General features: G+C 37.1%; 1 long non-coding RNA gene across 1 annotated transcript; it reads right to left on the reverse strand.

Annotated features, from left to right (window-relative positions):
• Positions 1-8,922: 8,922 nt before the first annotated feature.
• LOC140505427 (uncharacterized) lies at positions 8,923-98,444 on the reverse strand. The gene is made up of 3 exons (XR_011967493.1): positions 98,112-98,444; positions 15,114-15,305; positions 8,923-9,272 (listed from the first exon to the last, which is right to left on the reverse strand). It is a non-coding gene; the product is annotated as an uncharacterized lncRNA (long non-coding RNA).
• Between the last annotated feature and the right edge of the window lie 33,933 nt (positions 98,445-132,377).

The raw sequence follows: 132,377 nt of genomic DNA on the forward strand, positions 1-132,377 counted from the left end.
CGCAGGGAACCTGTGCACATATTATAGTTTAACAGACACACACATAAGCTAGACAAAGACAGATGAGAAAGGAGAAATATAAAAAGATATCATGATTCTATAAGAATAGTGTCAGATTTCTTAAATTTCAGAATTACTGGAGTGCATACCTAAATGAAAAAGACAGCAAAAATATGTTACAGTTTAGCTGAGAACAACTGTAAGAAAGAAGAGATAAAGCACCTATTTGACATAAGTGGGACAATGAAAAGAAAATAGGAAGAAACCAGGGCTACTTGACTCTCATTTTGCCTGTTTTCCCTGCCAGGAAAAATAGTACTTGGACTGAAAAGATTTGATCAAAAATGATCAACAAGGATGAGAAATAATCAGTGAAGAGATTCTAAGAGTGTATCTAGGTACCCTTAATGAGGTCAAGGGATGGAGATGATAACAGGAACAATGGTTTTAGAACTGTGACTAATCCAATGCCTTATTTATCCATGTGTGCATGGTCAAATCAATCCTTGTTTCTAAGCCTCAGTGAATTCATTTGTAAAATGTAAATAACAACTCCTGAAGTGCTAACCTCACGTACTTGTGAGGTTTAAATGAGAAGTCTGTAAAGGAACTTGAAAACTTTAAAAACACTTCCTAACCATCCATTGTTACAACTATATTTGTTTTTACTTGTAACCAATTAAATTACTGAATGTAAAATCATTAGTGGTTCAATGACAGCCTTGGCTTTGGGTCTCTAGTGAAATACACCAGGGATCTGTCTTTGATCCTGTTCCAGTCAAGCTTTTACCAACTCAATAAAGACATAGTTGGCATTCACAGATTTGCATGTGGTAAATTCGGAAAAGTAAACAAGATACTTGATAACAAATTAGGGATCTTTATGGGCTAGGATATTGGAACAAATCAAATAAGATGAAGTTTAATAGGGAAAAGGTTTTAGACAGTTTCAAAAATAAATTTAATAAGTACAGATAGGTAGAGGCATAGTTAAAAAACCATTCCTCTTTAAGAGATGTAGTCCAAAGCTGAAACTAGTCAACATCTCATCCAAGACCCCAAACAGTTCTTTTTCAGACTTCAAATAAGAGAGAAAATGAGTCCAGAACACAGGACATAATGAGATGGCTACATACCATTCTCTGATCTGAAACATGTGAAACATTCAGTTCTGGATCACACATTTTAAGAACATTCATCAGTTGGAGTATGTGTCCGCGGGATGGCAATGAAAAAGTTATTGGCGACTATCTCTTGTGAAAACAGCTTGAAGAAGATTGCTATAATTTAATCTGGAGAAGAAAGACTTAGGAGGGGCACTCTAGCTGTCTTCAAGTATGTGAAGAGTAGGGGTGGGTTGAGAAGTCAATTGTTAAATTTTTAGTGTGAGCATTTGTACCTCAGAAATTGACACATGCTACATATCTAGGCTTAATTTATTATTTTGTTGATTATCTAGACTGGAGAAAGTGATGAAGAAAATGTTAATAATGCAGATTAAAATTCAAAGTGTTATGCATTTTGGAGAGGTGATTGTTAAACATTTACCAGCAAACTCCTGGTATTGAGAGATCATCTTGTGGAGAAGGGATTAGCTTTATCATTCTTGGCCCCAAGGGCCAAACTAGGAGCTTTAGGTGAATGTTTTAGAAGGGCAGATTTTGGTTTAATGTCAGGAAGAACTTCTTAATGATAATATTTGTCCAAAACAGGAATGACCTACCTCTAGACTCAGTGGCTTCCTCCTCAGCGGAAGTCTTCAACCTTTTTGTGTTTGTCTTTTGTTTTGGAAGAGGACCATGACATCAGAGAAATGATGACATGACTTGCAGTTGACTTTGATTTGAGTGAGGGAGGGCTGTGCAAGGTCACCAGCCTTACTTTCTCCTTCACAGCCATCTGGATCCAGTGGTCAGACATTCATCAGGGCAACTGGAGATGGTCCAGGATGTAATGAGAGATCTTGGTCCTTTTAGGCTAAGTAAGGCCTTATCAGATACTCACTTAGAGTGAGGTAATGTCCATTCACTGAAACAGGACACTTCATAAAGGAGTCAAGAGATGGTCCCTTTAATTAAAAAAAAAAAAATCAAACTGAGAAGGGAATACTTTTAAGATTGCTGGTCAAAAGATAAAGAGTTACTATGGACACAGGCAACCACTGAAGGGACCAGGCCATGACTGACACTCCTGCCACCCCATGGAAGGGGGTCTGCACTATGGTGACTACAGCAGGTGCTGTTGCAGACCAGACCACAGCCCACAGAGGAGGGCACAGAGTCCCCAAGAGTGGGTGAGAGCAACACTGAAAGAATGATGAGGAAGAAAAAGGCAAGCACCAGAACAGAGATGAGGCAACACCCGGATTGTTCCCTGTCTCTTTTTCACCGTTGAAGTCTTCAACAAAAGGCTAAATAAGTAATCACTTATTGGCAATGTTTTAAAGAAAATTCCTTTTTGGAAAGTAAGTTGCTCTTCTGAGGATCCTACCAGTTCTGAAGTTCTATAATTCTGTAAAATTTGTGAAAAATGGCTGCTGATTGTGTCCTTGGAGCAAATAAAATCACCCTTTTTGGAATCCAAGGAGGTAGATGCAAAGGCAGCAGCATGCAGCTGGGAGAAAGCTGGGCTAAAAGCTGGGCTTCACTTCAGGCACTTCTGTTGATGAGCTCATGACTTGAAGAGTGATTGATTGTGCTAACTGCAGCCAGAAAGATGATGAAATAGGGCAGTAGTTAGATAGCTGGGTACCCCCAAAATGTCAGAGGTCTCAAAAATTGGCTCTCCTTCCCATCCAAAGCTTCATCACCCTAAACACCTGACCCTAATTGAAATCCTGAGTACAGGCACAAACTGAGGATTAGAAGAGAGCCAACTCAGATCTCTGTATGCCTTTAAGGTTGTCAGTAACACTTAACCAGGATAAAAATCCAACTCACTACTTAAAGGAAGGCAAATGGGAGAGCCTCTAGACATCTGTAGGTAGTTGCAGGTGCTCTGAGAATCCTGTCCATCTGTGTTGCCCAGATAACTTATAGGAATTCAGTTTAACAATAATATATACTACCTTTGCATAAATATGGAGGATAATGATCTGAACAACAAAGGAACTGAATGGAAAACTTAAGAGAGATAATGCTCTCTACTGCTTCTCCTTTTCAGAATTTTCCCATTCCTCACTATTCCAACACATTTAGACTTCCTAAACTCAATTTAGGTAAAGATGTTAGGATCAGTGGGAGAGGAAACAGGAGGTGGGAAAATCCAGGATGCAAAAATCTGGGTGCAAAACACTGGGTTCCTAGTTTGAGTCATCAGAAGAACTTTCAGATTAAAGTCTAAGAATAAGAAAATGGAAAGAATAGCATCAATGATGCCAAAAAGAAATGAAGCTGAATCCTGTGTGTTTGGGACCAAATTAACTTCATTCTGGAGGAGTAGAGAAAATGTGCCACCTCTTTCCTTTCTTTGCAAAGGTTGGGGACTATAGGTATGGAATAGTATGTACACTGGCTAACATAATTGATATGGTGTTCATTTTTGCTGAATTCCTTTTTTTTTCATTCTTTGTCACTGGCTTGACTCCAGGGATAAGGAAAAAGAAGGATTATAATAAGAAATGTATATGTATATTATACATACATACATATTTATACATATATGTATGTATACATTTGTGTATATAGGTATAAGTATGTAGCATGTATGTGTGTGTGTATATATATATATATATATATATATATATATATACAAACTGGTAATTTCACTTTCCTTTTTCCAGTAAAGCTCTGGGGAAGATAAAATACAGATTTAGAAAATTATGAATGAACACTTCAACAAAAACACAATTGCACATCTCTATAGTACTTGAAGTTTTGCAAATATAGTACCAAACGTGTTTATTGCCAAACTTGTGTAAAACTCTGGGCTAAAGGATGAAGATGCAACGTATTCCCTACTCTTAATGAGCTTGCCCTCTGTGTTGGAGATAGAGCATATACACAAATAAGAAAATATAAGGTATATACAAATTAATGCAAAATGAATTCAAGAGGGAGAGTTTGATAAAAGCAGAGAAGATCAAAAACAGACCATGTGTACTAAGTGGTATTTGAGTTGTTTTCAAAGCAATTACATTATCTACAAGATAAAAATGAGGAGAGAAAACACCTTAGGCATATGGGACCACCTGGAAAAGGAACAAAGGTGAAAGATGGTATCCCTGATCCAGGGAACAACTTATCCTGAGGTGCCTAAATCAGAGGTTATCTCATTGTGATCTTTTATTTTTTCCCTTTCAAAAATCATTTGGACACAATAACTCACATTTTTATTATACTTAAATGTTTACAAGGGCAGCGAGGTGGCACAGTGGATAGAGTACTGGGCTTGGAATGAGGAAAACTCACTATCCTGAGTTCAAGTTGAGCTTCAGACATTTATTAGCCATGTGACCCTGGGAAAGTTGTTTAAAACTGTTTGCCTCAGTTCTTCATCCACAAAATGATCTGGAGAAGATTTCTTTCTGGAGTGGCAAACCACTCCAGTATCTTTGCCAAGAAAATCCCAAAATAGGGTCACAGAGAGTCAAACACACTGAATGAGGGAAACAACATGAATGTTTGCCAACCAGCTTTCTTTCTTCAGGTTGATGATGGGTAAGAAGCATTTATTAAGTGCACTGTGCAGAATGCTGGGCATATAATCAAGACAACCCAGCCCTCAAGGAGCTTATTTCTTAATGGGAAAAGACAATACATAAAAAGGAGCTGAAAAGGTGGGGGAGAGCAGAGGGAAGGGAACCACTTAGGGAGTTCTGTATGTCAGAAACACAGCAGGGAGGGAATGAAGGTTGACTGGCCTGGGCAAGTTCCTAATCCACAGACATCCTCAGGAAGAGCTCACCAATGGGGATGATAGAAGTCAGAAGACAGGAGGAATGCTACAGGGTGAGAAGGCAGCTGAGCCATCATGAAGGAAGTTCTTGCAACAACCTTGTAAGTCAGAGACAGCAAATATAATATTTGGGGGGGGGGGCAACTTATAGCTTCTTTGGTGTAACTTTTTCTACCAAAGCAAAGTCACAAGTTCTTTGTAATCTGTGGTCTTAGAGAATTAATTGCTTTGGGCACTGATAAATCAAGTGACTCACCTAAGATCTCATGCACTGATAAGTGACTTGCCAAGGGTCTCATCCCCAGTGTCAAAGGCAGGACAAGAACCCAAGTCCTCCTATCTCCAAGGCTATAGTTCTAATGAGGATTCTAAGCTACTTCTTACTGTAAGTATTATTGTTCCAATGTTACAGAAGAGAAAACTCAAACTCTGAGGCTAATTGACTTGCCCATGATTGTACATAAGTATGTGTGAGAGTATGCTGAGGACTCCTGACTTCAAGTCCACCCTGCCCTCTATCTACTATTCTATATTACCTCTTTTCCATCAGCCAGCCCCCTTTTTATCCAACCATGCTATGAATAAACATTTACTAAATGCCTATTATGTGCCAAACATCCCATTTCCTCACTATTCTCTGAGACCAAATCTCCATCCAATAAAGACAGTTTCCTTACTCTTTCCTTTTTATGTAACTCTAATTTCTACTTCCTTGCTTTTGACTTAGGCCTTTATACCCTCATGTGAAAAGTGCTCCCCTTTCTTCTCTGCCGATTCACATTCTGCATTTCTCCATTACCTATTTCAATCCTTTACATCTTCCATTATGCCTCCTTTAGTTATCATAGTCCACAATGGTCTTTCCCTTTTCTGAACTCCTATTGCACTTAATGGTCAATACCATGAAATCTAGCATTTGTTGATGTATTATTCTGTCCTCTTGGTTCTTCATTTACTTCCATCTTGACACATCTCAGGGCACAAGAGGTGATTAGCTACCCTAGGATAAAGACGATTCTTTGATTTTCTTTCCACTTTCCTCCTGTTTGGCCCATGTGAACACACAGTGCCCTGTCACAGAAGATTAGTCTGTTATCTTTATTAGAAAAGAGCAGAGATCTTCCTTTCTGCAAAGTGAGCATAAAAATATGCTCTCTTAGCCAAAGCAAGGTAAGTCTTACCTGTGATAACCATGACAGGCACGTACCCAAACAAACTAGACGTAAGACATAGGAATCCAGAGGAATCTGAAGTCATTGCCAATGCCCTTCATCAATGCAACATTAACAGAAACAGCAAAGACTTCTCACAAGTAATCATTCAGGATGTTAGTCTGTTTATGGCAAAATTGTTTGCTTTCATCATAGCACTGGCCATTGCTTTGATAAAGTTCTCATTGCAAACTTTAGAGACTTTTACATTAAAAGTAAGATGAATTATCAATGCACAAAATCCAAGTCTTAAAATACAACCAGGTGGAGTGTTAGGGGGAAACAGCACTAAACTAAGCCAAGAAACATTACCCAGCTGTGTTTTAGAATTACAAGTGATCTCAAGACATAGATATGTACTGGGGGGCTCATTAATGCACAAATTATGTTTTTCTAGATCTTTGCTCCTTAACTGTTAAACATTTACTAAAAATTGAATATATATATAATTGTAATTATGTGTAATTACATGTATTTCATTCATAGAATGTTGCTTTGCAAGACTTTTGATGCTGATGAATTCTTTTGATATATCCATAGAATTTTCTTCAAAAATAAAATCCTTAGCTTAGCCCATAAAAGCTGAATGTCAAAGGTCAAAATTGTATTCTAAATGTTATGTCCAGGCGTAACACCGATAAAACTTTGCATTTACAGCGCCCTTTTACTTCTTATAAAGTGAAGTGCTTAATTTACTAGTCTTTTTAGCTTGTGTTCTCCACAACCTTCGGCTCCAGGAATCCCAGGTGGTCTGGAAGCATTTAGTAGAGAGAACTCTCTTAGACTTCTTGAACTTTAAGATTAGAAGGAACCTAAAAGATCATGAAATTCAGGGCCTACAAAAATTAATAAATCTTAGTTATAATATCTCTGACAGGGGGATCCTCTAGTCTAGCTAGTGGTACCAAATTCAAATACAAATAAATGAATCTCTATAATCCAATATTAGCTTAGAAAACCGCAAATTGATATTATCTATGTTATACTGTATTTTTATTTATTTTGTTACACATTTATCAATTTCTGTCCCAGGGCCTAAAGTTTGAAGCCTCTGATTATTTTTTTTTTTTTTTTTAGTATCTCTAGACTGTTGCCTCCAAACTTGGATACCTCTCTATTTTGTTAATTAATCAGGTGGTCAAGAAAGATTCAGTGATTTGTCCAAGATCATACAGATCATAACTGAGGCAAATGATCTCTAATGTCACTTTCAGCTCTAATATTTTATGACAATGAGTTAATTGGCATAGAGTTAATAATTCATTTACTCCTCTCATATAGCACATTTGCATTTAACAAATATTCTCAAAGCATTTTTGGGGGAGGGTGTATGCACATATATACATATACATATAGATGTGTGTATATGTACGTGAATGTATATAGATATGTGTGTAAATATATATCTGTGTATGTATGTATATACACACATATGTGTGTTCGTCCCTTGTTGCCGAAGACGACCATGCCATCAGAGAAATGGTGACATGAGTTGCACTTGACTTTGTTTTGTGTAAGGGAGGGTTGTACACGTTACCAGTCTCACTTCTCCTCCAGAGTCATCTGAATCCAGTTTCCAGATATTCGTCAGGATGACTGGAGATGACCCAGGAAGAGGCAATTGGGGCTGTGACTTGCCCAAGGTCACACAGTTAGTGAGTGTCAAGTGTCTGAGGTAAGATTTGAACTCAGGTCCTACTGACTCCTGCACTGGTGCTCTATCCACTGCACCACCTAGCTTCCCCTACACACATATGTATGAATATTATGTAAGTACATACACACACATATATCTTGTTTGTCCATAGTTGTTTCCTTATTGTTGTCTTTCCTATTAATTTGAACTCCTTAAGGGTGAGGACTGTCATTTACCTTTCTTTGTAACTTCATCAATCAGTTGATGAGACCTAGTAGACACATAAGGAATACTTAACTGCCTCACTGATTGACTTGGAGAGGGAGTTTCCTTACCTGTGATAGGGAAATCATGGGTCATTCCCTATCTCTTCAAAGCTTTAACTCAGATGAATGACTTCTATAGAAATTTAAAGATAAGAGATCAGCTAGTGAATGGGGTTTGGAGTTAGGTGTGGGAAACTTTAGTATCTTTTCCAGATAGGGAACTGCTTTACCATCTTTCTCACTGTCTATTTTCTGATTAATTACCTATACAAGCATTACCAAACCCAAGTGATGACACCAAAGGCTAAAGAAGTTGCTGATTTCTGTCAGATTTAAATGCCTTGCAAGAGTCTGGACAATCTCTACAGATAATTCATCTTTTTTTTAGTCTAAGATTCTAGCATATAAAATATCTTTGAGAAGGCTCAGTCAGTCCCTCTTCCCACCACAAATTAATTGCCATTTGAATATTTATAGAATTCACTTGTAAATCCATGAAGCTTATTCAGAGGTTATTCTTTTTTTTTCTAAGAAAGAGTTAAGTATTCTATTTCCTCTTCTGTTAATTTGGGCAATTAATATTTTCATACTGTATCATATTTTTGCAAATATTCTTCCATTTATCTGTTACTAGCATATAATTGGCCAAAATAGCTTCTAATTATTGCTTCAATTTCATCTTCATTGGCTGTGCATTCACACTAAATGACCTCATGTGATTTGGCTTCCAAGTGATTTAAGCAGGTCACATGGGCCTATTAATGAATGGGAAAGATCTTCCCATTTAAATTACCATTATATCCAGTTTCAAGATCTTTCATATTCATTACATAGGTTGGTGGGGCAACTGGTATCAACAGAATTGTAGCAGGGATAACAGAAAATAAGCAAATAAAACAATATCTTAGGCAACTGATGTCAACAGAAATTTACAACAATATAACAGGGATCACATAAACTGAGCACACAAAACAATATCTTAGGATGGGACTTGAGCACAAGCACACCATCATCCCCTCCTCAGATAAATGGGATCCAAAATGTTGGGGTAAGGGGTGAAGGTCTCTTCTTCCATAGCTACTTCCTGCTGAGATTGAACATAGAGCTGTCCCTGCCCCAAGGGGTCCCATTTGAGAGGTCACTTCTTTAGCTGGTATCCAGAACTTGGTCAATGCCACAACCAGGAGTGGCCCATCACAGTCACGGACAAGGAGTGACATCCAACTTAAGTAACCAGGCATCTGCAGGTGGAGGGTAATAAGCCTGCAGAAAACAAATCCAGTAAACAAGTTTAACAGACAAAAAGCCAAAAAACCAAGGAGACAACAACTAGAAGCAGGGTAGATATGGGGTCAACCACACTTCTGGAGTCCATGAAGCCACCATCATAGCTTCATTCACAGTAGAATGTATGAGTTAAGGGTACAATCTGGTAATCATTTTCTCCTGAGTAAACAACAATTAAGTATTATCCTTCCCGTATTCTGTAATTTCTTCAGCCTTTGGAACATCATCTGGCTCCCATTTTACCCATATTTTAGCTCCCAATTTTATTCTATCAGTAGAACCCAATCCTTCAGTTCCTCTGCTAGTTATTTTGGAAGGAATGTCAGTTTGCACAAGGGGTATTGTTTCACAAGGAATAATAAGCACTTGAACTATTCTATCATTTTTACAAAACTGTAGGGTTCTTCACCTAAATTTTGGAATGTCACAATAATTTTTCCTTGATAACTAGAATCTATCACTCCAATCAATACATATGTTCCTGGAGCTATTAATCCACATTTAGGTAATATCAATCCAAAATGATTTTTGGGAATTCTCATACCTATTCCAGTAGATATTTTTCTTATTTCTTACCTATCCAACCTAAAGTCCTCTAAACAAAGTAAATCATATCCTGCCAACTAGGCCAAAAGTAAAATTAATGAGAGTTAAAGATCTTTTCCACCCATTAATTGACCTGCCCATTAAAGGAAGCTTAATTCGGGGAGATTTATTTTGTAGTAAGGACCACATCTTTTGTTAATTTCTAATGAGGCACTGGTTCTCAAGGGTTGTGATGCCCTCTGGCTCTGAAAAGTGTATAGATACTCTGAGGTGAAGTTTTGTTTTGGGGCTTACTTTTCAGAAGTATTTGTTTGGCCAGATGAGATTCTGGATAGCTGCTAAGTAGCCCCCTGGCTTAGAAAACCCAGATTTTGGTACTTCTCTCTCTAGTAACCACGAATTGCTTATGGTCAGACAGTTAGAAGCCCTGTCTGTTGGTCTTTATTTCTCTGTTTGGATTTTCTCTGAAGTTCAGGGTGCTGATTTCTTCCCTAAGTGAATAATATAGAAGTAGATTATTAATGATTAAAGTAGATTATTGCTCCCTCAAAAGTTGCTTTCCTTTTAGAAAAGCAGATCTAAGAACCTACACAGCAGGTCCTCCTGTGTATGTTGGGGTCCTTGCTGATATAACAATTTACCTGATGAAGCTGGATATCTGAAGCAAGCAACTTACTTGTTAGGGGAGATCTATCTGCTAGTCTTGGCAATCTTCTCCTTTCTGTGAGGCATCAGTGGAAACTATATTGCTATGTGGATTTTTGATATTAGCAAAATCAGAAGGACAATCAAAGGTTGAGTTACAGAGGTAGTTATTTTGGAAGGAGGGTGAGTTTTCACAAGGGGTATTGTTTCACAAGAATAATGAACATGAATTATTTTATCATTTTTACAAAACTGTATGAGTTCTTCACCTAAATTTTGGAACCTCACAATAATTTCCTCTTGATAATTAGAATCCATCAATCCAGACAATGCATATATTCTTTGAACTGCTAAGCCTTGTTTAGGTAATATCCATCTAAAATTATTTTTAGAAATTCTCATACATATTCTAGTAGAGATTTTTTTCTTAGTATTTTTCTATCCAACCTAAAGTCATCTAAACATTGTTAATCATATCCTGCCAATTTTCATCATTAGTTTGATTTTTTTGGTTGATATTTCAGCCCCTCTCAGTCCTGTGATGGGGTTTCCATATGTAAGGGAGGCCTCTGGCCCAGTATCTACTTATGCCCTAGTTACAATATTTGATCCATTTCTCCAACATATGGTCAAATTGATATGAGGTCTGTAATCCCATTTTTGTGTTTCTTTAATCCAAGCTGAGTCTCAGCCAATTTTCTACTCTAGCTGAAGGTGTAACAAACTTGGATATAAGTGTTCAGGAGGATCTGTAGGGACAGTGCTTACTTCTATATTCTGTCTAATATCAAGCCCTTTTTCTCAGTACATGCTCTATAGTTCATTAGTTGAAATAGCATCTATGCATCCAAAATCTATCCCTGCTCTCAAGCAGTTTTGCCTTGTCAATCTATTCTGACTTTGAATCTACTGGCTATTTATTCTTCACTCTTGAGGAAATTTATCTTTTCCCCAATCCCCTAAGTTACTTAACTGTGAAATCTTGTCCAACACCCCTGAAAGAGGGTTCCCTATTTCCCCAATTATTAGAGTCAAAACTAGGTGTTTATAAGCAGGAAGAGACATCTTCACAATTATATTCCTAAGGGAAACTGCTAAGGGGGTATGATAGTATGCATCTGCAATTCTGATTTTTATGGCAGTCTTTATTACCTCCTCCTTTTACTTTCTTATACAGTCTCTAAGTGAATACCAGGGTCTATCTCCACTGGGTCACATAGAGTCAGTAGGATATTGCTTACTACATCCTTTTGCAGTCAAAGCTAACATATTAGTCATAATCTTACCTCCTTGCATATTGTAATCTCTAAAGGCTTGCTGTACAAAAGGATTCTGACTGATATCTATAAATTTCAAACAATCTACACCATGTATAGATACCCCTCCAGCCCCTTCATCACTGATCCTCACCATCTAAGATATTAACAATTTATTTTCCCATCCTTTGGGTGAACTGACTCAAAATATCTGTGACCTCCTGCTGAGTAAATTCCTCAACTATCTCCCTAAACCCTATGTTCCCTGCTTGGTTCTTCTGTTTTTGCCTTAGTATGGGGTAAACTTTCACTGTGGAAGTGTCCCCCTGTAACTGTTTCATTTCCGAGTTCTGACTCTGTTATGTTTTCCACCCATACACAGTTGTGTGTGGCAGTTATCATGGCAACTAGGGTGGATCTGTACAAAGGTTGTATGCACATTTCTTTTGCCAGCCTTCCACTTCTTCTTAGCTAAATGAATACCTTTTTCTTCCACCTGAGACCTGTCAGCTTGCTCTTTTAAAGGAAAGCCTGAATGCTAAGAATTTCCATGCACACTAGCTAACTCTTTTTCCATCTGAAATTTTTCCTTCAGTAGCTCATCACTACTTTTACACATAATACAGTAACCTGCTAATAAACTCCATCCTTTCCTACACATTCCTGCCAGTTCTTTCCCTGGTCTTATTGGTATTCCTTGCAAACACCTTTCCAAGTCTCTAAGTTCCCCCTCCTGTAACCTGTAAGTTTAGTTCCTAGTTCTCACAGGATCCAGTGCTTTTAGCCCATTCCTTTGCCAGGGAGGAATATGGTAAATCCTCCCCTCATGGGATAGTCATGCCTTCCTCTAAATCCTTTCTGCCTCCAAATAGTGATTTCATACCCTGAAATCCTGTTTTTTGATGCCAAATGTATCATCCAGGCAATATTCACAGCACTGAGGGCAACTATGAATATATCAACATAGTTCTGAATTGCAAAGTATAACAGACTCTCCATATAGAAGACAAAAGAAAACATTTATTCAGACACCAGAAAGCCAAATAAGTCATAGTTAACAAGAAGTCAATTAGTACTGCAAGGGACAAAGGCATTTCCAAGCCTTTCTCCTCTTCCCCCTCTCCTGCTAGAGTCTTCTCACAAACAAATACTTACAAGCCTAACTGTGCCTGCTTGTCTGCATCCTTCCCAGCTATGACTAGCCTGACCAGCTTCCTCTCACCTCTGCTCTACCATTTCTGTTCCACCTATTCAGCAAGATCCTCACACCACATGTGACTTAGGCTTCCATGTTGTTTAAGCAGGTCACATGGGCCTATTAATGAATGAGAATGATATTCCCATTTAAATTACCATTATACTCCCTCATTCTTTGAGATTAGATCTTTTGTTTTCCAATTAATTTTTAGTCTATACCTCCAAGGCCTTTTATTGAATGTAATTTTATTGCATTGTGATCTAAAAGCGGGGTATTTAATGTTTCTGCATTTGTTTGTGAGGTTTTATGCCCTAATTCATGGTCAATTTTTTAAAATGCTACGTACATTAAAAAATGCTAGGTACATTTCTTTCTATCTGCATTCAATTTTCCAAACAGGGTCTATTATATCTAACTTTTCTAAATTCTATTCATCTTAACTTCTTTCTTATTTTATGATTAGATTTATCTTGTTCTCAAAGGGGTAAATTTACATTCCCTACTAGCATAGTTTTACTATTTCCTCCTACAACTCATTTAACTTTTCCTTTAAGAATTTGGATGCATATTGATATTATTTCATTGCCTATGGTGCCTTCTAACAAATACAGTTTTACTCTATTTATAGTTTATCTTTGTTAATTAGGTCTATTTTTGCTTTTGCTTTGTGTGAGACCATGATTGCTATATCTACCTTTTTTTAAAATTCAGTGAAGCATAATAGATTCTGTTCCAATCTCTTATTTTAACCCTTATTTAACCCTGTGCCTTTCTGTTTCAAGTGTGTTTCCTATAAACAACATATTGTTGGATTTGGGGATTCTAATCCATTTTCCTATCCATCTCTATTTTATGGTTCAATTCATTCCATTTTTTTTTTTTTTATTTCTTGGAGGTGAGGAAGAAATTGGGGTTAAGTCACTTGCCCAGGGTAACAAAGCTAGTAAGTATCAAGTGTCTGAGGTCAGATTTGAACTCAGTTCCTACTGACTACTCTGTCTACTGTGCTACCTAGCTGTCCCCATCCCATTGACTTTCACAGTTATGATTACTGTGTATTTATTTCCCTTCATCCTATTGTCTTCTGTTTATCCATTTTTTTATCCTGTCCCTCCTTAAAAGTCTTTTTTACTTCTGACTACTGTATCCCTTAATCTTCCCCCCTTTTAATCACCCCTTCCTTTCTCTTACCCCATTCCCCTCCTACTTCCCTGTTGGGTAAGATGGATTTCCATACCCAACTAAAGTGTGTGTAAATATTCTTCCCCCTTTGAACCTTCTCTTTGAGAATCAGATACAATTGTTGCCTGTTCCATTTTCCCCTACCTTCACCCTATTGTCCTCTCCACGGTAAAATTTTTTTTCCTTGTGTGCCTCTTTTATGGGAGATAATTTTCCCCCATTCTTTACCTTCCACCTTTTCCTAGCACTTTAACCTTTCATTTATTTTTTGAAATAATTCCAACACAATAGAATCATATCCATGCCCTTTGTCTAAAGAGACTTCTTCTAATTAGCTTAAATGATGATGGAGTTCATGTAGGTTATATGTATCATTTTCCCAGTTGGGAATGTAAACATTTTAACCTTATTAAGTTTTCCATGATTTCTCATTCATATTTACATTTTTATGCCTCTCTCATTTCTTCTGTTTAAATGTCAAATTTTGTATTTGGCTCTGATCTTTTCATCAGTAATCCCTGGAAGTCCTCTATTTCAATAAATGTGCTTTTTTCCCCTATTGGATTATATTTATTTCTTCTTGGTAGGTTTTTCTTTTTTTGTAATCTGAGCTCCTTAGTCTTTTAGAATATTACATTACAAGCCTTCCTCTTTTTTAGGGTGGTAGCTGCTAAATCTTGTTTGAACCTGATTGCAGCTCCATTATATTTGAATGGTTGTTTTCTGGCTTATTTTAGCGCTTTCTTCTTGGCCTGGGAGCTCTAAAATTTGACTATAATATTCCTGATAGTTTTCCTTTTTGCAATTTATTTCAGAATATGATCAGTGGATTCTTTCAATTTCCATTTTTACAGTTTTCCTATATGATTTCTTGACATATGATATCTAGGCTATTTTTTTAAATCATGGCTTTCAGATATCTCAATAATTCTTAAATTATCTCTCTTTGATCTATTTTCTATTTCTATGTTAATGTTGTACCCTGCTTACCTCTAAGGAGGGGAGGTTGTCACTGTTCTGAGCTTCAGACTTTCTTCTCCTACTATTTTCAGTTAGTTCTTGAGTCCTGTAAGTTTTCAGTTCTTCCAAAATGATATGATCTAGAGCAATATGTGGTCACAAGCCTCTTGGTCTACACTCCAGGTCCTTGCTCTTTTGTAATCACAAGCACTCCTCTTCACCCTAAAAGTATGAACCAGAACTCAGGCCCCTGTTCTCTTGAAATTTCTCTACCCTAGAGTTTTGATTTGGAACTGGGTTGGTGCCTGATCCTGTGCCCAGTTCTAGTACATGGGTCTTCTAGAATCCCTTTCTGCCTGGGTGTTCAATCCCCTTACTGTCTCTGGTCAGTGAAAGTTTCTGGTATTGCTGCTGCTGCCACAGCAGCTCACCAAGCTCCCAGCCAGGAGCTCCCGTACAATCCTCTATTCCAGTGCACAAACCTCTCTTTCTCTCTTCCAAAGTTGTCCAAAGCTAGAAAAAATATCTCACCCTAATCTTTTTGTTGGTTATGCTGCTTTGTAATTCAATTTGATATGTTGTTTTAAAGTTATGTAGAGGGGCATGTTGGAAGAGTTCAGCTAGAGTACCCTTACTCTACCAACTTGGCTCTGCCCCCAGGTGAAGAGTCATTACAAATTTAGCAAGGGTAGTCCTTGGATGACAAACACATATAGTTCATTTCTAGCTTTTCCAGGATTCAACAGCTTTCTGACTTTTCATACAAGCTACAAGAGCTTGCATTCCTCTCACATAGCTTTTGAGAAGGTAGGGTCACTTCAGTGCCTCTAACAAAGCATCATAGGTGACCTGTATCAATTCTATAAAATTAAACAGCTGTAGAATAAAGAAATACCTTCTGTAAGGGAGGAAGTTGGACTAGATCAAGACTTCTTAGCCATTTTGGTGTTATGGACTCCTTAACCTATGAAACTCTTCCAGAATATTTTTTAAAGCAGAAAATGAAGTAAATAGAACTGAAAAGAAAACCAAATATATTGAGATACCATTATCAATTTTTTTTAATTTTCTGGATCCCAGGCTGTGAACCCTTAGACTCAAAAAAGGCTGAGGTCTCTCTGGGCTCTAACATTGTTTCTGTAGAATTCCTTCCCACATGTAGCCAGTATTACACATGTATTACTTTCCAAAGGCATAGTCATGTAACAGAACCAGAGGCACCATAATAACTTGCAATGCAGATAAATGTAGATCACAAACAAAAATATGTTTTTATTCTTTCAGTGAACATACTATTTTCAAGATCTTTGCTTATGCAACCATAAATGTCAGTTCTCATTTTGAAATATCCCATTTCCTTTGGAAATTTAGCTAGAATATCTGACCCTCCAAGGCATTATAGTGAGGTGTGTATATCAATCATTGACTTTCTGTGAAAGTATTTCCTTTCTCCTTCTTAAAATTTATTTGACATTAATGCTTATACCCAGTGAGTCCTTGATCAGGCATTATGGCATAGCATAAAATGGAAAGACTTCTCAGTTTTTATTATGCCCTTCACAATCCTAAAACCTCAATTAAGTCCTTCTCTCACTTTTCTCTTTGTCAGGTCACATATCCCTCTATTCTGTAATTTTTCATTTTATGTATGAGTCTTGTCATTGCCCTCTCTTGAATGCTTCTGTTCTTGTCAGGAAATTTCAGCTTCTAATGCTTGAGTGGCAACGTTTTTCAAAAAGTTTCCATATAGCTTTAAAAGTGTTATAAGACATTATATCTTGCTTATATCATTTGTTCATTCAATGGATATTTGTGGCACCTGCTCCTTCCTTTGACATGCATAGAACCTCTAGGTAGGCTGCCCCATGTTTGCTGCATTCAGTGGATTTTCCAGAAATAACAGGGCTGATCCATTCCTACGTTACATTTTATTACTGGTACAGTTACAGTGTTGCATTAGCTATGAGTCATGGAACACAACAGAGTCTGGAGAACTGAAGTAGAGTACAAGTTTTCTTAAAATGTGTGCCCATTAGATAGATAGAGAGAGAGAGAGAGAGATAGAGAGAGAGAGAGATGTATGTATAGGTATATATATGTATGTGTATATGTATATGTATATATGCATGTATGTATATGTATATGTATATATACATACATATGGCTCTATTTTAATATAATTGGTTTCCTATGTAATATTACATATTTTATTTTATTTTATTTTATACATTTAAAAAATTGTTCTCTGAAGGAAGGGGTCCATAGGTTTTTACCAGAAGCCAAAAAGGTCCATGATGCAAAACAATGAATAACCCTTAAAGAAGATCACCCAAAAGGCAATGGCAAGACATGGAAGATTTAAACAAACCAAAACACATTCTGAATAAGGAATTATGAAGGAAAATCAGGCAGCATAAAGTAATGGACAGAGCACTTGACTTTGAGTCAGGAAGACCTAATTATACCTCACACACTTATTAGCCCTATGACCTTGGGCAAGCCAATTACCTTCTTTGGGTCACAATTTCTTGATTTTTATACTGACGGGGTTTAATGAACTCAGTGGCCTCTGAGATCCCTTCTAGCTCTAAATCTATGATCCTCTCATTCTGTGATTCTAAGAGCAAAGAAGATGGATTGATCACACATGAGAGCAAGGAATAATTAATCGATAGCCTATGTGGCCCTGTAGTATTCTTGCAAATATTAAGAGGACTCAAAGGAGCCCCTTTTCCCTAAAATATAGTTAGTGGGATCTTCTGTGGTAATTAATTCAAGGACAGAAACAAAAGCTAGAAAAGATAGGCAGGTACTGATAGATTCTGATCTGTATCATGGGAGAGAGAAAATGCATTAATGAGATGATCAGTCCATTGGAGCAGATAAGTATTTGAGTATTACAATGAGCAAGACTCTTGTTGATATTTTTCAACATATTTTGAACATATACAGTGATCATCCTGCCTCACAGATATCATGTGTGGCAATGATCCAAAGTGAGAACTGTGTTGTATTAAACCTCCAGAGGAAAAAGTCTTGGGAAAGGGGAACTTGGATTTATATATAGTCGAATTGTACATACAGCTTTATGTTTTGGTTTTTTTTTATAAAAGGGAGGAGGAAGAGAAGGAGAAGGAAGAGGAGAAGGTGAAGGAATAGAAAGAGAAGGAACAGAAGTAGGAGAGGGAGAAGGAGGAGAAAGAAAAGGAAAAGGAGTAGAAAAAGAAAAAGCCTTCTTCCCTACCATTTGCGCTTTTCCTTGAGGAGAACAGGTCAATGCACTAAAAAAGAAAAAAAATTATCTGAAATTAAAAAGTTCAATCCCATTGCCTGTCTCAAGGAGAAATTTGTAGATATGAAAAAATAACAAAGTGCTTGAATTAGAAGTTCTCAGCTAGAAGTTAGTCTGGGGAACATGGCCTATGGCATTCAGCATCACCTGTCAAATCAGGTACATGCATAAGTGGTGTCAAACTCAAATAGAAATGGGTAATACTTAGCTATACATAAGGATCCCTGCTGGCTGAATACTGCCTTAGAAAAATTACATATAAACATTATTTATATTCTATTGCATTTCTTTTGTTAAATATTTCCCAATTACATTTTAATATTATTTAGCAGGATTCTGGGCAGCAAGCTACTCATGGGCAACGTGTTTGACACCTGTGATTTGCCTCCTCACTCACAGAATCTTAGTTTTCGTGTTGGAAGATATTCTAGACATCATCTAGTCCAACACTTTCATTTTAAAGGTGGAGCAAAATGATGTCCGGAGAGGTTGACTTCCTCATCATCACCCGAGTAGTCACTGGCAGAGCCTGGATCTGAAACTTTATCCCCTGATCTCAAATCCAGAAGTTTTTTCCACTGCACCTTATTCTCTTATCCACACTAAGTGTATAATACATGGGATACATTCTCCATTTTTGGACTCAGTAATTTCATGGTTAGCTAGTGAGGATAGTTATTCTCTGGTGAAGTGCTCTCCTAACAACCCTGTGCCTACCAGAGGCTTGTGCCTGCACTAGGAATTTAAATTGTTCATTGGGACAGAGAATAAAAGATATCATCAGAAATGTGCTGGAACTAGCTCAAACCAGCTCTCAGAGATAATTGCTAAATTTTCAGAGTGAACATTTGCACCTCAGAAATTGGCACATGCTGCAAATCAAGGCATAATTTATTGCTTTGATGATTGTCTAGACTCAGGAAATGTTAAAATGCAGAATCAATTTTAAAGTATGTCAGACATACTTTTTCTCTGATAAACATTTACCAGCACACTCCTGGATGCATTTCCATTTGTCCTTATATACACATTTGTGCAAACAGATTTTACAATTTCATATTAGACTCAAATGCCCATGTAGAAAGTTTTCTTAGTAGATTGTCATATTTTTTTAGCTAAGTTTTTCCCAAAACAGTCAATGTATATTTTATTTAGTGTGTTTGATAAACATAACTTTTATCAGCAAGGAAAAAATCTCTGTGTATATGATTAATCAGTACTGTGATTTACCAAAATGTCATTTTGCCAGTGTCCTAAGATCCCAGGGTTTAGAAGCAGGGAGTGTTTAGTATACAGTCTCCTTGACACTTTTAGTCCAACATCCTAGCAAGATGAAAACAATCTGTACAGATTTACAGAACCATTTTATGTGAAATGTTAGTCTAAATACATGAGGTACAAAGCTCTACCAGACACTATTAGTCAAGGACATGACATGTACAGAAACCATCAATCAATATGTATTTGTTAAGTACCAACTATGTGTTAGGAACAATGCTAAGATCCAGGGATACAAATACAAGGATTTAAATCATAGATTCCCAAAATAGGTGATACCATCCAATGGGGTACGGCACACTGGAACAATCTAGCGGTGGCAGTCATACCTTTGGGTGCAATTGGGGGTACTGAATGAAAATAAGGGGGCTGTGGAAGCATAAGGAAAGAAAAGAAGAACATTTAGGAAACCATTCGTACATGTTGTATAACAGAGTTAAAATCACAATGATTACATTATTTTCCAAATAAACCCCCCAAATGCAAGTTATAACTTATCATTAGGCAAGTCCACCAACAGGTCTTAACAAGCAAGTGTTGGCAGGTAAGCATGTCTTACATTATCAGAAAGTCCAGCATGCATCAACAGGAATGTGTGCCTGTAATGACTTATTTACAATACAATACTATGTGGTTACATGATACAGTTTTGTGTCATCAAAATTTCAATGCAGGGAAAAACACAAATTTACAATAAATTATTAAATTTCAGATATGATTTTTTAAAACATATTTTATATCTTTTGAAATGACATAGATTTCAAAGAAAAAACAACTAAAGGGCTAAAGAAACTCTTGGGAGACACTGGGTAAGTTTTTTAAAGGGGGGCAGTAGGCCAAATAACTTTGGGAACCTCTGATTTAAATAATTCCTAATCATAATGAGCTCGTTTCAATTGGAAAGATAACAAGTACATCACCAAACATAACATAAAGTACATAAACGTAAACATAAATATATTTACATATAATATATGTATACATATATTCATATAAAGTAGTTAAATACAAGGTGTAATGGGACAGGGGGGAGAGAATTTAGAAAGACTTCATGTAGAAAATAGTGTCTGAATTGCACCTTAAGGAAAGAGAGGGATTCTATGAGGCAGGGCTAAAGAGAAAGGGCATCCCAGGCATGAGGGAATGTTAGGGTTAAACCTCAGAGATAGAAGATGGAGTGACATGAATAAGGAACAGAGTCCAGTTGGCTGGATTCCAGTGTGGGGAGGGGAAGTAATATCAATTCAAGCTAGAAAGGCAGATTGAGGCCAGGCTGTGTAGGGCTTTAAAAACTAAACAGAGGAGTTGGTCCTATGGAGAGTAGAAAGCCACTTGAGTTGATTGGGTAGTAGAGTTAATGGTTAGATCTGCATTTAAGGTAAATCATTTTGTCAGCAATGTGAAGGATGACTTGAAGTGACAAGAGACTTGAGGCAAGGACAGAAATTAGGAGATTACTGAAAAAATCTGGGAGAAGCATGATGAGGGTTTGAAATGAGTTCTTATCTGTATGAGTGGAGAGGAAGGGGTCATACAATGTTGTGAAGATAGAAAGAGTAAAAGAGGGCAATTAAAGGGATGTATGGGGTGATGGAGAATGAGGGGTCAAAAGTAGTGCTGATTATTACCCTGAGACAATGGAAAAATAGACAGAAACAGAGAAATCTGGAAGTAGGGAGGGTTGAAGGGAAAGAGAATGAATTTAGTTTCAAATATCTTTTTATTTTAAAATATCTTTGGAACATCCAACTTGAAATTTCCAGCTGGCAATTAATGATCCAGGACTGAAGTTTAGGTAAGAGACTGGGACTGAATATTTAGATCTAAGAGTTATCTGCCTACAGATAATAGTTGAACCTATTGAAGCTGATGAGGTGACAGAAAGGTTATAGAAGAGGCCTACAGAAAAAAAATTTGAGGAACACCCACACTAAAAGGTGTGTAGTGTGGTGTGGATGATGAGACTAAGAGGAGTTATCAGACTAGGAGATAGTAGTGTAACAAAAATACAAAGAGGAGAAAATATCCAGGTGGTCAACAGTAACAAATGCAGCAGATGGGTCAAAAAAAATTTGGTCTGAGAAAAACCATCAGGTTAGGCATAGTGGCTCGTACCTGAAGGTGTGCTGTTCTAAGTTACAGGAGGGATAAAGTTGTCTACACTAACTATGGCACCAGGAACAGAGGGACTCATGCCTGCCTAAAATAACTGGAAAAGTAAAGCAGATTAAAGCTTCCATGCCAATCAGTATTGGGATTAGACCTAAGTGACCACTCACCACTACACTTTCTGCCTAGGCAAGGTAGAGAAACCTAGTCTTAAAAAAAAAAAAAAAACAGGTTGGAAAATTAAGAGATCTTTGGTAACTTTAAACGGAATAGTTTTAGTTTAGCAATGAAAGCAAAGGACAAATTGATAAAGGTTGAGGTAGACTAGTGAAAGCTTCTGTTTTTTTAAGGACTAGGGAGACTTGGGCATATTTGGAGGCAGTAGGGAAGGAATCAGTTGACAAGGTAAGGTTGAAGAGAGGGAGACAGAGAAAGACAAAGAAAGGAGGCAACTTGCTGGAGAAAATGAGAGAAAAAGGAAATTCATGCTTTGTTTTGTTTTGTTTTGTTCTTAAGAGAGATAATAACAAAATGTTAACAGTTGTTCAGAGAAGGCAAAAGATGATTTCTGGTAGTGACAAGCACGGAAAAGATAATCAAAGTGCCTACAATTCTGAACCTTAGGCTCAACCCTCTAAGTTGCAATTATAATGTAGTCCTAGTAAAACACAATACCCAATTCACATAATAGAAACTTATATTAGTTCTAGAGGGAATCTTAGAGATCATTTAGAAAGTCTGAGGTAAGAGTTGTAGGTTTAGAGTCAGTAGGATTTGAGTTCAAGTCCCACCGTAGACACTTGTTAGCTATGTGATCACAGGCAAGTAGTTTAAGCTTAGTGTCTTGGTTTCCTTATCTGTCAGAGATAACAATACTTGCACTCCCCATTTCACAGGTGTTGTGAAGAAAAAATTGGCCAACTATAATGTTCTGTATTTATGAGTAGTTATTATAGTTATTGAACTAAAATTAGGAGATTTGATGAAGGGAGGGGTATTCACCATATTTAGTTATTCGAAGGCCTATCACAGGGAAGGGAATAGATTTGTCCTTCACAACCTCAGAAGGAAAAACAAACAGACAAACTAGAAATAAAAAAGTAAATTTAAAAAATAAGGAAAACTTCTTAATATTTAGAGCTCTTCAAAATTGGAATGGGTTATCTCAGGAGGCAGTGGGTTTCACCTAACTTGTAACAGAAGTGATTCTTGTTCAGTAAGGTTTGGGCTACATAACCTTTGGGTTTCCTTCATACTCAATCTCTGTGGTTACTAGTTTTTGTCATTACAGATGAAGACATTGAAAATCGAAGTGAAATGATGTAAACAAGGTCTGATTGTAGTTAACAGCATAGCCACAACTAGAACAAAGATCTTCTGACTTCTAGTCAACTGCACCAGTTTGTTGTTTTGTTTTTATATTGTTTGTTTTTAATTCATGAATTGAAGAGACAAGAATTACAGTAAAAGCTCATCTGTCTGGAAAGAGCCAGATAGTAAAAAGTGTCAGGACAGAAACAGGCATTTCTCCTAGCACCAGTGAGAATGGTAATACCCCTAAAATAATATAGACAATATATTAAAATTATTTTAAATAGAATGCCTGTAAAATCCCCCATGAAAAATGAAATATTTTTTGAATCTATTTGTGTATGAAGGTGATAAATCAAAATTAACTAGCACTTTGTATTCAACCAAAACCAGAGGGAGCCTGAAAGCTATAATCTTTATAATAAGTAATAGCAAACAATCTGGAACTCTATAAAAGAAGTTACAATAGAAACAATAATTCAAACCCAGAAAAATCATCAGTTCCTTGGAATATTATGTTAAGGTCACAATGATTTCTATGGCCTTTGCTTACATGCATAAATCCCCACTTCTTTGATATTAGTAATAAAAACATGTACCAAAGTCTTATTCTTTTTACTTAAAAAAATAAACCAATTAGGATCATAGATTTAAAACTGGAAAGAACCTTCAAGGGCAATAAGCACAATATTCTCATTTTACACATTAGGACACCCACACCCAGAGATAAATGACTTGCCAAAAGTCACAAAGGTCCAAATGAAGTCTTCTGTACAGTATATCACATAGCCCAAATATTTAATTTTGTGATATTAATCCAAGATAAATATTCTACTTTGTACTAGAGCTAAGAAAAATGTTCATAAGGACAGATCTACCTGAGACAGGTATTTCTAATTATGTATTTCTTAAAAAATCTAGATAATTTGTAGGGCAAATGGATTATAACTAGATAAACAGGAAATGAGATAGCAGTGATTGAACTATGGATGCTAGGGGATTCTGTGGTGCACGGTTAGAGTCCATTCACTTTCTGTATTTCCATATTTTGTATGCACAGAGTTATTTATATGTTGTCTCTACCATTGGGAAGCTAGGTTGTACAGTGGATAGAGTGCTTGACCCATAGTCAAGAAGACTCATCTGCCTGAGTTCAAATCTTGCCTAGCTCTATGATCCTAAGTAAGTCACTGAACCCTGTTTGCCTCAGTTCCTCATCTGTAAAATGAGCTGGAGAATACAATAGCAAAGCACTTCATGAGCTTAAATGGGATCATGAAGAATTGGATATGACTGACATGAATGAACAACAACTCTACCATTAGAATGAACACTCTTTGAAAGCAAAAACTCTGTGTGTGTGTGTGTGTGTGTGTGTTTTCCCTTTCTTTGCAGCCCTGCTGCTTAACACAGTGTCAAGTATTTTGTAAGAATTTAATAAATCCTTGTTGACTGAAGTTCAGAAGGGACACAAATAAGCAGGGCAGGGTTAGTACTGTCATGTTAACTATGATAAATGTTTGTTGACTGACAGACTTACTTCAGTTTCTGCATCACCGTGATTTAGGGTGTGTTCGTTCACAATAGTTAACTCTCTAGGAAAACAGAAACAGAGAGACACAAATAGTATTTATTAAGCACTTACTATTAGTTAAATGCTGGAGATTCAAGTACAAGCAAGAAAGAAAGTCTCCTATTCTCAAGGAGCTTACATTCTTTTGAGAGAAGGCAGCACAGAATGGAGAGAAAGAATTGTGGAGATGACCAGGAATGGCATGAAGGTCTTGTTTGAAGCAAATTAAGGAAAAGCTTACCTAGGAAACTCAGGGATGGAATCCAACTTTGAGATGAGAAGAAAAGAATAATTGCAAGAATATAGGCAACACAGTGAAGACATGACCAGGAAGGGGTGTGGAGGCCTAGTTCCTGACAGGAAAAGGTGAAAGCTCACCTATTAGACCTGGAAGAACCAAGGACATATGCTAGCATTTTGATGTCCTGCAGAAGGTCAATTTATTGTCCTTCTTTATTGTTCCTTGACAGAAACAAGCCATAACAATCCATAACCATTTGTTGAGTACCTACTATGTTCAGAGCATTGTGTTATGCAACAGAATACCAAATGCAATATAATAAACGTAATAACAGTAATAGCCAATAATGATATCTAGCATTTATATAGTGCATTAAGATTTGAAAAATACCTTATATAGATTAACTCATTTGATTGTTACAACCACCCTGGGAGGTAGGGGGTAATATACCACTTTACAGATAAGGAAACACAGAGACATTAAGTGATTTGCCTAGTGCCACACAGCTAGCAAGTGTCTGAGGCAGGTTTCAAACTCAAGTCTTCCTAAATCCAAGTCCAGCACTCTACGGCACCTACCTGCCTAGTCAATAGACCCCACTCACAAATGCTTTATCATCAAGCTGTTGAGGTGGGCAATAGATATAGATATAGATATATCTATGTGTATGTGTATATGTATGTGTATATATAAAGGTTTTTTAAAAATATAAGATCAGCTGTGTGGCATGCCTGTATACACCGCTGTGATCTGTGAAGGCTGGGTTAGGAATGTCCTAATGAGAACAGGAGTGCTCCAGTTCTCATTAAAATATGGAATCATAAAAGAATCCAAGAGTTAGAAGGGATCTGAGAATTCACCTTGTCTTTACATTTAGAACCTTTGATTAGAAGCAAAAATGAATTCTGTCATTGATCATAACGTCTTTGAGTTAAAATGACTAAAGTTAGAAATGACTTTAGAAGTCACTGAGTCCAACATCCCTCAGTTTATAGATGAAAAAAGTAATGTCCAGAATAACTAAGGGAGTTGGCAAGGTCACAAAGGACATACAAGTAAACAATATAATGTATTAGAAAGAGAATGTTTGGAACTCGATGACCTGGGTTTGAATCCTGGCTCTACATCATCACCATCATCATGAAAGTTAGCTTTGATATAGTACTTTAAGTTCTGCAAAGCATTTTATATGTGTTATCGGTTTTGATCCTCACAACAACCCTGTCTGGTAGGGGCTATTATTATCCCCATTTTACCAAGGAGGAAACTAAAGCTGAGGGATGTTGTAACATACCAAGGGTTACACAGCCAATGAGTCTAAGATTTAGACTTAAAACTTCCTGACTCCAAGTCCACCGCACTATCCACATTGCCATCTAGCTACCATATGACTACGGACAAGTCGCTTAACCAATCTGAGGCATACTTTCCTCATCTGCACAGTGAAAGGGTTCTACTAGGTGAACTCATGAGTCCTTCTCAACACTCTATCTATGATACTATAATCCTAGGAAGGACAGAGTTAGGATTCTAACCAAAGCCATCTGAGTCTAAATCCAAGTTTCTCTCTATTGCAGCAGGATAACTCCCTAACAACTATAGGCATCTACTTAGATAACGCCAGTGATGGATCTCACTGCATTGCTTTCAAAATGTTATATTTTGTTTTACTAATAGGAAGTTTCTGGTCAGTTATACCATCCAATAGACTGAGCTCATTAAGATAACTGAGTATAGTAAACTCCCACAACAAGATTTAATGTCTCTAATGAGTTTCTGTTTTTAAACATAATCTTGGAGTTCAGGGCTAAGTGGATCTCTACCTGGCCCTATACTGTACAAAACTTTTATCACTAACTCAAACTTTATCAAGACACAGACAGCATCAAATATGCAGGTGATACAAAACTGAAAGAGAGTTGACTTAGTGGATGACTATACAGGTGCAAAAAGATTTTGACCCACTAAAGCAGTAGCATCAAACTCAGAAATGAGGGCCATTGGACCACACATAAGGATCCCCGAAGGCCACATTTGACTTAGAAAACCACATATCAGCATTATGTATGTTCTATTGTATTTCTATTTATTTTGTTAAATATTTCCCAGTTGCATTTTAATCTGGTTCAGACTGCATTCAGGAATGTTGTGGGATGAATTTTTAACACCTCTGAGTGAGAGCATGGGGCTGAATCTAATAAAATCAACCTCAATAGGGATAAATGCAAAGTCTTCCATTGAGATCCAAAGAATCATAATTATAGGATAGGAGGAACATGATTAGATGGCAGTTTGAAAAAAAAAAACCTCTGGAGGTTTTGGTGGATTGAAATTTTATTATGATTTAGCAATGCGAAATTGCAACTGAAAAAGCTATTATAAACTTGGCTGCAGTGAGAGGCATAATTTCCAGGACCAGAGAAATGATAATATATCTGTACTCTGCCCTGGTCAGGCTATATCTGGAGTAACATATTCAGTTCTGGAACTTTAAAAGGACATTGTATAAGATCCAAGGGAGGCCACAAGGATGGTGAAGGGCCTGGAGTCCATGTCATATGAAGGATTTTGGAAGGAGCTTAGCATATTTAACCTGGAGAAGAGAAGAACCAGGGAAGACAGAATAGCTGGTTTGAGGTATTTCAAAGGATATTATTTGGAGGATGGTTTGTCCCTACAATGGAGAGCCAGGGGCAATCAATAGAAGGTACAAGGAGGCAAATTTGGGCTTGCTTTCAAGAAAAAGCTAATAACTTGATCTACCCAAAAGGCAATGGGCTCCCTCAGCTTATGGTGGGTCCCCCATCCCACCTTCATTGTAGATTTAAAACAGTAGCTGTCTTATCCCTTGCTAAGTACACCATGGGTTCAATCACAGAGCAACTGAAGTCCCTTCCAACTCAGAAATTCTGTGATCCTGGGACCCCACTTTTGTAGATGTGCATCTTTCTGTGAAAACTGAATTTTCTAATGACTAATCATAGCATTTAGATGGTGCTTTAAGGTTTGCAAATCACTTTTCATATGTTATTTCAGTTTTACAGAAAGGATGAACCTGAGAAAGAATAAAGGTCACAACCAGGGCCACAGAGTTAGTAAATGTCCATCCCACCCCTCCGGCAGAAGTTGAATGCTTTAACAATTAACTACTAATTAATTAACTTTAACAATTTCTTCCTATTGGAAATGTTTTCACTGTACTTCATAAGATATCTTAATGATTATTCAGTCCAATCCACTCATTTAAGCCACGCAAATGGCCTAAGATCTCACATCATTTGAGCTGCCAGGCCAGGACTAGAACACAGGTTTCTTAAAATGAATGTTGTGTTCATTCCACTATGACACGCTGACTGTTTGACCTCAGTGACTCCTTTACAAAATAAGGAGACTATGAGACACATTTTCATATCATTCCTTTCTTCCTAGGACTCCATAGAACACTTTCTACTTTTCCTTTGGGGCACTCTGTGGTTTATTTCCATATATATACATATATACACACATTTATTTATTTATATGTGTGTGTGTGTATATATGTATATATACATATATATACACACATATACATAAATGTACACATATATACATACATATATACATATGTGCACATACATATACATATATATGTATATGCATATATGTGTATATGTATATATTCTATAATGTACTTATTTCTATATTCCCTACTAGCTTGTAAGCTCCACAAAGGCAAAGGATCATATTTTATTCATCTTTTTATCTCCTCCACCACCACCTAGAAGAGGGCCCTGCCCATAAGAGGGACTTAATAAACGGGTGTTGAATGGAATTATGGAACTGAATCAAATTTGGTCATGATCATTCTCCATACAAGGTCATCTTTTAACTAAATAATTAATAGGAAAACTTCCCCTGTAATAAAGAGTGATCTTTCTCTCTTAAGAAAGAAAAGAAAGTGAATCATGATTATGAATGGTCATGATTATGAACATCTTTTATTTCTTGGCAAAGAAGATTTTACTTAATAGAACTATGTACTCGATGTGCATTTAAGAATGAGTAGACAATAATTAAAGATGGAGGTCAGTAAAATTTAAATGAAATTGCATTTTATGTATTCATATCAGTGTCCCCAAATAGATGACAAAGAATAATGTTATTACACTAACAGAGAAAGACATTAATAATCACTTGTGTCTTATATTGTAGAAAATGTTTTTTTGAAGTCTGGACCTTTTATTGAACTTCCACAATATATTACAACATTCAAAAACCACTTCACAGTCAATATAAAAACATCTATTATTTCTCTAATCTTGTCTTCTTCACATTAGCAACCTTACCTCATTTGTAATACTTCTGATTATTGAAAACAAAAATAAACACAGCAATAATTCAATACAACAAAATAAATATAGTTTAAACAATATTCAAAGATCTTTTTGTCTGATTCCCAAGATTTTGTAGGAATCCTCCCTAATATCAAGAGTTTTAAATTTGTATTAAAAAAATGTACTCTTCATGGAATCAAATTCTATTTGTTACCAGCACTGGAGAGCTCAATCTGGTTTAAAGGATAATAGAATTGTTCTGATAGCTCCCCAAAACATTCCCACATATACACCTCTTGATAAAGAAATAGAATTTGTTATGGTATTGACCTGTCTGGAACCATAAAGTGTTATCAAAACTTCTCAAAGGCCATTGGTATTATTTCTAAAATCTTTAATCTCACTCAAGTCCTGGTTCTGCTCTTGACTTTTGAACTCCAAAGCCATGCCCCCATAGTTATCTTACCCTGGAGTTTGCCTCAGTTTGTGGAGTCTCCTTGCTCAGATACATCCAACTGTCTCCTCAGACTTTTCACCCGACAATATCTGTCTACCAGTCCAACCCCTTTGTCACATTGGTGAGTTCCTTCTGGGGCCAGCTTCCATTACTTCTTGATGTTGCTTTTAACTGAAAAACTTCAAAATAATGGCCCCTTGCTACCACCCAAGAGATACCCTCTACCACCTTCATCCTCCCTGTACTCCATCCATTTTTAGCTCCCTTTTGTGAGTTGCCTTCCTCCATTAGAATGTAAGCTCTTTTTTGGTCTTTTTTTACCCCTGATAATTAGCACTATGCCAAGCACATAATAAGCACTTAATAAAATCTCCCCCTTTCCATTCCTGAAAATCTCCTTTACTTGGTCATTATATATATTTTGGTTTATGCATTTTCACTTGTTAAACACATCTACTTTAAATTTAATTTCATAAATTTCAGTGAGTTTTTTTTTCATTGCCCTTGTGCAGAGAACTATATTAGGTGATAGTTAAGATGTAAAGTTTATATGAATCATGGTTTCTACTCTCATCAAGCTTCCAGCAAGTGGATAAAATTAGAATAAAATGATTGGTGAGTAGCAGAAAATATCAACAGGCACATAGGCAGTGAAGTGGATAGAGCATCAGGCCTGGAGTCAGGAAGACCTGAATTCAAATTCGGCCTCAGATGCTTACTAGCTGGGCAAGTCACTTAATCTTACTTACTTCAGTTTCTTCATCTGTAAACTCTGAGACTGATAAAACGGTGAATGTTTGTCAAATAATGGCACTTTAGATAAAAATATAGAAAGATATAGAAAACCATTCCAGTATCTTTGCCAAGAAAACCTCAAATGGGGTCACAAAGAGTCTGAAACAACTGAACAACAGCACAAGCAGCTGGGTAGAGCCCCAGAAACTCCTAGTATATAAATCATCTCCATTTCGTGACTTTCTCCAGTAGTGGTCTTCATCCTAAAATGGAGATTGTGGACGATACAGATTCCATAAAGATGAGAATTAATAGGTGGAAATCAGCAGTGTAGGAGCAAGGAAGTGATTCTAAAGAAATGACTAGTGAAACACTAAAGTGCTAGGTCATAGGCAACAAGTGGGTATGAAGACAAGTGAAGCCAAAGTGAAGGAAGCAGCCTAAATAAGTGAGTTTATGATGAAGTGAAAGATTAGGTTGGTGTAAATGAAAAAGTAGACAAGGTAAAGTACATCATGTCTGCTGGCTTCGCTGGAACACAAATCGTGAGAAGAGTCATGGGCAGCAAACCTAGAAAGGTGGATTCCAGCTAGATCATGAAGAACGTTGAGAGACAGATAATAGAAACTAGCTACTGAGCAAATGTTACTTGCCAATAACAAGTGGTCCAGATCATTGAAGCAAATATTTGTCTCCTAAATGAGAAGCAAATATTTGTCTCCTAAATGAGAATGCTATGCTCATGATTATCTGCCTCCAGAAGGCAACATAGAGCTATGATAGAACCCAGTAAAACACTACTGTAATATGAGTACACTGGAGAAGTTCTCTAGTCAAAGTGAACTCCTCTTACTTTCTAGATCATAACTGGTTCTTTATGTACCTGCATACCCAGAAAGATCAAGCCGAACTGGCTTTTATGGCTCCCCAATTGACTACAAGTATCACTTACTGGGCAACTCCATATTTCATCAAGAACATTCCTTTCTTGCATTTTGAGGAAAGCTCTGCAATTGCTCTAGGAGGTTCTCAATTGAAAGTAGAATCAGATCCATATAAGCAAATATGTCAGTTAGTACCTTGAGACTCCTGGCTCAGACTCTCCCTCATGTAATAAGGACATGGAATTTTTGCCATGATAGCAGGATGGCCAGCAGTAGTTAAATTTTGTTCTTTCCTCTCCAGTGTTCCTGGCACTTTTTCAAGGCTCTCTGATTCTCAAAAAATGTTTCACCACCTTCACCATGGGTACATAAATTCACAAGAGATGGAATCTTCATTCTCCTCCAACAAGCATTCATGCTTTTGACAAAATATCTTGGGAAGTGCAAACTTTTCCCAAATCAGACATCTCACTAGGGAAAAATATATTTATTGTAATTCTTAAAATTTATGCCAGGAACTAAAATATAAATTGTGACTTAGAACTATAGATCACACAGGTTATCCTTGGAGGCTTATCAATATTTAAGTCTCCAGATGACTTCCACCCTGACCCAGATAAATCTAGGAATATCTGAATTTAGCTCATTTCTAGCTTTCTGCTAGCTATCTTCAGTTCCCTTGCAAATATCACTTCAACAAGGCATGGAACATAAAATAGTTTTTGTATACAACAAAAAATCCAGAAAGGATTCCTATCTGACCCATAGATAGGCAAGAATACTTTTCATTCTGGTGAGCCCCATTTGCTTCAAGTTCTGGTCTGGTCTCACCACTCTAGAGTTAAGGGCCACCCTACGGTTAGACCCATTCCCAGAGGAGAAAGAACTCAGATTGGCTAGGGAATTAAGCAACCCATACACCTTAGGAGTTCTACCTTTTCCTAGGACCTACTTATACAGCTATTTCATGCCTATAAGGATCTATACCTTAGAAATGGCTGCCTACCCAATAGGAAAAGGATTTGGGGGTCTTTACCAAATGCCCCTTCCCCCAGACTTGTACAGTTGAACAATTCACTGTCCTGGTGAAGAGCATGGCCTTGATTTGCTCCTTTAAACCAGGGCTCTTCTCTTCAATTTGGTCCAGAAAGAGAAATGACAACAACTAATATTTGTATAGTGCCTTATTCTTCTGTTTCCCCAAGACTCTCTCTTTTTCTTTCTTTTACACACACACAGAAAGAAAGAGAGAGAGAGAGAGAGAGAGAGAGAGAGAGAGAGAGAGAGAGAGAGAGACAGAGAGAGAGAGAGAGACAGAGAGAGAGAGACAGAGAGAGACAGAGAGAGACAGAGAGAGAGAGAGAGAGAGAGAGAGAGAGAGAGAGAAAGATTGGTCCAAGAACTCCTCTAATTAGTTGAGATCCTACATAAGTGTTTAAGTCTTAGTGTTACAGCCATCATCGCTACCTTCAGAGCAGTGTTAAAATTATTTTAAAATGAGATTACCTGGGCCAACATGCCTCAAGGCAAGTCAACAGTTTCCAATTCTTTTGTTAGTATAGCCTCATCCAGCTGACTTACAAAATGATCCACTGAACCGTTGGCTGGTTGTTGTCCTAAGTTCCTAAAGAGGACCCAAATGATATCACTGTGCTACAGTCAAGTTACAGTATGTGTCCAGCTGTGGCTGATCAGACTGATATTAGTTCAGAATGCTCTACCACAGGTCGGGCACAAATAGTCCACGTGAACCTTTGGGATGGATTCCCTAAATTTGTGTGTCCTGCATTTCCTTTGAGCTGTTTCAATTCTGCTTTATTCATAGAGCACAGCACCTTCTCTGATGGGGGCACCCCATGCTGAGTGACCCTGTGTCAGTGTTTCTCATGTCATACAATCAATCCCAAAGTTCTTAAGAGACACCTTAAGAGTGTCCTTGTATCACTTCTTCTGACCACCATGTGATCACTTGCCCTGTATGAGTTCTCCATAAAATAGTCTTTTTGGCAAGCATACATTTTATATTCAAACAAAGTGACCAGCCTGCCTAGGCTGTGCTCTCAGAAGTAGTGTTTGAATACTCGAGAGCAGCAAGCCTTCTTGAATAGCCCTTTTCAACCAGAGGTCACTTTAGCCTTCACTCTCACCTAAATTACAGTTACTGAATTCCATTTACCTCTACTCCATTTTGAGGTCTCCACATCCTCAGTACCTCCTGATGAATGTTTTGAGGCTAGGAAAAACATTCATACCTTTTCATTTGACTTCTCAAAGTCCAAATTTCCCACTCCCATTGACTAGGGAGGAAAGAGAATAAACATTTAAATAGTATTTACTATGTACCAGGCACCTTTTACAAATATAATCTGATGTGATCATCACAACGACCCTGCAAAGGCAATGTTATTATCTCCACTTTACAGCTGAGACAACTGAGGCAAACAGTGACATGCCCAGGTTCACACATCTACTAAGTAGTGTCTGAAGACAGATTTGAACTCAGGTCTCCCTGCTCTAGGCCCACTGCTCTCTGTTCACTTTGCCACCAGCTGCCTCTGACTAGGGACAGATAAAGCAAATTACCTTGAGCTTGAAAACCTAAAGAAATCCCCAAAATGCTAGAGGAAGTAGGGCAAAATTGCCACGATTGTCAGCAAAGTTAACAGAAAAGGATTATGTTTCCATTACAGTTTTTTCTTAGTTTCAAAAAAAAAAAGAAGTCATCCACACAAATTATATTCAGCACAAATGTACAAGCTGTTTTCTTCTCCCCCTCCCATTAAAATTTTCAGTTCTTCCCTGCAAATTATACTGGGTATATTTATAGAGTTTGCAGTTCTAGGCTACACATTATACAATGTGTAGCCTTAGCTTGCCCATAGAGTTATAGCACATTACTCCAAATATTACAAAATTTAAGAGACCTCTGGGTTACAATGGATCTCACCTTACTTACTTATGATGTGTATATACATATATATATATATATATATATATATATATATATATATATATATATATACAAAATGTTCTAGCTAGACATAAGTCCTACTCTCTATGTAAGCAGGTATACTCCCCTGATGAAAACAATAAGAGCAACTGTGGCCCCTTCTGGGTATATCAATTACTTAGCATCCTACCCCCACAGTTCTAGCCAATGTTTCTGATGATAATGGATGTATGGCCAAAGAGAAGACTTCCTCTTTCTCTTTCTCTTTGTTTTACAGAGAGAGGGATGGGAAAACTGGTGGTGCAGTGAATAAAGCACCAATGCAGGAGTCAGGAGAACCTGAGTTCAAATCTCACCTCAGACACTTGACACTCACTAGATGTGTGACCTTGGGCAAGTCACTTAGTGCCCCACTTGCTTCATCCTGGGTCATCTCCAGTCATCCTGATGAATATCTGGTCACTGGATTCAGATGGCTCTGGAGGAGAAGTGAGGCTGGTGACCTGCACAGCCCTCCCTCACTCAAAACAAAGTCAAGTGCAAGTCATGTCATTATTTCTCTGATGGTATGATCTTTGGCAAGGAAGGATGAACACACAGAGAGAGAAAAAAGGAAGGGAGACAGAGAGAAATCCCTTTACCTTTTCAGAAGAAACTAGATGTTTTCTTTTTCCACAGTGGGTTACAATGTATTTAACAAGTCCTAGCTAATTTTTTAATGAATTTCCAAGTATTCTCTTTTCTAGGGATCCCACTGGGGACATCAGAACACTCTTAGGTTTCAGGAAGTTTACAATGGACGTAAAATCTTCATTCCTTGCCTCCTATGCATGTTTAGTGCATAGTCTGATGAGCCAAATGAAAATACTGTACAAACATTAGAAGAGTACATGGTAGGCCATTGTCAATTGTCTTGACTCTTGTCACTGGACTCCTACGACTCTGGAGCAGGGAGTGAGGCTGATGTCTTTGCATAGCCCTACCTCACTTAAATGCAATTCATGCACAAGTTAAGGCATCACCCTTGAAGGGTGAACAACAAGCTTAGGATGTGACATCACCTACTATGAAGACACCTGGCTGAATTACTTAACTTCTGCTGAACGTTAAAAACAAATTACTTTACTCCTCTACAGACAGTATGCCATTTCAGACTAACTATGGATCTCACCTCTTATACTTATACATTGATATGACATTCCCAGCTGTGGATGCCTGTCTAGGAAGCTTGAATGCTTCCAAGCATATGTGTGGGCCATCTTCTGGGTCACCAAGATGACATTACAAGCAAGAACCTGATGGGCATCTATGAGACTGGCGATGAGGAAGGTTCTAATTATTACCTAAAGATTCTGCATGAATGACCCCTAAGTAAGATGTTCAATCAAGAAATACTCCTATTCCCAGGGAAGAAGGTAATAAGCTTTGTGACCTATTAGTTGGAATTACCAGCCTCCCTAAAGTTTCATTCCATCCCCCTCTTTGGTCCTTCCTCTGGCAAGTATACAATCTCCACACCTGTACCTTACTCCAGTGATGATCATGGGGAAAGAGGAATTCACCAGTAAGACAATTCTTAAATCTTCGGAGTACTGAAGTTTACTGTAGTCCATCATCAAATGGGAAGTATATGGGTTTGGGAGGGAAGGTCAGGGAGGAAGACAGCTAGGTTGTGTAGTGGATAGAGTACTGGATCTGGAGTCAGGAAGATTCACCTTCCTTTGTTCAAATCTGGCCTCAGGGACTCACTAATCCTGTTTGCCTCAGTTTCTTCATCTATAAAATGAGCTGGAGAAGGAAATGGCAAACCATTCCAGTATCTTTGCCAAGAAAACCCCAAATGGGGTTCACAGAGAGTGGAGCAACTCAGCAACAAAATAAGTTTCAGAAAAGTACTAAGAGTCTCATCCCAACCTATTTCCTCTGAGGTTAAAAGAAAGAATATGTGAAGGCTCCTAGACCACTAAAATTCTGGAACTTAAGAGAGATGCCCTAGAATAAAGGAAGTTGCCAGATATGTATCAAGACAATTTTGTAGAACATGAAGCAGACAAGGAAAAGAGGAGGGTGGGGCCAAACCCTGGGGCACAAATAATACCTAAGTATGATGTTACACTTTAAGGTTTGCAAAGTACTTTTTATTTGTTATCTCATTTTATCATGACAATAACCCTTATGAGGTTGATATTATTGTCATCCCCATTTTACAGGCAAGCAAACTGAAGCTGAATAAGATTAAGTGATCTGCTCAGGCTCACATTCCTAGTAATTATGTGAAGGGATTAATACTGAGGTCTTCCAGACTTCAAGACCAGCGTTCTCTCCACCATGCCTTTTAACTACCTTTACATACAGATCATATAGCTGAGCAGACCCTGAATCTATCATACAGTCACATTGACATCTCTGATTCCATGAACCTCAACCTGGCCTCCTAAGTGTAGACAACATTCTTGGAATAAAACTTCTGACTTAAAATTCCATCTTTACTCCTAGGTTTTCTCTTATTGTCCCCAACTTCATGCATAGCTAAAGCACTAAGTACCTGTTCATCTCCAAAGCCTTAAGCAATTTGTCATTAAGAACCTGATCTGCAACAGGATGCACTCCCCTCCCCCAATACCAAACAAGACAAAAGCATACAGTGGAAGTGATCCACAGCTGAAGTTGCAAAATAGCTAGGTGATTCAGTAGATAGAGCTCTGGCACTGAAATCAGGAGAACCTGAGTTCAAATTTGACCTCAGATGTTAACTGTGTGACCCTGAGCAAGTCACTTAACCCCTATTGCCTCCAAAGAAATAATAATGATTAGCTTAGTGCAGCTAACTGTCTAAAGGAATGGGCCAACATTAGACCAGCAATATGCCCTAAGAAAGAAAAATTGACAAGCTCAAAGGATTCCAATCTCTAAAGGACCTTGGAAATCATCTAGTGCCATCCCATCATTTTACAGAAAAGGAAATTAAGGTCTAGAAAGGAGAAATTACTTGCCCAAGATTATATAAATAGCAAAAATGCACTCCAGCCCAGGTGAGCCCTTTGTCACTTACTACCTATGTGAATGAAGTACTCTGGCAAATGAATCTCTGTGAATATCTAATTCTAGACCCAAGATCCAATGGCACAAATACTGATATGTGTGATAGGAGTTGGAATTTAGGCCATTTCAGTCAAATCAGACAGGGAGTCATTCATCTTGAATCATGAAGGAAAGATGGGAAGCCTGATTGTCACATAGTGTTTTATCAACCCATCAAACCTGAGAGACTCAAGACAATCTATTTCTTACTGTGCATAAAAAACATGACATGTAACTGACTTTATTTCAATATGTATCTAATTCAAAAAGAAAGAAATCAGAATATTATATTCCTTTTCTGTATGTCTTGCAGCACACAAATCTCAATTGCAGGATGTGCTGCTCATCATATGAATGGGTAATACATTACACATGTTTATATGGAAGGAGAATTCCACTGCAGAATGTAGCCATAAAACAAGTCACTCGACAAAATAGTAAACGTACCTCCGAGCCAATGTTCCACCTAATTGAAGCATCCATTCAAGTTTCACCCTGCACAAATGCACTCCCACCTGGGACCCTGACAAAAATTTAGCATAGCATCAGCTAGAGTGAAGTGAGGCTACTCCCATTAATGTGAATGACTCCTGCACCTGGTTTTCAGTCTTCCACTCTCTACCTCAAATCCTGACTTCAATTCAGTTCAAAAAGCATATAAGTTCCTACCAGGTGATAAGCACTGTGCTAGACAAAGGTGAAACAAATACAAAAAATTGACAGTCTCTGCTTCTCTAGAAACTAACAACCTCCTTTTCTTGATGTAACAGAATTAGAGGACCCCTGTTTTTGCCGTTTGCCATCCATGTAGTTTTGAGCAAATAATTTAATCTCTTTGGGCTTCAGTTTCCTCATCTGCAATTTGAGGAATTGGACATGACCTCTCTAAGGTCTCTAACTCTCTGAATCCATGATCCCATAATTCTATGCATACAAATATACATATATATGCATATATATATACATATATATAATACAAGGAAAATTGAGAAAAGAGATCACTAACAATTAGAATGGGGGGAGGGGGCAAAGGAAGCTGGAGCAGGCGAAGCTTCTGGGAGGAGCTAACATCTGATTTGGTCCTTGAAGGAAGACAAAGATTATTTTTTATTCCTTCTTTTTATCTTTTTGTTTATTTCTCTTCATCTACTAATTTTTTTTCTGCTGCTTATAAACAACTCTAGTCCTGACATCCCCTCAAACCATCTTCCTTTATCTCTGCCCTTTCACAATACCTTCTCCCCCCCCCAAAAAATAAAGGAGCCATATACACTTTCTTTCTTCTTCACATTCCACTTACTTCTCAATCCTTTGCATTCTGGCTTTCACTTCAACATCTAAGCTGAAACTTTCTGTTAGGAACACTACTATCCTTGCATTCAACCAAGTTAACAGACTGAGTCATCTTCCATCCTTCAATATTTCTTAACCCCCATATCCATTTGCCAGGTCTTAAAAATTCCAACTGAACTCTCCCATCTGTATCCTCCTCTCCCTTCATATGGTCACCACCCTAATTCAGTCCCTCATCATCTCTCCCCTGAACTATTCCAAAAGTTCCTATATTGAGATCCATGCTTCTGGCCTCTCCTAATTTTCTATTACATCCCAAGAACAACTGCTAAACTGATATTTTAAAGTTCAGGTCTGGCCAAGTCATTTCCCCACTTAATGAACTGGAAAAAGTTCATTACTTCCTCTGGGACAAAATGCAAATTATTTCTTTTACTATTTAAAATCCTCCATATTCTGTCTCCCAGCTATCTTTCCATACTGAAGGAAGATACAAGAGAGTGTGAGGAAGTCAAAGGAAGTCAAATCACCATTGCTTTGACTGCCAACTACCCTCAGACACTAAAGACAGTCCAGGATCCTGAATCCAAGAGTCTTGGGAGTATCATCTCTCTTCAGACCACTGAGCCTGTGCAGTTATCATTGAGAAGATAAATCATTGCAAATGAGGAGCCCACTTTCCTCATCAACACACTGTCACCAAAAGGCAAATGGACACAAGTGCCTTGGTATGTGCCTCTACAACTACCTTGACCACCATCTGTCCTCTAACCCCAATGGAGATATCCCAGAACACTAAACCCAAAAGCTTTGGGAAAAGCAAAGCTTCCACCCTAGTGTCTGAAATTATTTGTTCCTGCAAGTGCTATAGCTATAGCTATTGAAGATGTACAAAAGTAAGTTCTTGTCAGCAAAGTCCTGGGCACAGTCAGATGGTTCAACATCATAAACTGATATGATTTTATCAGTGGAAATGGTATTAAAGAAGAGACATTACCATCTGTTTTTCACTTTGCACTCATGACCTTGAGATATTTCCACCTGATGTGTAGCTGCAACCTCCCATAATTATTGCCTTTCCTATTAGAATGTGAGCTTCTTAAGAGTACAGGGACTGACTGTCCTCTTTTTCTATTTGTAGCTCCAGTGCTTTACACAGTGGTTTGCACATAGAAAGCACATAACAAATGCTTTTTTCATTCATTTCCACAACACTAATTTTCACCAAACTGGCTTACTTTGTTTCTGTTACATATCATGTCATCTCCATATCCATGCCTTTGGAAAGGTCATTGCCCATACCTGGATTGCCTTCCTTTCTTGTTTCTGCCTCTTAGAATGCCTAAATCCCTTCAAAGCTCAGCTAGTGTCAAATTCTACATGATACCTTTTCTGATCAATCATTAATCAAAAAATATTCAGTGAACACTATATCTAAGGTACTATACTAGGTACTGAGAATATGAAAATAGAATTAATGAGAGTTTCCATTTGCAAGGAACTTACATTTTGGTTGTTAGGGCTCATTCCCATAGCTGAACTGAAATTTGTTTTTAGCTCCTGCAATTATATCAAGAGTTGGAGGAGATCTCATGAGCCATAAAGAGTAACTCTCTCACTTTCTAAATGAGGAAACCAAGGCTTCGAGTTTAAACAATTTGTCCAGGTTACACAGGTAGCTATTGTCATCAATAGAATTTGAACCTAAATCTTCTAATTCCAGAATCAGTGTTTCTTCCACTCTATCAGGCTCTGCCTCTCCATTTGATATAATTCACTACTTCACCACTGCCACTCCCTTTCATCTCCAACCTGAAAACCAGATCTCAGAAGGCAGATGGAGGAGAGGGATGCAATGAGTATTAGGAGTGGGTGCAATATTTGTTGTAAATGTGTTTGCTCCATTTTTTCCTCTTAATTTAGAATTGATGCATCCCTTATGAAGGAAAAGCAGCTCTGAATGGTTGACCTCGGTTGTGATAAAGAACTTGAAATACAAACATTAAGGAGTGATGATGAAAAGGCTATATAGCCTATAGCAAAAAAAGAAGTAAATTTATATAGCCTAATTACACCAGAAGTGTGACTATCATAACGATAGCTCCCACTCTGGGCTAGTAGATTAAGTTTCCTGGGGATAGCTACCCCAGATTCAATTACTCCATAGTTCTGAACATCTAAAACTATTCCTTACAAACCTTCCATCAATGTGTTTACCATTCATTGTAAACCACTTAACAAATGATATCTTAATGTGCAATCCTTGTCCAATGACTGACAAGGTTATAAGCTGCTGGACTCTTGTTACTTCACAGAACAAATCCCCTTAATAAAAGGATTTGTTCTGCAAAACTTGGACTCAGTCAAAAGGCTGCCCCCAAGCACCTAAAGGGCCACATGTGATGTCGAAACTGCAGGTTCCCCACTCCTATACTAGAGAAACTAAGCCACATACAGAGTAATAATCTTGAAAGTAGAAGATATGAAGTACAGCTAAATTAAAAGATGGCATACATTGCTAGAGAAGTAAAATAAAATAAAGAAAGAATTGAAAGAGTTGGTATTACAACATTTCTGGAGGTAGCAAGGTATATCATTTGATGAGATAATAACCCATCTCACCATTTTACCTTAAACTATTGATAATGAAAGCAAGCAAACTGACCACCATGAACATAAACCGCTCACATGCCCACATCTATGAGGATAAAGTTTGTGGACAAACTCCATAGAAAACAACTAACTCCTGCAAAATAAATTAACATGTATGTTCATGAATACTTGGTAAAGTCAGTGTGAAGGTGGGCACAGAGAAGGACAGCAAAAACCATGCTGAAAAATGTGGTTCAATCAAGAAATTAAGGAAATTTTTATTGTTCTTGTTGTTCAGTCATGTTCAGTCATGTTGTTCAGTCTTCATGACCCCATTTGGGGTTTTCTTGGCAAAGATATTAAAGTGATTTGCCATTTTTTCTCCAGCTCATTTTACAAATGAGAAACTGAAGCAAACATAGTTGAGGGATTCACCCAAGGTCACAAAGTGAATAAGTGTCCGAGGCCAGATTTGAACTCAGGAAGAAGGATTTTAAGGCACAGCACTCTAACCACTGCTCCAGATTCTTGTAAACAACTCAAAAACCACAAGCCTTAGACCATTAATATTTTATTTAGAAAGGAGTCAGAAGATAAAGGATATAGAGAGCTCAAAAAGGGAATCACAAAAATTGAAATTGTCTCCATCCTGAGAGAAAGAAAATGATTGGTAACTGTAATTTCAGAAGCAACTATTCCTTGAGGGTCATATCATCAACAGATTAAAGGACAGAGTCATTATCATATCAAGTGCAAAATCTAAGCCATATATAGCACATGTCCTTCCAGAAGCTCTGACCTGAACTCTTTAAACAAACTATCAAGCTCAAGAAAAATAGGATATACACACATAAAATGGCATGGCATCCATCTCCCTTTCTTGGGAAATTTCAACTGACTCAAAGGTATACCCACAACAAGAAGACCAGTAAAGACCAGAAACTGGTACAGGTGGCAAACATTTGATCATCTCATCAAGCAAGATGATATGGCATCCAAGAACAACATAGATTTAGAGTGTGGACTCATTAGCAAAACAATTTGAGGGATAATATAATTTTAACAACAATATACCACCCACATAAAAGAGCAAAAAGCAAATGAGAGAAAAAATAAGTTTCAACCTCTCAAAACTATTTTTAAGACCATGGGACTCTTCTATTTCCAGTCTTTTTTGGTTCCATCCTTTGTGCTGTCTTTTTGCATTTATTCATTGATTTCATAGATATTCACTTTTTTCCACCATTGTAGGTTAGGCTACTTTTATGGATAATCACCATTACTTCCTAATAGTATTCAGTTCACCTTCAGGAAGATCTGACCAGCTGGGACAGAATAAGTAGCAGGTTTTCTTTGTGGTACTGTTAGAGATTGATCACCTTAGAGCCCTCTGTGACTATGTCTCTTGCAAGAGACATGGCAATATATAGAGGTGGTGTTCTGGATTTTATAAAAGATAATTAAAACTGGCATTTCCTTCCCCCCTCTTTGTTTCAGTTGTAAAACCCAACAGCCCATATCCCTTTGAATGATTACCATAATAAAAAGCCCACAAAATGCTTTTCCTATTAAATGTTAGGCAATGTTTCCTCTGTAACATAATTTCTAATACTCATATTTGTCACTTCCCTAAGTAGAGGATGGAATAAGCTATATTTAGTCAGATAAAGTAACTTGGGAAAGAGCAACATTGAATTGTTTCTGCTTTTTCAACCAAATCCCTTTGGTGACTGTTGCCTTTTCTTAGGGCTCTTTATACTCTTACTTTACTAAGTGTAATTCCAGACTGGAATTACTTTGACTCAAAGAATAGACACTATAATGCTTGTGCATTGCCAGTGCTTTCAATTGGTGATAATTCAGGCAGGCTGTGGATTTACAGCAGTTTAGAATAGCTTATTTTCATTTCACAAACATCATATTTAGTGCTGGAAATTGCCTGTTTCTACACAGTGAAATATTACATTTTGGTAACATATCTTGGTTCCTGTGAGTTTATATATAGAGCAGTGTAAATCTACCAGGCAGCATGATTTTATTAGAAAACAAAGCCAGATCTAATGCATCTTGATAATATATCCTACTAGGGTCAGTGATGGACTCTGGTTAAATGATAAGGCTACTGTTTCTATCAAGGTTCTGAAATACAAATAAATGGCAATTTTCCCACTCTACCCAGGAAAATAGTGCTGGTGTATGTGTGAGGAGGCTTCATTATTATCAGCCTGATACAGGAGCTACATTTTATAAATTCCAATAATAGTGCCTTACTACAAAAGGGCATAGTAGAGAGAACACTAACAAATCAAACAAACTAATATTAGTTAAGTATCTACTCTGGGTTTCAAAGACCAATAGTCCCTGACCTCAAGGAGTTTATATTCTATTAGATAGGCAATGTGTACATATACAAGCATATAAGGAATAAATACAAGGTAGTTTGGGGAAAGAGGTCATTAGCATCTGTGAGAAAAGACTGTCCATAGTAAGTGGTTCTTGAGTTACATATTGAAGGAAATGAGGGATTCCATGAGATAGAGGAAGGAGGAAATGCATTCCAGGCATTGGGACAGCCAATGGAACAGAGATAGAAGATAGAGTATAAGAGACAACAAGGTCAATTGAGCTAGACTATAAGGGGAGTGATTAGAAATAATGTATAAGGCTAAAAAGCTTGATTAGTGTCATATTGTGAAAGGTTAGAGTTGGAGCTCCTAGTGATATAAGTTCAAATCCTGGTACTGACATTTAATCAGTGTCAGAACACAGCATCATTTGTAGCATATAGACAAGTTAATTAACCCTCTTTGAGCTTTTTTTTCCTTATCTCTAAAATTATCTCAAAGGTACCTTATAGTTCTAAATCAATTCATCAGCATTTTATTAAGTATCTACTAAGTACATCATTGTCCTAGGCAGTGAAAATAAAAAAAACATAAATGAAATAGTTCCTGTCCTCATAGAATTTATATTCTACTGGATTATGTTATTTTTGTGCAGGGGCATGTTCAGCAAGCAGCAATGTTACAGTCAGTGATGATGGAAAAAATGAGACTGGTATCTGTTATCCTGCATCAATCCAGAAAAGGTAACTAGGGCAGTTGTGTGTATTATGCACTTCCCTTTTCTCTTGCTGTTTCATGTGTTGTTGTGGTTACACTTGATACCTCCCAAATGACCAGGAGTTAGTCTCTTGATATTAGGTAATAAGGATTCTCTGCAAGATCATTTTCCTCTCAACTACTTTTCACTCTTTAGGGAACCAAGCCTGCTCATCCTCTTTTGTCACATTGCAATGTTTTATACATGAGTTTTTGTCTAAACTAGTGTTTCCACAACTGTTATATCTCTTCAGTTGACAAGGCCATCAGTAGTTGGAAGGCTGAAGCAGTTAATAGACTCTGTCAGCCTCCTCATTATGGTAACCATTTTGCATCTGTTATACTTCTCTTTTAAAACGTTGATAGTCTCAATTTCTACTTTTTTCCATGTACCATTTTTCAGAGTTGACAGCACGTTTAATCAAGTTTGAGCTGGTGCTATGTCAATATAATGTTGTATCACCTCCTCATCCTTTTTCTTTGATTATAATTTATCAGTCTTGACTTTTGATCTAATTGATGACTATCTAGTTGATGACCTGGCTAAACACAGACGGCTCATATTGAATTAACTGTTAAATTGGTAAAGACTTTTTATCTATTCAAAAACAGTTCATTTCTTTTGGGGTGATATTGTTTGTTACTACTTACATCCAGCACTTCTTAACTCTCTTCTTAAAGAAAACCTTCAAATTGTACAGCTGTAAAGTGTCTAAGCAGTCTCCCTTCATTTCTTTTTACAATATTTTCTACCATAATTTTTCCTTGATCCTTTCAATGTGAAACAAAACAAAAAGGAATTATGAAATGACCTAGTTATTGCTTTATGGACTCAAAAAAGAAACTTCATCTTTGAGAATCACTCCCATTTACCAAATTAAAGTGTGACTCATCAAGAATTACAGAATGTCAATGTTAATTATAGTCTTCTTCTTCAAAACTTTATTCTTTCCTTCTTTGAGCAGTTCTCTGATACTCAGAATGAAAGATTTTAAGATACCGTGAGTGTTTTGCAGGGAGGTGGTATGCCAGGCCTAGAGGCCTGAGGGCTACCCGAGTCTTACCTTACCTGTCCCAGGTCTTCGGTTGGCCAAACTGGATAAACGTATGAGAGAAGAGACTTTCTGGAGTCGAACAAGGATTAGGCTTTATTCAGGGTCCTGGTTACATGTGCAGGGGGAGCTCTTCCTTAGGAGGGAGAGAGAAATCTCCCAAGGAAGCAAAGATCTTACATTAAGAGATTGGAAGCAGAAGTGGAAGTGGGGAGAGAGGGGGAGGGGAGAGCGAAGAGAGGAAAGAGGGAAGAGGGGCCTTCTGTCCTGTAAGGGCCCCTCCCGCGCTAAGAGCGCCTTCAGGCTTTCCTGACCCTAATTAAGCTCTCTGGCCACGTAGTTTGCACCTGAATACCGTGCCTGTTAGATAACAATAAGTGTGCCCAGATCCGGGTCAGTCTTGAGGGCGGGGATGCTCCTCCCATCACGTTTCTCACGGGAAGAGGCGGAAATACACGAGATTGCTCGGTCTCACTCCTCGATTCCCTGCTGTTTTCGGGGGGGCCTCATGAGAACTCTAAGATTTAGAAGTTCCCACCTTTACCCGCCCAAGACTGTCCACATGGAATTGAGCTTCCACCCCCAACAGTGGTAGAAAGGAAGAAATGGAGAGAAAGGAAAAAAGGAAGGAAAGGAAGGAAAAGAAAAGGAAGGAGGGGGCTTCCACTCACCTTCTATCATGGCCTAGGGACAATTGTAGCAGCACTGGAGGAGACCACTCCAAGGCCCAAGAAAATGTCTGATATAATGGATTGTCTTCAGAATTCCAGGGTTTCTAGCTTTACTCAGATGCTGAAAAAGAACCTGCCAGTTCAGCCTTCTTCAGCCACAGTGAATCCTCCTCTAGAATACTTCTCATTGTTAGATTACACTGTGTCAAGGAGTTCAGCTTCTAAGATTACACAAAGCACGGAAGCACTGCTTTCCAAAATAGGCTTGCCTAATCCAAATACTGTCCTTCATTCAAAAAAGATTCCCAAGAAATTAATCATGAAGTACAAGTAGAGAGATCAGTCCATTGTCAGCCCTCTATCAATTAACACAAATGCAGCTTGCACAACTTGACTTTAAGGAAACTGTAACAACAGGTAATGTTATGGGTCCTTATTTTGCCTTTTGTGCTGTGGTGAAGAGTATTCAATATAAAACTGAACTGGGACAACATAAAAAATGAGTCTTGAGCCAATGCAGCCAAGCTTACCCTGGATGAGCGTTTGTGGTTGGATGATCCTGGACAAGGAATATAGAAAGCTCAGCTCTCTAGGCTTGACCATTTTTGGCCTCAAGTCCCTAATGAAACCTCCTAGACAGACCTCCCAAAATGACTTTATTTTCTCTTTCCTGAATGATTCCATATGGTGGCCTATATTGACCTGATTTTCCAAAACGGCGACATTATGAGCTATGAGGAAAAACAATGAAGAGAGAGAAATTATAGAGAAGCAACCAGAAAGCTTTGGCTGTAAGATGCATGAAAAACTGTGAAAAAAGTTTTAATTAGCTGCAAGGTAGGCCCAGTGTGTGTCTCACCAAAGACTTGTAATAAATGAACATACACTTTTATTACTATTTTTCCATGTTTATGTAGATGTTTTTATGGTTAATAAATTGCAAATTATAAAAAAAGAAAAGGAAAGGGCAATAGAAATAGAGAGGGGATCATGAACTCATGTTTGTCTAATAGGGATGGATTATTGTCGCATTTTGTTGCTCTCTATCTCTCTCCCTCTCTCTCTCCTTGTGTGTGTTCACTCAGTCTAACAGAATAGCATGGATATTTCTATCTGTGTATACACACACACACACACACACACACACACACACACACACATATGTACATCTTCCTAGATCTGATAGATTTAGCAGGTAAAAAAAAAAATAGCTCAACAATTCACCAGGGCATGAACAAGGACTGACTCCCTCCCTGGGTACAATAAAAACCTGTTCAGATTGGTTGGGAGAGTAGGCCATGTCTTCTGGGGCCTCTATAAAAACTGGTTATTTTATAAAAGCTGCTTAGAATCAGTGATTTAGAAAGACTGGTGTGCCAGATAAAAGCAGTTTTCACAAAGTCCCCAAAACAGTCACTTTGGTAGGAAAAGAGCACCTTGACCTAATTCTCAGTCTTCTTCTCACCGTTTCTGATTGAAGTACATCATGAATTTCAGAGGAACTACAGATTTGGATTTTCCAGTAGCATCCTAGTGCTAGCATCATCCTGAAACAGTTATATCTACCTTGAAAGCAAAGGATAAACTAGTCACACTAAGAAGAGGCAATTTAGGAGTCTACAAATATCCAGGCAGAGTCAAGACAGTAGAATGCAGTGAGCTCTGCACTCCCAATCCCCCTATCCTCTTCAGCTCCCGCCTGCCCCCAAAAAAACAACCCTCCTCCAAATAGATCTAAAAAATGGATTAGATTCAATCTGAATCTTGATTGGGAAATCCCCCCAAAAAATCTCAGTGAGTTATTTTTTTCAACTTGAGTAAATGTAGGGAGACAGGTAGAGAGGTTTACAATCACTGATGATAAGGTCTGGCCAGGAGCAAAATTGTCAGAGCATTCAAGATCAGGGAGAAGCTGTTCACCGGGCAAGAGAAGGACTAAGATTCAACACAAACAGGGCTTAAATTTGTACATGGTGCAGAAATAGATGCCCATTGGTACTTCTGTCGCTAATACTTAGTTCTGAGTCATAGGGGCTGAACTGAGGAGGAAACTGTACCTAGGTAGTGTTCCAGGCCCAGGAGTAGTTACAGTTCCTGGTCTGGATACCAAGAAAGGAACAAGTTCAGAAACAAGCAGGGGCTGTGTGGCTCTAATCCCACTTCCAGCCCCAAGCCTCATCTGAAGCCTTCAGCAGAATAACCAGGGAAGGAATCTCAGACCAAAAACAGAGCCTGCAGTTCCAAAAGACCTTAGAATTCATCTAGCACAACCCCTTCATTTTACAGATGAATAAACTGAGGCTGAGAGAACTTATGCATCTTATTCAAGGATCATAAACAACAGAGCCATCGCTCCTTAACACTACATTGAAAAATAGCGATGGAGAGCTAGATGAATGATATTAACTCTAAAAACAATAGAAATTTAAAAAAAAAGAAATAAAGAAAGATCACCATAGCTGAAGAAGTCAGTAATCCTGATGGAACAATCAGAGCTTCAAATAGGTCCTAAAAATCTCATAGTGTTCTCAGGAAGGCCTTCCTCTGAAGTAAGGAAAGTTTAATGAAAAATCAAAAATGTATTTTGGAGTCAATAATTAACAAAAAAAAGAAAATGAAAAAGGAAGATTTCGAACGCAAAAAAAAAAAAAAGGATGAGAGTAGGACCATCTTTTTTTCCTAAAGAATTTATAAAATTTCACCCTTATAATAAAAAATTTCCTGAGGCTGTCATTGAAGATGCCATCAAATGATGTCAAATAGCTTTGTGATCTCATAAATATGCATATCCCCTCCAGGAGTGGACATTGCAATCCACCTCTTCTTGTCCATCCTATATAATTCATCTTCTTTCTTCCATAATCAAACAACCAACAAGTATTTATTAAAAACAAACTATATTGCTAGCTGCTGGACTGCATGACAGGAGATAGCAGAGCACATAATTAAACGTGGCTCTTGCAAAGTTCAACAAATAAAACATTAAAATACCTGAGTTAAACAGAGCAGTAACAGTGTCCAGACTATACTGTCTACACAAAATTCTCTCAGATAATTGGAGAGGGAGGAAAGCCACTGGAACAGATTGTATAAGATAGGGGAGATACATGAATTTGAGTTAATGTATAGGATTAAAATGTTTATTTTAATATTAAAATGTTAACATGCAAAGAACCGTTGAATCTTGCACAAAATATGAAGAACTCATCAATCCACAAAGATGCTGAGTTTCAGAATTCTATAGGTAAAAAGAAGGAGAAAAAGGATAATATGGTAAATAAATCCAGATTAGCCATTATGCTTCTAGAAAACATTACTCTTGCATGGAGTGACAGATATTAGAGTACCTTATGATAAATATGGCTCAAGTGACCCCCAGAGAGTCATTATAAATGGTTCTACTGCAACCCTTGCTTCTCAAACCTTAGAGAGCATCTGACAGTATAATAACTTTTTTAACTTTATAAAGAAATGGAATTCAGACAATAACTCAATAGACATGTAAGTGTTCATGACAAAAAACACCATGATGAAATAAGGTAAGATGTACTTAATATTCTAGAGATCACTTAAAATTCATGTCTCTGTGACAGTTCAGGTATTGGTACCTCATGGTTGCTGCATCTCATGAATGCTGATTCTCAGAACCGAAGTGGATACTCACCACTCAGCAAAGACTTTTGCTCTGCAGAAAGGCATGCATCTTCCCCTGACATTGAAAAGCAACATAGGATGGAGGAAAATGAACTAGAACAGAAAGCCCAAGAATTCTTACTGCAACCACAGTTTTCTTTTCTATTCTGGACATGATTACTTGACTTGGTCCTTTTTTCTTCTATAAAACAATGCTAGGTTTTTAATCCTGCTATACTAGAGCAGTTTGTCATTGCCTTCTCCAGTTCACTTTACAGATAAGGAAACTAAGGTAAACAGGGCTAAGGGGCTTACCCAAGGTCACACTACTAGTAAGTGTCTGATGTCAAATTTGAATTCATGAAGATGAGTCTTCCTGCCTCTAGGCTCAGCGCTTTATATTCTGCACCATCTAATTTCCCTAACTGGATGTAGAAGAAATCTCTTAACAATTACGTATGTCCAGAAATGAAATGAACTTCAGTTATATGGGGCAGGCATTGGAGTGTATATCTGAGTTGCAATAATACATGGAATTACAAATCCAGATTAATAGAGGCAATTGTTCCACTGTACTCTGTACTGATCAAACTAAAATTTGGAGTACTCTGTTCAATCTTGAGCATGTTTTAGAAAGGATATTGACACACTAGAGTGCAGCCAGATGAGATCAATAAGGTTAGAGAGAGAATCCAAAGTTGTGATTAAAAAATTTTTTAATAAAATGTGGTTAGCCTGGACCAAAAAAAAAAGGATATTATAAAGTCACAGAATCATCAGAATCATGGGATGTGATCATCAAATATTTAAGAGAGGGTAGAACAAAAGCAACAGCAGAAAGTTTCAAGGTGACAGATTTAAACTCAATATGAAATAAAACTTTCTAATAATTAGGGCTTTCCACCATGACCTGCCTCATGAGGCAGGGAGTTCACCATCATTGGCAGTATCCAAGCACAGCCTGGATGACCAATTGTCAGAAATGTTGAAAGGCAAATGAATCCTCAGATTAGGGGTTCAGTTACATGATTTCTTACTTTCTTTCAGCTCTAAAACTCTGTTATGCTTGGGATTATTTTTGCATGAGTACTGTGCTTTTAGCCATCACTGTAATTAGAACAACATGGAATAATACTAACATAAGCATCCGAAATATAAATGTTCTTTCTCCAAATAAATATTAGAAAAATAAGAATTAGGGGTGCCATTACTGGGCTCCAGTGATTTTTGATTTTGCATGAAGTGACAGATATTGCAGTCCCTTATAATAAATATGGCTCGTGACCCCCAGAGAGTATCAACATAAATGAGTTTTTGTAATTAAGATATTCTCTCTTTAATTTGCCCAAGCTTTCTACAAACATATTTAGTATGACTTAGAAATTATTTATAATTTATTCTATTCAATTTAAGAGACAAATGTTTTTTAATTCAGTCAAATATTCACATGAGTCCATGATCTCACCAATGTGGAATTTCCCTTCCTCACTCAAATCAAAGTCAACTGCCAATCATGCAAATTACCAAACATCCCTATCTGCCTATCCCATCCATATTCTCCCATAAGTTTGCCTTAATGGAATCTACCCAATGCACCAGAGGCCTCCCTCACTTTCTCTTAATGTAATGAGAAGAACAGTGAAATACTTGGTCATTCGTGAGTTCTCCATCCTTCTTGCTATATGATCAATCCATCTTTTTAAACAAATTTTTTCCAAGGTGATATCCATTACTCCAGTTCTTTTTGTGACATTCCTTACTTATGTACCTCAGTTTACTCTTACCTGCTACAGATCTCTATACTGCTCTCTGAGCAATACAGATCTCTAATTCTTTAGAGAATGCTGTGTTCTATGACTTGCAGCCATGTGACAATGGTAGAATATTGATGCTGGTGTTAAAAATATGGACTTTTGTTTCTGAAAGAAGTGTAGGATCATTAAATGACCTTTTCAAGGAAATTCAGTTCACTCTTCTCCTGTCAGATTTGTGTTACAACTCATGCATTTGTACTGCCTTAAATATCCATATTGATGATTGAGCACTATAAAAATGCATGTGGGTTAATATATCATAATTTTAATAATTTGCAGTAGGAATATGTCTTTCATTTTCTCTTTTTTAATTAATTTATTTGTTTTCAGTTTTCTACAATCATTTCTATAGATCTTAGATTTTCTCTCCCTCCCTCCCCCACTATTTCCCCTTCTTCCCCTTTCCCTCCCCGAGACAGTCTGCAATCTTATATAGGTTCTACACATACATTTTTATTAAATACATTTTCACCTTGGTCATGTTGCCTAGAAGAATTAAAATGAATGGGAGAAACCATGAAAACAAAACAAAATATAACACGAGAAAATAATCTGCTTCATTCTGCAATTCAGTTCCATGGTTCTTTCCATGGATGTGAAAGGCATTTTGGTCAAGACTCTATTGGGAATATTTTAGGTCCTTGAATTGCTGTGAAGGGTTAAGTGAAAAATTCCTTGCACACTGTGGCTGTTGCTGTGTACAAAGTTATCCTGATTGTGCTCCTTTCACTCAGCATCAGTTAATGCAGGTCCTTCCATGGCTCTCTGAAGTCTTCTTGTTCATCATTTCTCATAGCACAACAGTATTGTATTACATTCTTATACCACAACTTGTTCAGCCATTCTCCAATTGATGGGCATTCCCTTGATTTCCAGTTCTTGGCTACCACAAAGAGAGATGCTATAAATATTTTTGTACATGTGGGACCCTTTTACATTTTTATGATCTCTTTGGGATACAGTCCTAGAAGAGATATTGCTAGGTCAAAGGGTATGTACATTTTTGTAGCCCTTCAGGCATTATTTCAAATTGCTCTATGGAATGCCTGGATCAGCTCACAGCTTGACCAACAATGAATCAATGTTCCAATTCTCCCACATCTTTCCTAACATTTATTATCTTCCTGTTTTGTCATGTTAGCCAATCTGATAGGGGTGATGTAGTCCCTCAGAGTTATTTTGATTTGCATCTCTCTAATCAGTAATGATTTAGAGCATTTTAGTCATATGACAGTAGAAAGCTTTAATTTCTTCCTCTGAAAACTGCCTGTTTGTATCCTTTGACCATTTATCAGTTGTGGAATGACTTGTATTCTTCTACATTGGACTCAGTTTTCTATATATTTTAGAAATGAAGACTTTATCCCAGACGCTAGTTGCAAAAATACTTTCTCAGTTTTCTGCTTCCCTCCTAATCTTGGTTACATTGGGTTTGTTTGTACCAAAGGTTTTCAATTTAATGTAAATAAAATTATCCATTTTTGCACTTCATAATGTTCTCTATTTCTTGTTTAGTCAAAAATTTCTCCATTCTCCATAAATCTGACAAATACACTATTCCTCACTCCCCTAATTTGTTTATAAACTAGGTAGTGTAGTGGATAGAGCACCAATGCAGGAGTCAGGAGGACCTGAGTTCAAACCTCACCTCATACACTTCACACTCACTAGGTGTGACATGGGGCAAGTCACTTAACCCTAATTGCCTCATCCTGGGTCATCTCCAGTCATCCTGATGAATATCTGGTCACTGAATTCAGATGGTTCTGGAGGAGAAGTGAGGTTGGTGACCTGCACAGCCCTCCTTCACTCATTACAAAGTCAAGTGTAAGTCATGTCATTATTTCTCTGATGGCATGGTCTTCTTCAACAGCGAAGGACAAACACACACATACACACACACAATTTGCTTATAGTATCAGTCTTTATACCTAGATCATGTATCCATTTGGAATTTATTCTTGTGTATGGTGTCAGACATTGATCCATGCCCAGTTTCCATCACACTGTTATCCAGTTTTCCCAGCAATTTTTGTCAAACAGTGAGTTCATATCCCAGAAGCTGAGGTCCTTGGATTAATCAAACAGTAGATTGCTATATTCATTGACTACTGTGTCTTGAGTACCTAACATATTCCACTGCTCTACCCCTCTATTTCTTATCCAGTACCAAGTTATTTTGATGATTACTGCTTTACAATACAATTTGACATCTGGTAGGGGCAAGCTACTTTCCCTACCATTTTTTTTTTATTATTTCTCTTGATATTCTGGACCTTTGGTTCTTTTAGAGGAAGTTTGATATTATTTTTTCTAGCTCAAGAAAATAATTATCTGGTAGTTTGATTAGTATGGCACTGAATAGGTAAATTAATTTAGGTAGAATTGTTACTTTTATTATATTAGTTCAGCCTACCCATGAGCAACTGATGTTTTTCTATGTGTGTAGATCTGACGTTATTTGTGTAAAAAATGTTTTGCAATTTTGTTCGTATACTTCCTGGGTTTTTTTTGTCAAGTAGACTCCCAGATATTTTATAGTGTTTACCATAGCTATAAATGGCATTTCTCTTTTTACCTCTTGCTGTTGATAGTTTGTTCGTGATATATAGAAATGCAGACCATTTATGTGGGCTTATTTTGTAATGTGCAACTTTGCAAAAGTGGTTTATTATTTCTAGTACTTTTTTACTTCATTCTCTGGGATTCTCTAAGTATATTATCATATCATCTGCAAAGAGTGACAACTTAGTTTTTTCTTTGCCTAATCTAGTTCCTTCAATTTCTTTTTCTTCTCTTATTGCTAAAGCTAACATTTCTAGTGCCATATTGAATAACAGTGCTGATAATGGACATCCTTGTTTTACCCCTGATCTTACTGGAAATGCATCCAGTTTAGCCCCATTGCATATAATGCTTGCTGATGGTTTTAGGTAGATACTGCTTATTATTTTATGGAAGGCTCCATTTATTCCTCTGCTCTTCAGTGTTTTCAATAGGAATGGGTGTTGTATTTTGTCAAAGGTATTTTCTCCATCTACTGAGATAATCATATGCTTTCTGTTAGTTTTGTTATGGATATGATCAATAATGTTAATAGTTTTCCTAATACTGAACCAGCCCTGCATTTCTGGTATAAATTCTACCTGATCATAATGTATTACTCTTGTGATAAGTTGTATTTTTTATTTTTGCTAATATCTTATTTAAAATTTTTGCATCTATATTCATTAGAGAAATTGGTCTATAATTTTCTTTCTCTGTTTTGGCTCTTCCTGGTTTAGATATCAAAACCATATTTGTATCATAAAAAGATTTTGGTAGTACTCCTTCTTCACCAATTTTTCCCAAATAGTCTATATAGTATTGGAATTAACTGTTCTTTAAATATTTGATAGAATTCATTTGTAAATCCCTCTGGCCCAGGAGATTTTTTTCCTATGGAGTTCATTGATGGTGTGTTCCATTTCTTTTTCTGAGATGGGGTTATTTAAGTGTTGAATTTCTTTTTCTGTTAATCTGGGCAATTTAAAATATTCATCCATCTCATTTAGATGGTTAAATTTATGGACATACAGTTGGAGAAATAATTTCTAATTATTGTTTTAATTTCCTCCTCATTGGAGGTGAGTTCACCCATTTCATTTTTGATACTGGTAATTTGGTTTTCCTCTTTTTTTTTTTCAATTAAATTGACTGACCAAAAGTTTATCAGTTTTACTGGATTTTTTCAAAAAACCACCTCAGTTTTATTTTTTAGTTCAATAGTTTTCTTAATTTCAATTTTATTGATCTCTCCTTTGGTTTTCAGTATTTCTAATTTGGTATTTATTTGGGGATTTTCAATTTGTTTTTTTTCTACCTTTTTCAGCTGCATGCCCACTTCATTGATCTTCTCTTTCTCTATTTTATTCATGTAGGCCTTCAATGATATAAAACTTCCCCTAAGAACTGCTTTTGCAGTACACCATAAATTTTGGTAGGTTGTCTCATTATTGTCATTCTCTTGAATGAAGTTGTTGATCGTTTCTGTAATTTGTTGTTTAACCCACTCATTCTGTAGGGTTAGGTTATTTAATTTCCAATTAATTTTTGGTTTATCTTTCCATTGCTTTTTATTACATTATATATATATATATGTATATATATACATATATATATATGTATATATATACATATATATATATATGTATATATATACATATATATATATTGCATTATGGTCTGAGAAGGATGCATTGACTATCTCTCTCTTATGCACTGAAATGTGAGATTTTTATGCCCTAGTACATGGTCAGTTTCTGCATACATGCCATGTACTGCTGAGAAAAAGGTATATTCCTTTCTATTCCCATTCAGTTTTCTCTGGAAATCTATCACATCTACCTTATCCAGAGTTGTAGTCACCTTCCTAACTTCTTTCTTGTTTATTTTGAGGTTAGATTTATCAAGTTCAGAGAGGGGGAGGTTTAGGTCGCCCACTAGTATAGTTTTGTGTCTATTTCTTCCTTCAACTCCCCCAACCTCTCCTCTAAGAATTTGGATACTATACCACTTGGAACATACATGTTTAGTAATGATATTGCTTCATTATCTGCTGGGGATGGAAGCTCAATTCCATGTGGACAGTCTCGGGTGGGTAAAGGTGGGAACTTCTAAATCTTAGAGTTCTCATGAGGCCCCCCCATAATACACCAGGGAATCAAGGAGTGAGACCGAGCAATCTCGTGTATTTCCGCCTCTTCCCGTGAGAAACGTGATGGGAGGAGCATCCCCGCCCTCAAGACTGACCCGGATCTGGGCACACCTATTGTTATCTAACAGGCACGGTATTCAGGTGCAAACTACGTGGCCAGAGAGCTTAATTAGGATCAGGAAAGCCTGAAGGCGCTCTTAGCGTGGGAGGGGCACGGACAGGACAGAAGGCTCCGTTTTTCCTCTCTTCGCTCTCCCCTCCCCCTCTCTCCCCACTTACACTTCTACTTCCAATCTCTTATTGTAAGATCTTTGCCTCCTTGGGAGATTCCTCACTCCCTCCTAAGGAAGAATTCCCCCTGCACTTGTAACCAGGACCCTGAATAAAGCTTAACCCTTGTTCAACTCTGGGAGGTCTCTTCTCTCATATGATTATCCGGTTTGGCCAGCCAAAGACCTGCGAGAGGTAAGGTAAGAAGACTCGGGTAGCCCTCAGGCCTCTAGGCTTGGCAATTATCTATGGTGCCTTTTAGCAGAATATAGTTTCCTTTCTTATCTCTTTTGATTAGATCTACTTCTGCTTTTGCTTTGTCTGAAATCAGGATCACTATCCCTGCTTTTTTTACATCAGCTCAATATATTCTGCTCCAACCTTTTACCTTTACCCTATGTGTATCTCCCCATTTCAAATATGTTTCTTCCAATGAGATAGTTCACATTATCTTCCATTTTTTCATTCTTCTCTCTTTGTTCTGTGATTTCTTGGTTTCTCATAAAGTCATTAGCCTCTATCTGTTCCATTCTAATTTTGAAAGAACTATTTTCTTCAGTGAGCTTTTGAACCTCCTTTTCCATTTGGCTAATTCTGCTTTTGAAAGCATTCTTCTCCTCATTGGCTTCTTGAACCTCTTTTGCCAATTGAGTTAGCCTAGTTTTCAAGGTGTTATTTTCTTCAGCATTTTTTTGGGTCTCCTTTAGCAGGGTGTTTAATTGTTTTTCATGCTTTGCTTGCATGTTTCTCATTTCTCTTCCCAGTTTTTCCTCCACCTCTCTAACTTGATTTTCAAAATCCTTTTTGAGCTCTTCCATGACCTGAGCCCATTGGGTAGGCTGGGATACAGAAGCCTTGACTTCTGTGTCTTTCCCTGATGGTAAGCATTGTTCTTCCTCATCAGAAAGGAAGGGAGGAAATACCTGTTCACCAAGAAAGTAACCTTCTATAGTCTTATTTCTTTTCCCTTTTCTGGGCATTTTCCCAGCCAGTGACTTGCCTTCCGAATATTCTCTTCACACCCACTTCTCCTCCAGTTCCTCCCAGCCAGTGCTTGGGGTCTGAGATTCAAATGCTGCTTCCCAGCCTCAGGGCTTTTGGTGGGGCGGGCTGCTATTCAGTGTGAGATTAAGTTCAGGTGCTCAGGTGGGGGCAGGGCCACCTCATGGGCTCAGTTCCCTCAGGGGGTTTATGCAGAGACCTTCAACAATGGATCTGGGCTCCTGCCTGCTTGAGGAGTCCCGGTCTGCTCCTGCCTCAGCTGCTGCTTCCTGAGGGGGCCTGAGTTATGGGGGCACCCCACTCCCCTCTCGACCCACCAAAGAGACTCTCTCACCAACCCTTGTCACCTGTGGGTGGAGGGACCCGCGCGGCTGCTGGAGATTCTGTCCCTGAAGCCTGCTGGCATCTGCTCCCTGCTTGGATCCACTCCTCTTGGTGCCATGCAGCCAAGGCAGGGCTGGGCTCCAGGTCCCCAGCACGAGGACCTTTTGCGAGAGGTTTTCAGGCTCTCTGGAACAGAAATCTCGTCCACTCCATTGTTCTGTGGCTTCTGCTGCTCCAGAATTTGTTGGAAGTTCTTTTTTACAGATATTTTATGGGTGGTGGGTTCGGAGTTAGCGTATGTGTGTTTATCTACTCCACCATCTTGGCTTCACCCCCCTCAAATATGTTTCTTGTAAACAACATTTTGTTGGATTATAGTTTTCAATTCATTCTGTTATCTGCCTCCATTTTATGGGAGAGTTCATCCCATTGACATTCACAGTTATGATTACTATCTGTGACTTTCCCTCCATCCTCTTTCCCCCCATTTATGCTATTAGTTCTCCCTTCTCCCTTCCCCTACATAATAGGGCTTTAATTTTTGACCACCACCTCCCTCAGTTTTACCTCCCTTCTTTGAGCCCTCCTCCCTTTTACTCCCCTTTTCCCTTATTACTTCTTCCCTTCCTTTTAGCCGCTCCTCCCCTTTCTTCTCCCTTTCCCCCTCCTACTGCCTATAGAAGCAGTTAGATTTCTATACTTAACTGAGTTTGTTGTTCCTTCCTTGAACCAAATCAAATGAGAGTAAATCTCAAACAATGCTCCTCTCCCTCCCCTCTTTCCCTCTACTATAATACGTTTTTGTGCTTCTTCCTGTGATGTAATTTACCTTTTTCTGCTTCCTCCTTTTCAAATCTCCTGTTACAATCCCTTCCCACCCTTAAATAACATTTTATCATTACATCATTTAATTCATACCTGCTCCCTCTATCTATGTATATCCCTTTTATATATTATAATAAATATACACTTTGCAAGATTAATAAGTACTATCTTCTCTTATAGGGATGTAAATAGTTTGCCCATATTCAATAACAAGTTTTTTTTTTCCCTTGTTTTCGTTTTTATGCTTCTCTTGAGACCTGTGTTTGAAGATCAGATTTTCTATTGAGCTCTGGCATTTTCATCAGGAAGGTCTGGAAATCCTTTATTTCATTGAATGTCCATCTCCTTGTCTGAAATATTATGCTCAGTTGTGCTGGGTTTTAGTTCCAGCTCCTTTGCTTTATGGAATATCATATTTTAATCCTTCTGATCTTTTAATGTAGAAGTTGCAAGGTTCAGTGTGATCCTGGATGTAGCTCCTCAATATTTGAATTGTTTCTAGCTGCATGCACTATTTTTCCTTCACTTGATAATTCTGAAATTTGGCAATGATATTCCTTGGTGTTTTCAGTTTGGTATTCCTTTCAGGAGGTGAACAGTGAATTCTTTCACTGACTATTTTGCCCTCTGGATCTAGACATCTGGGCAGTTTTCCTTGATGATTTCTTGGAAGATATTGTCCATGTTCTTTTTTTTCATCTTGGCTTTCTGATAGACCAATAATTATTAGATTTTCTCTCCTGGATCTATTTTCCAGGTCAGTTGTTTTTCCAATGAGATATTTTACATTTTTTTCTATCTTTTCATTCTTTAGATTCTGTTTGACTGATTCTTGATGTCTCTTGGCCTCTGGTTCTTTCAGCTAGAAGCCAGAATACTGTAGTTTACCTGGTGCTGAGCTGACTGGTGTGCAAAAGGAGAGACCAGGTAAGGCCTTTCTGAGTTTCCCCAGTTACCCTGGAGCTACTTGCGTTAAGTGTGCATGAGGGGTGGTTTCCGCCACAGGAGGTCTCCTCTCCTGAGTACAGGCAGGTTCAATGGTTGGTGAACCCCATTTGTACTAGTGTTTTCCCAATTCCCCTGACTTTCCTGAGGCAGGCCTGGGATTCTGGTATTGGCAATTACAGGTTCCACCCCTCTGGGGCTGAGGATCTCCTCCAGGTTTGCTGAGATAGGACTGTCTGGGACAGCTCTGGTCATGCACTGGTCCCCTTCAGCCATAGCAAGAGGGACCCCCTCTTTGCAATTTTCCTGGCCTCAATGGCTAAGAGACTATTTAGCCCTTTGGCTGATCACACTGTTCCAGGATTTTTTCTGAGGAAATATTCTATGGGTTTTTCAAGGTCAACAAGGGGAACAGGAGAGCATTTACTAATCACTCCACCATCTTGGCTCCTGGAAGTTCAGAAATATGTCTTTTCAAGAGACCCCTGTAGTAGCATCTCTCTAGGCCTTTGAGAAACTAGCTAAACAATCACCTTTTCAGAGGTTAGTCAGTCAATAAACATTAATTAAAGCACCTACTATGTGCTAGGTATGATGCTAAGCCCTGGGCATACAAAAATAGGTAAAAAAAAAAAAATTATCTCTGCACTCAAGGAGATCACAGTCTAATGAAGGAGACAGCATGCAACCAACTGTGTACAAACAAACTATACCAGGATAAATAAAAAATGATCAACAGTGAAAAGGATTTGAATCATTATACCACAAAAAAGAAACATCATAGCATTGCTTACTTTAGCATTGCTTTACTTTTGTTTTTGTCTTAATGACCAATTACTGCCACTGTTGTTTGAGATCTAGTGCAATGACTGAACATCAATGATTAGGAACTATTAATTTCTCTTTTTCCTGCTGTGGCTTTCAGACAGAACCCAAGAGATGAAATAACACTTAAAAAATAGTAGCAATGAAATTGGAACTCACCATAAGTCCACTTTTCCTTCTACATTTCTACCTTTGTGTTTATCTTCCTTTTTTCAGTGACCCAAAGTATCATAAGTACAAGATGGTAGAGGCATGGCTAGATACCTGTCTGCATTCTTGTTATCATTATTATTATTATTATCTTCTAGTGTGAATGAGCAGCAGCTCCTTTCCTCTCCTCTCCTCTGCCTTTCCTCTTCCTCTCCTCTCCTCTCCTCTGGTATAATACCCGGGGAAAGGTATACTCCATGGTCAAAAGCTGCCTTTTTTTTCTCTGGGTTTACTGCCTACATTTCTGACTCAAAGATCAAGCCTTAAACCTGATTCACTCTGGAGCTCATAGACTGGACAACAAGTCCCCACCCACCTAGCACAAAGTGAATGTAATAACTAAATAGTAATTTTTTCTCTTATCCAGGAACCATGAGGGTATTCCCCTCCCAGTTTGACTATTTTTTTTTTTGATCAAGGGCCATCCCTTGAGTAACTTAAAGAAGCCTATTCATTGAATGGGTATATTTCACTCAAAGTGAAAATGTGATAAGACCTTAGCCTGAAAGGGCCAGGGTCTCACACTGTTTCCTGGGTCATCTCCAGTAGTCTTGATGAATATCAGGCCACTGTATCCAGATGGCTCAGGAGAAGAAAGTGCGGTTGGTGACCTTGCACAGCCCTCCCTCACTCAGATCAATGTCACCTGCAAGTCATGTCATCATCTTGATGTCATGGTCCTCTCCAAGAACAAAGGACAAACACAACAACAACAATAGCACTTTAACGCACATGCACACACACATAGAGACAGAGTGCACAGAGTGAATTGAAGAGGATGGGATCATATCTTAAAAAAATGAAATCAAGCTGTGAGAGAGAAATATATTGGGAGGAGAAAGGGAGAAATGGAATGGGGCAAATTATCTCTCATAAAAGAGGCAAGCAAAGAGGGGAGGGGAGAGAAAAACATGAAGTTTACTCTCATCACATTCCACTAAAGGAAGGAATAAAATGCACACTCATTTTGGTATGTAAACCTATCTTACAATACAGGAAAGTGGGGGATAAGGGGACAAGCAGGGTGGGGGGGGATGATGGAAGGGAGGGCATGGGGTGGAGGGAGCAATTTGAGGTCATGGGGAGAGACAGGATCAAAAGAGAGAACAGAAGTAATGGGGGACAGGATAGGATGGAGGGAAATATAATTAGTTCTTACACAACACTACTATTATGGAAGTCATTTGCAAAACTATACAGATTTGGCCTATATTGAATTGTTTGCCTTCCAAAGGGAAGGGGTGGGGAGGGAGGGAGGAAGAGAAGTTGGAACTCAAAGTTTTAGGAACAACTGTCAAGTACTGTTCTTGCCACTAGGAAATAAGAAATACAGGTAAAGGGGTATAGGATGGAGACAAAGGCAGAGAGGGATGATAGAAGAGAGGACAGATTGGCAGACAGGGGCAATCAGAACGCTCGGTGTTTGGGGGTGGGAGGAGGGGACAAAAGGGGAGAAAATTTGGAACCCAAAATTTTGTGAAAATGAATGTTAAAAGTTAAAAAAAAATAGCACTTAAGCTTTTCAAAGAACTTTGTATTTGTTAAGTTTGATTCTTACAACAACCCTGTAATGTAGAAGTTATTATTATCTCCATTTACAGATGAGAAAAATGAAACATAGAGAGGTTAAGTGACTTGCTCAGGGTTACACAGAAATTGAATTCAGGTTACACACTATCCAATGCACCACATAGCCAGGGAGTAAGAGTTCTAGTAGTCTATAAGTTCAGGATGAATCAATAGTGTGACCTAAGACTGTATTAAGCAAGACATATCACCCCAGAGCAAAATAATAATACCTGACTGAATCACATCAAGACTATCATCTTCTGTTTAGGGTACTGCATTTTAAGAAGGTCCTACTATGTAGCATCTAGAGAGGGCTGGCCAGGATAGCAAAGGTCCTCAAGTTGATTTCAAATAAGAATTCATTGAAAGAACTGGGGATAGTTAGTTTGTAGCAAAGAAGACTCAAACGACACACAAAAACTGTCTTCAACTATTTGAAGAACTGTCATCTCTCAAAGGCTGAAATATTAGATTTATTCTACTTTGCCCCTCAAAAAAATGAATCAGTTACAAGTTGACAAGTAGTAAATTTAGGCTGGGTATGAGGAAAGGCCTCCTATAATGAGAGCTACCCAAAAGTAAATGGGCTACCTCAGATGGGGTAGGCTTTGCCTCACTATAGGTCAAACAAATACCCACTTGCTGGATATGTGGTAGAGGGAATTTTCATTCATGTATTGTATTGGTTACACTATGTGGTCACTGAGGTCCCTTCCAACTCAAAGATTCTGTGAATAATTATCCGCTTGCTAAGTGTAATAATATTTGGATCTGAAAATTATTATCAAAATAGTAGAGGATGGTTAAAGGCTCAATAAAACCTCCCATTTGTATTTTAGTGTATGTGATCATATTGTTCATCTTCATTAGTTATTCTGAGCTTCAGCTGCCTCATCAGCATCAAATCAGGAAGGTGGATTTTCTGCAGTGAAAATAACCATTAGTTGCTTCAATGAACTATTGCTATTCAACCATGATGGAGTACATTACAGGTCAATAGTATATCATCTCAGGCACCAGCTGATTGCATGCTGGCAACCTTGATATAGTAAAACAAGAAAAAAATTATTGAAATACAGAAAACTCTGAAAAAATCCTGTGATTAACTATATGCAAATTTCACAGTCTCTTCAGGGAAAACCTCTCCATTTTTTTAAAAGCACTAATGCTATAGGCAATTCTCACTCATCTCTCCAGATAAAATAACACCACTGGGAAAGGGATCACCTTTTTCTAAAGGGGCATTTGAAAATGAGAACACAAAAAGACCAACTCATTAGGATTCAAGACAACTTCGCATCCTGTTCTCATCATTTTGGTCCTCAGATTCTCTCTGATAATTTAATAAGATCAGTGGTGCTAATAGTCATTTCAGCTCAGCCAAGAAACATTTTCAAAAGATAACTACATTGTTATTTGCCATATCAAGGAATTTTACATTTGAATGAAGCTAAACCTAGAATAAAATACTAGCCTTGGGAATAATCAGAACTTGGTGTTTCATTTTCTGTCAAAGAATTTTCAACAAACTCATTTTCATCAACTTTAATAATTCTTTCTTCTTAAAACTGTTACTAAGGCAAATATTCTTCTCCTGAAATCATTGTACCTTCAAGGTCCTCAGATTGGCTGGAATCAGAGGAATTGAATTATGAATGAGTTGTAGCTGTGTAATTTTTCTGTATTAATATTATGAAAGGAGATACAATGACCCATTGAAGACAGTACAAAAATATGACTACCTAGATCTTGGACAAAATGGTGTCACAGAGAAAACTGAAAACTCTAGGGGATAACACAAGGGAAAAAAGGACATGAAAATGCAAGGGAAAGGGCCAAAAAATCACAGGATCTCAGCACTGAAAGAGAACTCAGATGTCATTTTATCCAATTTGTACCCAGATGGCAATGTATTCTACAACAACTATCTCCCCTCCATTCCCTTAATTCTATTCCCTGGAGGTAAGCAGAACAAATTTAAATCCATGTTTGACAGGACAGCCATCATGCCTCCCCTAAATCTTCTTTTCTAATCCCAAGATTCTTCAAGTGATCCTCCTATGACATGGTTCCCCATTCCTTCTCTATTATCCTTCTCTAGAAGTACTTATTGCCTTCAATAAAAGGCAGTTTCCAACTGAAACAAGATATTCCAAATGTGGTATGATCAGGGAAGAATTTAATAGGACTATGATCTTTATTATTCTAGGTGCTACAAGTCTATTAATATACTATGCTCTTTCCTTACCATGTCATACTCTTGACTCATATTGATCTTATAATCAAGTCACAAACCATTTTCTAGCCAAAATTCCCCCATTCCACATTTTTATCTGAAAATTTAGTAATCATATTTTCTGGGTCTTCATCCAAGTTACTGATAAAAAATATTGAATATGTAAAGGTCAAATCAATTAACAAATTCCTACTGTATTCCAGTTATTGTGTTAGACACTAAAATACAAATGCATAGAAATAAAAAGTCCCTTACTAGTAATGGGCCTATATACCAAAAGGAAAGGACAACAAGGATAGAGATAGATAGGCAGATAGATAGACAGGTAGACATATATGAATTTTTATAAAAGATAATAAATGCAAATATAGACAAAATGGTTAAAGACAAGGTAATTTAAAGGGAGGGCATTAACAGTTAGTTGAATCAGGAAAGTCTTCATGCAGAAGAAGATACCTGAGCTGCATCTGTGTGAATCAGAAGAGCTCTATGCAGTACCAGTTAAAACATAGAGTGCATTCCAGATATGGAGAATAACCAGTACAGAGGCAGAGACAGGGTATGGAGTACTGTAAATGATGAGTATAGAGTAACCAATTTGGGCTGGACTTCAGAATAAGGGAGTCAGAGTCAGGGAAGACATGTGATGTCCAATAAAACTGGAAAGATAGATTTTGACAAAGTACATATCCCTGGGGTATTCCATTACAGATCTCTCTCCATTCCAACATATATCCAATATTGAGCACATTCATTGAACCAATAACAAATCCTTCTTATTATCTATTTTCTAGCTGACATCTCTCCATCTGTCTTCATGGATATCAAGAACTCTGAATAATACCTGAACCTGAAGGCCATGACAAAAAAAGAGCCTAGATATCACACTGCAAAATATCTTAAAAGAAAATTGCCCAGAGCTTTTAGATACAGAGAGCAAAGCGAAAATAGAAAGAATCCATCAATCACTTCCTGAAAGAAACTCCAAATGAAAACTGCCAGTAATATTATATCCAAAACCTGGAGCTTCTAGGTCAAAGGAAAAAATACAGCAAGCAACCAGAAAGAAACAATTACATTATAGCCAAATATTATAGCCAAAACCTGGAGCCACTAGGTCAAAGAAAAAAATACAGCATGCAACCAGAAAAAAGAATTCAAGAACTGAGGTGCCATTGTAAGTATCATACAGGATTTAGTAGCCACCACTTTTAAGGAATGGACAGCTTGAGATATGATATTCCAGAAGGCAAAGGTTATAGTATTACAGCCAAGAATAATTTACCTTGTAAAACTAAATATAGTCCTCAAGGGGCAGGGGAGGAGAGGGTAGAATGGACTTTTTAATAAAAGAGGATTTCTAAGCATTTATGATGAAAAGATGAGAGATGTGTAGAAATATTAAAGTTCAAAGACGGAAATATAAAAAGGTAAACAAAGATATCAGTGATAAAGGACTGAGGGAAAGGGAAGAAAGGAGGAGAGTATAAATTAAAGGAGGGATTAGTCCTAAGCAAAACAAATTCTAATTGAGGATACACAAAAATATGTATGTCATTTTTTTGAAGAGGCAAAGAATTTGAGGAAATGCCCATAAACTGGGGAATGGATGAATAATTGATAGTATATAAATGCAGTGGAATACTACTACTAACTAGTTGGCTAAATGGCTAGCAAGCATTTGTATAGGACCTAGTATGTGCCAAGTACCTTACAAACATTTTCTTATTTGATCTTCATAACAATCCTGGGGGAAGTGCTATTATTAACCCTATTTTACACTTGAGGAGATTGAGGCAGACAGAGGTTAAGTGATTTGCCCAGGGTCATATAACTAATGAGTATCTGAGGTAGGATTTGAACATAAGTCTTCTTAACTCCAGACTTAGTGTTTCCTATCAATCAATCAATCAATCTTTCTTAAGTACCTACTATATGTCAGGAGCCATGCTAAGTTCTGGGGATACAAAAAGAGGTAAAAGAGAATTTCTACTTTCAAGGAGCTTACAATCAAATGGGAAGACATGTAAACAAATATATACAAAGAAAACTATATACAAGATAATAGGAAATAATCATGTTTTCTGTGGAAGGTGAAATTTTAGTTGGAATTCAGAAGACAGAAAGATCGGTACTCAGAGTTGAGGAGGCAGAGTATTTCAGGCAAGGGGGACAGACAAAGACAATTTTCAGAACTGAGAGATGGGGGGTCTTGTTCTTTAAACAGCCAAGAGACCAATGTCACTGGATCACAGAGTATGTGTTAAGGAGTAAAGTGTAATAAAGTTAAAAAGGTAGGAGGGAACTAGGTTATGAAAGCTGTTGAATGCTAAACAGAGTACTCTTTTTTTTTTTTTAATTCTATCATAGGGGCAAAGGAGCCAATATCATCTACTGAAAAAGAAGGTAACATGGTCAGACATGTGTTTAGAAAAATCACTCTAATGGCTGAATGGAGGATCAGTTGGGGTGGGGAGAAATTGGAGGCAACCAGATCCACCAGCAGGCTATTAAAATAATCAAGATGAGAGTTGATGAGTGCCTACAATAGACTGGTGGCAGGATCAAAGGAGAGAAGGTGACACATATGGAAGATAATGCAAAGATATTGAACTCAATAGGTCTTGCAACAGATTACATATAAGGGGTGAGAGATAGTGAGGAGTCCAGGATGACTCCAAGGTTGCAGACCTCTGGGACTGAGAAGATGATGTTGCTTTCTATAATAATAAAGAAAGTAGGAGGTAGGAAGGATTTAAGAGGAAAATTAATAAGCTCTATTTTGAACATATTCTGTTTAAGATGTTCACTGGACATCCAATTTGAGTGTCTGAAAGGCAATTGTAGATGCAAGGCTTGAGATCAACAGTTTAGGGCAGGATAGGAAGACATGGGAATCATTAGCATAGAGATGGAAATTAAATCCGAAAGAACTAATGAAATCATCAAGTGAAATAGTAGCGATAGAAAAGAGAAGAGGGTCCAGGAGAGAACCTGAGGGACACCCATGATTAAAGGATGTGATCAGAAAAGGGTTCAACAAAACAAACAGTCAGGTAGGAGAAACAGATATGAATGGTGTGCCAATAGCCTAAAGAGAAGGGAGTATCAAGGAGGAGAGAATTATCAACAGCACCAAAGTCTACAGAGAGATCAAGGAGAATGAGGATAGAGAAAAGGCCAACGGATTTGCAACTAAGAAATCATTAATAACTTTAGATAGAGCAGTTTTGACAAAATTATAAGATCAGAAGTCCAATTGTAGGGGGGGGGAGCCAAGATGGCCGAGTAGAAAGACGCACATACACATAGCTCTGAACCCACAACCCACAGAAGGGCTGCAGGGAAGTAACTCACTGTGAATTCTGCACCCAGAGGCCACGGAATATTGGAGCGAGGGAGATTTCTGTTCCGGAGAGACCTGCAAACCTCACGCGGGGGGTCCTTCGCGCTGCAGACTGGGTGCCGGGACTGGGAGCTGAGTGCAGCCCTGCCGCAGCAGCAGCACCTAGACGAAAAGATCCGAGCGGGCTTCAGGGACGGGATCTCCAGCAGCCACGTGGGTCCCTCCACCCACAGAGGGACCTGCAAACCTCCCGCAAAAGGTCCTTCGCGCTGCAGAGGCGGAGTCCAGCCCAGACCTGCCGCGACCGCGGCACCGAGAGATACAGATCCGAGCAGGCTTCAGGGACGGGATCTCCAGCAGCCACACAAGTCCCTCCACCCACAGGTGACGGGGTCGGTGAGAGAGTCTCTTTGGCGGGTTGAGAGGGGAGTGGGGTGCCCCCATAACTCAGGCCCCCCCCCCCCCCGGGAGGTAGAAGCTGAGAGGCGGCTGCAGACTGGGGCTCCCCAAGGGGGCAGGAGCCTGGATCCATTGTGGAAGGTCTGTGCATAAACCCCCTGAGGGAACTGAGCCTGAGAGGCAGCCCTGCCCTGACCTGAGCACCTGAACTTAATCTCACACTGAATAGCAGCCCTGCCCCCACCAAAAGCCCTAAGGCTGGAAGCCGCATTTGAATCTCAGACCCCAAATGCTGGCTGGAAGGATCAGGAGGTGAGATGGGTGTGAGGAGAATATTCAGAGGTCAAGTCACTGGCTGGGAAAATGCCCAGAAAAGGGAAAAGAAATAAGACTATAGAAGGCTACTTTCTTGGTGAACAGGCATTTCCTCCCTTCCTTTCTGATGAGGAAGAACAATGCTTACCATCAGGCAAAGACACAGAAATCAAGGCTTCTGTGTCCCAGCCCACCCAATGGGCTCAGGCCATGGAAGAGCTCAAAAAGAATTTTGAAAATCAAGTTAGAGAGGTAGAGGAAAAGCTGGGAAGAGAAATGAGAGACATGAAGTCAAAGCATGAACAGCAGATCAGCTCCCTGCTAAAGGAGACCCAAAAAAATGTTGAAGAAATTAACACCTTGAAAACTAGCCTAACTCAATTGGCAAAAGAGGTTCAAAAAGCCAATGAGGAGAAGAATGCTTTCAAAAGCAGAATTAGCCAAATGGAAAAGGAGATTCAAAAGCTCACTGAAGAAAATAGTTCTTTCAAAATTAGAATGGCACAGATGGAGGCTAATGACTTTATGCAAAACCAAGAAATCACAGAACAAAGAGAGAAGAATGGAAAAATGGAAGATAATGTGAAATATCTCATTGGAAAAACAACAGACCTGGAAAATAGATCCAGGAGAGACAATTTAAAAATTATGGGACTACCTGAAAGCCATGATCAAAAGAAGAGCCTAGACATCATCTTTCATGAAATTATCAAGGAAAACTGCCCTGAGATTCTAGAACCAGAGGGCAAAATAAATATTCAAGGAATCCACAGAACACCGCCTGAAAGAGATCCAAAAAGAGAAACTCCTAGGAACATTGTGGCCAAATTCCAGAGTTCCCAGGTCAAGGAGAAAATATTGCAAGCAGCTAGAAAGAAACAATTCAAGTACTGTGGAAATACAATCAGGATAACACAAGATCTAGCAGCCTCTACATTAAGGGATCGAAGGGCATGGAATAGGATATTCCAGAAGTCAAAGGAACTAGGACTAAAACCAAGAATCACCTACCCAGCAAAACTGAGTATAATACTTCAGGGGAAAAATTGGTCTTTCAATGAAATAGAGGATTTTCAAGTATTCTTGATGAAAAGACCAGAGCTGAAAAGAAAATTTGACTTTCAAACACAAGAATGAAGAGAACCATAAAAAAGTGAACAGCAAAGAGAAGTCATAAGGGACTTACTAAAGCTGAACTGTTTACATTCCTACATGGAAAGACAATATTTGTAACTCTTGAAACATTTCAGTATCTGGGTACTGGGTGGGATTATACACACACACATGCACACACGCACACATACATAGAGACAGAGTGCACAGAGTGAATTGAAGAGGATGGGATCATATCTTAAAAAAATGAAATCAAGCAGTGAGAGAGAAATATATTGGGAGGAGAAAGGGAGAAATGGAATGGGGCAAAATATCTCTCATAAAAGAGGCAAGCAAAAGACTTATTAGTGGAGGGATAAAGAGAGGAGGTGAGAGAAAAACATGAAGTCTACTCTCATCACATTCCACTAAAGGAAAGAATAAAATGCACACTCATTTTGGTATGAAAACCTATCTCACAATACAGGAAAGTGGGGGATAAGGGGACAAGCAAGGTGGGGGGGATGATAGAAGGGAGGGCATGGGGAGGAGAGTGCAATTCGAGGTCGACACTCATGGGGAGGGATAGGATCAAAAGAGAATAGAAGTAATGGGGGACAGGATAGGATGGAGGGAAATATAGTTAGTCCTATACAACACAACTATTATGGAAGTCATTTGCAAAACTACACAGATTTGGCCTATATTGAATTGCTTGCCTTCCAAAGGGAAGGGGTGGAGAGGGAGGGAGGTAAAGAAGTTGGAACTCAAAGTGTTAGGATCAACTGTCGAGTAATGTTCTTGCCACTAGGAAATAAGAAATACAGGTAAAGGGGTATAGAAAGCTATCTGGCCCTACAGGACAAAAGAGAAGACGGAGACAAGGGCAGAGAGGGATGATAGAAGAGAGAGCAGATTGGTCATAGGGGCAATTAGAATGCTTGGTGTTTGGGAGGGGGAGGGGATAAAAGGTGGGAAAATTTGTAACCCAAAATTTTGTGAAAATGAATGTTAAAAGTTAAATAAATAAATTTAATTAAAAAAAAAGAAAAGAAGTCCAATTGTAAGGGCTTGAGAAGAGAGTGAGAAAAGAGAATATGGAAGTTTCTATTGCAAATGCCTTTTCTAGGAGTTTAGCTAAAAAGGACAAAAGAGATATAGGAAGATAGTTAACATGGATGGGAGGATCAAATGAATTGCTTGAACCAAGTTGTGGTATATGAATGTAATAAAATACTATTATGCTATAAGATAAATGAAGGGGATAGTTTCAGAGAAACCTAGAAAGAGTGATATGAACTGATACAAAGGGAAGTGAAAAGAACCAGGAGAACAATTGATACAAAGACATCAATACAGTAAGAGTGAACCAACTTTGCAAGAATTAAGAACTTTGATCAATATAACAACCAGTTACTATTGCAAAGGACTAATAATGAACTACTCACCTCCTGATAGAGAGACGAAGGACTTATACTATAGAATAATACATGTGTTTTTGGACATGGCCAATGTGGAAATTCCGTTTGATATTATATGTTGGTAGCAGGGATTTTGATTTTTCTTTTGGCTATATCTCAACTAGGAGGGAACTGGTAGAGTGGTAGATAAGGCAGAATTTTTCTGACCAAAAAAAATGTAATTTAAATTAAAAGGGGAAAAACAGCAACAAAAAGAAAACAAACCTTAAAAATTAGGTTTACTACTGATGTATCTATCTGATGTGTTGCTGACTCTTATTTTTCTTACATCTATATTTAACATCCTGTACTCATATGACCTTGTTGAATTCCCTTGGGACAGAAATGTATTGGGGATTGAGACAAGAACCACGTCAGAATCACATCATCTGAATAATTCAAAATGGTTTAAGATGGCAGATTCCAAGTCCCTTGCTTCTCCACATTATGAGACTTTAGTCCATTACTACTTGCTGCTCTTCTAGCTTCAGAAATATGAGCCTCTCTTCCCCAAATGTTTGGTAAAGCAACATCTTTTAGGAGTTCCCTCTTTACTGGTAAAAGGTTGAATTCTGGAAGTCTCAAAATCTGGTTTGGTTAGGAAACTCCTAAGGCTCATAAGTGCCTGAAAATTGCCTTTCTATGGCTAGATTCTGGGATCATGTTGCCCTTCTAGTAGAATGGGATTTAAAAAATTATTACACTGACTCTCCAAGATTGTATCCAGGAATTCTGATCTTGGGCCCTGTGAAAGACAAAGCATTGCCCATATGACTTCGGCTAAGGAGAGATGTTAATGGCTCTATGTGGGCAAGAGAGAGAACCCAAGATTCAGGGTTTCTTTCTCCTAGATATACTGTGCCCTTTTGATCTCACAGACAAAGTCAGATGAGAGAAAAGAGAATGAGTCTTTTATATGACAGGACAAAAGTTTACTCCTTCTACAACAGTCAGTCTTGCTTCAGTGAAACAATCAGTCTGTACCTGAAGAGGAGGGAAGGAGGAGGCAAATGGACATATCTACATCTCCTGTAAGGAAATATATAGAAAAGTGTCAAACAAAGAATCTCCTCCCCATAAGCTTATCAAGTTGATTAGGAAGGTCTTACTTTATCTCCTATATGTAAATACAAGTCCATCTTGGACAACTAGGTAATTTTTTTCCCATTTCTTCATTTACTGTAGCTAAATATTATACTCATCAAATAAAGATCTTGAGGTTGGTCTGATTAAACTTTCAGGGGCCTCCTGCAAAAGATAATGATTCCACCTCCCTCCTGAGTGTGACTTCTTTTTCTTTCCAAGGGTTTTTCTTTTAGTCCCACCCTATTCCCAAACCATACAATATTTCCTTGCCTCTAGAGATGAGAAAAAAACTGAAATCCCAGTCCATGGCCAGTCCACTGGTCAGTCCATTCTACCACTCCTAAAGGGAGCACTACACATCTGTAAAGTGACTAAAACATACAAACTAACTCTATTTTAATTCAACTAAGAAACTTCAAAGACCAAACTGTCTCTCTCTTAATTCTGGTGAATTTCACTCAGTAAATGAGACCTCATAATATCTATATTTTTTTTAATTTAACTCCATTAACCTCCCTCTATGATTGTCATGATTGTCAGAAAGAAACATCAAATTAAGTAGGAAATGCTTTGAAATTACAATTCTTTTGTGCATGATTTTTTTTTTTTTAACCAATGCTACTCAACGCTTAAGGAAGGCTAACGTTATATACCAACAGATTTGGAACAACAGAAAACTAGAGTGGTTCGTATTTTAGAAATGGCCAATAAAATCCTTTACCTTAAAGTCATTATTTAAAAGTCAGGTGAGGGTGGTTGTGATCAAGATCTGGCACTAACTGATAATTATAAATTTATGAAATCTGTTGATTGTCTCACTCAGCTAATGATATTATTATTATCTATGTATTCAATAAGAAATATTTATTTATTGCCTAGTTTGTCATGTACTGAGTCATGTACTGGGGCTAAATAGTTAAAATGAAGCAATGCCTGTCCTCAAGAAGCTTTTATTTTATAGGTCTAGATCCCATTTTTGTGCTTTTTTGATTCTTTTGATTCAGTATAATAAGCATGCATTAACTGAATGCTTACATTTTATTTAAGTTCAGAAGGTGTTTTACAATATGTGCAAAAATACTTAAGACAAAGAAAAACTAACTTTAATTAGTTAAAAACTAACTAGCTAAATTTTAAAAAAAACTAAAATTAAACAAAAAAACTAAAACTAATTAAACTAATTAGCTAAAAACTAACTGCAGCCTCTCTATTCCTCTGAGTTACATATGCTTTCTTTATATGTATGGTCTCTTCAAAACTACAGAGGTAATCAAGTAAACAAACTACTAGGGGAATAACTGCCTATTCTAAAAGAACTGCTAGGAAAAAAAATAGAAAGGAGTTTGTGAGAAAAATGGGTTTAGATAAGCAACGTACATCATATGGCACAATTAAATTCAAAATGGAAAGTTGATTTTGTCATGAAAAGTCACATCATGAAAAAAAGTAGAGGAAAATGTCATCTACATACACATAAGAGGGAAATTTATATCCAAAGGACAGGTAGAAATTACTAAAGTCAAAACAGACAACTTTTGTTATATAAAATGACAGGGTTTGTGTCAATAAAATCAGTACAACCAGAATTAGAAATACAAACAAGGGATAAGAAAATTTGTATTATGTATGTCTGATAAAAATATAATTTTCAAGAATCATGGGGAGCTGACACACATGTAATGAGATAAAGAGCCATTCCCCAGTAGATAAGTGGTCAAAGGATACAAACAGTTTTCAGACATAGAAAGAGATTCAATAGTAGTCTCTCAAAAAAGTTACAAATTATTTTGGAAATCCTCCAAAATAAATAAATAAAAATAAACCATAAAATATATAAGGTATAATAGAAAGAGCATAAGATTTAGAAATAGAAGAGCTAGGTTTAAATGCTAACTCCACTATCTGTAATTTTGTGACTATGGACAAATCATTTAATCTCTCAGGATCACTTTTTCCTCATCTCTACAATCTAGAGTTTAAATAAGCTCTGAGGTCTCTTCTAACTCTGCCATGATCCTATGTGCTGACCTTATTCAGAATCTGTTATACTAAGGTCCATTGTTTTCTTTAGGTTTCTAGAGTTTGAGGACCAGAGTTCCCATACATATTTCTTTTTATAAGAAGAGCTATTGATATTGAAATAGAAACAAAAATATAAGAATTTTCTAGATATAAATTTTAAAATTGGCAAGTATGTATATGTGTGTATATACTTGTGTGTGAATTGTGTATAATAAATACATGTATACATATATGTATATATTTAAAGAACAATACGAAGAAAAAGGATAACTAACAAGTTTAGGCAGCTAATTCATGAGCTTTGCATGGCAAATCACAGAACTCAGCAGTTTATTTAGTTTGAGAGATATATGATAGAAAATCATAGATATTTTCTATTTAAAGTCACTGCTTCTAATACAACTTGCATTCATGGAAAAAGTTAATCTTGGTTACATGCTTATTTTTTTAAGTCTGATGTGAGTTTATGATTTCGGTACTATTCCTAGAAGGGCAGGGAGAGGGTCAGAAATTGATCAAAGATGACAATAACTGAAGGGCTTATTGGAAATCACATCTCAGGATCCAAAAATGGAATAAGCAAAGGCATTGTAAGACCTTCTGTGGATCCTCTGTTTAAAAGGGCTAATATTGTGGTTGGTTATTAATCAATGTTCTTTTATTGTCTAAGGTAATCCTTGAAAGTAATCTTTGAAAATAATATTGAAAATTCTTTTTCAAATATCAGACATGTTTAGAAACTCATTGCTTCATTGTATGGAGGATATGTTATATGATGATGTAAGATTTTTAGAACATTTAATGCATATCATCTCATTTGATCATAACAATAACACTATGTAGTAGGTACCACTATCCCCATTTTACAGATGAGGAAATTGAAATTCAGAATGGTTAAGTCACTTGCCCAGGTTTACACAGAAAATATTAAAAGGTGGAATTCAATCCTAGATCTTTCTTCAGTCCAAGTCTAATGTTCTTTTTTCTGCCCTATGCTGCCTTTCTGCTTAGTGAGTGACACTGTGACCTAAAAGAATAAATGCCATATGCAAGAAGACAATTTACAATCAAATTAAGAGACTGGGAGAGCCTGTTGCTCAATCTTACATTTCCAACTCTGTTGAATAACTCCACCTGCATATTCTGCAAGCGCCTCAAACTCAACATGTCCAAAACCAAGTTCATTATCTTCCACCCTAAACATCCCTTGCTCCCAACTCCTCTCTTTCTGTTTCTCGTACAACCATCTTTCTAATCATGCAATCTTGAAAGCTTGAAGGACTCCTTGACTCCTTTCTTGTCTTCACCCCTTCCCCACATCCAGTCTGTTGAACAGTCCCTCTACAATGTCTCTTGCATCAGTTTACTTCTCTACATTCACACAGTCACACACACGCATGCATGCACACACACACACACACACACACACACACACACACACACAATAAAGGTATTCATCATCTTTTCCCTGAAATATAATAGTAACCTCATAATAGTTGTCACTTTCCCTAGTCTCTTCCCTCTGCAATATATCCTTCTAAATCATTATAGAAGTAATATTTCTATAAGCAGATGTAATCATATCACTCCTCCAATCAAAGAGCTCCAGTAGCTTGCTAATGAATACTCAATAAAATAAAATCTCATCCTGGCATTCAAGGCCTCCTCCATCTAGTACCAAACCACAATGTCCAGTCCCTAACACAATGTTTTGACAATATGAAGTACTGTTATATGGTAGTTGCTTAGCAAATACTCATTCAATTGAAGTGACTTTAAATGAATCAAGTTGAATTTTCCAACCTTGTTTTATACTATTACACTTTGTACAAGCTACATTCTAATTAAAATGATTTACTCATCATTTCCTGATTATATCTGCCCCTAATGGATCAAGCACTAAACCTGGAGTCAGGAAGACCTGAGTCAAAATTCAGACTCACATACTTACCAGCTTTGTGATCCTGAGGAAGTCACTTAATTTAGTCTGCCTCAGTTTCTTCATCTGTAAAATGGAGATAATAGAACCTATCTTCTAGGATTATTGTGAGAATCAAATGAGATTAATATTTGTAAAGTGCTTTGCAAACCTTAAAGCATGATAAAAATGCTAGCTTGTTATCCCATATTTTTATATTTTCAGAGGTCATCCTCAATGTTTAAGTGGAACTCACTCTATGTCTCTACCTACTGAAATCATTACATTCTTTCAAGGTCCAAGTTATCTTTGCACATGAAGGCCTCACTAGTCACTACAATGAAAAGTAAATAGAGAATCAGAGAATCTCTCCCCTCATTCTGTCTGTTAACTTGTTTGTTAGTTCTATATACATATAACATATGCATATGTATATAACATAACATACACATAACATGTTGTCCCTCTACTAAATTGTAAGTTCCTTGGAGGTAAGACTATTTCATTTTATTAAAAATCTCTGTATTCCTAGCAACTAGAAAAGCACACTGCACATTAAGTAGGTACTTAAGTACAAGTACCATTGAACAAAAGTTACTAAAATCAGCTGGGCCACCTTTCTTCATGCTTAACTCATAGTAATTATCCCCAATAGCATATGAGATGAGTTCATTCATAGAGAAAGATGTAGATATTAATCATCCACTCCATGTAAGGAATCGTAATAGATGGTAAGGACACAAGGAGCCTATAACTTAATCTAATCACATACATTATCTCATTTCATTTAATGAATATTTATTAAAATCATTGTATGTAATACTTTGAACTAGGGTGTGACAATACAAAGACAAAAATGAGATAGACTCTATTATGAAGGAGTTTTCATAGCAATGGAATGAAATAGGAAGGTTAAATATTATTGTCTCCATTTTAGAAGTAAAGCAAACAAACCAAAAGACCTGAGCCTCAGAAAAGACTTGCCAGAGATCACGGGGGCTAACAAGTGGTAGAAATAGAATTATAATCCAAGCTTTCTGATTTCAGAGACCAGAAGTCTTTTTTACTATACCACCCTATTTCTCAACTGCTCTGTATGATATAGAAATCAAAAGAAAGAAACTGCAAATAGTGATGAGAGACTGCCTTTCTTGTTTTGTTTTGTATTTTGAAGGACTAGGGAAAGAGCTGTCAATCTAGTTGCCTAAAGAATCATACTAATGAAGCTATAAGGTTTCCAATCCCATGTGAGCTATTTAACTTTAAGTAGAGAAAAATTCTGTTCAGTAGCCAGAGCATACCTATATTCTTAATTCCAGCCAGCCATGTCTCAGAAATATACCCTTGATGTAGTTAATATAATGTCTTTTCCTCTTGGGCACTATACTGTATTTTGTTGTGCACTTCTCAAATGTACTTGTCATGAAACATTATATATTATATAGTTTTGGGGGAAACACTGTAGCCCAGATGAGTGACTGTTAAGTCAGATGTGAGGTCTTATCCATATGTGTGTATGCACAATATTTTTACATCAAATATATACATACATATATGTGTGTGTATATATATATATATGCATACATATATATAATGATATATACATATAGAAAAAAACAGAAGAAGGTGGAGGACAAGGAGGAGGAAGAGGAGGGGTCAGGGGAGAAAGAGGAAGGGGCGAGGGAGAGAAAGAGAGAGAGAGAGAACAAGAAGTATATATTTGGAAAAGAGTTTTCAAGTAAAGAGATGTTTGACTAGATAACTTATAAACGCTCATATATAGATTTGCATGGTAACTCAAATGTTTCAAAGATTGTTAGCTGTTTTTGTTTTTATTTGCTGTCCAGAATGCCTAAGCTTTATTAAAGTCACAATTTCCAGGCATCCTAGTCCAAGAAAATATCCATCTACAAAACTGTGCCTGAGGTTATTGTATGCATCATAGTCTGAACAGTCCAGAGAGTAATCATGAGCTCAGTCACTTACTTCCTGGCCAGTTATGTCGTAGATTGTGAGGCAAGGGATACTGACTATACATCAAAACCAAGGATTTTTCTGAAAAAATGTAGAGGATCCAGGCCCCAAACACCTGCTGTTGTGCCTTCCAAGCCTCATACAGTCTTTAGGATTTGTCTCAGAGCATTGACTGTAGGCATGGGACCAGAGACATGGTAGAATTTACTTCCCCCTTAGAAGACCCTTTGAGAGCTTTTCAGCAAGAGCTTTTTTTGCACTCACTGCTTGTCTGAGATCTAATTGACTTACTAATTTTCTTGAATAAAATTTCTTTAAAAGAGAGTGAATTGTGTCTAATGTCATTCTTTTACTCCAGGAGTTGCTATAGTTTATCACATAAAACAAATAATGGAGAATAAGTGTGGGAAATTCATCAGTTCTCTAACCCCAGGTTACTACCCCCTAATCTGTTAGTTACTTATATTTTATCTCTGAACTTTAGCTTCAGAAGTTTAAAGGAAAGATTTTTAGAAAAATTGTCCTGCTCAATTAACACCTGTGGTTTGGTGCCTAAGCTTGCCTTATATTGAACACTGTTTCTAATTTCCATTGAATAAGGTAGAGACAAGAATGGAAAGCCACCAAGAAGTGTGGTGGACTAAACAAGGAAATATAGTTTTAAAAGTCAGTGATTATCCTTGGTTTTGAGACTCAAATTCCTTCAACTATGCTAAATATTTTCTAGAGCACTTCATATTCACTACTCCTTTGCCTCAAACACATCCTACCTTGTATCTTGAGAGACTTTGTGCATATCTTATCCTCCCGATTATAATCTCTTTGAGGGCAGGAAGTCCATCATTTTTCATTTCTGTGTACTAACACCTAGCATAACACCTTTAATATAATAAGTGCTAAATAAATGTTTGTTGATTTGTTGAATTGAATCAAGAATTAAACGAAAATTCTGAATATAAAATAAAGTTTGATTCACCTTAATTTAAAAACAAGTGTATGGCATATGGCACCTTTGGCAGTAATCCCAGAATCAAATAAATAAAGGAATGTAGCAATTTCAAAAAGGTTGTGAATCAATCTCTCTGGTAAACATCTGTAGTCATAATAATAGTTCACTTTTCCTAGCACTCTTCCCAGAACTTTGTAAGGAAGGCAGTGCAAGTATCATTAGTCTCATTTTATAGATAATAATATTTCTCATTTATATTGTTTTGTATCACATGCATATTTATGAAGCTTTTTAAGTTTACAAATTTTTTTTCTTCATAAAATCCCTTTCTGATAAATAGAGCAAGCATTCTCTCCTCTCCTCACCTCTCCCTTTTACAAAAGAGCATACTGAGACTCAGAAAGGTTAGGTGGCTTTATTGTTCCCATTTTAAAATTGAGGAATCTGAAGCAAACAGAGGTTAAGTGATGTGCCAAGGTCGCATGGCTGGTACGTGTCCGAGGACAGATTTGAACTCTAAAATAAAACAAGGGCAGCTAGGTGGTGCAGTGGATAAAATTAGGGGCTAGAGTTAGTAAGACTCATTTTCCTGAGCTCAAATGTGGCCTCAGATACTTACTTAGCTGTATGACCCTGGGCAAGTCATTCAACCCTGTTTACCTTGGTTTTCTCATCTGTAAAATGAGGCAGACAAGGAAATGGTGAACCAGTCCAGTATCTGTGCCAAGAAAACCTCCAAATGGGGTCACAGAGAGTCCAACATGACTGAAAATGACTGAATGACAACAACAAAATAAAACAGGCAGCTAGTGGCAGAGCTTAGACTTGAAGCTGGGTCTTATAATGCCAAACCCAGCAGAATTCTATTATAGTACCCTATATTTCAAGCTGCAGCAGCAAGTTGATATGTATTAATGAGAGAGAGGAAGAAGAAGGGGAAGGGGAAGGGGAAGGGGAAGGGGAAGGGGAAGGGGAAGGGGAAGGGGAAGGGGAAGGGGAAGGGGAAGGGGAAGGGGAAGGGGAAGGGGAAGGGGAAGGGGAAGGGGAAGGAGGAGGAGGAGGAGGAGGAGGAGGAGGAGGAGGAGGAGGAGGAGGAGGAGGAGGAGGAGGAGGAGGAGGAGGAGGAGGAGGAGGAGGAGAATCATGTATAGAACATTTTAAAAAACCTCCTTCCAACGAAAGTAGTTGGGATTATTATTTGATGAGAGATGACAGAGCCAAGTTAGATGGAAAGTTCGTGTACGTTATTGGTCACCACTTCCTTGTTTCTTATCTTTAATCTGGCTTGTGAATACACAACTTAACTGAAATTATTCTCTCTCCAAGTTTACCAACAATTCTTAATTCTCAAAACTCTTCATCTTTTCTCACTTTCCTTATTGATATCTCTACAGGATTTAGAACTGACTACTCCATCCTCTTCAATAGTCACACTTTCCTGGGTTTTCATTACCCTGGTTCCTCTGGTCTTCCTTCTTCCCATGTAATCTCCCCATGACCTTATCAAATACTATGAGTTCATTGAAGTGGCCTCCAAATCTACATTTCTGGCATTCCTTTTTCTCCTGATCTCTAGTCCCGCATAGCCAACTTCTTAGTGAACAGTTTCTCCTGAGTATCTCATAAATATCTTAGACTCAACATAACCAAAAGAGTTATAATCTTTTCCCCAAAACCCATCCCTCTTGTTAATTTTCTCATTTTCATACAGTGCAGTGCCATTCTTGCAGTCATCCAGACTCCTAATCTCAAACATTGACTTGTCATTCTCCCTCAACCTCTCATATCTAAATAGTTACATAAATAAATTCTATATCTGCAATTCTTTCTTTTCATTCACATAGTCCCTACCTTGATTCAAACTCTCATCCACTCTTGCCTATACTTACTGCAATAATACTCTTTTAATTGATCTTTCTACCTTCAACTCTCTCTTTTCCTTCCAATCTTCCACATAATTGGCAAAATGAATATCCCTACAGAACAAGTCTTCTCATGTCATACTACTGTTCAAGAAGTTATATGCACAGGCAGCCATCTAGATGGTGTAGCACACAAAGCATTTGGACTGGAGTTAGGAAGAACCGAGTTCAAGTCTGTCCTCAGACATGTGCCAGTCATGTGACATTGGCATATCACTTAACCTCTGTTTGCTTCAGTTTCCTCAATTATAACATGGGGACAATAATAGCACCTTCCTCCCAGTGTGGTTATGAAGATCAAATGAGATAATATCTATAAAGGGTTTAGCATAGTGCTTGGAGCACAGTAAGTGCCTAATAGATGTTTTTTTTTTTCCTTCCTTCAGACTATCCTGAAAGAAGCTACAGCAGTTCTCTATCACTCCCAGGATAAAACACAAAATATCTTTGATTTGGCATTTAAAGTCCTTCCTAATCTGATTCCAGTCCATCTTGCCAAACTAATTTCACATCACTTTCCTTTGCATACTACATGCTGAAGGCAAACAAGCCAACTCACTATTTCCCCTACATGATATCCATCTTCTGCCTCACTGACTGGAATGGTTTTTGCTTTCACCTCTTGAATCTTAGATCCTTTTGAGACTCAGATCAAGTACCACACTCTTCAAGAAGCCTTTCCTAATTCCCCTAGTTGTTAGAGCTGCAGTCTCCAATTATTCTATATTTACTCTATGTAAACATATATGTATGCATAACATATCATTTACTATATGTATTTGGATTGTTGATTACTCATTTCAGACATGTCCGACTCTTTGGAGTTTTCTTGGCAAAGATACTGGAGTGGTTTTCCATTTTCTTCTCCAGCTCATTTTAGAGCTGAAGAATCTGAGACAAAGAGAGTTAAGTGACTTATAAGTGTAAGACATTTGTAAAACGCCAGTAAGTGTCTGAAGCCAGATTTGAACTCACAAAGATGAATCTTCCTGACTCCAGACCTGGCATTCTATTCACTGAACCATGCAGGCGCCCCCATAATACAGATGTATGTATGCATAATGTATCACTTACTATATGTGTGTATTTATTTATTTATGTTTATAGCATTATATATATGTATGCATATGGAGATATATATATATATATATATGTGTGTGTGTGTGTGTGTGTGTGTGAAAAGCATAGCAGTGCTTCATAAATGCTTATTCAGGTGAATTGAATTGGGTAGAGATAGAAACCCAAGAGGAAAAAAACTTCTCATTGGAGAACTTTTCTTGTTTAAAAAAAAAAAAAATGAGGTGGGAAAAAAGAAAGAAAACCTTTTTCTTTTGCCAGATTTTTTTTTTTTACTTTCTTCCTCAGGCCTCCACATCTCTAAATATATAGAACATGACAATATTATGAGAAAATCAAATTATACATAATACATCATTTTAAATATGGACTTGGGTCTGTAATGAGTACTTAAAATAAATGTTAGGACATATTTCTTTTTTTTTTCTCAAAATTTCCATTTTTTTCCAAAACCAAAACAGATTTTTTTAGACTCTGATTCATGCTCCACCTTACTTCACAGATTCTAAATATTTGGAAACTTTGTGTCTCTAGCTAAAAGTTTTGAGTGTAGGTCACTATTAGTTTAACTTCTTATCTATTTTGTGCACTTCCTTGGTAGTACTGGGTAGCACAAGAAATACTTTAAAAATTAACAGTTAACTCTGTCATCCTCAGTTCAGATTTCCAACTACTCATACTCTTGATATTGGTTGGTTGTCTGTTTATACCTTTTTCCATGGCATATACAGAAATTTTACATGGAAACTCAAGGTGTGTCTGTTTAAAAGTGTTTGGGGATGGCCACATGAATGTGTTATCATTATACAAGTACTAGTAAGCAGCTGATGTTAAATTACTTAAGCTGATTGATATAAGTAAGGAGATGAGGGGAAAGCATCAAACTAATCTTTGGGTTCAAATACTCAGGGACTTTCCTCATTTTTTTCTATATGTTTTGTATTTAATTAATCTGTTCCACTGATTGACATCTCTATTTCTCAACAAGTAGCTAGTCATTTGATGATTACTACCTTGTAGTATAGTCTGAGATCTGATGTTGCTAGGTGCTCTTCCTTTCCATTTTTTTTTTATTTTTTGCCTTGAGATTCATTACTGTTTGTTCCTCCAGATTAATTTTCTTAATATTGTCTACTTCTATAAAGCAATCCTTTAGTAGTTTAATTCGTTTAGCACTAAATATATGAATTAACTTAGTTAGCATTATAATTTTTATTACATTGGTTTGGCATATCATAAGCAATTAGTATTTCTCTAATTATGTAAGTCAGTCTTTATGTTAAAAATATTTTGTAGTTGCATTCATCAAATGTCTTGGGTAGTGCACTGGATAGAGCACTGAGCCTGGCGTCAAGAAGACCTGAGTTCAAATCCAGCCTCAGACACTTATTAGCTGTGTGATCCTACTATGCAAGTGGCTTAAACCTGTTTGTGTCAGTTTCCTCATCTGTAAAATGTGCTGGAGAAGGAAATGTCAAACTGTTAAAATATCTTTGCCAAAAAAAAACTTAAATAGGGTCACAAAGAGTCAGATACAACTAAATGACTGAGCAATAACAACAAAATATCTTACTAGGCAGATTCCCAAGTATTTTATAAATTCTGTAGTTATTCTAAATTAAATTTCTTATTCTGTCTCTTCCTGCTGCATTTGTTTTGTATAGAGATAAATGCTAATCATTTATGTGTACATATTTTTCATCCTGAAACTTTGCAGCCTATTAATTGTTTTAATATTTAGTTTATTTTCTAGTTAGATTAGGAAAACATCATAAAATCTGCAAAAAGCAATCATGTTTTCCCTTTGTCTATTCTTATTCCATAAGCTATTTTTTCCATATTTTGTTTTTATAGCAAACATTTTTAGAACTATATTAAATATCCAAGACAATTCTAAAAGACTCATGATGAAAAGTTCTATGCATATCCAGAGAAAGAACTGATGGAGTCTGAATACAGATCAAAGCATACTATTTTCACTTTATTTTTTCATGGTTTTTTCCTTTTTGGTTTATTTCTTCTTTCTCAATATGATTAGTATGGAAAAATGTTTTACATGATTGTACATATATAACCTATATTAAATTTCTTACCATCCAGAGAGGGGGAGAAGATGGAGGGAGGGAGAAAATTTGGAACTCAAAAGTTAATTTAAAATGTACGTAAGAAATATATCAAATAGTAGTGCTGAAAATTGTATCCCTTTTTTTTTTTTACCCGTAATCTTACTGGGAAAATCTTTAATTCATCCTCATTACATATAATTCTGGCTCTTGGTTTTAGACAGAATAGATGTATAATGTTAAGGAAAGATCCATTTTTATGGATCTTTATGGATCTTTTTTTTGTGTGTCTTTTAAAAAAACAGTAATGAGTGATGCATCTTGTCAAGTTTTTTTCCTTTTGATTCAGCTTTTACAGAACTTCATAACTTAACTCTAACCTACATTTTTAATCTTATTACATCACTACCTTTCCCTTACTATATGGTCCAAATAAACTGGTCTTTTTATCATTCCTCACATCATTCCTCACATCTATCATCTCCATGACTTTGAATTGATTATTTCCTATGACTGAATCAACTCACTTTTTAACTCCTCTTTTAGAATCTATTTCCTTTAAAATACTACTCAAGTGCCACCTCTTCTCATCTTCTCTTGCCTTCTTTCCTCTACTTTCCTTTTCTTTCTTTTCTGTTACATTTCCTCCTAGATGCTAGTGCCCTTTCCCTAAAAATTTACATTATATTTATTGTTTAAATTCTTATTTTTGCATATATTTTACACCCTGATAGAATATAAACTCTTTGAGCAAAGAAATGATTTTATCTTTGTTTTTGTATCTTAAATGCCTATCACAGATTGGTAAATATTTGGTGGTTAATAAATGCTGATTAATTGATTGATCAATGTGACCTCTGAGCTACTGTCTAGTCTTTGAACATTTAGGAAAAATGGGAAAGATACAGAAAGACTAGAGAAAGAAAAATGTTTTACTGATTTTCATAAAAGAGGAGAGTATATAATGTGCAAATTGCCAATCAATCAACAAGCATTTATTAAGGACCTGTGTGCCAGGTACTCTGCTACAAGCCAATAATTTTGACATCAATTCTTTACAATATTCTTGAACATAGCATAGTGATGGTTAGTGAACATTTGGAAAATTATGCAGTATACACTAGAAGAGATCATGACTTCATCAAAAATAGGTCTTGTTAGACTAACTTCATCTTCTTTTTTAGGAACAATATTTAAGAAAATGATGCAGATATAGTCTACCTAAATTAAAAAAAAAAACATTTCATACTTTCTGGTTCTTTTGTGGAAAAGAGAGGGGGAGGCTAGATGATAGCAGATGAGTTTGGAACTGGTTCACTAGCCAGACCCATATAGTAATTAATGGTTTGACATCAGAGATGGGAGATCTCCATTGGAGTATCTCAGGGATTTGTATCTGATGCTATTATTTAACAGTTTTATCAATAACTTAGATAAACACATATATAGTATTCTCATCAAATCTGTGAATCATACAAAGTTAAGGCAGATAGTGAATATATTGGAGAACAAAATCAGAATCCAAAAAGGTCTTGATAGACTAGAAGAGTAGAGCCAAACTCAAATAGAAACCACTTCCTGTGGGCCTATATTGAATTAGAAAACCACAGATTAACATTATTTATTTCATTAAATGTTTCCCATTTATTCTCATATATTTTAATCTGGTTCCTGCCCATGCTAAGGAGTTTTGCAGGCCAGTGAAGAATATTTGACACCTCTAGACCAGAGCATTAGGAAACTATTAATAATAATAATAAGCCAAAGTTTGATAATACTTTAAGATATGCAGAGGGTAGCTAAGTGGTACCATGGATAGAGTACCAGACCTGAAGTCAGGAAGACTCATCTTCCTGAATTCAGACCTGGCATTGGACACTTACTAGTTGTGTGACCCTGGGCAAGTCACTTAACCCTGTTTGCCTAAATTTCTTAATCTGCAAAATGAGCTAAAGAAGGACATGGCAAACCACTCCAGTATCTCTGCCAAGAAAACCCCAAGTAGGGGCACAAAGAGTAGGATATAACTGAAATGAATGAACAACAAAGATTTGCAAGGCATTTTACATATATTCTCTCCTTTAAGCCTCAAAATAACTCTGTGAGGTAGATGCTATTATTAATCTCCACTTCATAGGTCAGGAAACTGAAGTTAAGAAAGATTAAGTGACTTGTCTTGAGTCAAACAGCTAGTAAATGTCTGAGGAAAGGTTCAAACTCAAGTTTTCCTAAACCATAGATTAACACTTCATCCATTTACACTTAAGTACCTTAATAAAGATAGCATTTAATAGAAGTAAATATAAAGTCTTTTAATTGATTTTTTTAAGTCAACTTCATCAGTACAAAGTAAGACAAGATTAAACATCAGTTTGCCTGAAAAAGATCAAAGAATATTAATGAACCAAATGCTCAAAATGACTCAACAACTTCTTTACTAAGAGGAGGGAAATATTAACATCTGACACATAGAATCAGGATTGGTCATTTCATGAATCTGAATTTCTAGGTATTTAAGTGTTTTTTTCTTTACATTATTGTGGTCACTTTATATACAACTCTTACTTCTATATTTCTTCATTCTGCATTCTGCTACCTCATTTACATCTCCTAACATAAAGTTGCCTTTTTGTTTGGTATCTTTTTATAGTACCTAGTTCAGTATTTTTTTCTAAAGGATCTACCCAACAATGCTATATTTTACCTAATTAGTCATTCCAATTCATTTAACTTTTTTCATATAGATTACTTTACCCCAAAGGACTCTTTATTCAACAGGAAAAAACTCAAACTTCTGAATCTTTCCCACATTCTCTGCATCTATTTTGTGCCATGGCACCCAGAGGTTATCACATATGGGCCATCACTCAGCACTTACTTGGTCTATTTATGCAATGTTTAAAAATAAGACTAACATTGAAAACTCTGCTCAAGAGTCTCTGCCACCAGTTACTTTTTGCAAATGACATTATTCACACAAAAGCACACATGCCACAAAGCTGACCAGAGGAATTCCAAAAACATCTAATCACTTCCTGTATATCACCTTTATAAACCCTGACAACTTAAACTATGGAGCCATAAAAGAGAATTCTCCATTAGTCCTACTATATCTTCATCTTTTAGATAAGTTTACATCCAGTTACCTTGGTTACTACCAGAAATTGCTGCCCTGGACATAAAGGATCAACAATCTCTTCTCAAACTTTTTGTGGTTTTTAAAATGTTATCCAATAAAAACATGCAATGAATATTGAAAAATAAAATTTTGGGTTTTATTAAACAAAAATTTAAAACACTTAAAATTTAAAAATTTAAATTGATAATCATTTGGAGTCAACAATTCTCTTTCAGAGGAAAGATAGTATAATAATGAAAAAGAAAAAGGAGAGATGGAGGTGGAAGGAAAAGTAGCCTTATGATAATAAAGTTGGAGGTAGAGATTATGGAGATTACCATCAAATATCTCTGTTATAATCAAATATCTGAATTCAAATGTATCTCTGCTGTGTACCAACTACATGACCATGAGGAAATAATTCAAACTCCCTGAGGTTCAGTTTCCTCTTCTGAAATACCTACATTCAGGGATGTGCTGCTAAGTGTTTAACAACCAGGTCAACGAATACCCACACACTCACATACATACACACACACACACACGTATGCATAATATCCTTTTTAGAAGTTTAATCTGCATTAATAACATTTTCTCCACCACTTTCTTAAATTTAAATAATTAACCAAATAATAGGGCCATGATTTAGCATTTACTGATCCAAGGTGTAAATGCTCACTCTGAAAATTTGATAATAGTCTCTCAGTGATAATAGTCCAAGTGCCCCCTTATCTACATCTTATTGTACTAAATTACTGTGAAGAACATGCTTTGTAAATCATAAAGCATTATGTAAATAAGAACCTTTGTTATTATTTTGTTCCTTATTCAATCACAGTAAGATATATCAAGTGTTTTCTGCCTAGATGTGACAGCCTTTAGGATCATAGGATTTAAAGTTGGATGGGACTGTAGAGATTGTTTATTAACTGAAGTCTAGGGATTTCATGGGACTTGTCAAAACAAGGGTTCTGGAGGGGGAAATAAGGTAAATTTGGACAATAAAGAAGAAAAAGAAACTTCTTTTAGAAGTATTATCCCCACATGAACTTAAAATATGAAAAACTAACACCAAGCTCTGCTAGAGCAAGAATTCAAAGCCACAATTTAGGATAACTGATTAAGAGTTAATTGGGACTTCTGGGGCCATGTAGGCCAAACTTCTTATTTTATAGATGAGGAAATTGAGACTAAGGAGGGTAAAGTTACTTACCCAATGTTATACAAGCAATAATTATCAGAAGGGGAACTTGAACCCAGAGCCTCTCTTGCTAAAAACCAGTATTATGTCCTCTCTACAACTGCCTATTAGCTTTCTATTATAGCACAAGGCTTCCCACTTAGGAAGTTAACGTCCAGCAATCCTAGAATTTCAGAACTTTTTTCTTTCTGATACTTCTCAATACATATTCAAATGAATTTCAACACACTTTGGTTAGCACCTCCTTTTTGTAGATCGCTAAGCTGAGTTTTGAAGGTGTTTTATGGTTGTGATAGAATACTACTGGGCTGTAAGGAATGATAAGCAAAATGATCTTAGAAAAACATGGAAATTCTTACATGAAATAATGAAGAGCAAAATGAATAGAATGAAGAGAACACTGTATATAGTAACAGCAATATTGATTTAAGAATGACCCTGAGCAAATAATTCATTTTGATTATTATAAGTACCCAAATTAATTATAAAGAACAAATCAAGAAAGATGCTATCTGTAGCCAGAGAAAGAACTGATAAATAGAAGTATGAAAAGAATAATTTTACTGTACATATGGATGTCTAATGGTAGCCATCTCTGGGGGTGGGGGAAGAAAAAGAAGAAATTTATATGATAACTTTATTATATATTTAAAAGGAATAACAAACTGTACATAATAGAGTTGCAGTTTCGTGTGCAATCATCTTCTTTATTATACTATGTTATGGAAATACTTGTTTTATTACATAAATTTAAAAAAAATAAATTATTTTTAATCTAAAAAAAGTAAATATACCTCTAGAGAGATTGTGTAAGGGTTAGGGGAGGGTTAATTTGGACATTAGAGAATGAAACTTCTTTTAGAAGTATTAGCCCTGCACAAACTTAAAATAGTAAAAAAAAAAAAATCAGAAAATCCTCAATACTCCTAAAATCAAAGCCCATTTTCAAAAGTTTGTCCTACACGTACCCCTATTCCTATCCCTAATTTCATATAGAACATAATTTGAAATTACCTGGGCTTGCAAAACAGGCTCTACTACTTACAATTTAAGTGATTTTAGGAAAAGCTCTACTTCTCTGGGGCTAAATTTAATCATTTTTTGAAAGGAATTGACCTACATCAAGGGTTCTTATCTCAGGGATCTGTGGATCAATTTCATGGGGTCCATGAAGTTCAATGTGGGAAAATAATCAAATTTATTTCCACTAACCTCTATCTGAAACTTAACATTTTCTTCATTTTTTAAAGAACATTATTCTTAGAAAATGTCTACAGATTTCACCAGAGTGATATAGTAATCCGTGATACATAAAAAAGGTCAAAAAACCTTTGGTCTGGATGCCTCTGAAAGCCCATCCAGCTCTAAATCTGACAATCCTCAGGCTGAATGGAATTGGGAAATTTATAGGACTAAATTATATATCTGAATTATGTTCTCATCGTGTGATTTACTCTGAATGGCTGCATGTTTCAATAATTTAGAAGTGAAGAAGTGTTTAATCTGTTTCCACAAACTCTTGTCAAAAGGACTTGTCATTTTCAATTGACTGCAAGGATATTTACAGTTTATGAGCATGAAATGACACAGAGTTAGGTGATGTTGGGTATCATGAGACAGGATTAGATTGCTCTTCACCTTGAATATGGAAACTATAGCTTGGATGTCATCAATCATTATTCCAAGAGTTATTTAATTCTATGATCTCCCTGAGGCTCTGGTTGAAGTCTTAAGTAGACAACAGGTACATGCTCAGATCAATTTGATTAGAAGAGCTTTAGTTTGGAACCTTTTACTTTCAATACCTTTCCCCAGGGAAGGTGTCATTGGTACCTTGATTAAAGGACAAACACAATCCCTGATTAAGTCTCAGTGACTAGAGAGGTACCAAGAACAATTGGTTGATATGAAGCCTTCCTAGGTAACACCTAAAAGAATGGGTTTCACTGGCCAGGTTTGTGTCCAAGAAAAATGAGTTGGCTCAGACTCCTGGGATCCATAGAGTACTTAATTGATACTTCTTTCCTAGAGTTATATAGTATTGATTTGGTTATAATTCTCAAAACAAGAGTTAGAAAATTAACAGGGTTGCATAGAAGATTGAGAGAGGTAAGGTAAAAGGTAGGTTCAGAATGACAGAAAAGGAAAGATAACAATATTGCCTGCATAGAAAGTTAACGGGTTGCGAAGCATCATCTGGTCTGGGGACAGTTAAATAAAGAGGGCTAGGTAAATTAGCATTTACCTATTCACCAATCAAGACAGTTTAGCTGCAGAATATGGGTTTTAAACTTTTTATGGAAGCATAAGGTCCTGTAGCGGACATTCATGTAAACCTAGGCACAAACCAGAGTTGACATTTTCTCAGAGTAAACTCCAAGTGAGGATATAATAAATCAAAAAGGAATTAGTCATTTAGGGCCACCTGCAGGTTTAGATCTGTTCTATGTGAACCCAGAGGTTAGAGGGTTCTGGATCATGAGTTATATATAAACTTAGGGTCTCAAAATAAAAATTTTAAAAAGGATCCCTTTGCTAACTTCCAAATAATGAGGTTTCCAGTAAATAATTCCCTTTCCTCCTATGCACATCTTATAGGATTCCTTCAATTCAAGGGCTATTCAGGTGGCATTTAAGTTCATGGTGAGAAATAAGTTAAATTACTTATCTAAAAAGTGTTTCATTGCAAAAATTCCTATTGTCTTTTAATGTCACATAACATGGTTTGAAATATTAAAGAGATGAATATGTGGTGATATTTAAAAGAAGAAGAAATTCCCAGATTGAGATTAACTAAAGTACACAGGAATAACCATTACATTGAACCACTTTATTTATTCACAGTGTTTCTGTGTTAATAGCTTTCAAACTCAGTTCGGTTCAAAGAACATTTATAAAGAACTACTATGTGCATGGCACCATGCTAGGTGCTGGGGATAACAAAAAAGAAATTTTTTTAAAAAGCCTATCTCCAACAGCTCATGTTCTAATGGAGAATATAGAATATAAATAGATAAATAAATGATAGTTTGAAAAAGGAGAGAGGACTTGGAATTGGGGGCAGGAGGGTGGGTAATTAGGGAAGAATTCCTGTGGGACATGGCAACTAAACTGAAGCTTGTAGGTTTATAAGTAGAAGTGAGGAGGGAGTACATGGGACACAGTCTATGTAAAGACACAGAATAGGGGATAGAATGCCAAGTTCTGGGAACAGGAAGTAGGCCAGTTTGGCTGAAATGTAAAAATGTGTGAAGGGAAGCAATATGAAATTAATCTGGAAAGGTAAACTAGAAATTTATTGTGCAGAATTTTCAATGCCAAGTAGAGACGTTTGTATTTTATCCTAAAAGAGCAGAGACATACTGAAGATTTTTGAGTAGGGGGATAATGTTTTGACAGGTGGGAAACAAATGGTTTAAAGAGGAGAAACTGAAAGGAGGACTAATTAGAAGGTTAGTACAGTAGTCCAGTTAACAGATGACATAGGCCTGAACTTGGGTGATGATAATGTGAATAGAGAAGGGAACCATCGCTGTATCTTATCACCCAACCTACATAATCCTAAATCTGGTTATCCACAGTATATCCACAATACCATTTTCTCACATTGAACTATATTACAACCAAAACCAAATTCCTAGGAATAAAATAAAATAACATATAATCAATAATCCTCATCATGACCTTGCTCTGCTGTCCCCTGGAGATTAGACTGTCTCTTTTAAGCAAGTTTATACCAAAATTGTTATTTGTCCTTTCTTCTTGAAGAGAACCAAAGACATCATGAGGGTGATGGCTTGCCTTGGACATGAATTGGATTCAAGTGAGGCAGAGCTGTACAAAGTTGTCAGACTCACTCTCTCTTCCAGGGTCATCGAAGTTCAATGACAATACAAAAATCAAGATATTTACTGATGGCCCAGGATGCCTTATGCTAAAATGATTAATATTATAAGAATTAAATTCAATATTACCCTAACAAGATCTCTCACATCACTGCACTATTAAATGTAATGTTCCATATATGTATTATTTGCTCATCCTCATTAACAACAAAATTTGTAAAGACTCATTTCAAAGAGTCAGTACTCTTTGAACTGGAGCACAGTATTCCTAATATTGCATTTGGTTGAGGGAAATTTCTCAAGAACTTAAAAGCATGCTATATTTAGAGAAACATTCTTGAGTTTTCATTTAATGTTTCTTTTCAAAGAAAATATAATGCTAAAAATGTAACTAAAATTTTTGTTTTTGTTTTAGCCTCAATTTTCCCACCATTGTATGGACTTGTGTAACTTGAGACTGCGGTGTAATGCACCAGTTATTTCATTCTCTCCTCACCAGACCATCATGACCTCTGACAACATAGGAAGCCCATGAGGTCAAATCAGAAAGAGAGAGAACTAGCAAATGGGTCTCGAAAATTTTCTGAGATATAATTGCTCCAGAGCAATTTCTTCACTAAATGCCCAGAAGAACCTCTTGCTACTCCTATCTTACATATCAAAAGGAAAGTTAGGATGAATTAATGCTAGTGATAATCCCACCAACCTCACAGTTCTATTTGGAGGGAAGAGTTTTGTAAACTTTAAAATCTAAATAAGTGTTAACTTATTACTATTATTATTGTCATTATTATTTCAACACCTTCTCTGCCTCCCTCACAGAATATTAGTGAGGATCAAATGAAAGAACTAGTAGGAAAATTCTTTGTAAACTCAGAGTATGAGAAAAAATTAGCACATGTATATCATGCTTTAAGGTTTTCAAAAGGAGAAATAGTAGCTTTGGGATTAATTATTACTATCCCCATTTTATAGATGAGAAAACTGAAGCAGACAGACTGTGATTTGTCCAGGTCGTACTACTAACTTAAGTGTCTAAGGTTAAATTTGAACCCAAGTCTTTCTAACTGCAGAGCCAGAACTCTGTCCATGGTACACCTAGCTGCCTAGGTAATTGTTACTTTCAAGATTCAATATTCCAAGTAATTCAACAGTATTGTTTTTAATATTTCTAAGAGAGAATGTGAAAAAGATCTCATTAAAATGCCTGAGAAGAAAAAATAGAATTTTTTTTGGTTAAAATCCTCTTCTATTTTTTCTTTCTGTACCATAAGGCTGGATAAAGCAAGGCAAAAAGAAGTCAAATGATCAAAAAATAAAAATGCAAATGCAATATTAGCTCCAGTTTCCACTGAAGATCTGGCAGCTGGTGTGGCTTTTTGGAAGTCACTTTACCTCTTTTATTATTTCTGTTTCCTCACTGAAAAAGTAGAGATAACCTAACAGACCTAACTCATGGAGCATTAGGGGAAAATAACTGTCAGAAAGAAAGAGTATTGCTATACATTTCAAAGATGTTGACATGCAATGTCAGTCCATTTTTATTAATAGTAATTCATCTAAAGTCCCACAATGAATCCAGAATAAAGATGGAACCACAGTCAAATGGCAATGATTTGTGTATTCCTGATTTATATATAATTCATGCTAAAACCCTTTCCACCTCCAAAACTCTATGGTTCTCTGATAATTCCAAGAAAAGGGAGGATCCCAAATTTGTCATTGTGCCAAATATGAAGGGAATTTTGCTATGTAAATTAAAAAGTGTTAATGGGGAGGAGGGGAAGAGGGGGTTAAGAGCCAAGATGGTAGAGTAATAGCAAGGAATTTCTAGTGCTCTCCCCACAAATACCAAACACCTGTAAAAAATGACTCTAAACAAATTCTGGAGCTGCAGAGCCCAGAGAATGATGGAGTGAGGCAAATCTCCAGCCCAAGACAGCCTGGAAGGTCATTGGGCAGTGTCTATTGTGCCATACTGGGAGTAGAGTACAGTGCAGCATGGGCCATACCAGCACAGACTGGATCTGATCAGGCCCTGGAGGACTGAATCTTGGGCACTTGTGGTGGTTTCCAGACTTAACAACCCCAAAACACTGAGGGTAAATTGTAAGGTCAGTGGAAAAAATATATAGGACCTGTATGAGACAGTAGAGTGGTCAGGCCCCAGCTCCAGGATGGTGGAGGGGGTAGAGGAGCCCACAGAACAGGAGCCCGTAGCAGCAGCAGGGGCAGGAGCAGCAGCAGGGGCAACAACTGCTTCTGGAGCTCTGGGCCCATAGATTGTAGGGGAATCAAGTGACTGACAGTACCCCCACCCCCAACCCCACTGAAAGTGGAGAACTCAAAAGTCAAGTAAATGGCAGAGGAAATAAGGAAAAACTGGAAAAAAAATCAGATTATAGAATCTTACTTTTGTGACAAGGAAGACTGAAGTATACAAACAGAAGACAAACAAAGTCAAACTGCTACATTCAAAGCCTCCGAGAAAAATATTAATTGGTCTCAGGTCATGGAAGAGCTCAAAAAGGATTTTGAAAATCAAATAAGAGAAGTAGAGCAAAAGTTGGGAAGAGAAATGAGAGTGATGCAAGATACATGTATATGAAAAAACAAGTCGATTGCTTGCTAAAGGAGACCCCAAAAAAATGCTGAACAAAATAACACTTTAAAAATAGGTTAGCCCAAATGGCAAAAGAGATCAAAAAAGCCAATGAGGAGAAGAATGTCCTTAAAAGTAGAATTGGCTAGATGGAAAAGGAGGACCAAAAGCTCTGAAGAAAATAATTCCTTAAAGATAAGAATGGGGCAGATGGAAGCTAATGACTTTATGAAAAATCAAGAAATTATAAAATAAAACCAAAGGAATAAAAAATAGCAGATGATGTGAAATATCTCATTGGAAAAGCAATTGGCCAGGAAAATGGATCCAGGAGGGACAATTTAAAATTATGGGACTACTTGAAAGTCATGATCAAGAAAAGAGCCTATACATCATCTTTCAAGAAATTATTAAGAAAAACTGCCCTGATATTCTAGACTCAGAAAGTAAAATAAATATTGAAAGAATCCATCAATCACCTCCTGCAAGAGATCTCAAAAGGAAAACTCCTGGGAATGTTGTAGCCAAATTCCAGAGTTCCCACGTCAAGGACAAAATATTACAAACAACTAGAAAGAAATAATTTAAGTATTGGGGAAATACAATCAAGATAACACAGGATTTGGCAGCTTCTACACTAAGGGATCAGAGGGCTTGGAATATGATATTTCAGAGGTCAAAGGAGATAGGATTAAAACCAAGAATCACCTACCTAGCAAAACTGAGTATAATACTTCAGGGGAAAAAATGGAATTTCAATGAAATAGAGGACTTCCAAGCATTCTTGTTGAAAAGATCAGAGCTGAATAGAAAATTTGACTTTCAAATACAAGAATCAAGAGAAACATGAAAAGGTAAACAGGAAAGAAAAGCCTTGAGGAACTTATAAAAGTTGAACTGTTTACATTCCTACATGGAAAGCTGTTATTTGAAACTCGAGCCTTTTTTTAGTATTACGGTAGTTAGAGGAAATATATATATGTAGGTATGTATGGGTAGGTATGCATGTGTATATTATGCATAGGTATATATATGTACATGGGTATATGTGTATGTATATATGTATATATGTGTGTATGTGTATTTGTATATTTACACATATACACATGGAGAGAACAGGGTGAGGTGAAGGGAGAAAATTAAAAAAAATAAAATTCACTATTGAAGGGATTTACTAGGAGTAAGAGAAAGGGAAAGGTAGAATGTAGCAAATTATCTCACATAAAAGATGGAAGAAAGACCTTTAACAATGGAGGGGAAGAGGGGGCAGATGAAAAGAAAAATGAGAGCCTTACTCTCATGGGATCTGGCTTAAGGAGGGAATAACACACACTCATTTGGATATGGAAATCTATTTTACCCTGCAGAAAGGCAAGGGGGAAGGGGATAATCAGGAAGCGAGAGGAAAGATAATAATAGAAGGGACAGCAAATTGAGGAAAGGGATAATCAGAAGCAAACACTATTGTGGGAGGACAGGTCAAGGGAGAGAATGGAATAAATGAAGGGTAGGACAGGACAGAGGGAAATATAGTTAGTCTTTTACAACATAATGATTATGGAAGTGCTTTGCATTGTTATACATGTGTGACCTATGTTGAATTTCTTGTTTTCTCAATGAGGGCAGGTGGGAAGGAAGGGAGAGGATATAGAACTCAAAGCTTCAAGAATGAATGGTAAAAGTTGTTTTAGCATGCAACTGGAAATTAAGCTATACCGGTACTAGAGTATAGATATCTATTTTGCCCTGCGGGAAAATACAGAGGAAGGGGGATAGAAGAAGGGTGGGTAATAGAAGGGAGAATAGATTGGAGGCAGTGGTGGATAGAGTGCATGCTGTCCTGGGTTGAGGATGGTGAGAGATGGGGAGAAAATTTTGAATTCAAATTCTTGTGGAAGTGAATGTTAAGAACTGAAAAATAAATAAATTATACATTTAAAAATTCCAATTATTTAAGCAAGTTTCCTACTGAGATGTTTAGGATACTATGTTTTATTAACTTATTTTGAGTTAACACATATCCTAGAAAGCAGTGTAGCATCTTTCTTTTGAATCAGGTTCATTATTCAGTAATTGACTTTGATTTGAATGAGGGAGGGCTGTGCAAAGGTCACCAGCCTCGTTTTTTTTCTCCAGAGCCATCTGGGTCCAGAGACCAGATATTCATCAGGATGACTGGATATGACTCAAGATCCTTTACAGGAGACCCTGTAAAGAGGCTTATTCTCTAAATGGGCATTATCTCACTCAAAATGAGAACCTGAAAAGGCCTTAGCCTAAAAGGGCCAGGGATTCCCATGGCATCCTGATCCATTCCAGTCCCCCTAATGAATATTTGACCACTGAACCCAGCTGACTCTGGAGGAGGAAGTGAGGCTGGTGACCTTGCAGAGCCTTCCCTCACTCAAATAAAAGTCAATTGCAAGTCTTGTCACTATTTCCCTGATGTCATGCTCCCCTTTGGAAATGAAGGACAAACAGCACAATTATTCAATAGCCTGCCCTGATATTCTACAACAAACTAGAGAGGTTTTACTCTGTAATTACATTGACCTACTCTTACCGCATAACTGAAAGAACTCCAAAGGTAATTTTGAGTCAAAAAAAAAAAAACCAGGTTCAAATACTAATACTGTCACTTACTATTTTGGGAAGGTTTGGGTAAAGGTTTAAGTAAAACCTTTAACCTTGCTTGATTTCCTTAACCTTTCAATATCATTGGGTCCTAAATTTTTCAAGCTAGAAGGGGACTTAGAAATAATTTACTCTGAATTTCTCATGTTGTAATTAGGGAAACCAAGAATGAGAGATAACAAGTGGCCTGCTCAAGGCGAAAGGGTAAGTTTCTGGCAGATTTGAGATTTGATCCCTAATCTTTTAACTCAGTAGCTATGTTATCAATGGTTTTTCCACTACACTAAATTGCCCCAGGCAAATATTAAAAACCTGGATGAAAGGATGACAGGTAAACTCATATGGTACATGCACTCAGCATTCACTCAGACAACTAATTGCACATTATCACTTCTCATTCTAAGGTAATCAGAAGTCAATTCATTTTCAGGAAAGGAGGGAAGGAAGTAAGGAAAGAAGTAAGGAAGAAAGGAAGGAAGGGAGGGAGGGAGGAAGGAAGGAAGGGAGGAAGGAAGGGAGGAAGGAAGGGAGGAAGGAAGGGAGGAAGGAAGGGAGGAAGGAAGGGAGGAAGGAAGGAAGGAAGGAAGGGAGGGATGGAGGGACGGAAGGACAGAGGGAGAGAAAGAAATATTAACCTGAAAGTTTGGTTAAAGATGGCAAACAGGCTAAGTGATATGGAAATTTGTTCGACCTAGAGGCCGAGGGCCACCCAAGTCTTCTTACCTTTCATCCAGGTTTTCGGTGATCAGTTGGATAAACGTATTAAGAGAAGAGACTTTCCAGAGTCAAACAAGGGTTAGTCTTTATTCAGGGTCTTAGTTACGTATCCATATGCAGGGCAAGTTCTTCCCCAGGAGAAAGGAACCCTCCTCCTCCCAAGGGGCATACAGCAAGAGGATGGGAGCAGAAGAGGGGAGGGACCCCCAGAGGGGACCCCGCAGAAAGAAGACAGCCTTCAGGCTTTCCTGTCCCTACTTAAGCTCTCCTAGCCGCATAGTTTGCACGTGAATACCCTGCGTGCTCTCAGCCCCTAGCTAATTAACAACAGGTGTGCTCAGATCACAGACAATCTCAAGGGTGGGATGCTTTCCCCAGCAAGTTTCCCACTGAGAAGAGGTGGAAAGACACAAGAGAGCTCGTGTTTCAAGCCTCAATCCCCAGCTGTTCCCTGGGGGTCCTCGTGAGAACTCTGAGGTTTAGAAGTCCTCACTTTTACCTGCCTGAGACTGTTCATGTGAAAACTGAGCTTACACCCCCAATGGAAATTCATATTGTTTATTCCCTTAAAGTTAGCTGAAGCTAATGAATTTGTATGGACAAGGAGCGAAAATGTAAATTCTGACTGTCTAACAAAAGAATGACCAGTTTTAAATGTGCCTTAAAACGATCCCAACTCAGGGTCTCTATGTCACTCAAATTTATAATCTTCATGTATGTTTAACCATATTATGAAAAAGGAATTTTCTTAATTGAACAGGTGGTAAATACACTAAGATAGGAGAGTTAACAAAATGTCCATTGAGATTACAACCCAGGATATCTGTTTCCTTTACCATTAACATGCCATAATATAGTATAGGTCCATAAAAAATATTAAGATAAGCAATGTTCCTTTATTCAAGGTAGCATCTGCTTAAGGGTCTCATCATTAATGGCCATAAACAAGAAAAAAATGTTTTTAAGTCAGCCCCATCTAGCCTTACTGACATAGGAAAAGGTATTCTCTGAGTTTACTTAGAGAACAAAGAAGCTGTTAAGTCCAGATTCTTCTTCTGGTTGATTAATTCAGGCTCTGGTCCTTATTAAGGTCCAAAATGATATTAAATGATTATCAGAGAGAAGAAAGAAGGAAACAAAGAAAGCTTAATTATTTTGTTTTGTTTGTTTATAAGAAAAATAGGTTAAATTAAGAAGGAGTTGGGGGAATTTTTTAAAACCACACACACGAACACAAAAATCTAAGCTATACAAAATTAATTGTGAAGTCATTAGGCAGCTTTTAAGGAGACCATTTTAGTGACTTTGTGACAGTAAATGTTTGATGAATGAATAACTAAATGAATGGCCCTGGATGGGTCTCCGAAGCAATGTTAATTGGGTCAGTCCTAGGCTACTACAAACCCACTTGTTTCAGTAGAACCATAAAATGGAAGAATCTAGGCAACTAACAAATTCACTGCTTACACCTGTAGCAGAGGAATGTCAGCAACAGTTATGGAGCATGAAGTGTTAGAAGATGCTTTATAAGAACCTTAGAAATCATTGGATCATCAGGTGTTTGAGAGTATAACTGGGATCTAAGATGTGAGTCAAGAAATAGGGTAGATGAGTATAGCAACAAGACAGTTCATGGATTTTTAACTGTACCTCCACCAAAAAAAATCTTCAGTCAGTATGTTATGGTCCTATTTTTATCAGTGCATCAGATGGGCAGTGATTCATCTGCTAAATAAAATAAAGAACCTATATTCCATGAAGAAAGCAAGAAATGTTTAGCATAATTGACTGCTGAGTCATCAGCCAGAGTACTGGTATTCCTGGATAGTATGCTTAATGTCTATTGTTGGAAAACTTGGAGCAGGGGACTGTTTTGAGAGGGGGACAAGAAAATGAAATGAAGTAGAAGTGCAGAGAGGAAGAGGTATGGAGGGAGAAAGGGAACAGAATGGAAAGGCTAGTTGACAAAGATTGGCTAAAATGGTAAAAGCAATTTCTAGTTTGACATCTACATTCCACATTTTATATTTCCTGACTTAAGAGATATGTTTTGAGAAGCTGCATGCTTTATTTCCATGTATATTGAGCTCACAATTTAGGGTAATGAGCAGACCAATTACAGGAGGACACCTGGTGTAGACATAATGAAAAATTCACATGGAGAAGATCTACATTCCAGGACAAATATATTTGATAAATATATTTGATTCACCTTTAATTACAGAGTTTCTGCTTTTCAGCTGATGTAAGATAAATATATTTGATTCACCTTTAATTACAGAGTTTCTGCTTTTCAGCTGATGACTTCCCATCAGTAATAATACAACCAGAACAAGAAATTATGATAACTTTGCCAAATATATTAATTTGAAAAAGAAAACTAAGATTTAAATATCACTTTCCTCATGCTATGTCTTTCAGGTAACTAATTGTTTTAAGATAATTTAAGGTAATTAGTTAATTTTGCAATAATTTTTGCAATAATCACAGAACTAATTATGGCTTACAAAGTGATTTACATGGGTCATCTCATTTGATCTTCACAGCATCTCTGGGAAATAATAGATATAGAGCTGAAAGAGATTTTAGAGCTCATCTAGTCCAATTCATTCATTTTACAGGTATAGAAGCTGAGGCCCAGAGAGGTTAAGTTACACAGATAGTAAGTCAGGATTTAAAATCAGTTCCTATGGCTCCAAGTTCATATTTTTTTCCAAACTACCACACTATCTCCAATTTTAAAGGATAGTAAAGAGATAGAAAGATCCTACAAATATTATTTCCCTCACTTTATTAAGCTAGTTAGCATCAGAGGTGAGATTCAAATTTAAGTTTTTATTCATCTTGCAATCTAGGCTTCATTCTACTATACCACATTGTCTCCTCAAGAGTCTATCTAGTTAGTACAACTTGTATTCAAACAGGATCCCCTTCGAAAACTTTGCCAACAGATAATCATCTAGGTTTCATATGAAGACCTCTAGTTGCTAAGAACCTACTATCTTCCCAGGGAGTCTACTATATTTTGGAGGACCCTTGTAACTCTAAGTCAGTAATCCAACAGCCCTTTGATCCTATGACCAAGAGTTCTGGCCCTTTGGAACAAACATAACAAGCCAAATTCCTCTTCTACATGATGGTTTTTCAAACACTTAATGACAGCTGTCATTCCCCACCAAGTCTTCCCTTCTCCAGGCTAAGCTTTCCTCGCGTCTTCAATTTATTCTTCTGTGCCATTCTCTACTGGTTCTTCCTATTTCTTGTCACCCTTCAGTTCACCAATATTCTGCTTAAAAATGAGGCCTCTGGCCTGGAAGGACTTATATGACCTGATGCTGAGTGAAAGGAGCAGAACCAGGAGAACTTTATGCACAGCAATGACCACAGTGTGCGAGAGTTTTTTCTGGTAGACTTGGAATTTTGTAATAACGCAAAAACTTCTTATAAAAAAAAAAAATCCCAAAGGTGGTTCTCAAGGCAAAATGCCTTCCACACTCAGAGAAAGAAATATGGAAGTCATTCACAAAATGTAGCAAATCATGTTTGTGTATGAGTATGTGTTTGTGAATCATGTTTTGATTTGTTATATGATTTCTTTCATTTATTTTAGTCTGACTACATAGCATGACTATAGTGAAAATATACTCAATAGGAAAGTACATGTAGAACCTATACAGAATTGTATGCAGTCGTGGGGAGGGAGGGGGGTAGTGGGGGATAGGTGTGGGGGGGATAAAATCTCAATTGTATGGCAGTGATTGTTAAACATTAAAAAATAATAATAATTAAAAAAAATGAGGCCTCTGGAAGTCAATAAGTCAGCAACAAACATTCCTTAAGCTATGTGTCAGTAACTATGCAGTAGTTCATATGTGATCTTACCAGGGCTGACTACAGTAAACCCATTTTCATATACTGGATGCTGAGTCTTTCTTAAGACTGGTGGATTGTCAGATTCTTGTAAATAGGGATTGTTTCATTTTTCATATTTGTATAATCAATGCATAGAACTGTGCTCTTCCCAGAGTAGATGCTAAATAAACTCTTGAAAAATTGTATTCAAGTCAAAATTGACTATGCAAAATAAAGAAACAATTCAAATCAGTGGTTTCAAATTCCAATCAAAATAACTTCAATTTTGACCCTAGGGCTTGTAAAGATCTAAAGTAATTAAGATTTTAAGACATTGCTATATGACACTGGACATTCAGGAAAAAAGAGGAAAGAATTCACCCTCTAGATATTTGACATAATGTAGATACAACATCCAGATAATTGACTTAGAATAATTTATTTAATACGGACCAGTTCTCTTGAACTCTGCCGTGATCATCACATATCTGGTGTACTATAATTTTACTTGGGCACCATGTGGGATGATCATGAAGGACTAGCATCTCTGGTATAAGGGCTTGTTGAGCCCTTTTCAGGGATGCTCATCCACTTTTGGTGCCCACCTGACAATAAACTCTCATCTGTGATTTTAAACATGCACAGAAGTCACACCCTAATAAACCTCGGTAGATGAGCTAAACCAGATTGAGGGTAACCAATGGGCCTCAAACCCTTGGTGAGTTAAGGGGTATATTAAATGAAGACTTCCCTTAGCAGAATAAGTGGATAAGAACAATTTGTTCCAATGGCCATCAAGACAACTGAAGCAGTGGAGTGTTTAGAGTTTGGTCAGACATAGAAGATGCCAAGGTCCTCCACTGCATCCTGAACCATCGTCAGTCCTCCTGACTTTGGTCTCGCCATTGGTCTTTCATGACTCAAAGAGAAAATAAGACTGATGACTTTGTCAACTCTGCTTCACTTGAATCCAATTCACACTTGAGTCAAAGATAGTAACCCATTTATCCTCTTTGAAAATGGACAAAAAATAACATTTTAGGAAGAACATTGATAAATTAAAAAGTATAAGGACTTCACTTTGTGTGTCTAGAATCTACCATGTCACCTAGTAGATAGAAGGCATTTAATATGTTTTGACTGAATTAGGGGTGGATGAGCCTACAAGAGAGGCTTTTAGGATGGCAAGAAGACTGTTGGTCACACCATACATGGACTAAATTCAAGGAAATGGAATACTTGAATACTTGAAGAGTGAATATTATGATTGTTGTTATGGTTCAGTCATTTCAGTCATGTCTGACTCTGTTATCCCATTAGAGTTTTCCTGGCAAAGATAATGGAGTGGTTTACTATTTCCTTCTCCAGATTATTTTACAAATGAGGAAAATGAGGCAAATATAGTTAAGTGACTTGCCCAGGGTTACCTAGCTAATAAGTGCCAGGCCTAGAGGCCTGTGGGCTACCCGAGTCTTCCCTCACCTCTATCGGAGGTCTTCGGCTGGCCAAACCGGATGCTCGTATGAGAGAAAGGACGTGCCAGAGTCAAACAAGGGTTGAGCTTTATTTCAGGGTCTAGTTACAAGTGCAGGGGAATTCTTCCTTAGGAGGGAGAGAGAAAGATCTCCCAAGGAGGCAAAGATCTTACAATAAGAGATTGGAAGTAGAAGTATAAGTGGGGAGAGAGGGGGAGGGGAGAGCGGAGAGAGGAAAAGTGGAGCCTTGTGTCCTCACGCGTGGCCCCTCCGCCCAAGAGAACTTTCAGGCTTTCCTGATCCTACTTAAGTTCTCCAGCCATATAGTTTGCATCTGAATACCGTGCTGTTAGATAACAATAGTGTGCCCAGATCTGGGACAATCTCGAGGGCGGGGAGAGCTCTCTCCCATCATGTTTCTCACGGGAAGAGGCGGAAATACACGAGATAGCTCGGTTCACCTCGATTCCCAGTCGTTTTCCTGGGGGGCCTCATGAGAACTCTAAGATTTAGAAGTTCCTACCTTTACCCGCCCAAGACTGTCCACATGGAATTGAGCTTCCATCCCCAGCAAATAAGTATCTGAAACAAGATTTGAATCAGGAAAATGAATCTTCCTGACTCTAGAACCAGAACTCTTTTCACTGTGCCATCTAGTAATCCCTATTATGGTAATTGTGTTCAAAGATTTAAAGAATTGTCATGAGGAAGAGAAACTGGGTTTATTGTGCTTAGTCCCAAAGGGCAGAGATGGGAAAACATGAGTAAAGATTAAAGATTACAAAAAGGTAGATTCAGACTCAATGTGAGGGGAAAACTTCCAAGCACTGGAGCTACTCAAAAGTAGAGTGTTGCCTTTGCCAGAAATCTTCAGAGAAAAGACCAGATGACTACATGTTTGGGGTATTATAGAGAGGACTTCCATATACAGACATTGGTTGGATGAGGTGGTTCTGAAGTCCTCTTTAACACTGAGATTGTGGAATTCTATGATATCCTTTCCAGTCTTTATCTAGATGTGCTGAGATTTGATAGATGGATAAAATTTGGTGTCTAGTAGATATGTGGATGAGAATTTAAGTTGGATAGCCAAGTAGTTTGCCTTTCATCAGGAACTGAAGAAACACATTAGCATATCTTTGCGCATTGCTTTCTCCCAAAATACATTCAGACTTTAAATTGTTAGACTATTTGTCATATCTAGGGACAGGTCAATACATTTTATTGATACATAACTGCATGTGGTGCCTTTTGGTTCCTTGGATAATGAAACCAAAGCTGTTAGGTCTTGTATTAAATGTAGAGATTCAGTGTACATTTTGGGTTACTACAAGGACAGAATTATATCTGTCATAAAATTCATCTTAACTTCCCAGCTTTTCAACATTGAGGTTAACATTATTTCTAAAGTTGATAATTTTCCAACATAGTAAATACTGTGTCATTCAGAACAGTCTACAGATAGGGTTTTATAATCAATCAAATATTCTCTTCAACAGTGTGTTTCTCTTTCTTTGATGATTCAGAAGATACTCTAGGGTCTTGTAGTGCCCCTGGGTCAACATTGTGGACATCAGTTGATGAAGCATAGAAGTGTCACTTAATACGGAATTCTTGATAAGATACTGTAAAAAGCTGGACATTTTTTTCCTAATTTTCCCCAAATAGAATGTTCTCTATATACAGACAGTTCATGCTTGATATAAGTGGACTATTCTGCTAGTCTATGTAAAGTGATTAATGAAAATTAGCCTGAATTTAAGGGAAAATGGGAAGGAGGAAAGGAGGCAGGACTGAAGACAGATATACAGACAGGACACACAGGTGGGTGAGCAGAATGGGGCAAAGGTCTATTCTGTAGGTCTCAAGTCAAAACACCAATCTGTCTACATGGTCTCTCCATAGTATGTTCTCCTTTCATTTGGAGGAGATTGGTGGGCAGGAGGGGTGGGGTATGTGTGGAGAATTGGGAGGAGGGAGAAGAGGTCTATGAGCACTGAGTGAAGACAGAGAACATAGCACTGAACAGTAAAATTAACATAGGTATTTTGGGGAAATATAGATTTCTTTCAGAATTCTTTTCACAAAATTGAATTCACATAAACTGAATTTACATAAAGTAAGAACTGTCTATATTCTAGCTTGTTTATGTCATTCTTAAATTGTTGCGTCCAGAATGAACACCATACTCTAGACTTAGTCTGACCAGGGAAAGGTACAGTGAGACTATCCTTTATAAAATTATGCATACTATATTTCTCTTAAGGTAGTCAAAGTTTGCTTTGAATAGCTTTGTCTGTTTCAGAAATCAGAGAACTGATTTTATTGTCCCATCCACTATAAGAAATGGTCCTTTCCTCTCTCTAACCTTTCTCTTGCCTCTAAAACAGCTCCAAAATGTTGTGGTGAATCTGAGGAACATTTTAAACAGGACATTGACAAGCTAGACTTCATTCATAGTTGATGAGGGCTCCAGAAGCTGCACCAGATGTAAGACTAGAATGGTGAAAGAGTTAGAGACTACAACAAAGGAGAATATGTTGAAAGGACTGGGGATATTTACTCTAGAGAAGACAGGACTTGGGGGAGGGGGAGATGAAAGTAGCTACCTTCCAGAATTTAAAGGTCTGTGACATGGAAAAATTAGACACTCTTACTTGGATCAGGAGTCCAGAGCTAAGAGCAATGGTTAAAGATTCATGAAGGAAAATTTCATCTCCATTTAAGGATAAAATTTCTTATAATCAAAACTGTACAAAAGTGAAATGGGTTGCCTTAGGTTGTGAAATCCATTTTACAGGGATTTTACAGGGATCAGAGGGGGGATAGTCTTTAAATGGAGGTTAAATTAGTACTTGCTATTTATTTGTACAAGGGATTCCTACTCAGTTATGGGTAGTACTACATAGTTTCTGAGGTCCATTCCAACATTATGATTATGATTCTGTGAAAGACCCATTTGTTTCAACCTAAGCAAAAAAAAAAAAAATGCCTCCTACATCCCTGGAAAGTTTCTTCTCAAAGATCCTAAAATCATAGAAGTGTCTACCAACTGAAACAATCCAATTTATTTTCATACAGGCCTAATAGTTTCTAGGATCATCCTTATCTGCCAAATTCTAAGTCCCTGTATTTATACACATTTATCCTAGTCTTGCCCAGTGGAATTACACAGAATAAATATAATTTCTCTTCTGCATAATAGCCATTCAGATATTTGAAGAAAGTTATCACATTCCCCCTTGGTCTTTTCTTCTCCAGGTTAAATACCTGCAGGTCTTTCAGCCAAATTACACATGTGAAAATTTTATAAGGGAAAAAAAAATAAATTACCTTTGCAACTTGAGGAGAACCCAGATTCTACAAATGACTTGAGATACATATACTACTGCACTGTAGTAATTGAAGTTGCTTTCTGTTCTTCCCGAGCCAATCCTTTTGTTCTTGAAAGCTTTTCCAAATGCAGAAAAATCTTCACCTGCCCATGTTTTTCTCATTATTTCCAAATGAAATCCACTTAGGGCTGCTGATTTATTTTTGTTGCAATTTCCACTGGCTCTTGCTGACTTCATGAATGAAGTAAAATGTGGCTGTGTAGTTCATGAAAAAAACTCCACAGCTTACCAATATTGGGGTTGGAGTTGGGGAAGATTTGATAGTCATTTTCTGGTTTAGGATTTTTTTTAATGTAGTGACTAACAAAGGCAATCATGACTTGGGTCAATCTTTCTTTTCCCTATGACTTAGTGTTCAGCATTATAAAGGGAAAGGACTATGCTAGAGCCCCACTATCGCAATACACTAGCAAGGGAGAGTTATAAGTATTTCAAGTGTTCTGGTACTTTCATGAGGCATTTCCTAATTCCATCTCCTCTTTTTAGGGCTCTCACCCTGAACTTACTTTGTATTTACCTTTATATATACATATATACATATATATATATACGTATATATATATATATATATATATATACGTATATATATATATATATGGTTTATCCTTCTAGTAGAATATAAGTTCCTTGAGGACAGGGATCAATTTTGTTTTCCTAGTTCCTAACCCAGAATAGTCACTTAATGGATAGATGTTTATTGAATGGAAGTGAATTGTACTTATTTTGTCCAGAATCCAAAGAATGTAATAACTTAAAAAAATGATTCTATGATTGTATTGGCACAGGGTTTCCTATAAAGGAAACCATCCCTATCAATACAGATCAGCAACTGTTCTGAAATTTAGTCTTAGATTCACTGAGAATCACTACCTCATTCACTAAGAATGTTGTTTATTTTAAGTAACCTGCCTAAGATCAGAGGGTCTATATGTACGAGAGGCAGGAATCAAACTCAGATCTTTCTAAGCCTGAGATCATCTCTCTATCCTCTACACCTCACTGCCTATATATTTATGTATTCATTGTACACTAGAAACATTTTTAGAGTTACAATATCTCATCTTATCTATGAGTTTGTAGTGCACATAGCCATGGGTGCCTCCCTTGCTAGGAATGATGAATAACATATATGTACTTCTTATGCTAAAATTTATCCAAGTTCACTTTGATCTGAGAAGTTAGTGATAATTATGCGACACCTTACAACAATAAAAAATGCCAAGTTTATCACCTAATTTCATTCTAAAGGCAGAATTAGGGATCTCTGCACTGGTAGAAACAAGAGGCATCACAATGAACACGGGCCTAGAGCACTCAGAGAAAATAGTGGGGGCTAGTGTGCATATTGAGTACCCTGTAGTATATCATTTGTCATAGGATTTAATGTTAGAAAGGACCTTAGTAATTCAGTGTTCTTATTTTGCATATGAAAAAGGGAGACACCAAAGAAGTTAAGTCACACACACACACACACACACACACACACACACACACACACATATACATACCCCACACACAGAGTATCAGAATTAGGATTCAAAACCAAGTGTTCAGTTTCTAAATCCCAATTTTTTTTCTACTACTGAGTTTCTATGCTGAGTCTTGTGATAATAAAGTATTCCTTTTTTCCAATGAAATTTTATTTTCAGATTTGAATTCACACCCTCCCTCTACCCCACCTCCTCATTTAGAAAGTAAGAAAGACAGAACCCATTACAAATATGTATAGTCAAACAAAATAAATTACCACATTGACTGTGCCCCCCAAAAAAGTTCAATCTGAATTCTGAGTCCATCACCTCTCTATCTGGTTGTGGGTAGCATGATTCTCATGCATCTTCTGGCATTGTACTTGGTCACTGTTCTGATCAGTCTTTCAAAGTTATTTGTCCTTGAAATATTATTATTTTATAAATATTTCCTGCTTCTGCTTACTTTACTCTTCATCAGTTCATACAAATTTTCCCAAGTTTCTCTGAAACCATTCCCTTCAACATATCTTGTAGCATAATAGTATTCACATTCATATATCATAATTTGATCATTTCCCAAGCAATAGGCATCCTTTCAATTTCTAATTCTTTGCTACTATGAAAAGAGATGTTATAAATATTTTTGCACACATGGTTCTTTTTCCTTTTTATTTGATCTCTGTGAGGTATAGACATAGTATCACTATCACGGGGTCAAAGGGTATGTACAATTTATTGGCTTTTTGGGCATAATGCCAAATTACTTTCCAGAACCACTAGACCAGCCACAACTCCATGACAGTGGTATATTGTTGACAATTCCTATCAGCAACTGCGAGGTAGAAAAGTATAATATTCTTTATGGAAAAGCCATTGTGTTGTTTTCTCCATTTTCAAGGTATTTTTAAAAATTCCAAAAGAATAAACTCCATAGAGACATAAATTACTTATTTTTTATCTGTCCATGTTTCCAGAACATTGTATTATATTTAGTAAATACTTTTTAAATGCAATTCAAGATATCTCAAGTCAGCAAACATTTCATAAAATAGATGGATGGATGGATGGATATATAAATGTATGAATGAATGAATTGTACTAAGACTATCTCTGATTGAATGAAGTGAACTCAGTTTATCAACCTTTGTTCGCTGTACTTTGTCAAGGTCAAACTAGATCCAAGGTATTGTGTTCGGTTCTGGATGACTCAGTTTAAGGGCAATATTGAAAAGCATTTAGCACATCTGAAGAAGGCCACTAGGTGAGTGAAAATATTCATGATGATGAGATACAAGAATCAGTTGAAAGAAATGGAGGGTGAGGGGTAAGAGGAACTTAGCTTGAAAAATACTTAGGGAGAATATGACACCTAACTTCAAGTATTTGAATGAATAATTGCAAAATGGGATTGAGACATTCTGTTTGGCTTTAAAGGGCAAAAGAAGGAGAAGTAGAGTTGATGTTACAAAGATGATCTGTGTGTGTGTGTGTGTGTGTGTGTGTGTGTGTGTGTATGTGTTCATCCTTCGTTGCCAAAGAAGACCATGCCATCAGAGAAATAATGACATGACTTGCACTTGACTTTGTTTTGAGTGAGGGAGGGCTGTGCAGGTCACCAGCCTCACTTCTCCTCCAGAGCCATCTGAATCCAGTGACCAGATATTTATCAGAATGACTAGAGATGACCCAGGATGAGGCAACTGGGGTTAAGTGACTTGCCCAAGGTCACACAGCTAGTGAGTGTCAAGTGTCTGAGGTGAGATTTGAACTCAGGTCCTCCTGACCCTTGCACTGGTGCTCTATCCACTGCACCACCTAGCTGCCCCCAGCTAAGATGATCTAGATTTGACCTAAAGATGAACTTCCTATTGATTAGAGCTAACTGATTAAAATGGGCAGATTCAGACAGTAAAGGTTCCCAAATACTGGGGGAAATTCTTTAAAGGTAACTTTTATTTAGGTATATTCCTTCCTGATATACCTTATAGTGCTGAGTTTCCTTGATTCTATAATTCTCTGAGTTATGGCAAAATATAAATTTATACTAAATATCTTAGATTACATGACAGGAAATAACTGATTTGATGATTTTTTTTAAAGTTTGCCATGCTGACCAGATTTGGGGGGGGGGGCGTAGATGGGGAACAGACAATGAAACCTAAAGAGAGGAGTGTTTCATGATGTATTTTTGATCACTTTCAGTGAAAAAATTCCACTCAGTTGAAACAGAGAAAAAAAAGACCTTGTAAGGTTTTATTGCCACAAGGGCTCCACATTTCCCATGATAAAAAAAATCTTTAAAGGAAATACACAACATACTGTCTAACATAAACATATTTACTTTACATATCAATGTTAAAGCAATATTTTACTGTTCAACTAGCATTCGATATTCAAAGGGCTGAAGTCACGTCTTAAGGACCATGAACTTAAAGCGATATCCAAAAAGGAAGTGTTAACTGCGAATTCCAAGTCAGATGGTACAGCAGATAGAATGTTGGGCATGGGGTCAGGAAGACTTGACTTCAGATGTGACCTCAGATACTTATGTGTCACTTAACTTCAGTTTCCTTATCTATATACTTGTGATAATAGTAACACTTGCCTCCCAGGGTTGTTGTAAGAATAAAATGAATACTTGTAATGGCTTTACCAAACTTAAAGCACTATAAAAATGCTAGGATGACTTAGGTAGTGTCTTCCTTTGGAATCCTTCCCCAGGGCCTCACTCCTGCTCTAGAGATATACCAACCAATTATATCTCAGGTGAAAAACAGATTATTTGGCATGCATGCAACTGCTGTTGATAAAAATCCATGAATCACTGATGACTTCCCCATTTTATATTTTTAAGTAAATGTCCACCATAGAAAGTCATAAACTTTATTGTTATTGGATCTCTAGGAAATCAGCTAATATAGATTCAATTATCATCTTTATGATGATGATCCTCAGTTCTACATATCCAGCCTCCAGTTCTCTACTGATCTCTAGTCTCATATTTCCATTTGCCTCAAAAAACCCTCACTTGATCCATCCCTGCTAAATATCACCCTGTAGCTCTTCTGCCCTTAGTGGGTAAATGACTATCTATAAGAGGTACCTCCACTTTCTCTTCTCTCACTCTTTACAATTTGGTTTCTGATGTCTTCATTCCACCAGAACTGTTCTCTCCAAAGTTACCAATGATGTCTTATCAAATCCAATGGCCTTTTCCCAATTCTCATTCTCCTCAACCTCTTTTGAGCTTTTTATGTCATTCATCACCAATTTCACCTTTAAAATCTTTTCTCTCCGAGGTTTTAGGACCCACTCTCTCCTGGTTCTCATCTTCCTCATCCAGATAATGCTTCTCTAACCAGAATCATCCCACAGGGTCCTATCCTATCCTCTTCTCTTCTTCCTCTATACAATTTCACTTGATGTTCTCATCAACTCCCATGAGTTTTACTACCGTCTTTATGCTGATGATCCTCAAATCTATCTATCATTTCAAAACCTCTCTTCTGACATCCAGTCTTCTGTACCCAATTGCCTTTCAGACAGCTTGAAAGGGATGTCCATTAGACATAATAAACTCATTATGTCCAAAATCAAACTCATTACTTTTTCCCTCAAAACCTTCCCCTTTCATGTTTCCTATAACTGTCCAGGGTAACGCCATCCTCCTAGTTCCTTAGGCTTACAACCTTGATGTTATCCTTGTCTCTTCACTATTTCTTACTCACCATAACCAATCAATTGACAAAGTCTGTCAATTTCATTCCTGCAAATCTCTAGAATATGTTCCCTCTTCTCCTCTGAAACTGCTGAACTCTGGTACAATCAGTGATCACCTCACACTTGGACTACTGTTAATAACCTGTTGGTGAGTCAGCCTGCCTCAAGTCTCTTCCCCTTCAAACTACTCTCTGTTCATCTACAAAAGTGATTTTTGTAAACTTCAGGTACAACCATGTCATACCTCCAGCTCAAACTCTAGTAGCTCCCTATCATATCTAAAATTAAATACAAAATGTTCTATTTGTCATTCAAAACTTTTCATATCCTAATCCCCACCTACCTTTTCAATTTTCTTACACCTTACTCCCTGATACAGACCATGTACTTCCATCTAGTGACACTGGCTTCCTTGTTGTTCTGTAACACTAAATTCCATCTCTCAGCTCTAGGCATTTCCTCTGGCTGACCCTCATGAATAGAATGCTCTCCCTTCTCATCTCCACCTACAAGCTTTCCTAGCTTCCTTAAACTCCCAAATAAAATTCCACTTCTACAGAAAGCTCTTCCCAACCCTCCTTAATTCTAGTGCCTTCTCTTTGCTATTTGCTATTTATCCTGTTGTTTGTACACATTTGGTTGTTGTCTCCTCTATTATACTGTGAGCTCTTTCAGAGCAGGAATGATTACATCTTTCAGTATCCCCAGCAGTTAGCACAACACCTGGAACATAGTAGGCACTTAAATGTTTATTGACTACAACTCTATTTGTCGAAGCATCTTACACTACATTCATTCTCATAGATTATTTCGGAACAAATAATCATGTCACTATTCAAGGCTCAGGCACGGGTCATGCCAGAAGGAAAAAAGCAATGTGATCCAAAAGACGGATTGGGAGCCCTGACTTCTTATCACCAGTTCATGTTAATAGAAATTTGGAATGGAAACTTTAAAAAATAGTTCAGTTTAGTGTCAAGTTGCATAAATAGCTCAGATAAGGATGCACTGTAAATAATAACTTGAATATTTCCTATAAGTTGAAAATATAATACATGTATATCAGTGTTATATAGATAGGAAGTACATAGTTAAACAGATTGTGAATTTTTAGATGAAATTATGATTATGTGACAGATTTTTGATATTTGGCTTTTAATTCCTATGATGTACTTAATTAGCATGTATATTGTATCTACCAGACAATGGCTCCAAAGAAAACAAAGAAAGAAAGTACAAAGGACTGTGAAAAAAAATCAAGTTGATAAATGAAGGTGCAAAACAGGGCAAGAAAATATCATTCCTTGAACAATCAATAACATGAACAACTAATAATGTGTCAACGAGAATAAAGTCATTTTTAACTGTCATTAAACTAAAGTGGAATGTGTAAGTAAGGGAAGTAGTTTTTTTTTCCCAATTTACCTGTAACATTTCTTTGACTACTTCAATACAAACTCTGGAATAGGAGCCTTTTTTCTTACCTATCATTAGCAAAATTAAAATTGGTACCTTGCTATTTTTTAGCTATATGAAATGGGGTGGAGGGAGTGGTATAATACTTCACTTTCCTCCAACTTGAGGGAATGAGTTCTGGGGAAGAAAGCAGCAATGTGTTTGTGCCTGGACAGAAAATGTAGCTTTCTTTCATTAAAAATGTTGAATCTTTTTAAGAATGAAACTGACCTGACATAAAGTGAGGCAATACCCAGAGTAATCTTTTCAACAGACCTCAACATTAGAATGCAGCCCTCATGGGAAACTGAGAAGCAGGTTATATAAACTCAAATGAGAGTGAAATTGATTGTTCATAGTCAGAAGGACCTAAGATGTAACCAGGACTTTCTTCATTCCTTTCAGCAGCCTACTCTTTTCTGTCCTTAAAAGAAACCACCATGCTTCTCAGTTCTAGTAGGCAGAGAAGGAAGCCCCAAGTCTACTTTCTGCCTCTCTTTTTCTGGGAGACTTGTTTCAAGGTATACCCAATGGGGTATGAGGCAGGTATTGATCTGTAATGTAATTTCACACTCCTTTACAGGAATGTGTATATATGTCTTTAGTTATCCCTAAGAATTGTGTTCTCAATTTATGTCATTTTTGACAGATCTGCATGTACAGATTGAGATAGAAATTTCCAAAGGTCCATGTACTCAAAAATTGCTATCAAATGCCTCTTTCCCTCTCTGCCAAACAAAATTATCTCAACTTATTGAATGTTATCTGGCCTATTGTATATCATATTGGCTACTTGTTTAAAAGATCTTGAGACATGCTAGCTGAGAATGAAATTCTTTTGTGCCTGGAAATCCCTAGGACTTCCAAAAAAAGAGAGAAAGGAAAACTGCTGCTTGCTTCTCTACACACTAAGGTTGAGAAGCATTGTTGCTACCTTTAAAGACAGAAAAAATAGGGATCTTAAAGGAATAGAGGAAACCCTAGGGATATATACCCTATTATCTTTCCTACTATAAACAGTATTCTTAAGAAATGGCTTAAAATATTTTAAGATATATCCATATACAATCAAAGTGAGATGCCATGTGGTTTTGAAATGGACTTGTAATCCCAATATGAAAGGTCTAGGGACTAAATAAATATACTACAAAAGTGTAAGTTTATGCCAGGCCCCATTCTGGCACTCAAATTGGGGCATGCCTCCTATCAAAAACCCCAGAGTTCTTAACCATATATACATTTTTATTCAGTCGTTACAGTTATATCTGACTCTCTGTGACCTCTTTTGGGGTTTTCTGGGTAAAGATACTGGAATGGTTTGCCATTTCCTTCTCCAGCTCATTTTATAGATGAAGAACTGAGGTACATAGGGTCAAGTGACTTGCTCAGGGTCACACAGATAATAAGTGTCTGAGGCCAGATTTAAACTCAAAAAGAAGAGTCTTCCTGACTCTAGGCCCTGCACTCTATGCACTATACCACCTAGCTGCCCTTTAAATACATTATATTTGTACTGCATTTGCTTACTCATAATACTATAGCTGTTATAGTTATTATAAATAAGCAAGCTCTCCTGATTGGTTTCACAGTTGTAAAACTAGTCAATTGTTTAATACCCAAAGGTTTCTTTTGCCAATAGAGACCAGAGAGTAAAGGGGTATGAGTTCTTTTTTTCTACTTGCCAACAAGAGGGATTAAGGATTACTTACAAGCCTGAAAACAGGTAACCTTCAAGGAAAAAAAGGCAATGTTTTTATTCCACCCCGGTATGTATTACCTGTGTGGCCTTGGGCAAATCACTTAATCTTTCTGGTTCTCTGAATCTATAAAAGGACGAGGTTGAACTATGCAGCCTCTCACTTTCTTTTTGGCACTAGATCCATGATTTTATAATCCTGTGATCCTATAATTTAAGGAGAGCTGTTTCTTCTTAAGTACAATATCCTCACAGGGCCGTCTTCAATTGTCCTAATCTATATCTTGCTCCTGGTCCCAGATGGCTCCAAAGGAGAAAACTAGGCTGGTGACTTTGCACAGCCCTCTCTCACTTAAATCCAACTCACTTGCATGTCATGCAATCACCTCCTTGATGTCATGGTCCTCTTCAAGAATGAAGGTCTAACAAGTACAACAACAAACTCAAATGTCCTAGAGTTAAGTAAAACAAGAAAGCAAGGATGAAAGAAAGAAGAAGAAGGATAGATAACTGGTTTTTAGCTCAAAAGAAAAAATAATTTGTTACAAAGAATAAGGCCCAAATTAATAGTTAAGATTATTGGATCTAGGGTCTGAGGGAATCATCCACTCCACTACCCTCATTTTATAAAAGAGTTAAGAATAGTCAGGAAAAGGACTACGCCAACAGTCAAGAATAATATAATCAAGTCAAATATAACTAGATAAAAATTATTTTTAATGTCATCCTATTCAACTTCTTTTGTAATGCAAGGACTTGCCATTTAGTAGAAAGTCTACATTCCATTAAAGGGGAAAAAATGTAGCCTCCTTAGTTCACATTAGGCTCACAAAGGAGCAGATTTTTCTTGTAATGCACCTTTGGCATATAATAAAATATTCTGGCAAATCTCTTTAAGATATTATAGAGTTGTTTGAGAAAGGTGCTCTGTAAACTCTAAATTGTTATCTAAGGTTAGTAGTACTTAGAATGTGTCTTGGGAAATAGTGTCCAACTGATGTGGCTTGGGGCTGAAATGTTAGGGTACAGGGCAGTGTCCACCTGGAATGAATTAATGCACTTAAACCATTTTCCAGTAAAGGGGCAAATTTTATTGTAATGCCAATAGAAGTGGGCAGGATTCCCAGTGAACCTGCAAATTGATGAGGATGGTGATGATGCTTATGTACAAAAGGGTCAATGAAAGGATCTGTGTGGGATTAAGGAGGGATAAGTAGTCTGGGACAGGCATTTGCAACGGTAAAAGGGATATCATGTAGGCTAATTAGGTTATGTAGGTCAGCTAGGATGGGCTAGATGCCTTGGGGATCTGGGTTGCTGAAATGTATGGGAAAATTCAGGGATGGGATTGCTTAGAAAGAATGATCTTTTTCTTTCAGGGGTCCAGGTCCCATCACTCCATCAAAATGACTATAGAAAGATATGTTGAAGCCAAATCATATAGAGTTTTAAAAATTATATTTTATCCTAGAGGTAATAGAAAACCACGAGAGTTAACTGAGTAGGGGAGTAGGGGTCTCATATAATCAGATTTTTTTTTTTTCTTTTAGCAGCAGTGTGTAGGATGGACAGGAGTGAGGAGTGACTTGAAGCAGAGAAATCAATTAGGCTACTACAGAAAGATGATAAGTGCTATTGTAACTTCTAATCAGAGGTGGGGAACTTGCAGACTCAAAGCCCCAGTCTTGTATCTAAATTCATTGCCAGGGAATGTAACTCTAGTCAGTCTATCCTAATAATATTGTTATTAATCAAGAAACATATGCGCCCAAAGAGAGAACATGAACTATAAATTGTGCTTGTATAATGAATGTCATTTAACGAAATCTCTTTTGGCAGCTGGGACATAGTAGGCCTTTTAGATTGATTGATTGAGGACAATATTTGTTTCCTGTGAAAAAATCAGAAGACAGTCAAATAATGCAAATTAAAATGACCGGATGGAGTTTTGAATGAATAAGTCATTTTCAAGAAGAAAACAATTAAACAAGTTTAAACAAAGAAGAACAGTACTTGCAAGATGACAATTAAATTTTTTGTGTGTTTTGTGAAAGAATAGGTTCTTATTCCAAGAACTTAATAATAATGACAATAATAATAGGTAGCATTAATATAGCAATTTAAAGTTTGCAAAGTACTTTGTAAATACTATAGTATTTATCCCTACCGTAACTCAAGAAGGTAGCTAGTAATGATGGGGTGCTTGGATGCTTGTGCTTGGACCCCAGTTCCAAGATCACATTTCTCCCTAGCCTCAAAACACTATCTCTGACTGTTTTCTCCTCAGTCCAAGAACACTATGCCTAGCTATAATTCATGAGTGGGGTCCAGTAAGACAAACTACTTTGTCCCACAACTACTCATGAGTGGGCCCCAGTAAAACAAATTATCTTTCCCCATCACAAGAATAAGCTGACCTCTGAAGAAATTCTCCTGTAAAAACAGTAGTATCTTACAACCACAGAATTATCATGTATTGATTCCCAAAGTTATCATATTCAATCCAAAGGTCAAGCTATAGACATCAACTCTCAAAGCTATATTGCTACAGACATAACAGACCAAAAATACAGCCTTGAGAAAACTCTTTCCCTGGTTTCCAGTAGTGAATGACCAGTGACTAAGGTTATATTATCACCTAATTAGTATATCTGCCAGACAACCCACTACTTTTCCTATATAAGCTTTAGCATTGTTCCTGTTGAATTGCAAGTTCCATGAGGAATTCCTTAAGGAGCTCTGCTTACCATATTGCTGTTACAATAAACCTTTGCCAACTTGACTCTGGTCTTTGGAGGGGGGGGGGGGGGAGACCCTGAACCTCTCAAACTGCATCACTATTATTAGACTCATTTTACAGGTAAGTAAATTGAGGGACAGACCAATTAAGTGCCCAGGATCACACAGCTAATAAATGTCTAAGGTCAGATTTAAACTAAGAATTTTCTGCCTCCAAGTCCAATGACCTATTTACTATACCACCTCACTGTCTTAAATCTATAAATTGATGAGAATAACAAAAATTATATATCAAGAAGTGCTTATATAACTCATTTCTATGTAAATCTGCTAAACTAGCTCAAGCTACTCTAGAATTCTAATTTATTTAAGAGCATTTTGTTTCTTACAATTTCAGTTACAGATATTTTTTGAGGAAATGGGTCTTCTCTGTAGTTTTAGCTTTAAAAGATTAGGAATGAACTTCAAATATTCCCTAACTTCCCTTAAAATTCCAATATAAGGTTTGTATTCATGAATGTATCTAAGCCTTCCTTGAATTTATTTTTATTTCCAACCTGTACCACCATGTGATGTCTTGCAGATGTTCTTCCTTTCCTTTGTCTTGAACTCCTTTCAAGTTCAGGGTATCCACCCCACCCATGAATAAATCTTTATTCCCTTTTCCCATAAATTTCACAGTTTTATAACCTTAGGAGATAACTCCTCTCAGGTGTCTTGTTTCACAACTGAAAAGTCTTAATTACTTTAGTCTATCTTTGTATTCCCTTGATCACTTTCATTAATCTTAGGATATCCTAAGGCTCAAGTACCTATGTCTTGAGGTGTAGCAAACTGAATTTCATGGAAAATACAAGGTACACATAAATTTTTGTTAGAGAAGGACACAGAACTGACTATGTCATGCACTTGTTCAAAAACTTCATGTGGCTCCCTATTCTGTTTAGGACAAAATGCAGACTTTTTACTCTGGCATTTAAAACTCTCCCCAGTCTTACTCCAACATACCTTTCGTGCCTTTTTTCACATTTACTCACCTTCATCTACAAAACATTCCTTCCAAACTACCCTACAAGGTGTTACTTGGTGTCTTTCTGCCTTTCCCTCCTATGTTCAATTATATAGTCTACCTAACTCCACTCATCCCTCCCATACACAGGTTCAACCCAATACCTGGATCACTCTCCCTTCTTATCTCCGCCTATAGAAATCCTTCTTTTCCTTCAAGACCCGTTTCAGGTTCTAGTTCTTCCATAAAACCTTCCCTGATCTCCCAAATTGAAAATGATCTCTCTCTCTCTCTCTCTCTCTCTCTCTCTCTCTCTCTCTCTCTGCCTCTCCTTATAATGTTTTCCCTGGATCATTCCTTTGCTCCTACCAAACTCTACCTTAAATCATACATTTTTGTGTGCATCATATTGCCTCTATTAGACCATAAACTTTATGAAGAAAGGGATTGTATCATTTTTCATCTTTGTACCCTCTGAGAACTACCTGAGAACCCACTATTTCAATTAAATGGAATTCAGCAAGTATTAAGTACCAGGCATTATTTCAGGATATTAACTAATAAGTAAAAATCTCTAAAACTAATTACTAATCAAAAAATTATTAATCAACCAAAAAATAAAATAATAAAAATATCAATGTCTTGAAAGTTGTTCTAAAAGAGCAAATCGGGAGGGGGGGGGGGGCCAAGATGGCGGAGTGAAAGCAACGACTCACCTAAGCTCCTGGAAAAACTCCTCTGGATATCTCCGGGGGGAGAGTCTGACCAGACTTTGGAGGTGTAGAATCCAGTGGGTGACGGACTTTGACGGATTCGGAGCCCAGGCTGGACCGGAGGGTCCACGGGAGGGATCTGTTCCGCGGGGGTAAGACCCCAGCGCACAGCGCAGCGCGGTCGGCGCAGCAGGGCGGAGGGGACCAGAGGAGCCCGAGAGTGGCGGGTGAGACCAGCGGAGCAGGAGATAAGCCAGGCCGAGCCGGTGAGAGCCGCTGAGTGCCAGACATCAGCGCAGCAGCCCTTGAAATCTTCAGCCTGAAGACTGACTTCGGTGGGTCACTACTTGAACTTCCAGGAACTGGGATGGCAGAGTGATCAGTAAGTGCTCTCTCCTCCCCCCTGATGACCGTGAGGGAACCATAAAATTCTTCCCCAGATTAATCCTGGATCAGCGGGAACAGCAGAAGGGGGCGGGTGGTCTCATAACACCAGAGGCTGGAAAAGTGGCAAAGGGGGATTCTTCCTACTGTGGTGGAGGCGATCTGGAGGGACAGACGACCCAGGGCAGAGAAAATTCGCACTGAGACCCAGGCAAGCCTCAGAGCCGGGAGACGAGCCCCAGGAGGGGTGGGAACACGCATTAGCTTCTAGGCGTGCCCCAGCCCTCCAGGGGAAAAGGGAAGACAATAGGGAAGCTGGGATCACCATCCCCTAACCTTGCCTTTTCCTCAAGTCAGCTGAGGAGATATCCTGAGACCAGACCACACCTCCCACACACCTAACAAGCTAACCCCAGGGTTGATCGGGGAAACAAAAAACAAAAGCCTGCTTTTAGCCCAGACACACATCAGCTCAACTTAAAGATCTGTACCTTCTGACTGAAAGAACCAAAAGCTACAACACTCAGCCAACATCATGAATCGGAAAAAGCAGACGAAAAGTGAAAAAACCATAGAATCTTTCTATGGGGATAAGGACCAAAACACAAACACCAAAGAGGTTAGAGCTGAGACTGTACTACCATCTGAAACCTCAGATGGGACTATGAATTTCTTGCAAGCACAACTAGATTACCTGGAACGTCTGAAGAAGGATATAAAAGAAAAACTGGCCAATGATTTTAAAACTATAAAAAAAGAATTCACTGATGAGAACATCACCCTGAAAAAGAAAATTGAAGAAATGGAAAAGGAAGTTCAAAAATTAACTGGAGAGAATAATTCCCTAAAAGGAAGAGCTAATCAAATGGAAAAGGAAACCCAAAACCTAATTGGGAAAATTGATCAGATGGAAAAGGAAACCCAAAACCTAACTGGGAAAATTGGTCGAATGGAAAAAGAAGTACAAAAATTAAATGGAGAAAATAGCTCCTTAAAGGGAAAAATTGGTCAGATGGAAAAGGAGATGGAAAAGCTAACTGAAGAAAACACTACGATGAAGATTAGAATTGGGCAAGTAGAAACTAATGACTCAATGAGGCAACAAGAATCAGTCAAACAAAATTTAAAGAATGAAAAGATAGAAGAAAATGTAAAATATTTAATTGGAAAAACAACTGACCTGGAAAATAGATCCAGGAGAGAAAATCTAAGAATTATTGACCTGCCAGAAACCCATGATGAAGAAAAGAGTCTGGACAATATCTTCCAGGAAATCATCAAGGAAAACTGTCCAGAAGTACTAGACTCAGAGGGCAAAATAGTCATCGAAAGAATCCACCGTTCCCCTCCCGAAAGGGATCCCAAACTCAAAACCCCAAGAAATATAGTTGCCAAATTCCAGAGCTATCAAGTGAAGGAGAAAATACTACAAGCAGCCAGAAAGAAACAATTCAAATATCAAGGACACACAGTCAGGATCACACAGGACCTTGCAGCTTCTACATTAAAAGATTGAAAGAATTGGAACCCAATATTCCATAAGGCAAAGGAGTTGGGACTTCAACCAAGGATCAACTACCCAGCAAAGTTCAGCATAACATTTCAGGCAAGGAGAAAGTCATTCAACGAAATAAGGGATTTCCAGAGCTTCCTGACCAAAACACCAGAACTCAATAGACAATTTGATCTTCAAATGCAGGTCTCCAGAGAATCATAAAAAGGTAAACAGAGGGGAAAAAACAAAAACAAAAACTTGCTACTCAATTAGGGCAAACTGTTTACCTCCCTATAAGGGAAGATGATACCTGTTAATCTTGAGAACTGTGCAGCTATTATGATAAAAGGGATATATGTAGAGGGAACGGGCATAAAGTAAATGATGTCATGTCAAAAATATGATTTAAGTATGAGAAGGGAATGTAATAGGAGGTGTGGAAAGGGGGAAGCAGAAAATGGCAAATTATATCACAGGAAGAAGTACAAAACTATAGTAGAGGGAAGGAGGGGAGGGAGATGAGCATTGTTTGAGAGGTACTCTCATCTGATTTGTTCAAAGGAGGGAACAATAATCTTAAGTAGATAAGCCTAACTAGCTCTATAGGTAGTAGGAGGGGAAGGGGGAAGAATGGGGAGGGTGGCTAAAAGGGAGGAAAGAAGCAATAAGAGTAAAGGGAACTAAAAGGGAGGGGGGTCAAAAGAAGGAGGGGAAGGCTGCAGGAGGAGGGGGAGAAAAGTGAATACTATTGAGGAGGGGAAGGGAGACGGGAGAGCTAAAAGCACAAATGGTGGGAAAGAGGTTGGAGGGAAATACACAGATTGTAATCATAACTGTGAATGTGAATGGAATGAACTCTCCCATAAAACGGAGACGGATAGCAGAATGGATTAAAAGCCATAATCCAACAATATGCTGCTTACAAGAAACACATTTGAAACGGGGGGATACACATAGGATAAAGGTCAAAGGATGGAGCAGAATATATTGTGCTTCAGCTCATGTAAGAAAGGTAGGAGTAGCAATCCTAATCTCAGACAAAGCAAAAGCAGAAATAGATCTAATCAAAAGGGATAAGGATGGAAACTATATCCTGCTAAAAGGCACCATAGACAATGAAGCAATATCATTACTAAACATGTATGCTCCAAGTGGTATAGCATCCAGATTCTTAGAGGAGAGGTTGGGGGAGTTGAAGGAAGAAATTGATAGCAAAACTATACTAGTGGGGGACCTCAACCTCCCCCTCTCTGAACTCGATAAATCCAACCTCAAAATAAACAAGAAAGAGGTTAAGGAGGTAAATAAAACTCTGGATAAGGTAGATATGATAGATCTTTGGAGAAAATTAAATGGGAATAGAAAGGAATATACCTTTTTCTCAGCGGTACATGGAACATTTACAAAAATTGACCATGTACTAGGACATAAAAATCTCACAATCCAGTGCAGAAAGGTAGAGATAATCAATGCATCCTTTTCAGATCATAATGCATTAAAAATTACATGTAATAAAAGGCCATGGAAAGAGAAACCAAAAATCAATTGGAAACTAAATAATCTAATTCTAAAGAAGGGTTGGGTTAAAGAAGAAATCATAGAAACAATCAACAATTTCATTCGAGAGAATGACAATAGTGAGACAACATACCAAAACTTATGGGATACTGCAAAAGCAGTTATTAGGGGAAGTTTTATATCTCTGAATGCTTACATAAATAAAATAGAGAAAGAGGAGATCAATGACTTAGGCTTGCAGTTGAAAAAGCTAGAAAAAGAACAAATTGAAAATCCCCATTTAAATACCAAATTAGAAATACTGAAAACCAAAGGAGAGATTAATAAAATTGAAATTAAGAAAACTATTGAATTAATAAATAAAACCAATAGTTGGTTTTATGAAAAAACTAATAAAATTGATAAACCTTTGGTCAATCTGATTAAAAAAAAGAAAGAAGAAAACCAAATTACTAGTATTAAAAATGAAAGGGGTGAACTCACCTCCGATGAGGAGGAAATTAAAACAATAATTAGAAACTACTTTGCCCAACTTTATGCCCACAAATTCGATAATCTAAACGAGATGGATGAATATTTTAAAAAATACAAATTGCCCAGATTAACAGAAGAGGAAGTTGAATACTTAAACAACCCCATCTCAGAAAAAGAAATTGAACAAACCATCAATGAACTCCCTAGGAAAAAATCTCCAGGGCCAGATGGATTCACAAGTGAATTCTATCAAACATTTAAAGAACAGTTAATTCCAATACTACATACACTATTCTTGAAAATTGGGGAAGAAGGAGTCCTCCCAAATTCTTTCTATGATACAAATATGGTTTTGATACCCAAACCAGGAAGAGACAAAACAGAGAAAGAAAATTATAGACCAATTTCCCTAATGAATATAGATGCAAAAATTTTAAATAAGATTCTAGCAAAACGAATACAGCATCTTATCACGAGATTAATACATTATGATCAGGTAGGATTCATACCAGGACTACAACGCTGGTTCAATATTAGGAAACCTATTAGCATTATCGATCACATCAACAACAAAGCTAACAAAAACCACATGATTATCTCAATAGATGCAGAAAAAGCTTTTGACAAAATACAACATCCATTCCTACTAAAAACATTGGAGAATGTAGGAATAAAGGGAACTTTCCATAAAATAATAAGCAGTATCTATCTAAAACCTTCAGCAAGCATTATATGCAATGGGGATAAGCTAGATGCATTCCCAATAAGATCAGGGGTGAAACAAGGTTGTCCATTATCACCACTATTATTTAATATGGTACTAGAAATGTTAGCTGTAGCAATTAGACGAGATAAAGATATCCAAGGAATTAAAATAGCCAAAGAAGAAACTAAGTTATCACTCTTTGCAGATGATATGATGATTTACCTAGAGAATCCCAGAGATTCAAGTAAAAAATTACTAGAATTAATAAACAACTTTGGCAAAGTTGCAGGGTACAAAATAAACCCACATAAATCTTCTGCATTCCTATATATTAGCAACAAAGTCCAACAGCAAGAGATAGAAAGAGAAATCCCATTTAAAGTTAGGGTAGACAGTATAAAATACTTAGGAGTCTACCTGCCAAAACAAACCCAGGGATTATATGAACACAATTACAAGACACTTTTTGCACAAATAAAGTCAGATTTAAGTAAGTGGAAAAACATTAGTTGCTCATGGATAGGCCGTGCTAATATAATAAAAATGACAATTCTACCCAAATTAATATACTTATTTAGCGCCATACCAATTAAACTATCAGACAATTACTTTCTAGAGCTGGACAAAATAATATCAAAATTCATTTGGAAAAACAAAAGGTCCAGAATATCAAAGGGACTAATGAAAAGAAATGCTTGGGAAGGTGACCTAGCGCTACCAGACCTCAAACTGTACTATAAAGCAGCAATTATCAAAACCACTTGGTATTGGCTAAGAAACAGAGAGGTAGACAAGTGGAATAGACTTGGCACTCAAGATGCAGTAGGCAAGGAATATAGCAACCTTCTGTTTGATAAACCCAAGGACCCCAGCTTCTGGGATAAGAACTCATTGTTTGACAAAAATTGCTGGGAAAACTGGATAACAGTGTGGCGGAAATTAGGCATAGACCCATACCTGACACCGTACACAAGAATAAAGTCCAAATGGGTACATGATTTAGGTATAAAGATTGATACCATGAATAAACTGGAGAAGCAAGGAATAGTGTATTTATCAGATCTATGGAGAAGGGAAGAATTCTTTACTAAAGGAGAGATAGAATGCATTATGAAATGCAAAATGGATAACTTTGATTACATTAAACTGAGAAGTTTTTGCACAACCAAACCCAATGCAACCAAAATCCGGAGGGATGTAGTAAATTGGGAAAGAATTTTTACAGCTAAGCTCGGGGATAAAGGCCTCATTTCTAGAATATATAGAGAACTGATCCAAATGTATAATCATACAAGTCATTCCCCAATTGATAAATGGTCAAAGGATATGAACAGGCAATTTTCAGAGGAAGAGGTTAAGGCTATCTATAATCATATGAAAAAATGCTCTAAATCACTATTGGTTAGAGAGATGCAAATCAAAACAACTCTGAGGTACCACATCACACCTATAAGATTGGTAAACATGACAGAACAAGAAAATGATAAATGCTGGAGAGGATGTGGGAAAGTTGGAACACTAATTCATTGTTGGTGGAGCTGCGAGCGCATCCAACCATTCTGGAGAGCAATTTGGAACTATGCCCAAAGGGCTACAAAAATGTGCATACCCTTTGACCCAGCAATATCGCTACTAGGACTGTATCCCCAAGAGATCATAAAAATGGGAAAGGGTCCCACATGTACAAAAATATTTATAGCAGCACTCTATGTAGTTGCCAAAAACTGGAAGTCAAGGGGATGTCCATCAATTGGGGAATGGCTGAATAAATTATGGTATATGAATATAATGGAGTACTATTGTGCCATAAGAAATGATGAACAAGAAGACTTCAGAGAGGCCTGGAAGGACTTATATGACCTGATGCTGAGTGAAAGGAGCAGAACCAGGAGAACTTTATGCACAGCAACAACCACAGTGTGTGAGAGTTTTTTCTGGTAGACTTAGATTTTTGTAATAACACAAGAACTTCTTACCAAAAAAAAAAAAAAAAATCCCAATGGAGGATCTCAAGGCAAAATGCCTTCCACACTCAGAGAGAGAAATATGGAAGTCACTCACATATTGTAGCAGATCATGTTTGTGTATGTGTATGTGTTTGTGTATCATGTTCTGATTTGTTATACGATTTCTTTCATTTATCTTAGTCTGACTACATAGCATGACTATAGTGAAAATATACTCAATAGGAAAGTATATGTAGAATCTATACAGAATTGTATGCAGTCGTGGGGGGGGGGAGTGGGGGGTATGTGGGGCGGATAAAATCACAATTGTATGGCAGTGATTGTTAAACATTACAAAATAAAAAAAATAAAAATAAAAAAAATAAAACAGCAAATCATTGGTGGCAAAAATGACAATTAAGAAGTCTCAGTACACCATTAAAAAACTTGTATTTTCAATTAAAACTGAAACTAAACAATATATTTGTATAGTTCAAGCTTAATTTACATGTCACAGATTTTTGTGTCTTCTTTCTCTTTCTCTTGCTTAGAAAGACTTAATATCCAGATACAAAAAAAAAAAAAAATGGATCGGTAATCTCATTGATATGGGTAGAATTCTCAACAATGAAGATTACATCCTAGCCATCCCTGTCCATCTGGTTCAATTCTTATTCATGCCTTATTATAGGCTCTCCACAAGATGTCACCAAATATGTCAGGGGCCTTTCTAGATTTCTCTTGATATTGTAAAGGTACCATGGAAGCACACAGGCATGTGTGCACATCAGCAATCCCTTGTTCTCATTATGTAACTAACCCATCTTCTTTTTCACTCATGCTTTTTTATGACATGCTACCTTGGTTCTTCTTTGTAAGTGTGTAAAAGAAAGTACCCTGACATATGCAGGAGGGTCTACTATCACAGGTTCTTTAATATGCTTTCCTAAAAATAAAGGCAACTTTTTTGGAGGGGAGTCAACAATCACTTTAATTAAGTGCATGTATCATTCATTTAGTTCAGGAGAAAAAGTCAGCATCCTAAACTTCAGAGAAAATACAGAGAAACCAAAATCAACAGACAGAGCTTCCAAGCTGTCTGAGAGTAAACAATACATACATTACAAATCAACAGACAAATGAAACTGCCTGACCATACATACATAGTTACCAGAGAGAGAAGCACCAGCATCTGGGTTTTCAAAACCAGGGGTGCTGCTTAGAGGTTTCCCAGAGTCTCATCTGGCCAAACAAAATCTTCCAATCAGTAAGCCCCAAAGTAAAACCTCATATCAGAGTCTTCATATACTTTTCAAAGCCAGAGGGTATGACAGCCCATGGAAACCATTAGAAAATTAACAAAAAGTGTGGGCCTCCCCTAATCAAGCTTCCCAGTAATGGGCAGACCCATTAATGGGTGGGGAAGATCTTCCCATTAAGAAGCAAAATTATATTAACAATAAGCAAAAATGCATTATCAATACAAAGCCCTTGTTGCAACCTGCTCACATGCACTGGGCAGTGTTGGATCCAGAATTAAAGCAGAGAAAGAAATCAGATTGGATTACTATTCAGATATTACTAAGAGCTTCTAATGACCCCAAATTTCCTAAAGGTCTATCTTTTTAAATTCTAGCATTCTATTGTTCTTCCATGACTCTAAGTCATGGAGCATTATAGTTTCCAAAGAGGTGAAAATAAGTATCACCAAAAAGGGTGTATTAATGAATTAAATTCACTCACATAACAATGCTTCAACAAAGAGTTATTGTGCCTTTCTTGTGTACATAGAACATTTGTGCTTCTTGCCTAAAATTAATCTTCTTCTCTGAGCACCTAAATGACTGAAGCCTTTACAGCTAGCTATGGATATCAGATTTATTTTTATAATTAAGCTTCCATCTTGTTTTTTCCCCCAAAAAATGGTGTTATACTGATGAACCACTGAGTATTTGAAAGATTCAGGAGACTTGGATTTTGGTCATAGGTTAGTCATGAACCTACTGTGTGATCTTGGGCAAATAACTAAACCACTTTGAGTCTTAGGTTCATCATATGGAAAATAATGGGATTTTGTAAGAGATGATTTCTAAAGTTCCTTACATCTCTAATGTTTTATAATTCTATATGATTACAGCATGTTCTGAAGACAGATCGAATCATTGTCACTTCCAAAAAACAAGCCTCCTGAAGCTGATGTATGTAATCTATTTATCCCAAAGATTTATCCCAAATTCTGACAAGTTAAGAAATTACTGCCATTTTAAAATTTTTTGCATGATCTATATCACCCTTTGAAAGAGACATATGGTAAGTGATAACATTTGTTTTAAAAACAAAACTAGTTTACTAGGTACATCAGAAAGATCTTTATAACACATTTAACCCACCTCCCTAAGTTTCCATAGCCTTTCATTCTATTCAGTGAAAATCGATTTCATAAAAATGACTGAAGTTGTGAAAAATATTAAATATTTTTAAAAATCCCATTTTTTCAGGTAGTTTTAGTATTTGGTGTACATTGTTTTCTTCTAATTCCTTGGAAATCTGTAGTCCATGTGCCAGTTTTCAAATGATTAGAATATTATAAAATATGTACTAGAAAGCATGTCATAATGGATAGAGAGCCTGCCTCAAAGTTAGAAAGATCTGAATTTAAGTCTCACCAATAAGCCAAGAAACTTTCTAAGAATTTTAAGTTGCAAGATCAGTGACATTCTGCACAGATAAAGGAAATTTCTTCATTGGTTATTCCAATTAAAAACTAGGATTAATATTTCCTTTGTTCCACCACTCCCCTGCTTCCCAAAAATAAAATAGATATAGATGTAGATAGTCTATTTGTTACATTTCAGTTAGCCAGAATATTGCCAGCCTCACAAGACCACATTTCCAAGTCATTCTGGATAAAAGGGAGTTCATAATAGCAAGAAGTGACTTATATACCAAAAAGTATCTGATTTAACTGTGAAAGAAATCTTCTCTCAATAGAAAGCTTAAAATAAGATACTGGAAAATATATTTCAGACTGATGCAGCTGTTCTTAGAACAAACAATATTTTTAGGAAAAATGGACTATTTTCTCCCTTTTGCATCTGGGAAATAATTACCCTTCCACTGCTTCTCTCTCACATTTTCCAATTCAGGAGCAATTGTTTCTGATTCCTCTTCTAAAATTCATCCCTTGAGTCTATACAGTCAGGCATACATTCTCATGGAGGCATTGAAATCACCAACAGAATTATAACTAGTCACCTTCTTGTGACCCAAATGACTCCCATACTCCATTTTCTCAATGTCTGTAGAATCAGTTCTTTTAGTGACTAACTTCTACTTGACACCTATGCCCTGGGCTTCCTCACATCTCTTCACTCACCTTCATATTCACTGTGCATCCATAGATATACTTATTCCTCCATAATGTATACATGTAGAACATTAACAAATAGCCACATATACACAAGTATATTCATGCACAAAAGGAAATAGAAAACAAAAAATTAAGAGTAAAGAATGAGAATAACATAAAGATTAGAAGACATGAGAAAAAATATTATGGAAAGAATGCTTAAAAATAAAGAATGAGAATATGCAGAAGCCAGTGTATGAAAGATGATCAAATAAGAATAAAGAATAAACAATGAAGAATAGGTAAGAGTCACTAGAAGAGTGAAAGATAGGCCTGAAGGTAGTTAGCAAATTACCCAGGATCTTAATATGTTACTATATGTTTATTTATCTTCTTTCTTTAAGTAGCTTTTAAATTTCTTGAGGATGAAGAATTTTTGCTCTAGGCTCCAAAGTGCTTTGCATATTGTGTTATATACAATTGTTGATTAATGATTTTTACAACTAATATATTAACATTTTCTCCTGTTAATTTGGAAGAGTATATGTATTCTTGAAATGATGAATTGAATGAAGCATATGCCAATATATCATCAATAATTGATTGATTTTCATGGAAATAAAATATTTCATTTTATCACTTACAAACTCTTTTCATCATAACATAGGATGAGATTACCAGGGAGTAAGATGATAGTAATTATAAAACTACTTCCCAATTTAATGTTTATTTGTTAAATATAGCTAAGTATAAGTTCTTAAAATTTGAAACATATTTCTAATCTGTTTTTCATTTTTGTCCACTCAAGTTTTATGAGAGGCAATGTCTTCAGGATGCAGTGATGTTCATTTCAAAAGTGGAATAAATCTTTTTGTGCTGTAATTGAGATAATGAATATCAGCTCAGTTTTTGTTCATTAGGAACAGAATAGTTCTTACCAACCAAATGACAGAAATGAATCCTAACATGTATATTAGTGTTCCAGAAACAGATAAGCAATCTATTCAAGAATAAAGCCAAAAGAAGATGTAAAAGTTCATAAAGGAATATTATCCATTACTCACTAATTGGTTTGGGATTAAATGGCATCAACTGAAATCTAGGGTTCTGCTTTTAGTCTGCAATCCTTTTGTTTTACTTTTCAAAATGAAAGGGAAAGTAGTTTTATTCCATTTATATCATGGGGATGATCAATATCAGCAAAATGCTTGAAGGAAAGTGCTTCCTGTACTTTACTGTGAAGCTGAGATGATCCTGAATTCTCATAGACCACACTACTGGAGCACAAGCCCTAGCAGTGACGAACTATATACTTGTATTCCAAGAAACAGCCAAGTCAAATTCAGAGTTTCACTAACAGGTTATTAACAGGATGATGCATTTTTTTTTCCTACCACTACAGCTCTCAAAAAATATCAACTAAGTCACTGAGAGATTTTTATTTACAGAAGGATGGTGTGTCCATACCAAAGGATCCAAATCAGGGATCCTTGATGCTTTGAAGTATTCCAGGAGTACAAGCCTTGGACCATCGAAAATACAGATGGAAAAGAGCCTCCATGAAATCTCCATATGGTTTTTCCAACTTAAGCTAGAATTACATGTAAATGGACCATTTGTACCTGAAAATCAGGAGACAAAATCACTGACACTTGAGCTTCTGGAAAAACGTCATGGTAAACACAATCCAACCTACACAACCAAAGAATACACACACACACACACACACACACACACACACACACACACACACATACACACACACCAAATCGATAATCCAGTCATTCCTTGAAGGTACCTAAGGAGGGATATCTTATCATTTCTGAAAGAAGAGCATTCATTTTTAATAGGCTCTAATATCTAGGATCCAGGCTTGGTATCCAGGCTAAATTGTCCTTATGGTGTCATCCATTCTTCTCATTTCCACCCACTAGAAACCAACAGTACATGTCTAATCCTTCCTCCACCTTAACAGCCCTTCAAATACTTAAAGACAACTACATCCATGGCATTCCCTTCATCTACTAGTTTAGTAATCCTATCAAAAAAAAAAGGAAATGAGGTCATTCTGGTATGACCTATCCTTAATCATAACAATAACATTTATATAACATATTTAGGTTGCTAAAACACTTTACAAATGCTATGTCATTTGACCCTCATAGCAAGCCTTGGAGGTAAGTGTTATAATTATCCATTTTACAAATGAAGAAACTGAGGCAGAGGGCTAAGTGACTTGCCCAGGGTCACACAGTTTATAACTGTCTGATGCCAGATTTAAACCCAGGACTTTCTGATTCCAGGTCCACTGTGCCACCTAGCTCCCTTGATGGAGACATGATGGTTCTTTGTAATCATTGCTTCCCCTTTTAGATGTTCAGCAACCATCTCTTTAAAGATTTCTTCTATAAAACTCAAGATCACTGACACAGAGTGTGCATATTCTATTTTCTTCCTCCATTTTGAAAATTATTCCAACAGTTGCCCTTCTCCAATCATATGATGCTTCCCAATTTTCTGTGATCTTTCAAATAGCATTGATAGTGGCTCAGGAGACTTATCCATTGGTTTTTTCAAGGATCTGAGGATATAGTTCATCTAGTGATCTGATTTCACTAGGAAGAGTTATTGTCTTAGACTTCAACTCCCTGTTAGATCTTTTTATTCCACTCTTTCTTCTACAAACGTCATTCTCTTTGGCAGAGAAAACAGAAACAAATGAACTGAATAGCTCTATTTTCTTTTTGTTGTCAGTTATCATTATCCCATTCCCAAACAGTCTTAGCCTTCTTTGATCCTCTTTTTCTTTTGCCAACTTCACTAAAAACAAACAAAAATATTTTTGTTGTCCTTAGTTCCCTCACTAGCTTTCAA

The sequence above is a fragment of the Notamacropus eugenii genome, chromosome 5, assembly GCF_028372415.1.
Source record: "Notamacropus eugenii isolate mMacEug1 chromosome 5, mMacEug1.pri_v2, whole genome shotgun sequence".
Taxonomy (NCBI): domain Eukaryota; kingdom Metazoa; phylum Chordata; class Mammalia; order Diprotodontia; family Macropodidae; genus Notamacropus; species Notamacropus eugenii.